Source organism: Zootoca vivipara, chromosome 8 (assembly GCF_965207765.1).
Source record: "Zootoca vivipara chromosome 8, rZooViv2.hap1.1, whole genome shotgun sequence".
Classification (NCBI taxonomy): domain Eukaryota; kingdom Metazoa; phylum Chordata; class Lepidosauria; order Squamata; family Lacertidae; genus Zootoca; species Zootoca vivipara.
Window position 1 is genome coordinate 66,755,274 of NC_142591.1, and position 143,841 is coordinate 66,899,114.

The 143,841-nt window shown below is 42.4% G+C and overlaps 4 protein-coding genes and 1 long non-coding RNA gene across 12 annotated transcripts in view; 3 read left to right on the plus strand and 2 right to left on the minus strand.

The window, feature by feature from the left end:
* Window positions 1-5,665: 5,665 nt before the first annotated feature.
* AZIN1 (antizyme inhibitor 1) lies at window positions 5,666-35,801 on the minus strand. 3 transcript variants are annotated; one of them, XM_035124914.3, is made up of 12 exons: window positions 35,469-35,801; window positions 25,998-26,135; window positions 19,869-20,065; window positions 18,407-18,580; window positions 16,817-16,989; window positions 14,266-14,400; window positions 12,564-12,645; window positions 11,988-12,062; window positions 10,290-10,455; window positions 9,227-9,342; window positions 8,879-9,093; window positions 5,666-7,593 (listed from the first exon to the last, which is right to left on the minus strand). In XM_035124914.3, exons 3-12 carry the CDS (start codon window positions 19,968-19,970, stop codon window positions 7,482-7,484), a joined length of 1,350 nt encoding a protein of 449 aa, XP_034980805.1. In that variant the 5' UTR covers window positions 19,971-20,065; window positions 25,998-26,135; window positions 35,469-35,801; the 3' UTR covers window positions 5,666-7,481. The 3 variants fall into 3 exon arrangements, with proteins under 3 accessions (XP_034980805.1, XP_088531890.1, XP_060133662.1); XM_088675764.1 differs by having other exon boundaries at window positions 14,266-14,550; XM_060277679.2 differs by lacking the exon at window positions 35,469-35,801 and adding an exon at window positions 31,185-31,638.
* A 21,558-nt stretch (window positions 35,802-57,359) lies between these two features.
* On the plus strand, window positions 57,360-75,474 carry ATP6V1C1 (ATPase H+ transporting V1 subunit C1). The gene is made up of 13 exons (XM_035125737.3): window positions 57,360-57,510; window positions 61,644-61,826; window positions 62,511-62,578; window positions 63,893-63,978; window positions 65,780-65,874; window positions 68,452-68,543; window positions 69,140-69,238; window positions 70,749-70,817; window positions 71,729-71,821; window positions 71,904-71,997; window positions 73,053-73,150; window positions 74,068-74,194; window positions 74,835-75,474. Exons 2-13 carry the CDS (start codon window positions 61,695-61,697, stop codon window positions 74,928-74,930), a joined length of 1,149 nt encoding a protein of 382 aa, XP_034981628.2. The 5' UTR covers window positions 57,360-57,510; window positions 61,644-61,694; the 3' UTR covers window positions 74,931-75,474.
* A 14,319-nt stretch (window positions 75,475-89,793) lies between these two features.
* Window positions 89,794-102,177, plus strand: BAALC (BAALC binder of MAP3K1 and KLF4). The gene is made up of 3 exons (XM_035126114.3): window positions 89,794-90,071; window positions 99,080-99,252; window positions 101,048-102,177. Exons 1-3 carry the CDS (start codon window positions 89,900-89,902, stop codon window positions 101,153-101,155), a joined length of 453 nt encoding a protein of 150 aa, XP_034982005.1. The 5' UTR covers window positions 89,794-89,899; the 3' UTR covers window positions 101,156-102,177.
* Window positions 99,480-124,622, minus strand: LOC148684888 (uncharacterized). Of its 2 annotated transcripts, XR_015951580.1 has the most exons (5): window positions 124,486-124,596; window positions 123,958-124,050; window positions 108,325-108,408; window positions 102,835-102,886; window positions 99,480-100,429 (listed from the first exon to the last, which is right to left on the minus strand). It is a non-coding gene; the product is annotated as an uncharacterized LOC148684888 (long non-coding RNA). The 2 variants fall into 2 exon arrangements; XR_015951579.1 differs by lacking the exons at window positions 108,325-108,408; window positions 123,958-124,050 and having other exon boundaries at window positions 124,486-124,622.
* FZD6 (frizzled class receptor 6) overlaps window positions 124,478-143,841 on the plus strand; it is a 23,140-nt gene continuing 3,776 nt past the window's right edge. Inside the window, exons 1-5 of one of the 5 annotated variants that reach the window (XM_035124543.3) lie at window positions 124,478-124,616; window positions 125,943-126,321; window positions 135,550-135,746; window positions 137,467-138,484; window positions 140,975-141,123. In XM_035124543.3, coding sequence (XP_034980434.2) covers window positions 126,115-126,321; window positions 135,550-135,746; window positions 137,467-138,484; window positions 140,975-141,123 — 1,571 coding nt within the window. In that variant the 5' untranslated portion in view covers window positions 124,478-124,616; window positions 125,943-126,114. Of the gene's footprint in view, window positions 124,942-125,074; window positions 125,329-125,942; window positions 126,322-135,549; window positions 135,747-137,466; window positions 138,485-140,974; window positions 141,124-143,841 lie in introns of those variants that run through there. The other 4 variants (XM_060277677.2, XM_035124542.3, XM_035124541.3 and 1 more) reach the window with 4 other exon arrangements.

Sequence of the window (143,841 nt, forward strand, 5' to 3'; positions counted from 1 at the left end):
AGGTATCTTTTTCTCTCCCGGAAAAAACAGGGCAGGCTGATTGGTAAAATGGTACAGGAGAAAAGGGTTAAACACCCTTCCCAACCTATCGCTGTTCTAAACTAATTGGCAGCCTACAGGCACAGGCACAGGCACCCCTCACTGCATCACAGCATGTGTGTTTTTTAAAAAATGTCTACAGAGCTGGCATAGATCTGTCCTGGCATAACCTGTAGTTTGGTCCAGAGTTTAGTGGTTGGCTTCAACCCCTTCAAATCAAATAGACAAGCAAAATATGACCTCTAGTGGACACTTTGGGACTGAGATTAACGATGTGGCAAATCACGAGAAACTTGAAAGAACCAGGTTGAAAGAATCCACGCTGATTGGTTTTATTTATTTTGTTTGTCTTTTAAACCCCACCTCTAGGCAACCTCAGGACACAGAAATGCTTATCTTTCAATGATGGTGGATCACATGTTATACGAGCAAACTGAAATCTATATATGTATTTCATTCTTTCCAATGTACCCAGGAAGGCTGAAGCTGCCTCTGGGATGTTTCAGATCCTTGCTTGAGATGTTCAGTTAAGAAAAACATTGTAAATTTCTAATCCTTCTAAAACTTGTGTAGTCAGCCGAAGCTCCTCTATTACTATTGTTTTGGGGTATGGAATAAAAGGGCACTGGAAATCTATAATACAGGAAAGTACCAAGTCACACCATTGGTCTATTAAGCTCTGTATTTTATAACTCCCTGGGAGCATCCCTGATGAGTTGCAGACAGGAGTCTTGCCCTGCCCAACCTATTGATGTTTGGGATTGAGCTCAAGGTGCTTTGCGTGTAACTACCAAGTTACAACTCTCCCACTAACATCTGGCACATATTTTAAATTTTATAATTTTTTAGTACAGCTGTGGTCTAAACCACTGAGCCTTGGGCTTGCCGATCAGAAGGTCAGCAGTTTGAATCCCTGCAACGGGGTGAGCTCCTGTTGTTCGGTCCCAGCTCCTGCCAACCTAGCAGTTCGAAAGCATGTCAAAGTGCAAGTAGATAAATAGGTACCGCTCCGGCGGGAAGGTAAACAGCGTTTCCATGCGCTGCTCTGGTTCGCCAGAAGCGGCTTAGTCATGCTGGCCACATGACCCGGAAGCTGTACGCTGGCTCCCTCGGCCAATAAAGCGAGATGAACACTGCAACCCCAGAGTTGTCCGTGACTGGACCTAATGGTCAAGGGTACCTTTACCTTTTTACCTTGGATCTCAAATGCATTGGCTCCCGAACGATCGAAATCCAGAAGTGTGTGTTCCAGTTTTCGAACAATTTTCGGAAGCCAAACGTCCAGTGTGGCTTATGATTGGTTGCAGGAGCTTCCTGCAACCAATCGGAAGCCACACTTTGGTTCCCGAATGTTTTGGAAGTCGGACTTCCAGAATGGATTCCGTTTGACTTCCAAGGTAAGACTGTACATTAACTTGTGGGAAAAAGGACTACCTATATTTCTGTGCTATTTTGTGTCCATCACCAAATTTTGCAAATCTAGTAAAAAAAAACAAACTTCAAGTAGAATTTATCTCTCTTATGCTTACATTGTTTGAAGGTGGAACAGCACCTGATAAGAGTGAACATCCCAAAATACATATTTTCCTTGCAGATCCAGGTCTCGAGAGTCGAACATGCCTGGGAATGAATCTAGAAACACAGCTAGCTTGCTTGGGACATTGAGAGAGGCAGCCTTGGAACTGGTTGGACCTGCCACGGCTGACACTAAGAAATGGGAAAAGTTATCATCTGTCTGGTCAGAGAAATTAGATGGACATTTGGCATGATCACTCCCGATCCTCTGCTCAGATGCTGAGGCTGAATCCTGGCACGATAGATGCTCTGTGAGTGCCTGGTTCCCGTGTCCAAGAAAGTGGCTGGCTGCCTTCCCTGGACAGTGTTGTGTTCCCGCTGGAGGAACAGTTTTGCAGTCTGGGAATGCTTTCTGAATCCTACCTTGTCAGTGGAGATCCAAGTGGACTTGGAACACCTTTTGTCAGCTGCAGTCATTCCTGGATTGGAACATCTTGATCTCAGTATTCTGGGAATTGGTAGCTTCAAGACTGGATTACTGGAACACACTCTTTGTGTTTGGTCCAGAAGCTACAGTTATTGCAGAGTGCTGCAGTGAATTGCTGACAGAAGTGAGACACTATTGGCATGCAGTGTTTCAATTTTTTTTGTAAGTGCCAAATAATGTTTGTTTCACACTTGCAATGAATTCATCATTTAGTGTGACACTACCCATTAATTGCATTGTTTTTGGCACGACCCGGAAGCTGTCTGCAGACAAACGCTGGCTCCCTCGGCCTAGAGCGAGATGAGCGCCGCAACCCCAGAGTCAGACATGACTGGCTCTGATGGTCAGGGGCCCCTTTACCTTTACCTAAAGTTTGGTTTCAGCAAGCGTACCTTGGCATATAATTTTAGCAAGCTGCATTAGCATGTGATTTTTAGTAAGCGTGGTTGTTTTTATTTTATATATATATATATATTAAAAATATGTACCATAACTTGTTTTTAATGTTTGCTTTCATTGGTATTTTTAATAAGCATTTGTTTTTTGTAAGGCTTTTAAGAGTTCTTTTGTTAGAGGAAGCAGTGCATAACTTTTGTTAAATAAAACTTAGTGCAACTAAATCTTGCGGGGGGAAATGTCCTACTGTAAAGCAACTGCATGGTCCTTGCCCTAAATGCAAGCCATTCCCTCTCACCACCTCTACATTGAGGTTATGCAGAGAACTGAAGCAACACCCAGCTCTATCTCCTTTTCATCAAATCCAGATGAGGCAGTGGATTTTCTGAATCAGTGTCGAGGCACAGTAATGAACTAGATGAGTACCAGTAAACTAAGACCTAAATCAGACAGTATTGAAGTTCATTTCCCCAGCTGAGTGGTATTCAACCTGGAAATAGTGGGTTTGTTCATTTATAAAAGTACTTCATGTAAAAGTAGTTCATTTATATAAAGTGGTTATATGCCGCCATCATTGTATATGTGTGTACAATATGTACTTGTATGAACATGCTTACTGAATCTCTGCTGGAAGAGGTTTCTGTTGGATAAAATAATAATTTCATAAAACTTTTGAGCCTGTGGCCTAGCTAAACTGGAAAGGCCCCATGGCTACCTACCTTTTCCAGTACAAAACTAGTTGCATTTAGGTACTGTCTGTAGCAAATATTCATACTGAAAATAATAAACTCTTATGAATTCATGGTGGCCATTGTATGCATGGAAATAGCCATGGCAATTGTGATCAATCTTGAATTGTTTTGTAGGTAGATGAAATAGGATACTAGAAAACATTTAATGAATTGGAAAATTAGTCAAAGTCTTTAAAACGATTGTATGTAATCACATGATCTGATGAGAGCTGATCTGGAGAACTACGGTAAATGACTTTGCTTGGTTCCAAATGATGACATTGGGTTGCAACTGCCGAGATTGCTGTGATCCTTCGATTTGTGAAATGAAATCACATGTGTATTCTGGAGGTGTGTAAGAAACATTGCTTTGGATGTGGTTCTTTGCAGCCTCCTCATTTTTGAGGCTGTCCCTATGTGCATTGGCATTTCAGTAAAGGCCAATCTTTCCAATTGGAGCCTACATCCTTTTCCTTTGGGTTTCAGGGAGGGATACCTCCAGTCTAGGAACCCCTTTAAATTTCTCCAACAGTTCCACAGCATGAAACTGGTGACACTAAATGTGAGACTTCTAGTTGATGCCAGTTGGGTTCTCTGTGATATGGAGAAAACTAACAAGTGTCCTCTGGACAATCTCAGTGTTTGAAATTAAGGGGCAAGCAATCCTTATGGTATCTTGGATCCAGGTTTTTCAGGGTGTTGTAGACTCTTGGACCTGGCCTAGTAGCAGAGATGTGACATACTATTGGCTGCCTGCCCCCATCAGCAGTCTTAACTCCCTAGCTGGAGCTTTTGGAGCAGCCCACATAGATTGCAACAATCCAGTCTCAAGGTTACCAATGCACTCCCTAGGATAGGGAAGCTAGGCACTTACTTTGAATGTCCTTTCTTGTTTAGGGTGAATGAAACATCAAATGGGTCACACACTCCAACTGCACAAGAAGAACCTGATTAGCTGTTGGTGGTATATCCTGCACTCTTGACAAAGCTAGAAACGAAGCACTGATGCAATAACTACAGCTATAGAGGAAAGGAGCCTGGAGAAGAAGAGGAGCCTCCAACGCTACAAAGGAAACTCAGCACTTGCTAGAGGTATCTGAGGATGGCAACACCTGAAGCTGTCCATTTGTGCAGACCATCAAAATAGGGGAAGACTTGGAAGACTCGCTTACCCCAAACAAGAAAGAACATTCATGGTAAGTGCCCAGTGTAGCCTTAGTTTGGGGCAGAGGCATCCTACAGTAGAATATTTTAGAAGACAGAGGGGCAGTGTACCTGCCAATGGCCAACTCCTCAAATGCACTGGAATCCATCTTAAAATGTTTAGTGAAGATCAAAGATGATTTTCATGTGGCTGCACTGCAGATTTGAAGAAAAGTGAGAGTGGAAAATGCTAGGCTGCTGGAATGAGCAGTAATCACTTGTGGTTTTGGAAAACATTACACCTCATATGCTTAGCACTCGTAATGCTTGAAGCGTTCTTCAGCACAAAGCTAGGTTGGGAAAAAACTCTCAAGGGTCCTGCAAATATCTAGCTTATGCCACTTTTATGCAGAGTATGTGAGTGTTTGGGGCAAAAGGAAGACTGTTCTTGCATTTGGTGAAAAGCTAATTTCATTTTTGGAATGAATGGTAGAACCATGTGCACGACCTCTGTCTCTTTGTGGGACTGAGAGCCTGCATGTTGTACAGTGCGTACCTCGGGTTATGAATGTAATCCATTCAGGAGGTCAATTCTTAAACCGAGGCGCGCACTTTCCCTAGTGAGGCCTCCCACCACCGGTGTTCCGTCTTCCGGGGCAAAGTTCACTAACTGGAACACTTACTTCCGGTTTTGTGGAGTTCGTTGTCCGAAGTGTTCATTAACAGGGCTGTTTGTAGACTGAGGTACCACTGTACTTGGAAGGCTATCAGGGTTAGTAGGCTCACTGAATACCCTCTTGAGCACTGAACAGGGTGTGAGGACCTTAAAGACTGCTTGGAGGTTGAATGATAGAAACCTATGAAACTGAGGGTAGCATTTATCTTTCTTTGCTGCTGTTTGTCTGCTGAAATTCTGCCATGACAATAGTAATTAGCATGATTTAGCTCCTATTGACATAATCCCTTGGGTGACAGATTAGCCAGGTGATTTGTGGGGAATGGACTTGAGGGCCAAATTGGAACCTGGACTGGGCCTGTTTTACCAAAGGGGAAGTGCTGTTTTCTATCCCTCATGTGACAAGAAGCTATTGTGCAAATATTAAAATAGGACAGTGATGTGACAGGTATGCTTAGGATTTATAATAAAAACCTATGGCATTACAGTACATATCCAATGAACACTGCACCTGAGAATAAAACCCATGCAATGTCAGCAGTTTGGTGCAGCTAAACATAGCTCTTCCTTCCTTAGCAGTTTCTATTGGGCAGGGCTATAGGTCTTCATGTGTAATCATTTAAATAACAGTCTCTCTCAGCAACTAGCTATACTATACACAAGACAAAGTCCCATTAGTTAATTTGCTATATAGAAATCATTCAGTTTTATATGAATTATTCAAAAACTGATATTACAATATTGTAAACAGAAGAGATAGGTTTTAGCATATAAATTCAAATACATACCAAGTTCAAACCAGCTTTTATGGCAAACTGTCAAATACAATACAGACATTTCGAAGGTGACTGTACCATTTACAACAGAGTTGGTTAACTCACAACAGTTCTATAAACTTAAGAGCAGAATCCTTGGTATCTTTAGAGAGGCTTGATGATGGATATGACAACTGCCCCTGCTTTTTTTAATTTCCTAATAGAACCCTGACAGATACTGGATCAAAACTCTGGAAAGATTTTTTTTTTCTTAATTGGAAAACTGATTTCGCTTCTTTCATTTGTGCTTTAATGTTCACAACCATATTCCACTGTCAGGGTTAAGATTTAGCTGCAGGAAGCATTCATGCAGATTAAAAGCATCTCATATGGTTAAAAGCATATAGTACCTGTTATTTTAAAAGGATCAGGCTGAAGGGAATTTTCCCAAGCCCCTTCATCTAGCAAGTATGCAGTTTTAGCTCCAGTGAACTGGAAAGGGGCAGAGAGAAGAGAAAGCTTCCTGCCAACTGGCATTAGTATAAAATGCATGTGCATCTGGTAGCCCATTTTACATTACCAAGTTATTTAAGTATACTAATCTCCATTTTCAAATTAGCTCTGGCTTGGTGCATTTCAAAATTCACATCCAAGGCTACTAGGTTAGCAAAATAAATTAAAGTGAGAAATCAAAGGGAAGGAGGAATCTAAGCAACGATGAGTAAAAGCTTCTATATTTTGCATGCTAAGTCTAGCTGCTACAGTTTAGAGTTCCAAATATCTAGAACATCAGGGATCTGGTTCCTAGAGATGGATGTAGACATCCTGTCAAAGAGCAAATGCTAATCAGAACTACTTTGTTGGAATACTGAGACTTTTAAATCCTAATCCTATGTTTAATGGGTCTTACTTTCAACAGTGCAAAGTCAGTCTTGCTTTTTAGACAAAAGAGAGCAATAAGTTAGCTTTCTGTTTTACGTCCTGTGAATTGATTTGCAGCACCTGTTTACTTACATGTTTTGGAGTTATCTTAAATTAGATGCTTGAGGAAAACAGCAGACTGCACTTCAGCTTAGTTTTTAATCATGATTTAAAATGTTGTCAATTTAAAGTCTTTGAATAATAACCTTACACCTTTTTGTACTATCAATGTTGCTTAGATCTCTTCCCTGTATTAGCAGGGAGGGGTAGGTGGGGAGAACAGTAAAGTCTACACAAAATTTTATTGCAATCGTACAAGGGTGGGTACTGTAAAGGTGAATACAACAAATACTATGATGCAATTTTACATTTATTAAACTACAGTTCAAAGCACAAATTTACACATTCTAAATACACTAAACATAGCTAATGAAGTCACACTTGTTTCCCACTGACATTTCAGATATCAGAGGGAAAGACAACTTTACAAGACTAACAGAAATCCTTAGTATAAAAACTGTACTTGTATGTAAACTGTTTAACAGAGAACCCAAGTGATGGGTTTCCATCTCAACTAAGTCATCCATTTTGTTGCATATTTCATTTAAATGCTGAGGGATTGAGTGATCAGTGGTTTTTTTTTTAACCTTTGCTCCCCCAGTGAATTGTAGTTGTAGCTGGTTTTGCCTGGTCCCAAATAATTTCAAGTTTCATTAATTCATTCAAGATTGTTCCATTTTAATTCCAAACTGGAATGTTGTGACCAGACAAGACTACAGACATGCAACTGCAAGACTAATTGAAGCATTAGTGCCTGTTTAAGCTGCAATAGAAAAGCGGTCTTCAGGACTCAGCTGAATGCAAGAAGGCACAAAGAAGAAGTTCTTCATCAGTGTGTCAGAGGTGAAGCCAGCATCTTGCATCTCATACCTGGAATGGAAAGCACACACAATATTCAGGCAAAAAGGGGGAGAAAGATTTCATTTGGGTTTTTTTCCAAGCACTATAGCACCGCCCTTTCCTATTTTGCATACTGTTCTAAATACTGCAAGTTTAGTAACTTAAATTGCCTAATTTTAGCTTTGCCCAGCCATTATGTTATCAAATATTCAGAAAAAAAGTATAGATAGCACTTTTATCATTATACTTCATCTTATGAGCATGCAGTTGTCCAGAAAACTTATGTATAGACGGTGACCCATTTAGGCATGATCGCCAATGTGTGGGTCATTTTGGACCTGGAAGAGGGTATAACAGGGTGTGCTTTTGGGTGCACTGCCGACAAAACCCCCACATGAAATGGCCGCTGCCTGCATATATCAGTATGCAAGACAGATAAAAATGAATTTAGATACCCAAATCAACCTGCTCCTTCTGCAAGCTGACTTTCCATTAACTTATTGCCAAATTATGTCCTGGCCAATTAGCAACATGGAAAAAAACAAGTAGAAAGGGAAACCTGTAGCCCTCCAGAAGTGGGCAGTCCAACTTCCATCATCCTTGACCACTTTATGTTGGAAACTAACAACATCTGCAAGGCTACAGTTTGCCCACACTGGTGTGTTACCTATAGATCAGGATAGCAGTGCAGTATAGAGGCAGCCAGGCTTCATGTAGCAAGGCTTGGGCTGGCCCAGCATATACTTTAAGAGTCTACCCCAAGGAGAGAACTGTACCACTGTTGTGGTTGCACTGAAATATTTCTTTTTAGCACCTAAACTACATGTGACCTTAGCATGGGTATGAATGGACATGTAATAAAAAAAACAAAAACCGATCTGCAAAGCTAGTTGGACAGCCTCTACAAAACAAGACCTAACACACATGCACAATATCTAGATAAAATTATGCTTTATTGCCTTTGTATCTAGTGAGATCAATTAGATATTTACTTCTCCAAAGATGAACACAAACTTTGCACTTAATTGGAACATGGGTCTCCCCATGTCCAAATCTAGCACTCTAGATATTGTCCTGACTCTTCAGTTGAAAGTGAGCATGTGTGGCTAGGTGAAAAAGGGAAAGCACCTGGGGGGGGGGTGGCAGGCTGCAACAATTTTCAAAGGAAGTTTGGGTTTCTCAAAAGGTGTACTGTACACACATTGCTGAGATGTCTATGCTCTTAGAAATAGCTCACCTTCCTTCATAAAATATTGAACATAGTGTTTTGTAAAAGTTAGACTGAATCATAAAATACAGCACAATATAAACTTACCAGTTACTGATTGACATTATGTAGTAAACTGGTGGCTTTTGGAAATCATTAAAAGCAGATTGTTCACCCAAAGCACCAGAACCCATATTGTCAAAGAGCAGCCAGTCTCCAATATTCAGCTCAGGGAGAAGACAGTTTTCCACAATTTGATCAAGCTCATCACAGGATGGACCCCAAAGGCTGCTTGCAAATAGAGGCTCATCTTCCTTGTATTTCTGCATAAAAACAGTTATGACAGTTAGATTTAGGTTTATACATGTATGATTCTACACATACAAAAGCAATGATACTTTCATTTGGCAATTCTTGTTGAGGATAGCAGCTTATAGTACATAAAGGTGCTCTTACCTTGTGAACCTCTGGAATAGTAGTCAAATTCTCAGATAATTTGTGTGCAAAAGAACCATAAACACCATCATTCACGTAGTACATGAAGACTGGTTCATCACTCCTTATTTGTTCCACTGTAATGAAAGATGTTACATTTTAATAAGTTTCACAATAAGTTTCCATTTACAGCCCTTTCTTTAACAGTTGCCTAAGTTTTTCAGGAGCATATGGAACGTGCACATGGACAAGAAACATGATGAAAGAATATCTGATATAAGATGTATCCTGAGACAAATATGAATCATGAGTCATGACCTGGAACTCTTAAGATTGCACATTAAATAAGCACTGTGTGTGTGTGTGTGTTTCACTTAATTCAGTTTGAACACAAACATACTGCAGAGGTATGCCCTCGGTCTGCCATACAAATTAGCAGTATTATGCAAGTCAAACCCTAAAGTCTTAAAGCTTAACAAAAATTTAAATGTAACCCTCCAGGCAAAACTCAGCCTGAAACAGCATGTTTCTATGGAAACGGAAAATATGTTCTAGTTTACAAATAGTAAAGATTCTTTTCCTCCTAAGGGCTGAGCCCTTACTGATTCAAAAAAGCCAACTGTCTGTTAAATTGAAACCAGCTCCAATACTGGAAGAGACATGATACCTCAGGAGATGAAAAAGAGAAAACAACAGCCTGGTGAGCTCCCAATGTTCAAAATGAGGTAACCCCCCCCCATTCTCCCAGCTGCCACCAGGACTGACCAAAGACCATCTTGTTTCAAGGAGAGAAATTTAATTTTTAGGAATCTCCCCCACCCCAATAGCTTATTTTTACTGCTTTCTTTGATTGTTAATGCTTATTGTTCTAATATTTTAAAACAAACTGCTTTGTGTGGTTTCCCTTAAAGGCTATATATAAATACAGTACCACTAACAACTGAAATAAACAAAAGCTTCTCAGCAACCTAAAAGAGAAAATAAACTATTGGATTAGAGGCTTAATTTTTGGATAGGATCCAAAGCACTGCTGTTGTTTCTTCAATCTTTACGCTGATTTAAGTGTGGAACAGGTTTTGCTTACCTTTAGAGAGAAGAGGTTTGTCATCTTGAACAGCTTTCTTGGCAATGATATTAACTGCTAGAGTAAATGCAGAAGAAACATAATAGCATCCAGGCTCCGCAATCACGTTCACACCAGATTCTTCAGGAAAGTAGGTATCAAGTAATGGACTGAGAATATGATTAATCTTGAAGATAAAAGGGGAATATCTATTAAAAATCCTGTATCAATTTATAATTTACAACTTTAGTTCAAATTTTAAGTGTTCCTAGATAAACGTTTGTCAAGTTGAAAGCTAAGGGGAGAAACGGCGCCACTCACTATCATCTTGGGGAGGGGGGAAATCTGAACCAATCAAGTTGCTTAGTTCATCCGAATTTTACCTCAGAATAAAAAGGGTACATGATGTATTACTGCTGATCTATTAAAGTCAAGTGAATTGTATAAATTTTAGCACATTACCAATAGAGGACTACAACTGCTCCTATCAATCCTACGAAATATGATATATTTTTTTCAAATAATCTAGGTCTATTCAAAAGCAGCCATCTAAAATCTTGGGTAATTTGAAAATGGTTGATTTTGTTGTGATATTTAGACTCCTGCCGTTTTAAATTAGCACAATTGTGTGTTCCTCCTCTTCTCCCTCTCACTGTGAACCAGTATCCAAAAAACATTTTAGGTCAGTCAAGTAACTCCTAACATGTAGGTTGCACAAACTGGAGAACCAATCCACACACACTGCTTTCTCATTTGTGCAACTAGACCAAAAGACTCTTGCAGTACTACTCATATAGCACAGTATCTTTTAGAAAGCACTGTAGCAAAAACAGGTCATACAGATGCACATGCCACTATAATAAAATGTGACTGGGACCCAAAGATCTGCTTCCACATATGGAAATCTGCTTTCCAAGTTTAGAGTGGTTGTTTTCCTCATTAGGAAAACCAGGCCACCATCTAAGATGCATAGCACATAGCACTGAGAAAGTTATGAAGCTATAAGCAGAGTTAGCTAAACTGTGCAAAATATCACTTGAACAAATCAAAGTGCAACTACACAAGTGGCATCTGATATTTCATCAACAGTTCTTTGGATCCTGGCCTGCATGCTGTAAATTCTTATCACTGCACAGGTTCTTCCAAAAAATATTCATTTTAAAAAGTGTCAGAAGCTCTGTAATATAAAACTTGCTAAGTCCTTTTTGGATGCAACAAGAAAATGTGTTTTACTATTGTGCAAACAATCCTCAGGTTACTGTGCTCCCGTCTCCAATTTTGGTGTAGCAACAAGTTCAGAAACTTTTGTTTTAAAACTAATCAGTGCTCACTGTTATGTTCGAACTCGGAGGAATGCTGATTATTTTATACTTTGGTTTGGTTAAACAAGCCAGGATCAAACCAGTCTGCCACTCTTATTTTCTAAGTCAGCCTTCCTCAACCTGGTGCTCTCCAAATGTGCTGGCTGTGACTGATGCAAATTGTAGTCCAAAATTATCTGAAGGGCACCAGGTTAAGGAAGGCTGCTCTGTATCCAAATAGAATATTGTGAACTCAAGTTTCAATGATTGAATTGGAATGGAAGACTAAATCCATCCTCCATCTCTGTGTTAATTCTTTAGCTATTTCATATGTATATCCAATGCAAATGCAAACCTCAATTAACTGAATAACTAAATAAGCCAGTTTTATAGGAAAAAGCTAAGTCAAAATTCATACCTCCTCCAGGTCAGCTTCGTAATCTGTGAAACCACCACCAATGTTCAACAGGTTCATGGTAAAGCCAAATTCTTCCTAAAATAAAAATGCAGAAAGTTTACTATCTACAAGGTATTAGGTGCCCTTTTTGTTTAGTAATATAGACTCTTAAAACATTGAGCTCTTTTAACAAGACAAGGTGATTTGTTACCTTTTAAACGGTTATACAGTATAAGGCAACTCAACTAATTTTCATATATTATGTCCAGAACAAATGGCAAACTATCTACAATTGTGTGGCGGAATTAAGTAAAGTTGTACCTTGGTTCTCGAACGGAATCTGTTCCGGAAGTCCGTTCAACTTTCGAAAACCAAGGAGCAGTTTCTGATTGGCTGAAGGAGCTTCCTGCACTCAAGTGGAAGCCCCGTTGGACGTTCAGCTTCTGAAAAACGTTCGAAAACCTGAACACTTCCAGGTTTTCGGCGTTTTGGAGTTGATTTGTTTGTCAACTAAGCCGTTCGAGAAGCAAGGTTCCACAGTACTGAATATATTCTACATGTGAACTTAAGTGTATACAAGTCCAATAATTCACTTACAGCCATATCAAACACACAGCGAGCATCAGAAATAGCATGTTTGTATACTTGAGTTTCCTTGCAAGAGCTTGACACATGAAATCTGTAACAAACAAAAAACAAAGACTAACTTGTGGTGTTACCAAGTTCATGACTCTAGCTAAAAAAAAAAAAAAGACCTGCAGATTCTATGCGATTTTTTTTTAAACTGTCTTGAGTAATATTGTATCACTGATACAAAAATATGTTGCAGCACACACTAATGCACAGGGTGTACAACAATGTCATAAGAAACATATTGATTCCTTCTGTCTCCTCAGCTCTCCATATTTAGCTGAAAGATATGCTAATAGCACATTTTAGTGGAGAAAGAACCTTGGGTAAACAGAAATATAAAAGAATCATATCAGATTACTCTGACTCCTCAATTCTATCCAGGAGTTAATGGACTACAGATCAAATAAGTGTTATCTTCCCAAGATCAGGAAGATCCCATGCTCATTCAGGCATTGCTCCTTACTTTGAGGAAATCAGAAGCACACTAGGCTGGAGCCTGTGCCATGTACTTCCCCTGAAATGACATTTTGTCTGAACAGGCCCATTGCTTTTGTTAAAAGCAGTTTAAAAGTGAAACTTCCAAATCTGGAAAGCTCTGGCTTGACAAACGCACAAAATTTGCTTCACAATTCTCTCATTCTGGCTCTCTGCACTTATTGAAGCCTAGAACATAAACATTATGACAATTACCTAGCCAATCAAATCTGTCTGTGTTCCATGCTAAACATACTTAGAAGAAGCTTCCACTGAAAGCAACAGGATTTCTTGCTAATAAATATGGGTCTTGTACAAAGGGTAAACAAGATGATGGAGTACAGTATTAGCAAAAAAGATCTCTACATTACTGAAATATCATTCAGCAGTAAAGTTCTACTCCCAATCCTCACTAGTTATAGTTTTTTGCCCAAAATTATTATTATTTATTCAATTTATATACCACCCTATACCCGGAGGTATATTGACACTTGAGGCAGGAGACCTCTGTTTTCAGTATAATCAACTTCCTGGAAGTAGATGCTATGGGTGTCTAATATTTGCTACAAGGGGGCGTGGCATTCTATAGTTGAGACTATGGGAAAGCTGTAGAGAATTGCTTTGCTCTGAATATCACTGTTGCCTTTCATACTTGTATTTCTAAATGTTTACCTTTTGTTTGAAATGGGTTTGTCCTATCAATCCTTACATGTTAAATGACTTTTCATCTGCCATATGTATTCAAATTAGGTGGCCCCCTTTAGGAACTAATTTACAGCCTTAAACTGAAAAGGTCCATTTTATAAGACAGAAAATGCATGTACTCTATGCCATATATAGGACAAACTTTTAAGAATAATTTTCTAGAAGTCTGGGAACTAATATCCCTGAAGAGTTCAGTTTCTTTCTCTCTCTGGTATTAATACTTCCCATATTCTCTTCCCAAATATTTGGGCACACAGAAAGAAGACACTGTATTATATAGCATTTTACTAATATGTATGAGATATAATTGGAAGCATAGTTATGAAACACTGTGGCTACTTTTATAGACATTCAGGATACCTTCCTAACATGAACATTTCAACATTAATGACAACATATACCATTTAAGTCTACTGCTTTCCTCTTTCACATTTAAAAGAGCAGCAATGTGAAGGGAAGATGAGGGAGAAAGGACATGATTACTTACTTAACACCAACTATTTGGACATTCAGCTCCTTAGCACATTCCATGAGGTGCCGACAGTTCTTCAGGGTGGTGCCAAACTTCATGTTCATCTCTTCCTCTCCATTAATGTCTTCTGTGGCAATATGAAGCAAGAGCCTAAGAGAAGGGGAAGATGATTGGGGCACAGTTGGTTTACAGCAGCATCAGCACATGTGAAGCCTGAAGACTGTCAGAAGTATGTTGATTATGTTGCCAATACTCCAGTTCCACCGATGGGCGAATCAAGGGAACCTAATAAAAATAATCCTGTACAGAGAGAAAACTAGCAATTAGGGCCTAAATATGGAGTCAAAAAGGATAAGTGGTTTGGAAATGCAGCAGCTAATAACTGCTGTAGCAGAAAACCTGTTGATTGCTGTAATAAAAATACATTACCTTGGATGTAATCTTGGATGTAATCATGGCTGTCATAAAGCTACTCAGTGACAACTTCTTGCAAAATGTGCTGAATATGGTTCAGTTCACATGTAACACTAAGTCAAACCAGAGCCCCTGGAGAGACAGTTACAGCTGCTCCTCCAGTTTTACTGCACTGCTGCAAGCTAAAGGTGTGGTTTGGTGCAGCATGCCATCCACACTCAGGCTCATGGTTCGGCTGAAAGAGACAAGCTGTAAACCAAGAACAATTCTTGGTTACAGCTTTTGGTTTGTCTGGGACGAGACAAATCATGAACCCTGATTCAGACAACATACTAAGCCAAACCATAGCCTAGCTTCATAGTAGGAGCAAATAAGCAAAGAAGCTGCAACTGTCTCTACAGGGGCCCATGCAGTCACAGCAAGCTATGGTTCAGCTTACCTTTACATGCAAGCCATGTCTATGACTGGGTTTTGAATACCGTTTGCTTTATAAAACATGGCTGATTTGAAATAGAAGGCATCCTAGATTTCCCCTCCCACTGGGTACTTTTTGAAGTATTAATTCCAGTTTTGTTAGCTTCACTGCTTGCTTCTTCTTGTAGTAGTAGCCAGAACAAGCTAGTGGGCAGCATTTCATTTGAAGGTAACAGGGCTTACACCCCTACAAGAAACTGGAACTTAACTTGATGACTGAGAGCATAATGAGTCCTTGGTTTCTAAAAAGATGGGTCATTTCTTGCAAACCTGAGCATCACTTAGTTGCCAATATTAATCAAAAGAGATACACAGACATTTAGAATGAAATTAATGGCTGTAACATTTTTAGGGCCAAGTCTACCAAACCTTACTTTGGGAGCTAGATGCATTAATAGCCTTGCAAACATCATACTCCACAAATGACTGTGTTAGTCCTCTGCTGATTCAGTTAACAGAAGTGACTGCATGGTCAGTGCTGGGTATTGGAACGAGTGGGAAGCTAACATCTTTATATTTTCCAGGTGTGTATTATATTGCCCCAAAAAAAGGTCCGCAGCACTCATGCAGATCTGCCCTTAAAAACATGCAACTGAAGCACTATATATTATCCTTTTTCTTAAGGATCAATATACCTGATGATAAAAGTTTGGATCATAATAAGCATTAGTAGTGTAGGAGCATATAACATATATATGACATTTATTGAACACATGGCAATCACTGCCCTATTACAAGAATAAACTCCAGCAACTTTTTTACACAAAGATTGACAATGAGAAAGGAGGTGCCCAACTGCATGACACATTTACTGGATGAACTCTTCTCTCAAGGCCCAGGAAGTCTGCCATAATATTAAATTACTGAAACAATCTAGAGATTGACATGTAGCCTTCATATTCTCTTATTTCAAAGGGGCATGTACTTACCCACTAACTGCCTTATCTGTTTTAGATAATCCACCGCCATACATTTGTTCCTCCTTCATGCTGACGCTACCCCAAGTAAACTAGAAGAAAACGATGTGCACTTCTGGTGCAGCACCACAGTTCTGGTACGCAGCATATAGCAGCCTGTTCCAGATTTGTACTTTATTCTTTCCCCCCCCCCCCCCGGGAAATATTCTGGACCAGCTCAAGGGATCTTGAGACAATTCTCACAGATAGTGATCTGAACAAACATGTGATACATTTCATCATGATGCCAGAGTCCCAAGCAGAGAATGGTGCGTGTAAATACATATATATATTCATGTTTTAATATCGCCAGTCCACATAACCCACATAAGGAGGCGCTTCCGAGTCAAAAGAAGTTCTAAGGTATCTTGATAAAGCAATTTCAGGGCAAGTTAGTAGAATATTAAAAAGCAACAGCTTACAACTATGTTGTCAAATACACCTAACTAGTATTTGGGTCATCACTCTCAAGTTTTAAAGAGTTGCATGTTAGAAGAGCCAATGGAGACTTCTCTGCAAGAAGTATTTCAGGTTATCCCTTTAGAGATCATTCATTATAAGCATATATTAAATTTAATTCAGTGGGCTCTAGTTCATGAAAGCTTATGCCATGGTACAATTTGTTAGTCTTCTAAGGTGTCACAATAATGTTTTAGAATTGTATACTGTAATCCCAACTTCCCACAATGGTAAGTAAAATGAAAACATTTCTGTATGCTTACTTTGCATTTGGATGGTTCCTAGCAATTTTCTTTAATTCAAGTTCACTTTCACATGTCAAAATGTTTACTCCAATTTTTGCTGCATATTTTATCTGAGAAGCTTGCTTGCAAGGATTTGTGAATATAATGTTTTCAGGAGAAATGCCCAGGTCTTGAACCAATGCCATTTCAGTCTGAAAAAACAAACATTTGAACAAGGTTAGAGGCAAATAAAGGTTGTGAAGAATATTTAGATTTAGAGTCTAAAAGGTTGGAATTTTTAAAAATCACAATACTGGTGTTAAAGGGGGGGGGAGAAAGTCATACCTAATGCAAGACTTGTTATCCAAAGTTACTCAGTTTAAGTTTGCAAGCTGCCCAGTTCCAAAGGCTAAGAAAACTCTACCTTAAATTGTTTATCTCTAGAAACTCGAAGCCAGCTTTATTCTTTTTCTTTTGTGAGTGGAGGCTTACAAAGTTTTGAAAGTTTCTAATGCTTGGTGCTCTGGAGCTGTCCTACATGCACATAATGTCCAAACAATCTATGCAAGTTACGCTAATAAAACAGGTCATTCTTAGTTGTTCTTAAGGCATCACAATGGTATTGGGATTCTTTTTATTTACTCCAGTTAGTTATGAGAGCCTCGAAGTTGGGTACAAAAATCTCAGTATGTGGAAGGTTCATAGGCTGGAGAGGAACCACAATTCAGTGGTGGAGCCCATGCTTTCCACAAAGGTCCCAAGTTTAATCCCTGGCGTCTGAAGTTACAAAGAGACCTTGGACAACTACTGTCAGTCAAAGTAGACAATGGGCTAACTGGAGAAAGTCTGACATAGTATATGGTAGCTTTCTATGGTCCTAACTAATATAACTAATATAAGACACTGAATGAAACAGACAACAGCACAAGCATTAAAAAAAAAAAGGCCAAGCATTAAGAATAAAAAGGCCAGGTCCAGCCACTGAATGTACCAGAGAATACAACTGTCTTCATAAAACTGGGAAGATGAGCTGGCTCCAGCCACCGGCCTGAGAATGAACTGCAGGGAATTTGCTCACCCCTTATCTTCTGTAAAGAACACTCTGCTCCAAATGCTAGTTGGCCTACAATCACAGAAGTGAGGGGAAGGTCATTCTAACCTTTGCAACCAGCCAGCGGAATGTTCCTGGATTGTTTGTTTTATTGCTCTAATCTGTTGTAAGCCACTTTAAGAATATAAACACACACAGACATATAAACTAGCTTCCATCATGCGAGTGCCTAGGAGGTGGGTACTCCATAAACAGGATCACCACCAGAACTATTTCTAGTTGCAAGCCTCCAAAGCTCTGGCGGCAGAGGCACATAAAGCAGAACTTCCGAAACTGTTCTTAAGGAGTGAACAAGCTCTTATAGACATCCTCTACTAGAGGTTTAGGGTTCAGAGCACCCCGGCTTTGGCCGGGGTACAAATAAAAATTATTATTATTACCCTAATGTGGTCCCCTCCATGTTTTGGACTGCAACTTCCACCAGCATGGCTGTGCTGGCTGAGGGGAACTGTAGTCTAAAACATATGCAGGGTGCCAGGATGGAGAAGAGTTGTTTAGGTAAGATGTCAAATACTTACTTTGCTTGAACATGCAAACCCAGTTCCAAGAGCTGCCAGTATCTCAAGTACACCTACAGTGGAGTTACATTTTACATTGTAAAATGGCTTTACTGGTGCCATCACATTCTGCCAGTGGATGTGCTGCTTAATCAACTTTCCCAGATCACCAACAAAAAAAGATTTTTTTCCAGTCTAGGAAGAAAAAGAAAAACGGTGAATCTACAGTTAAAGACTAACTACAAAGATATACAGTAAGTAGATAGCAGTCATAGGGGAAATTTCTATTTTGTTAATTACTGTCCCAGACATTTTGCCTCCACTTTCCCTGGGCATACCATGAAAATGTAAGCTTGTTTTGTGAACATTATTTGTGGTTGAAACGCCTCTAAATCTGAAAGTCGGCAGTACAATGTCTAAGCCAGGTGAGGCTGTGCAAGTTCTGAACCAGTGTCTAGATCAAGCATCCCCAAACTTCGGCCCTCCAGATGTTTTGGACTACAATCCCTATCATCCCTGACCACTGGTACTGTTAGCTAGGGATCATGGGAGTTGTAGGCCAAAACATCTGGAGGGCCGCAGTTTGGGGATGTCTGCGCTAGATGCAGCAGTGGCCTGGATAAGGGCCAATAAACTGAGCCTAGAATCCTGGCAGGACTGAAGCTCTATGGCTGAGCCATTTCAATGTCTAGGAGAAAGGCCAGTTTCCTGCTTTGGATGCAGCTGCACTCACCCTAAAAGAGCAGCTATGCAGTGTGGAGGTACTCCTAAGTCCAACTTTGTCATTTGAGGCACAGATAAACCTCAGTGGCTAGGAGTGCATTTACCAGCTGCAACGGTTCCTGCATAAATTAACTGTGGTGGTTCAAGCAATGGTACCCTCAAGGATAGACTACTGTAACACACTCTATGTGTGGTGGTTCAAGCAATGGTACCCTCAAGGATAGACTACTGTAACACACTCTATGTTGTGCTACCCTTGAGGCTGGTGCAAAACTCTAAATGTAATACCTGTGTTAAGGGAGCTACACAGGCTGCCAGTATGCTACCACGCTACATATTCTTGCTATTAATCTATAAAGACACATAACCTGGTGTACTTAAAAGGCTGCTTTATTCCCTACACCCCTGCCTGATCCTAGTGATCTGTCACTCAGATAAGTCTGACAATTGTGCATTTCATATGGTGGTAATGGGGCTAAGGAACTAATTAAATGAAATCAAGCTAGTATCATATGTCAAAGGTTTTAGGCACCATCATAACACCACTATTCTAACCTAGCCTCCTCATCAAAATGATTGTGTTTTTTGTGGATTTTTTTCAGATGACCTATTCTTTACTTCTGTTTCTTTAATTTATGTTACTTCAGTGTTACTCTTGTGTTTTTTGCTTTTACCTGAAGTCCTGTACAACTGCATGGATTTATTTTTTGAGTTTGCAATATAAAATATAAAATAAAAATACTGAAAATGGAACACTTACAACAGTATGTTCATAAATGCAGTTGTCAATGACATCTCCAACATTTACTCCTTCATCCAGTAAGCCAATGGAGTAGTTTGCATCCTCAAGAAATCCTTTCATCTCAGCCGTATTCCGCAAAGCCGACAGTCATAAACCAAGAAACACAAGGGATGGGCCACAAGCCTTAGATCCGGGTCCTTAAGCTATGCAACAAACTGTTTGACAGAGAAGACAATAAGAAATATTACAGTCACAGCACAGCCTTTTAGAAAGCTTTCATTTCTCCTTCCCCACCCATGCTCTCTCACACACAGATCAGGGGGCTATCAACAGTGTAAATATGCTGCTTATTTAAATTTCAAAGCAAAACAACAAAGCTACATATTCAGCAAAATTGGATTATAAATGGGGGGGGCAGCCTGCAGCCCTTCAACTATTTTCATGAAAGGAGCCCAGGGGAGAAAGGGGGGGGAAATACTGAGGGGGCAGGAAGAGGGCAACAAAAAGGATGCAGTGATGGAGAAGGAGGGGAAATATAAGAAAACAATTTCTTATTTCTGGCAAGAGCAATCTGTTTCTTTCCTGACATCTTGATGCATAGTAAGAAAGGAGAGGAGGAGTGACAGAAACAGAGAGGTAGGGACAGAAAAGGGATGAACCCCTGCCACCCACTTTTGTCTCTATCCCCGCTCATTGCTGTCAACAGATTACCACTGAGGGAATGCTGCCTTCCACAGAAATAAGTTCCCTGCCCCTGGCAAACTAGCATCTCATGTGCTATTTTCCACTGCAGAAAGCTTTTTGTGATTTAAAAAAATGTATTCATTATCTGTGGGTAGCAGTAGGCATACAGAAAGACATTTTGCTAAACCTTTACTTTTACATTAACTTTTCTCCTTAATAATCTCAAACATTAAGAGGTCAGAGCCACTTTTAAATATTAAAGCCATTTAGTGGGGAGGGGGGATCATTTAATCACGGAGTAGGCTAGCATGCAAAATAAATGTACCAATGTAATATTGACATGTTATCCAATAATAATTTAATTAACAATGAACGTATGTTTACTTAGCATCCAAAATAGTTATTTGAAGTTCTTAAGGTGTTTGATGCATGCTGCGCGCACACACACACACCTTAAAGCTCCAAAGTTGAAGGAATGGGGGGTTCGAAGTAAGAGAAACGTTTCTCCAGACTTTTCTGGTCTGCTGGCTACAGAACAAACCTCTTATTAGTCTACTGCAGTTCTCTCATTTGGTTACACCAATGTGTCACTTATCTTCCAAAAAGGTGTTGGGAAAACATGAGCACACCAAGCAGGTTCTTTGAAGAACTGCCTGTCCCAGAGAGCTATGCTGACAAGAGTATGGTAGGTTTTAGTCCCAGAGGCAGGAGCTCAAGCAGGTTTTCTCCTACAGCTGTCAGCTGAAGGTGGAGACTGCTTTTAATAAGAATTTAAAATTATACCCAGACAAACTTTTAATTAATACCCTGTTCCAAGTAAGTCCATTATATTTAACATCTAATTGACTTTTTCCTCAATAAAACATTTTATAGCACAACTTCGAGGTACCTATTAGTCAGCTCTCTCACACACGAACAATCTGGGTGTGTCAAGGCTCTTCTAAGTTCAGGCACACCCCAAATGTAAGTATATTTGTGGTGAGCATTTCTATGAAGTTGCATGGTTAAGGTTTAATTCACTAGTTATGATTAATCTAAAATATTTCACAGCAGAACAAATCTTACTGCAAAATAAAAGCTTAGAGTGCCTAGGCACTACACAATCATTAAGAAAAACAGTATGGAATGAAAGCATGAAAAACTTTTAGGTTGCCTCAATTGATGGGCATCAATTCATCAGGCAAATATTTATCAGCAATACAATTTATTGGCAAGACAAATATGAGAATCTACCCAACTTTCTACCCAACTGTAGAAGATTTAAAAATCAATCAGTTTAATTTTGGCAAGAGGCTACATCTGGTACTAAAGAAACAAATGACCTGATCCTATGGAGCAGCTGTGCAAGTGCAATAACTCCAAAGATCATAGTTTGATCCCAGCATGTCAGACCTGCCTATAACAAGGAAAATACAAAGAACTGAGGAAAAGCTGTCACAAACGTGGAAATACAGTCAATCGTGTTTCTTTTGAGTAGATTATTTCATCCAAGAGATTAAGATAAATTTGAGGTGTATTGGATTGCTCTACGCTCTCATTTCAATGCAACTCTAATAAACCCTGGTAAGGAAGGCGGCCAAATCAAAGTATCATAAGAATTAAACATTCCAAATCCTCAGTGACTGAAATAAGGAAAATTATTAATCCTCTATGAAGGCAAGATTACAATTGCATTCATAAACAGAAAAATTTACAAACTCTCCAGCAGTCTACCCTGCAGCCAGCTGAGCCCAGGGAAACCCAAAGTACCACATGGCTCAGTAGTTGCGCAACCTGACAAGGCTGCTACCGTGTTTCCCCTTTTTTAATACGTAGTCATAAAGTAAGCCAGGGCAGCAATTTTAAGCAGTTGAGAAAAATAAGACATACCCCGAAAATAAGACATACCCCCATGCCTGCCAGCTTGGGGCCTGGAACTGACTGCTGCAGCGCGGAGCGCTCAGCCGCTGGCTAAGCAAGGAAGCAGAGAGCAGAGCTGCAGATCAGCTGTAGCGCGCGCCTAGGAGGAACGCAGCTAAGTCAGCCCTGAGGAGGGAAAATGGCGTTTAAAAACGCCATTTGAAGTGATTTCAGCCTGCCGCCCCGCCCTCCGTGGCAAGTACGGTAGAGAAATAGCCCCTTTCTCCAAGTGCCCACCACGCGAGGGAAAAGCGCCCCGCGCCAGCCACCGTCCTGCCCAAACCTGGGCTCTCTCCCCTCAGTCACCCCCAGCCGCCCCGCCTCCTCTCTCCCTCCCTTAAAGGACAACTTTGCGAGCGAACTGCTGGGTGCCTTGGCCCCAGGGAGGCGCAAGGAGCCGCGGCGGAGGAACAGGCGGCTGGGGGGTGGGTCGCTTTCTCCGCATCCTCGGAGTTTGGGCTCCGTATCCAGGAAGGAGCGAGCCCGGAATTACTCCCCATCTGGCAGCCCCCGAGGAGCCGCCGCCGCCCTCGAACTTCGCCTTCTTTTCCCTCAGGCGGCACCTTCCCGCGGAGCGCCCAGGCCAGGAGTGCTCAGCAGCGCCGTGTGGAACGCCCGAGCCAGCTCGGGGTCTGCTGCTGCAGCTGTGAGCGTGCAAAGCGCCTAGCAGCGCCGCACGGAGTGGAGTGCCTGAGCCAGGAGAAGGAGGCCTGCCGCCCCGCCACCCAGAACCGGCTGCTGCTGCGCGGAGCACACGGCAGCGCTGGGCGGAGCGCCCGAGGCAGCGGCCTCGCCTCTTCCTGGAATGCCGCCCCGCCGCCCGGAACCGGCTGCTGCAGCGCCGAGCGCTCAGGAGCGCCCAGCAGCACCGGGCAGAGTATACTGTATACTGTTATTGTTGGCTGTTGTGAGGGCAATGGGAGACTGCAAAATGACAAGGCTTGGGGAATAAACATCGTAAACTCAAGGCCCTTCAACAGTCACCATCAATGCTTTGTTACCAGCAGATCCTGCTAGCCATCCACAATACATTTCCTGGAAATCATTCGTTAGGCAAATGTTTGCAAACAAACCCACAATTTCCATTGATGCCTTTGGGAATCGGTTATCTCTGTCCCCTCCTGCCATGGTTTCTGTCCAAAAATGGCTGCCACTGACCAGCCAAGCACAACAAGTAAAGCAGTGGACAATCTTCGGCTCTTTGGATATCTGAATCTGTGGAGTGTGTAGCCAGGTTTTCATTATTATTTCTGTTTGGATAAGTGAACAGGTAGATAGTGAGCAGGTGGACAGCAGGACCTGCATGTACTTTATGCTGCTTGTGTTTATGCTGGCTTTTAGGTTGCTTTTTTGTGCTGATTGATAAGTCCATTTTAATATTCTTTCGCTTTAATTTGTCATGTTAATAGCTTGATTAACCACCTGCAAAGGTGGTATAGAACTGAAACAAGCAAGCTTGGAAATTTTAAATATGTAAATAAAAGTGCTATATAAATAACAGGAAAGTGCGATCCTCTAGGAATTCTTGCGTTACTTTTATGTAATTTCTCAAAATGCATGTTACATCAGGGGCAATCCTCCTTGCCAATGGGGCAATCCTCCTTTTGCCCATGCACAACTAGGAGCACACTTTAAGACTGCCATTTGTGCATTGGTACCAGTAGTTATGTCAGGTGTCGGGCCAGTGGACATGGGTTGGAGGAAGAAAGGATTTGTAGGCTAAATTGGGGCCAGCAGCCAGCCAAATATGGCCTGCAGATTGGAGGTTGCTTCACAACATAAAAGATCAAACTGAGACTTTTGATGATATTAAGATTGGCAGAGACCATTTTCAGCCCACGTGCCAGGGGTAGATACAGCCTTAGGCAAAAGCGAGCAGAGCAGGATATACTGTAATGTTTGCCTTCCTCCAGTAGGCTATCGGTAATAAAAAAAAAAGACATCCCCTGAAAATAAGACACCGTGTGTTTTTTTTCAGAAAAAAGTTATAAGACGGTGTCTTAAAAAAGGGGAAACACGGTAGTCTTTGTGACAACAGTTTGTGAAGCTTCCAAGCTTCAACTGCTTCAGCCAACCAGTTGCAGCAGTTACAGATGAGACAGCACAAATAGTAAATTTGCCAGGATTTAACTACTAATAAGGATCATGTGGGTGCATTTCAGCATGATTTGAAATATCACACCTTCTGTTCTTTATTTCTCTGCAGATTCTCAAAGCATTTCAGAGTATCAAACAATAAGTAATTAATATAGGTCTTCAAATGTAACAGGCAAGTCACAGTTTGGCTGCTGAGAATAGTTTTCAGACTCAGTTCTTCCTTCCAGGTTTCAGCAAAGCATAGTATGCTGTAATGTCCAAATCAGGTACACTATGTTTGTACAACCCATAATTGGTCACTCAAACAGAAATTTCGCATTCTGATTTAGAAGCCAAACTACAGTTTGCATAAACCACAGTTTGCCTGATTTAGACATCAGAGCAAATTATATTTGCTTCAAGTAGAAAAAGATGGTGGGAATATGAACATGCAAAGAAGAGGAGGAGGAGGATGCAAGATGAAGAAATATACAAGTTTGAAACCCACAATCTCAATATATCTAAGTCAGGTCAGGGCTAGGCTTCCAGCCAGGCTAGTCAAATAGGCTGATTCAAAACACCAACAATTTAGCTAAACAAAACAAAAACTGCAAGCATAACTTTTGTTTCAAGTATATTTGACAGATTAGTCTTTTTAAAATTAAGGTGACATCCTCTAAGTTTTGCTTGAGTTCTGTCTTTTTCCCCATAATACAATAGAATTACTGCTTGAAGCAGCCTCTCATATATTAGTACACAAATGCAGCAGCAGGTTGGGATGTGGTACATTCTTTTGCAAGAATGCTGTCTATTATGTAATGGGACATGCTTCAACTAGTCAGGTTTTTTATTTCAGTAGTGTTTAATCCAAATTATTTTTACTTCCAACAAAAGTGATAACCAGAATATATTATTAGAAGATGTCTGATAAGACACCAAGTCTGCAAAACCAGATTTCCTGCTGTGGTGATTCAGAACTATAGTAGGGTGCCTACTTTCCATTTCTCTCCTCTATAATTTAAAGTGTAACTAGTACAAATCATTTGTCCAAGACAGAATCCACCAATCTCCTGTATTTGAAAAACTAACTTATGGAAAGCAAGAGGCACTTAACAAGACATGCCTTGGAGGCTGTGCTCTACAAGTGAAGTGCTGAAGTGATTTAGCAATGGGTATTTACATGTAACAGATCAATAAGACGATTAAAGTTTATTCTAAACAGCCATTACCTAGCATACTGAGGTAGGTTACAAATGGACACAGAGGGTTTATAAAAAAAAGTATGCCTTTAATTTAAGGAAAGGCATCTTAAGGTCTTGATATGTAAACTCATAGAAACACAAATTAAGGCCAACAGCTTTTCTTGAATTGAGACCAGGCTTTCACACATTTCCCTATCATTTAGAACAATTCATAAAACAAATTCCAGAAGGTAAAACTTAGTGAAATTACAAGTGCACAGCTGTAAAAATAAAGGCAAAGACTCACATGGACAAGTTAGGAGATGGAACCCTACTATCATCAGCTAGGTTCCCAAGGTGGCTCAGCGTTGAAGTCGAACTGTTCTCGATAAAGCACTTCTCCTAATCCCTCTGGATAGTTGTACACCTGGTCAGAGAGCTTGCCCTGGGGGGTGGGGAGAGAGAGAATATCCATTATATATTTCAACAGTAATGTTGCAAATCCAGCTTTACAAAACCAATCTTCAAATACACCCATCTCAATACAGCAATTGTGCTTAAGAAAAAACAGGAAGAAGAAGAGTTTGGATTTGATATCCCGCTTTATCACTACCCTAAGGAGTCTCAAAGCAGCTAACATTCTCCTTTCCCTTCCTCCCCCCACAACACACACTGTGAGGTGAGTGGGGCTGAGAGACTTCAGAGAAGTGTGACTAGCCCAAGGTCACCCAGCAGCTGCATGTTCCACAGATTATGAGGAAGTTTAGCATACAGTACATGATTTGTGCAGGGGTTACACTCTGGACCCCCACACATAGTGGGGCCCACTCTGCCCCATTCTGTCCCTTTTTGTGATGTTTTTGAGTCACTTCCAGGTTTGGCACAGTCATGCGCAAAAGAGACATGCCTAAAATGGTTGCTGGCTGTATGTTTAGATCATTAATAAACATACATTCAGGTTAGAACACAGACTGAGAAGGCCAATTCAAACTTCACCAGAATTGTACAACATTCAGCTTGCAGTATAAAGGCTCCCAGGCAGTAGCAGTTTCATAGCAACTACAAGCCAGAAACATAAGTGAACATGTTGACAAATTGAAGTACTAAAATATTTATCTTATCAACCATTTGTTTTCAAACTGAGTTCAGGGAGCCTTGGGGATCAGCAGAAGAGCTGTCCTGACCAACTCTGTTGCCACTATAAAACTTCCCTTACATTATGTAATCATAAGGAAAGTTTTGTGTGTTCTGCTCACGTGGCACAATAGATCTGACCAGCACTTTGTGTAAACAAGGTAATAAAAACTTGCACGTCATCCAAGTTCAACAAGAAGGAACAACTTTAGATTAAAAATGGAGACTGAATTATTAAAAATGGAGAACTGCTACTGAGTGTAATATTCTCCAAGGGAAATGATGTGACAGAAAGGTGAAAACATATAGAATGTAGATTAAAATAGAAGAACCTATATTTTTGTAACTTCTGGTTGATGGAAACATTTTTCAAGGAAGCAAATATCAACAGCTCACCTTTCTTGAGACAGAATTTGGATATTAGATACTACATTAGATGGCTTTTTGTGTACATATGTTTTTATGAACACTTGCTGAGAGAAAAACTACGCCTTAGCAATTATATTACTTGGTGTAAACAGATCACTTTCATCAGCAGACCATATGGTATGTTGACAACTGCATCTAGACTACATTTTAGAGGAACTGACATTGGTACAAAGTCTATACAGTGGTACCTCCAGTTATGAACTTTGCCCCAGGATGAGAACGAAAATCGTGCGCTGGCCCCATTAGCGAAAGCACGTCTCAGGTTAAGAACGGACCTCCAAAACTAATTATAACCTAACGTACCACTGTATCAAGACTTGCAGAGTTGGAAGGGACCTTGAGGATCATCTAGTCCCAGGGTCAGCAAACTTTTTCAGTAGGGGGCCGGTTCACTGTCCCTCAGACCTTGTGGGGGGCCGGACTATATTTTGGGGGAAAAATATGAACGAATTCCTATGCCCCACAAATAACCTAGAAATGCATTTTAAATAAAAGGACACATTCTACTCATGTAAAAACATGCTGATTCCTGGACCATCCGCGGGCCGGATTTAGAAGGTGCCTTAGTTTGGTGACCCCTGATCTAGTCCAACCTCCTGCAATGCAGGAATATGCAGCTGTCCCATAAAGGGTCAAACCCACAACCTTGGCATTATCACCACACTCTTAATTCACACCTTGGACAAACAAATATTAAAATATTACAAATATAAAGTCTTACAAGAATCACAATCACCTAGGCTATAGGCACGACTTCAGGTCCCAAAGAGAGAGAATCTTCTGGCAAGAGCCAGGGAGAAAAGTGGCAGACTGAAAAATCAACAGCAGCAAACTCCTGGCCACAATGGCTCAGAATAGGAATCCCTCAAGGGCAAGATTATAGAGCAGGGACATAATGGGCTATCAGACTATGTCAACAACCAAAATCTACATGAAAGTTTGAGCAGAGGCAGCAAGAAAGCCTAAAACTAGTACTTGAAGGAAGCCCTCACACTACACATTAAATCCACCACCAGGTTCATGAGGCTAGCTTGTGGGCATATCTTGTTCTAGTTAATCAAGGATAAGGTCCAGAGACAAGCACAACACTGGCACAAGTAGCCAGCAGTGGGGAAAATAAAGAACCCTATCCCTGTACCAACAGCTGTTTAGCCCACTAAAAACCATAATTCAAGTCTTTCAGGTATCCAGGTAGATGTCCTAGTGGTAGTCCTTTACTTAACAACAATATTGTCCAAGGATGGCAATAGCCTTCTGAGGCAATCGGCAGACAAGTGAAACAATTCTACAGTACTTCTCTTCTGTCCTCCAGAACAGCTGTGCTGCAGGACAATGAGCAGCCACAGGGAAAAATTGTATCTGCTTTGAATGTGCATCTGGTGGAAGGGCAGTCTGATGCATCTGTTCAGTCCGAGTCCTTGCAGTCATCTTTCTATTCCTATCCTTTCTTCACAGTTATTCTTCATGTTCCATCCAAAAGGACCACACTGTGCCCCAGTTAATCCAAACCTGGAATGGCTTAAGTACCCTCACCATTCTTGATACAACATTTGCAGGACTCATCTATTAAAAAATGAGTAATCCAGCAGACTACCCTAGCTCCACAGAGCAGGAAAAAAAATATTCTGTGTTAGTCCAATTTTTTATTTCCCCAACACTCCTAAGAAGCAGTCATTTATGAGGACAGGATTAGATTGGTTGTGCTTGGCATCCAGACATGAAAGCAAGTACTTCACAAAACTACCGGTATGCAGAAATTCTATGTACCGTATTCATCATGTAAACCTCTTTTAAAAAGGTTTCAATCTAATGTCTCCAAGGAGCCTAACAAGGATCAAAATGGTCCAAGTTGGAACAGCTGATTGTTTAGTGCACTCCATACCCTTTGGCAGAGGTGGAAGTGGAATACACCTATTCTAATTGAATCAGATCTGGTGTGTATACTTTATCAGATTGGAACACACCTTATGTTCCCTTGCGTTCTTTACACCTTCTAAACATACCATGAAATTCACTCACCTCCATTTCTACCATTTTAACTTCTTCAGGTGAGTAACCATGTTAGTCTTTAAAATTCTATAGGACAGCGAAAGACTAACAAACCTATGCATCTGATTAGGTGGTTCAACAATTTATTATCCCATAATACATTTATTAATTTGTTAAAGTGCTACAAAACTTTGTTTCACTTGTACCATATATACCTAAAAAAAGTCTTTCTACATTACATTTGGAAATAAAATGATTGAATATTTGTCACAATATATCTATTTCTCATATTTGTGCCCTGTTCTCTCTGCAAAGAGATTTTTCATTAGATAATCCCCAAGAAGCAAGTTAACCAGAGAGAAGAGACTAGCACAAGTTCATGTGGTGATTATGTTTCATACTAAATGGGTGTTTCCCCTGTTCAGCACTATCCACTTAGCTCTTCTGTTCTCACAGATATTAGCAACTACAAAAACTAACTGCAAAATGATAGGTCACAGGTCACATTGCGGAAAAAAGTGTTGGCCAATCAAAAGCCAATGTTAACACAGTATCCTAAAGAGAACGGGGTGGGGGAGAGAACAAAAGGATACTTAAGAATTTGGGCCCAATCCAAACCCATCAGGATTTACCAAAGCAACAGAGTCACTAGGCCAATTATAGGCAAGCGCAGCCACCCCCCTGAACACCTCATTTCAAGGCTTCCAGCATCTCTTCCACCCACCTGCATGCTCAGCAGCAGGAAGGGGGAGCTTCATGCTAGCAGTGTCAGTGGCATCACCGCACAGGTGGAGGCTGGTAGGGGTGGGAAGAGGGGCACCTCTACCCAATCTACACAAACACAGAGCCCAGTGCAAAGAGGTCCAGATTGCATCCTTAGTGTTAAAAGTTTTCTGGGTCTTAAAAAAGTGTGGACACAAAATCAATAACACATAACATTTTAATATTCAGAGATGGAATTTAGTTACTCAAAGGAGTATTATGAAAGAACATATTGTTTTTATAAAGCTATAAGCACACATTTAAATGTAAACACAAATATCTGGGGAATGTAGGTAAGATTGAAGTATTGCTCATTTTTAAGTAGGGAAAGAAAGGCAACAACTAGGTTGTTATCCAAGTGTAAACTGTATGAGATTACAAGTTCTTTTAGCTGACTAAAAAGAACAAACTTTCTTCACTGTCTGAGGGAGAAGATCCAGATACCATAGGCTTTCTTATTCACTGGAGATGAACTCCAGTCCCTCCAATCACCAATGCTGGCAGGGCTGGGTACAGAGGACACCTCCAAGATACTTTTGTTGATATGTGAAATGACCACTTCATTTGCAGGAGCTGTAAAGTCAATACCTCTTTATGTATTCATTATGTATTCAAGCATACCAAGAGAATGTTTTACAATAAGATTTGTATAACTGCACAGGCAGTTTTGTTGCTAAGAGTGTCAAACAATTATGTAGTAAGAATGCTATTTTTCTACAAGTAGTCCTTTCAGTGGAAAGTGTGACCTTTTACAGCATGTAAAGGTAGTTCCATATACAAGTACACAATGTAGCAATACCATTCCTATACTAACCACCCAATACTAGTATGTTCCTAATGTCATAAAGAGACAGGACCACATTACTTAGGAATAGAAAGAATTTAGAACTTGCATCTTTTTTTCTAAAGTGATTTTATATTCACAGATAAATTTATAGTTTAGAATCTAAAATAAATATTCCCCCACTATATGTCCACAGGACTTTGCAAAAGAACAGTGCTATCATGGCTGAGAATTAGTCCTTTACCTCCTTTCCTGAAACTCTAAAATCTATTGTTGCCAACACCAGTTTTATTATCCATGCTTATTCACTAATTTAACAAAATTTCCACACAACTTAAAACAACACACCTGTAAGCAGTTTACATAAAATAGCATAACATATTTATAATGACCTACCAATAAAATCAACAAGCATCAAAAACAAGTTCACACAATAAAAACACGTGTCTGGGAGCCGCTTTCTCAAGTACAGTCGTGTTGCCCTTTTCATTTTAAGACTTGCGCAAAGCAGCAGTTCCTTCGCCACAGATGAGCTCTTCGCATTTTCAAGCCATAAAGCAGAACATCCCCCACTTGGAGCGGGGGCGACCAAAAAGGAGGCCGAGTGCCGATCATCCGCATGGCTGAACTGCCTTGGTAGTATCAGCAACCCAAAGCAAATAAAACTCCCATTGTGAGCCACCAAGAAGCCCTGCAGCTTCATCCAGCCGCCACCGTAGCTCCCGCCCGCCTTCCCTCCCACGTCTGCCGGAGGCTGCTAGGGAAAGCTCAGCGGCTACGGGCTTCCCCGCGGGCGGGATACATCAATGCGCCTGATGTGGGCGACAGCGGCAGCTCTCTTGCGAGGCTGTAGCTGGGCAGACAAGGGAGGGGAGGGGCTCGCACTCCGAAAAAGCGCATGGGGCGGGGGATGCCGTGTCGCAAACCGCAGCGGCGGCGGCGGCAGCAACAGCATTGTTCACACCATGGCAGGCAGGCAGGAAGCGAAGAACTAGACAGGACCAGTCCAGACTGGAACAGACCCTCCTCCCCCTGCCAGCACGCCATTCTTCGCGGCGCAACTCCGTAAAGACGCCGTCGCCGCAGGGCTACAGGAGGGCGCTCGCAGCTGGTCGCCAGCGCACATGCAGAGCAGGAGGAAGGGGCCCCCGAGGACGATCGCGTCAGTTTGGTCACAGCGGATGGTGACGCTGAAGCAGCAGCGGCTGCTCCAGCTAACCCGAGCCTCCAATGACAGCGCTTCCTCCGAAAGGGGGTTGCAGGCTGGCCTGGCGAGACCTGCGCTCTTTTGAACTGTCCCTTATCCTGGCGCCAAATATGTGCAGGATCCTCTGCATTTCAAAAGGCTTGTTTTCCTTCCGCGCGTGCAAAGCCCGACTCCACGCATTTCCCCGTACTTCTGCCGCATCCCAACGCAGTTGAGATATAATGCGAACACAGGAGACCTGTACCATGCGTGTTCCAAAAACACAATGCGATAAGTATATGTTCCCATAACACCTAAATCTTGGTTCTAATGCCCAAGTGGGTGCGTAACATACTAAGGGCAACATTAATTCTGTTAACCAGTAATTGTGCTGTTGTGGTCAGAAAGAAGCAGGGAGATCAGGTATGACAAAAGGTACTTTTCCACTACCAGTTCAAAGAATGTTAGAGGAACCCAGGACACCAGGGTTCAAATCTTCACTCAGCCATTAAGCTTACTGGGTGACCTCTGACAGTCTTTCATTCTAACCATCCTCAAAGGTTCTAGTTACAGATAGGTAGCTGTGTTGGTCTGAGTCGAAGCAAAATAAAAAAAATTCTTTCAGTAGCACCTTAAAGACCAACTAAGTTTTTATTTTTGTATGAGCTTTCGTGTGCATGCACGAAAGAAGAAGAAGTGTGCATGCACACGAAAGCTCATACAAAAATAAAAACTTAGTTGGTCTTTAAGGTGCTACTGAAAGAATTTTTTTATTTTGCTTCATCCTCAAAGGGTTCCTGATGAGGATGAAATGGGGAGGAGGGAGAACCATATGCAAATGAACATTGTTGGACAAGTAAGAGGTAGCAGTTATTCCATATTAACAGATGGCCAAAGTTATGATCCTGTACCATTCAACAGCTAAGTGCTTTTCCTACTGTCTTCCCCACAAAGAAAAAGGAGATGTTTTGTCACATTTGTATCCTCTTCAAAGAACTCACAGCAGCATTCATAGGATACTCACACCCCCCCTTCCAGGAAGTAGGTTGAGCTACTTTCCCAACAGATGAGCAAGAATGTGGTCTTTCCTAAATTCAAAGAACCATTCCAGCCTCTGCTGGAGGCATGGGTGTCAGATATCCAAAAAGTTTCACCTGCGTCACTTCTCCAACATACGAAAAAATATGTACAACTCTTTACAAACTTTCTAAAAGCCAAAGCGGGTCAGAGACAAACCACATCCCCCTCAATGATGTCAAGTAGAGTGGTTTGAACCAAGAAGCTGCAACCCTACCACCTTCAAATCAGGACAGATTTTCTCAAATCCTTCCACACATGCTTAGGGACAAACTTGCAATGCCTGTACAGACCTAGGGGTTTGTGTTTATTCCTGAGTATTTAAAAACAAAAATGTATGTTCTTGTACATATTGTGCAAGCATCTGTCGGACCAGTAGGAATATTTAAGAGACATGTGCCCCAGAATTGCAACAATTGAACAGGACAGGAGGTCTTGCTTCATCCCATTCCTTGGTATACCAGCATTAAGACATGTCTTAGCACCAAGAAAAAGGGCAGCTCCAATAATTCTCATTCAGCCATGATGGAGATAAATTATTTGATATTTGAAGAAAGCAGCAGTAATATTTGTGTGAAATTATGTTACCAACAATAAACACGGTATAGCCACAAACAATGGGTGCAAAGTCATTTTGAGGCAAACCATGGCAGATGTTCTACATCCTAGGTAAGTGACACCTGTCATGTTCCTCCATTCCTGTGGCCTGCACCACTTCATACACCTTGGCAACTGCTTTCAGCCTTTGACAAAAGCAGCTGGTTCCCATTCAGAGACACTTTAGGGCAGGCATGGTAAAATCATCAGCCACTCCTTGCTGACACCATCCACCCCTGCGAAGAGAGGGCATTTAAGGGTGGCCTTCCTTGCTCACCAGGTGCACAAGGAGGGAGAAGCCCTTAGGTTAATGCCAGACACCACCACAACCCGGAAAGCTGGTCGCAATTCTACACACACACACACACACACACACACACACACACACACACAGAGCACACCTGCAGATGAAAAGGAAGGTGGGGGGGAGGGAGAGGACGACCTCTGCCATGTCACCAGCTTCCAATAACTCCCTTCATGGTCCCGAGGCCTAAATGCCCCCAGCCAGATCTCCCAGAGCCACATGAAGGGTTCACGTTTAGGGATTGAGCCAACTCACCATTGCCACACACACACACCCCGAGGGCGGCAGGTGACAAGTGACCAGCCGGCGACAATGGCCACTCCGATGGGATAAGGAAGAGCCCTCCTCCTTTCGCACACGTCAAGCGCTGCTTCTCAACACCGCGGCGGAGCCTTCGGCCTCCTGAGCAGCCGCCCACCCCTACCTCCACCCAACCCACCATCCCCAACAGCAGGGCGTTAAACGGCTGCTGCTGCTTCCCGCAGCTTATCACCATGAACTGACCCAGTTCTGAGGCAGCCACACACACACACACACACACACACACAGGCGGTGGCAGGCTCCCACTCCCCTCCACAGGAATCCGCCATGTTAGAACAGCCGCCGAGGAGCCCCTTTGCCATGTTGTCCTCTGGGCTCCCCCCGCGCCTCGGTTCCCGCCCCCGTCCGCCACCGCCACAAATGCCCGACACGCGGGGGAACGGAGCCGCCGAAGCCCGTCAGGCGGCGGCAGCCCCCTCCTCGACTCCCTCCCTCGCACGCGAGCGTCCGCCATGTTAGGAGCTCCTCAGCCCCGCTCCTTCTCTTTCTCTCTCTCTCTCTCACACCGCTGACTTGCTTGGCTCGGGGCCCTTGGCCGCCCCGGGCGCTGAAGGAAGCAACGGGGAAGACCCGGCGGGAAACAGCGCACCCTCGCCATCCTGAGCGAGCCGCCGGCGTGAGAGGGGTGTCCGCCCGGGGGGAAGCTGCTCCCTTCTGGCCCTTCCCCGGCCCGCTCAGGGGCTCAGCTTTCTCCCTCTTCTTCTCCCTGCCTCGAGGGGGGGAATAAGTGTCGCCTCGGGGCTTGGTATAATGGGAACCCCCCCCCCGAGCCACGAAGCCCGCGCTATAATGGGGGTGGGGGAGGCATCTTCTTTACTAGGCTCCCAACGGATCAAGACCTACTGACAGCGCGCGCGCGCAGAGCGCGACGGACATCGCTCTTTCCTCGCGCCTCCTTTCGGAGCAGCTTTGTGCCGAGGAGTCACCATCTATGGCGCTCGCCGCCTAGCCAGGACCGAGGGGGAAGGCGACTGCCACCCCCCACGCCCCTCTGGGTCTGGAGGTGGCCGAGGCACCTGCGCCCGGTTCCGCCATCATCCGCCTCCGCTGGGGCTGAAGGCGGACCTGGAAAGGCCACCGCGCAAGGCAGGGAAGGAGAGCGCTGCATTGGGGTGGGTGGCGTCCCCTTTCAATACACATATTCCCCCCCCCCAATAAATAATAATAGTAATATATATAGTAGGTAAGTACTCACGTGCGACAACGGCCCGAAAGATTTGGTAAATCGTCTTCTCTTTTTAGGCGGAATTTTTAAAGAGGGATGTGGGAACCTACAGCAGAAATACAGGAGGCGGCAGCGGCGCCTTCCAGGGCCATAGGCTGCCGGGGCGACCAGAGGAAAGAGCGCAAAGTTGCGCCGAAGCTTTAAAAAAAATGAGAGAGAGCACACACAAAAATGCGAGGGAGGCGCGGGGCAGAAGCCCGGGAGGAGAGGAGGAAGGCAGGCGGGCGGCCAAAGGAAAAACACACACAAGACGGGAGACGCCGCGGCAAGCAAGATCGCCAAAGAGGCAGTCAGGCAAGAGGAAATGGCAAAAGAAGAGGAAGAAGGGGCGCCGGCGGAGCTTTTATAGGAGGAGGCGGGCTATAGGCGGGGCTCGGCGCCACGCGTCACAAGCGTGCGAGGAAGGAGGCGCCTGCTCGCCGCCCTCCTCGCAGGGGGAGCGAAGGCGCGCGCGCTCTCTCTCCTTGCGACTCGTTTCCTTCCTTCCCAACGTGAGTGACAGTTCCTCGGGGCTAGGAGGACATTGCGCATGAGCGCAGCAGGCCACATACGCAGGGCACCGAGGGAAGGGAAAGTGGCGGTGTTTCTTCCCGGGGAGGCCGAAGTTCGCCCTTTACGAAAGGCAGTCGCCTCGGAGCCCGCATTAAAAGCGCACACAGACACATAAACACGTGCTGTATTTAGTTGGGGTCTGGCCTTCCCCCCCGGGGGGGTTGTATGAAGTAATACACAACGGAAAGGCGCTGAGCTTCTTATTGTAATTAAAAGAAAACCTCAAAGCGGTTTACAAAAGATCAAACAGTAAAATCGGGGGAAATTTACAAACCCACTCCAAAACTTACAAAAGTGAAAAGACTAAAACGAATTTAAATTACCTCTTGTCCTTCCTAATTAACGTAGTATACGTTGCTGTTTTTTTGAGCCCATACTATTTCCAGAGGCTCTGTGCACTTTAAGAGTTGAATAATAGGCCGAAACCCAGGAGATGATGCATCCTTCCAGGGCAAGGCATTCTTTTGTCAAGAAATGAAGTATTTATGTACCTGAAACTCTTGTGTTAAAGAGAGCCCTGCCAACAAAACCAACCTTAGGTACTTCTGGAGGGATTATTTATAAACAATAGTTTTTATTCCACAGTCTGCAATGCTGTTTATTCTGCTTGATATCCATATGGCTGCTTATTTTAGCTTTATTTTAAGCTCTTTTTCCTTCCGTGTGCCACAATATTTGAAATACACTCATGTTTCTAGCACTGCATTCCTAAGCACACTGAGTAGGCAGTAAGCTTTAGTGAATACAGTGGAGCTTACCTCTGAGTAAACATTTATGTACTTTGTTAGTACAAATGGAACAAATGGGTACAAGTTAATATTGGCTTAAGTCATTCTGCCAAGCACTTATCTTGCCACCATTTTAATCTATGGCAAGGACTGCATAATTTCACCTGTTCGTTTGCATTTTACATTATTCCCAGGCGCTGTGGGATAGGAACTCTTTCAGAACAAATCAAAGGAGAATTCTGAAAAATGCCTCATGACTCTTCTGTACCTTATCAGTATTTGGCAAGGAAGTAACAGTGTGTCTGTAGGACACCTCAGCTGTGCTTCTGACTCAGTAGCCTACACTAAACTGGAAGCATTGCAGGAAAAGGCAGGTATATCTCCCCAGGAGTCTGACAGGAACTTATGAAAAACAAACAAGTTCTGTTTCTAACACCTTTGTGACTGCTTAAATCCTAACCCCACTAACCTGGGAGTAGGCCACATTGCGTAAACATAGGATTGAAACCGTACCTGTCTTTTGAATTTTTTGTCTAAGGAACCTTACAATTAGCTTTCCAGTGTTTTAAATGTTAATAGTTTTCACGTTCAGTGATAGACTGATGACCAACCTGATGTTACATGGGAGCCATGGGCATAGCGGGGGAGGGGGCAGCAATAAAACAATAGAAATACTTAACTAACTGACCAATCATGACGGTTCTGCAGCCCCCAAAGTCCTGTCATCATCCCCCCAACAAAAATCCTGGTTATACCCATGATTGGGAGCCATGTAAAGTAGTCTCCTAACTTTTTTTTTAAGGAAAGCAATCTCAGAGGCTTCAGTTGGGAGCATAGGAAGAACTGGGAAGGAGGAGGGCTGATTAGCATTTCCCCCTTCTGTCCTTAATTTACTTGAAATCAGCCAAGCAGCTTTCACACTCATGTATCTTTCCCTCTGATGGGACACAAGCAGCTAAGGAAGCGGGATTTTGAGCAGAAAATGTCAGGAAGTGAAAGGGTTAAGTAGGTTTTTTTTTTCATTCTCTCCACTACTTTTCAGTATTTTTTTCTAATGTCAGCAGGTTAATGCATGCAGCTCCTATGCTTACACCTAGGTTAGCCCACACAATATATTCTGCTACTTAGCATAAGCAACATGGTCTTCTTGACAGATCACATGCTAGACTGTTGCCAATATTTACAGAACTGACAACAGGAGAGAAAGGGACTTGAGAACAAGCATGTGTTATAACCTCCCAGCGTGGTAGCTTTGGGTCATCTTAGTACAACAGTGAGAAGACATTGGTACACACTGTACCGTATTAAACATCCCACATGGAGCTTGAAACACTTACATAATGAAATAAAAGATCAAAAAGAGAGCAGTGTTTTGAAAGGTTTGATAATTTGTAAAACAGAGTGTATATTTATGTAACACAAGGAATAATAACAGGATTACAAAACACCCATCTTGCATTAAAAGTATGAAATTGGGATTGTTTCTTACATTCCAGGTCTAATTTGGGCTGCAAAATGGGACATATCCCCCCATTTCTGATGTTCAAGTGTGTGTGCCCTTGCTTTTGTGTAAAATTGGCATCATCCATGCACAAGAAGGAAGTATCAGCTGTCTTGGAGGGAGCCTCAGTGTTAGCAGAAGTACCCCCCCCCAAAAAAAAACCTTAAGTGGGGGTGAAACCCTGAGATCTGAGTGTGCTCAATGGCAAAAGAATGCTGACTAAAAAATTTTTTGGCGCGGGGAACGGCATGGCCCATTGTGGACTGCATAGCTCGCTGATCAGAACTCAATAGAAACACTCCATGCTACAACATTTCCCAGTGAGCTATCAAGGACACAGAGTTAACCTCTTAGAATTATACCTTTGTAGTAAATGAGGACATAGAGTAGCCCTTATGAACTACTGCCTATGCTACAACCTTTTTGTGGCGGGTGGGGAGCAGAATATACTGCTGACAAATCACAACTATTTAAAAATGCTTGTTTTCTGTAGGCAGCTTTCAATTCATCACAGGGAGGGAAGAGGGGAACCTAAGGGAACCAGGTCATGCAGACTGCAAGCCTACCAATTAACAGTGCGATTCTACACGTTTATTCAGAAGTAAGCCTCTTTGAGCTCAATTTGACTTGCCCCAGATCAGTAGGTATAGAAGAGTGCAGCCTATGCTTGAGGGCGTTTGAGCCATGGACTGCATGGGCTTCAGCTAGCTAGCCAGTTATCCAATTCCCCCCCCCATTCTGACTGCTAGCTCAAGCCCTGCCAGGGGTGCCAACTTGAATAAAATATTGAGGGGGGAGGAGCAGGTAAGCCCCACCATGCATAAGTGGAAACATGACACAGTGCACACACAGCATTTGAATGGCAATGCTCATCAACTGGGGGGAGCTCAAATATTTTATTGGGGGGTGGCAGTGAAGGGACTTCAACCCCTAGGAGTTGGCTCCTGAAAACACCCTAACAATGCAAGTTGTCTTGCTGCAACAAATCGTGTTGTAATGGGGCAGATTCACCTTGGTTAAAAGTCCTTAAGCAGAGGCTGGATGGCCAACAATCAGGGGTGCTGTTGTTGTTTCCAACATTGGCAGGTGGTTGGACTAGATCCTCTCCAACTCTAGGATTATAGGATTCTAATATGAGCAAAATAATATGTGCCAGTTTTAATCCTCTGCAATTATGAACTGGCTATTAATACTCGGCCCTGCTTTTGCAGACCACACTCAGACAATGTTTAACAAGAAAAGTTGTGTTACAGGCAAATGCATTGAAAGCTTCTCTACCTGAAATGGAGGGCTTTCCATAGGGAAACAGCAGAATGAAGGTTGTTCTTGCCTTTACAAATTGCATTTATACATATAGGTACCAACAAAAATAATTCAATACAAACTTCAAGGTATAATTAAGGTTACCCATTATAGGTTTCACAGATTTTTACCTCTAGGTCATAAATATGAATATGGCAAGTACACAAGAGGTGTAACATCATTAGAATTTGATAACCTCTGTGACATGTGGGAAATTAACCAATTATCTCATCAGTGCTCAGTAAAAACAAAAACAAAAACAAATGATTACCGTTCTCTTCAAAACCGTCTGTTGTCAAGCGGGATACTATCTGCCATATATTGTCCTCTCCTCTCTTGGCAGGCAAATCAGTTCCCCCACCCTCTCCCAAAAACTTATATTGAAATGTATCGAGTACTAATCCTTTTGGACACAATATTTTCTAACAGTAAGGTCCTATCCTGGAGTTATGCAAAGTCTATTTATGCTGGCATTGCACCACATTTACTCTAGTTAATACACGTCCTGTTTCGTTTTCAATAATTACCTACTTTTGTTTTATTTATTTATTTATTCTTTCTGAAGTACTTTATTGGCTGCCAATCTTATGTTGTATCAGTTTGTTTCTTTGAAGTATATGTTTTGACAGCTGTGGTATTTTTTCTTTTTCTTTTAACATTTAATAAAGATTAATTAAAAAATACACCACCTGCATAACCCCCTACCCTGATGGCACAATGCAAGTGCAAAGAAAAAAGCCTGAGCATATTTGCAGATATCATGGGGCTTAGTTTAGATCCTGGGCTTGCTCAGGAGTTGGTTGCAGCCTCTGATGATGCTATAATATTAAACCACAAAAGAGATGCTATAAAAACACTTTCATTAGAGTCAGTAGAGAACGCTGAGATCTACCAACTTCCATTCCATCTGATTCCACAGCCATGTCAGGTAAACAATTCTGAAGCTGGATACTAAATTCCAGTTTCTTATCCACACAAAAGTTTGAAACACAGTTCAAGCAGAAAACTTTTTTTGAGAGACAGAGAGCGAGCTAAGGTGTATATGTAAACTTAATTATACTCATAATATATATCTCTATGACTTGAGTGTTGTCTTCTTTGAGATTCACAATAAGTGCACTAATCAAAATTGTTTGCACAACACTCACTTCAGCACCATGTCAGAAGATAACTGATCTGGAATCATAGAACCATAAAATTGTAGAGTTGGAAGGGACCACAAGAGTCGTCTAGTCTAACCCCCTTCAATGCAGAAATATTTTGCCCGTTGCGGAGCTCATAGCAGAGCCTCTGCAAGGGAAATCAATCTATCATACCACTGCTTGCTGGAAAGCAAATGATTACTCCTAAACTGCTTTGTGCTGGTGAAGTCCAACACAACACCAATGGGAAAACTTGTGTCAACATCTTTATATTGCCACATCAGTGGGAGGCTGCTGCTTTGTAACCCTTATGCAGACAGGTGTGGTCTAATAACATTTTGAGAAATTTTCTTCTGCATGAGACAAAAGCAGCTGTTTTCTACCCTTTATATAGAGGAACAGAGACAGCAAATCATGCAGATCTTCCACAACAACTTGAATCCTACAAGTACAAAGTTTTCCCAGGCATTAGTGCCCTGGGGAGTAATACTATCTATAAACACTGTAGATGTTGTTTGGACTCAGAAGGTAGTAAAGATCTCTGTTAGATTACAAGTCTGCTTAGAAGAAGCCAAGGATCAATGGGACAGCATTAGTTCTACTGTTTACTTGGCTGGCATGCTAACATATTTACTACAAAGGCATCATTCATTCTAAGCAGTTAACAAATTTCTCTGCCTTTAGCAAATCTAATATGCTATAAACCAAGACAAATTTATAATTGTTAAGGGTTGTGTTGAAACAATTCCCCCCCCCAGGATAACCCCAAACATAAAATTTGAAGAAAGCTGGTCCTTTACATAAAGAACTTTGAAGACAGTAGCACCGCTGTCCTGTGCATACTTAATTAAGAGTGAGCCCCATTGGACATAGTGGGACTTAGTTCTCAATTACATTGATCCTAATATATTGTCATACACACTACTAGCCTTTCCTGCTGTGCTATATAATAATAATAATAATAATAATAATAATAATAATAATAATAATAATAATAAATAATAATAATAATAATAATAATAAATAAATAAATAAATAAATAATTTTCCCCAGCCACTCTGGGTGGCTTACAACAGAAAAATGAAATACAACAATTAAACATTAAAAGCCTCCCTAAACAGGGCTGCCTTCAGAAGTCTTCTAAAAATCTGGTAGCTGTTTTTCTCTTTGACATCTGATGGAAGGGCGTTCCACAGGGCAGGCGCCACCACCGAGAAGGCCCTCTTCCTGGTTCCCTGCAACTTGGCTTCTCGCAACAAGGGAACCATCAGAAGTCCCTCGGTACTGGACCTCAGTGTCCGGGCAGAACGATGGGAGTGGAGACGCTCCTTCAAGTATCCTGGACCAAGGCCACTTAGGGCTTTAAAGGTCAGCACCAACACACTTTGAATTGTGCTCGGAAACGTACTGGGAGCCAGTGTAGATCTTTCAAGACCAGTGTCATGTGGTCTCGACAGCCGCTCCCAGTCACCAGTCTAGCTGCCGCCTTCTGGATTAGTTGTAGTTTCCGGGTCACCTTCAAAGGTAGCCCCACATAGAGCACATTGCAGTAGTCCAAGCGGGAGATAACTAGAGCATGCACCACTCTGGCGAGACAGTCTGCAGGCAGGTAGGGTCTCAGCCTGCATACCAGATGGAGCTGATAGACAGCTGCCCTGGACACAGAATTGACCTGTGCCTCCATGGACAGCTGTGAGTCCAGAATGACTCCCAGGCTGCGCACCTGGTCCTTCAAGCGCACAGTTACCCCATTCAGGACTAGGGAGTCCTCCACACCTGCCCACCCCGTTCCCCCAAAACAGTACTTCTGTTTTGTCAGGATTCAACCTCAATCTGTTAGCCGCCATCCATCCTCCAACCGCCTCCAGGCACTCACACAGGACCTTCACCGCCTTCACTGGTTCTGATTTGAAAGAGAGGTAGAGCTGGGTGTTCCATGTTGCTTTTTATTATCATTATTACTTCTTATCCTGACTTCTTGTCATGGTATTTGATGCTTACCTTTCTTACTGCATTGTTAGGAAAGTATGAGTTTACTCACTGATGTTTTTTTTCTTTTTCGTTTCCTGGATTTGTTGTATGGCTTGTATCTCCAGCAGAAACAGTGCAAACCCTGCTCTAGTTGGGAAACAGGTCACTGCGTCCTGCTGCTGCGCCGGCGCCGGCGCGCAATTTCTGTTCTCTTCCTGAGGTAAAGTTCTTAACCTGAGGTACTACTTTTGGGTTAGTGGAGTCTGTAACCTGAAGTGTTTGTAACCAGAGGTGTTTGTAACCCGAGGGACCACTGTAATATGCTGGTCTGTGTACTTCCCCTCACCTTCTACCACCTTGAAGGCTTCCAACTTGAAGCCTTGGAAGCAGGAGATGGGAGGAGGACTGAATCCAAAGGTTCAGAGACTCTCTGGAAGAAAAGGTTTCCCCCATAAAAAATTGTAGGTTGGAAAGGCTTCATACACTGGATTAGCCCTGAGGCTACACTAGTGGTGTATACTCTAATAAATTTGTTAGATTTTGCTGCAGAAGACTAACATGGCTACCCTTATGGGAATAGGATTGCTATGACAGTATAACTCACTAAAGATGACGGATGGCCAGCGTGGAGCTCTCCAAATGTTTTTGGGCTACAACTTCCCCCATCCCTGGCCGTTGTGTTGGGGGCTTACGGAAGTTGGAATAGAGCTACATCTGGAGGGCACCATGTTAGTTGCCCCTGCTATAGATTGTAAACTGATGGAGTTGCAATCGTGGGAGCCAACTCCTAGGGCCCATGGAGGCTTTGTCCCCACCCACAATAAAATATTTGAGGAGGCTGGGCCACCACAAAGTTGATGAGCATTCCCATTCAAATGGTGTGTGTGCACTTCATAATGTGACCGATTATGCGGGGTGGGACTTACCTGGGCCCCCACAATATTTTATTCAAGATGGCACTCCTGGTTGCAATGTAGCTTATAACAGTTAAATGAAAGATAGATTTGTTTGTTTGTTTGTTTGTAATGCAATGCCTTCTTGCTTCCTGCCTGATTTGTACCCTGGAAGAGCAAGCCAAGCTCTTAGACGTATTTCTGAAGGACACCACCACTATAGATGTAAGCTGAGAACCAGAGATCATGCCTTCCCCTTTAATTTCAAAATACAGTGAATTACAAGACACTACTGTGCTTCCTGGACACAGGTGGCACTGTGGGTTAAACCACAGACCCTAGGGCTTGCCAATTGGGTTCAAATCCCTGCGGCGGGGTGAGCTCCTGTTGCTCGGTCCCTGCTCCTGCCAACCTAGCAGTTTGAAAGCACGTCAAAGTGCAAGTACTGTAGATAAATAGGTACCGCTCCAAGTAGGAAGGTAAACGGCGTTTCCGTGTGCTGCTCTGGTTTGCCAGAAGCGGCTCAGTCATGCTGGCCACATGACCTGGAAGCTGTACGCCGGCTCCCTCGGCCAATAAAACGAGATGAGCGCCGCAACCCCAGAGTTGGTCACAACTGGACCTAATGGTCAGGGGTCCCTTTACCTTTACCTTTTTACTGTGCTTCCTAATCCACCGGTCCACCAATCACCACACCCAAGTGCTGTAGTATGCAGGACCTGAGCTTTGGTTCACTACAGGCAGTAAAGGAAGGTGGGCAAAGTTGGGGTATTGACACAGGTGGTGCAAGGGGAACATCTTATCTTGCTACTCCATCGTTTTAAAGGTACATGTATGGTCTCTGGAACTGACAGTAGCCCTTAGCTATCACATAATTCTTCTGCACATTTTGCCCATAATGTCACAAGACTAAGGCCAACTGTGCTCATGAATTTGCTTTGTTGCTTTGTTCATGAGCTCAGATGGAAATGCTTAAAAACAACAACACCCAGTTGTTTGTTTTATTTTTTCCAATTACTTACTGATGGCTTACTGTGCGGTTGTACAAGTATAAGGTGGTTACATAATTCGATCTGCAGAAGGCAAGAATTCAACATGTAATTAGTTTCCAGCTGGAAGCCAGACAAACATATTTTTAAACGGAATAATTTTATGTGTACATTTTATTAAGTGCCAACATGAAACACCCTCTGGTTGCAGTAATTTTTACTGTAATTCTTTATGTTGCTACATGTTAAAGCTAGCTATCTTTTGGCTATATTAATGTGACTTTCACATTAAGTCAGACTAGCTTTTCACATTAGCTTTTTCCTCTGGAATTGATACCATTTTTTCACTCAATTATTCCAGAGAATGCAGAAAGCCTTGCGCCATTGCATTCCTCTGTTTTATCAATTGTCCTCTCCCACTGCTGTTTTTAAGTGCTCAGTTGTAGTAGTTTGTTTGTTTTTTGCAGCTCAATCCTCGCAAGTACAGATTGGCATAGTGGTTTCCCCCGACCCTGCTTTTCTGTTTCCATTTTGATTGTTACCTGCTCGCACCTCTATGGGTTTTCACTTTCAAGGTGAAACCAGAGAGGTGGGTTGAATCTGTTCTACGTTGCAATTTTAGTGCAGCGTAACTATGAGACCTAACTATATGAACTGAGAATGTGAAGACTCACAAGGATCCTCAACAATGCTAAAGGATTGTATAGCAAATGCACAGAGGCACCTTTACAGACAAATCAACAGAGGGATGTGTTCCCTGCAGATATGAAGTTTGAAAATTACTGCTTTAATGTTTAGAATGGCTGAGAATTCCCCCCCCCCAATAATAGCTGCTGATTTGTAGTGTCTTGCAATTAGAATTATCATATTGATGTACTGGGAAAAGATGAATATTAGAAAAAGATTGTGTTTGCCTGGTTGGGTAGCTTGGCCTCAGTTCTTAAGACATTTGAAATTAAGGTAGTGTATACACTTATCCATCTAGAGTGCAAAGGAATAGTTTATCAGAATGCAGAATTGTTCATATAGTCAACCTATAAAGCACATCCATAATACATCCTACAGAAACTTTATCTCCTCTATGCAGGGAGGCAGTGCTTTGAAGGTCTGATATATACGCAGCCCTCCTTAATGAGCTGCTATATGTACTCTAGATCCTGTCATCAACAATGGTGAGTTTAGTTACATGGCATCTGTTTGAAAATCATCCTGTTGATGAGGTTTTCCATGCCTTTCCCATTCCCTCCAACACAATAATTGCAGTTGTGGGATATAACTGTAATAATTGCACTAACTGTGTAGATCTGGTAGAAAAACCCAGATCTCCATGTGTACTGAATGTAGAATATAATAATGTGTGCACACAGACAAAAAGTGATCAGACTATGGTAAGCAATGATTTTCCATGCCAGAGGCACCCAATGCAAGGCAGCTTTTTCACCAGGAACCATCGAAACAAATACAGGATATGGTGGTGCCTTGTAGTGACTTTGCCATGTCAAAATTCAATGCAATTGTGTGAATCAGCAATTCAGTTATAGTATAAATGTCATTAGTTGAAAAATCGATCCCAAAGCTGCCTATGGCAATGAAAAACAATATACAACAATTCTGTTAGGAGAGGGGAAAGGATTAATAATAAATTTATAAGGGAAGGTTCAGATATCAGAAAACGGCTATCATCAAAACAAATGACTCCAAATACAGCCTACCAGATTTCTCCCACAATGTTTTTGTTGGAATTCGGTTTCAGTAGATGTTTATATTGCCACTTCCTTGGTTACTGATTTGCGTGTCCTTTTTCTCAGGTGCCCAGTCTTGTGCAAAAACGGATTTCTGCAGCAGGTAGTAAAGTGGATGAGGTAGTCTTAGGTTTATTTGTGAACATATATGTGAGGAAATATCCTTATGCTAAGAGTCCTGAACATATTTGCTGAAAGGGAAACCCACAGAATCAGAAGCTGTTTACAGTGGTACCTCTGGTTATGAACTTAATTTGTTCCAGAGGTCCGTTTAACCCGAAACTGTTCTTAACCTGAGGTACCACTTTAGCTAACGGGGCCTCCCACTGCCGCTGTGTCGCCACTGCACGATTTCTGTTCTCATCCTGAGGTAATGTTCTTAACACGAGGTACTACTTCTAGGTTAGTGGAGTCTGTAACCTGAGGTGTCTGTAACCCAAGGCACTACTGTACTACTAAGCAAATTGGTCAGGGCATAGGAAAAGATAGGGGCTCCCTCCTAACTATTCCCACATACAGAACAGAAGCTGACCAAATTAGCAGTTGACTCTTATGTCAACACTGGTGATGGGGCAGCTTCCCCCACTAAACTTGAGAACTGTAGGCTAGTTTAGGGCATGCAAGGAAGACCACTACTAATTCTGCAATTGCAACCACTTCCCCACCCCACCCCACCCCCGACCTGTTCCTGCATCTGCTGCCTGATCCTTGCTGTGCCTAAGGGAAGGGACAACCTTGAAACATATTGTGGAAAGTGCTTTTTCTTTCTGCACAACCCTATATATGTCTGCTCATAAGTAAGTCACAATGAGTTTACAACAAAGCTTACTCCCCAGTGAGTGGATATAGGATTGTTGCTCTATAATCTTGTTGCCTGAGGATTTCTGCATAAACAATGGATCAACTCAAACACACAGCATTCTTGAGAGACTCCATCTGACTAGCCATTCATTGCAGATCATATTTTAGGAATTATCTGGGCAGAATAGAATGTCCTTCCTGGCATGTGCTGCTTTGAAACTTTAGTCTGCTTATGTCATTTGAAACCCTGTTTGGCCCCGGTTGAAAAAGGAGCCGGATCCTGCAGCTGCTGTGTCTGTATTGGTATTCTTTAAGAATGGAATTCACCAGGATTGAAAGTGCAATCTCTAGGGCTGTATTCCCCTTTGTATGAATTCATTCATCACCATGTATTTAAAAACGTAAATAATGCCAAATGGTCAGTTGCCTACGAGAACCAGGATTATGGGCTACCAAGCTCAGGTTGTTTAAATACCTAAACTTAGGGAGGATTGGTGAAACAGTTCCAAGATATTTGCCTTTGACTGCTACAATTTAAACTATGCACATAGTTCCCATTACTGCCTTGAGCAGAGATGGAAAACAGCAGCAGAAGTGCTTATACAACAACAGGCCAACTTTGAACAATGAAGGTTTCCACTCTTTGGCAGAGACTTTAATTTCTACAGAGTGTATGGAAATATGTGTCAGGGTCAAAAATGAAAGGACCCCCACCCCCAAATCTCTGATCTGGAAAGCCTCTCCTGTGGTGCAGCTAGGTGCTTTTTACATCCTGGACTTAATGGTCTTTCTTACAGAAATCTCCAGTTGGAAAGCACCTAATTGACATAATTAACATTTCTCCTCTTTCCTCCACCACCATGCATTCCATAATTTACCACTGCCTCTACATTCATGATATGTTAGAACAAAATGGAGCAACAACAACAGTCAATCCTATTTTGTTTGTTTTTTTAAGAACTTCTCAGTGTGCAGTTTTAAGCAAGGTTAAATCACAGCACCATCATGACCACAAGGAATAAAAATGAGTTTGCTTCCGCTGCCCAAATGCTGAACACATTTACCATACTTGGGAATAAGCAATATTTTGTGAAGGAAAATATTATATACTTTAAAAGCAAAATTAATAAAATGAAACAAAATAAAAAAATTCCTTCCACTAGCACCTTAGAGACCAACTAAGTCTGTCATTGGTATGAGCTTTTGCATGTATGCACAATGACAAACTTAGTTGGTCTCTAAGCTGCTACTGGAATGAATTTATTTATTTTGTTTCGACTACGGCAGACCAACAAGGCTACCTACCCATTAATAAAATGAGCATCTGTAACTACAGTATATGCATGCACAGCTAATTGCCCCCCTGGCTATAAAATGGTTGTTTTTTTAATGGGGTGCTGCAGCAAGCAGTATCAACGCTGGAGGCCTGTGGCATGTTTGTGTGAGCCAGAGTGCGAGTGCAGAGTCTGTTTGCCATTGCCCTCACATTTCACTCTCTGGGTGGTCATTTGAGGGCCTCTTGGGTTGTGGGGCTTGAACTTCAGGTCCCAGCTCCAACCTCAGCTGCCATACTATGCTGTTCCTCTAAGTGGGAACTTTCAGTAACTGCTCAGTGGTGAGAGAAACATACTGGGTCACTTCATCTGTTCTTACCTGATACGCTTTACAGCAGAATCCTGACAAAGATAAAGTCCCTTGCCTAATTCTCTGTGTGTTTCTGCCAGTAACAGGCAGGACTCTGAAGAGCGTGGAGGCAGGGGGCCAGGGGACTGACCCAGGAGAGGGGGGCAACGATTTATTGGGGTTGGAACCACCCACAAGGCAGGAGGCAGGATAGTCAGTCCAAGACAGAGGGAGGCATGCAAGATGTTAGGGATTGGCCAATTGACTACCAGGACCTGGAGGAGCTTGAAGAAGAAAGAGCAGCTATGGCTTCCATGCAGGAGAGACTGATTATCTAGATCCATTTTAATCTTGTTTTAGGGGGCTTAGCTATGGGACAGAGATAGTTTTGGTCCCCTTGGTGGTTGACCTATGCTGATAACTAGACATCAGTAGCTCTCTTTGAGAATGGAGAAGGGAATTTTTCCACTTGAGATGAGAGCACAGGTTCATTAATATTTTTATCTACTGGCTTAAAGCCTGTTGGTTCAGGTTCCTTAAACTGTGTCTGGAAAAGCAAGTTTCTGGTGATGTGTGTAAAGAGGTTGTTGGCGGCAAGAAACAGTTTTGCACAATCCAATCTTTAAATGTTTCAGAATGCTATTTCTGTAGAAAAACTTGCCAACTGTGAAAACAGAAATGAAGGGCCCCACGCATTATGTTCAATGTGATTTGGCAATAGTAGCTAATCTTAAACTGACTTATTTGGTTCTATAAGGTGAAAGTCTAATCACAGCTATAAAAACCATCTCTCAGAAACAGGTAAGATTCCCTTTTTAGAAACATGTTTACACTATTTGGAAACCCATGACAGCTATCACAAGTATTAGATGGTTTACTCCTTGTGGAACTAAGCTGTTGTATTTGTGGAAGCTATAATTATCTTATATAATTCTGTTAATTTTCTTAAAAAATACGAAACAATAAAGTTTTAGGATAACCCTCCCTCCCCGCTCCATCCTAAGAGAAGTATAGAGTGTTTATAAATTTATTATACGAAGCATAGGCATTGCAAGTGAAGGCACCTAAACTTAACCTATGCCATGTAAGCATGCAGTTAACACATTCTATGGTCTCACATATAATGCTCACTCACGACTCGGGCTCCATGAGGCCACACTTTTCCTTAGACTTTTAGTCCCAATCCTCTTCTTCTCAGGGTTCTCCTGATGCACTGTAAACAGGTGAGTTAGATGCATGGGTGTAGCCGGGGTGGCCAAAATCAATAAAAAAAAATACTTAGCTGAGGTTTTGCCCCTCCCATATAAAGTCTGCCCCACCCCCAACATAAATCCTAGATATGCCCATGATTAGATGTTTATTATCTTGTTTGTATGCTTGTTTTATATGGTTGCTTTCAGATGTATTGACACTGTTTATTATGTTGCAAAGTCCATTAGAGCAAGACCTTTATTCAGAAAACAGAAATGTCACAAAATAGTACGCAAGGTTTCAAGTTCTCCAACCTGTTCATCAAGCTATATCATAGGTCACCAGTCTGGGGAGAGGCATGGGCACATTCGGAAAACTGTTGCAGGCACTGTGTACTCATGGCACCCAACGAGAGAGAGAGAGAGAGAGAGAGAGAGAGAGAGAGAGAGAGAGAGAGAGAGAGAGAGAGCACTGCAACCCCTCCAAATTGTCTCTCCTCCGTTGTAATTAGGTTTCAAAGAAGTCTCCTATTGGTCAAGGAGGTCTTCTACATAACTAACCAGGGAACAACATTTTGTTCTGCTGCTTGATACTAGAAGCCTTGATCCTGCAACAGAAGTGCTGGATCTCTCCAAGGCCTGAGACTGTCCCCTAAAAGGGGAGGAAAAAGTCATTACTTGTCAATGGCATTTTGAAAGCCTGGTCCAGGTTGTCTAACCTGAGCAAGGCTTTTCCCTCTGGATCTATGATGATTTTTTATGCTTGCAGCTAACAATGGTATAGAGATGGGCAGAATGTGCAGATCATATCTTGATTGGATGCTGACAACCCAGGCTTCGAACTAAACTAAAAAGGGTCATGTAACATTTACAGAATTTGGAAGAAACCTAAGAGGAAGTACTTTGTATATGGAGGAAAGGTCAAGAGAACAATGGCAAGTATATTCAAGCCGGACAACTTGGGGTATTAGTAAAATAGGTTAAAGTTTATGGCTTTGTTCCACATTCACCCAGAAACTTATAAGGCCATTTTATGCAGGTACCACAACATTCATATAGCAGCTATAGTATGTAGTCAAGGAAATAATGAAAGAGTACTGTCATTCATCAATTTTTGCAAGCACAGGAGATGGGAAAATTCTTGCATAAGGATAAAGGGGAAAGCAAAATGTAAGTAAGTGAGAACAATGTGGCATCAGTTCCAGTTGTGTCAGATGAAGACAAGGCTTTGAAGACCTCCCTGGACAACAGACAGTAGGACAGTCTCCTTTTTTCCATTGGCGAAAATTGCGTTGGAGAGACTAGAAAAGGTCTAAGACTTGCTTCTGCTGGAAGACTGGAAAACTGGCCACCTTCCTTTACTGAAATTGTAAAGTTATGTTTTAGTAAACTACCTATGATCAATAATTACGTCCCCTGTGGCAATTAAAGCCATGTGGGTGTTTGTTTTGAATTGTCTGCTAACCTTGTGGGCAATTGCACTGCCCTTGTAATCAATAAAACTGATTTATACCTTTCCCTTTTGTGGTCTGGATTTCTTTTCCTGATCACAGTCTGTATAACCCTGGTAAACCTTCACAGCAACCTGTGTCAATGCCTATGATCTTCTTTGTTTCTGTAAGTTGACATACTTCTAAATTTTGATTTCGTACTTAGTTGTGCTTAGGAGTAGATTTGTTAAACATTAAATTCACAAGTCCCATTGATTTCAGCGGCTCTATTCCATGCCTGGTGGTTGCTGCAATCCTAACTCCATGTGCCTAGGATCCAGCCCCACTGGAATCATTAGGACTTACTTTTGAGTAGACATGGTGGGGGCTGCAGCTTAAGTCCACTTCCAGTGCAGTATCTGCTGTATTCGAGATATTTTTTGGCAATTAAAATAAATACTGTTTGTGAAGTCAATATATGGCTATGTTAGGTGTGAATGATGCAATTATTAGCTGCACAACATACAACGAAAACTGGAAATATCATTGTGAAATAAACAGCAGTTCACCATTCCAAAACTCAAAAGTCTAGAACTGCTTATTATGAAGTCACCATCTGTCTTAAGCCTGCCGTCATTCTATCAAATCTTGTGTCATCATCAACAGAATCCCTCAAAGTAAGCAACTTTCTAAGAGCTAAAGTTTTAGATAGTAACTGAATTTGTCAATAGAGCAGCTTGCAAAAGGTACGAAAGAATATTTTCAAAGCTAATCTGCAAATTGTTAAGAATGAGCCCCCCATTTATAACTGCAATAGCCCCCTTTTCTAGTTATATATACAATTTAAATATATATTTTTTTAAAAAATGTGTGGCTTTCAAAAAGAAAATTTTAATAAGTGTCTACAACTAACAGGATTATCCCCTTTCTAGTTCAAATATGGGTGAAGGAAGTTAATCAGAAGCTGGTAAATACCAAAGTATAACAAAGGAAAATTGACTTACATATATAACATATATTTTACCCTTGACCATTCTATAACACATACAAAATCACTTAGGTCTCTCACCCCCCCCCCAAACACACACAGCTGGTGCAGTTAGACACCAAATACAGAACCTAGGGGGGACGCGGGTGGCGCTGTGGGTTAAACCACAGAGCCTAGGGCTTGCCAACCAGAAGGTCGGCGGTTGCCAATTAGAAGGTGCCAATCCCCATGACGGGGTGAGCTCCCATTGCTTGGTCCCAGCTCCTGCCAACCTAGCAAGTAGATAAATAGGTACCGCTACAGCGGGAAGGTAAATGGCGTTTCCGTGTGCTGCTCTGGTTGGTTCACCAGAAGCGGCTTTGTCATACTGGCCACATGACCTGGAAGCTGTACGCCAGCTCCCTTGGCCAATAACGCAAGATGAGCTCCGCAACCGCAGAGTCGGTCCTTTACCTTTTTACAGAACCTAGGCACTCCAGATGTTGTTAGACTCCTGGTCCCATCAGCCTCAGGCACACTGCCATTAAAGGCACTTGGCAGAACCAGGGAAAAGGTGGCAGCCCTTTTTTTTTCTTTTACAGGAAGACACCTATAGACAATAGGTAGAATCCTTTTGACTTGATTAGGCACGCATTGTTGCAAGGCAATACCCAGAACCATTACTTTAGGGTTGCTGTATTTTGAAGAGCAAAAAGGACACATTTGCTGGTGCCTGGGGCGGGGAGGGGTGTAGGAGTGGGCGTGTACCAGGGCATGCTGTGGGTGGGGCACACGCTGCAGCAACAGTGCCAGGGAGGGATACAACAAAATTTGTGCATGCAAAATGAGGGGGGGAGTGAGAGATATGTAAACAGAAAGAAAGCTGCCTCCCCCTCTTTCGGGTGTTCGTGGGGTGGTGGGAAATAAGCCCAGGAAAAGCAATGAAGCAAAATGGTGACTTTTTATGTAGAAGGAAGAGAAAGAGAGGAAGGGGGGGGGGAGAGAGAGTGAGAGTGGGAGGAAAAGGAGAGAGAGAGAAAAGAAAGAAAAGAAATTTTTCCCCTGAAAAAGAGGGCATGTCCTAGCAACCCTACTTGGCCCAATGCTTCTGAAGTGAGTGATAATGATCTAACTCTGCTTGACCCCTGTAGGATAGTCATAATCACGGCTGTTCAGGATTATTTGTAAAGATAATGATGGTGTGGTTTACTTTTTATATCTCTGCTGTGGTAGCCCATTGGGTTCAGGAAACGACTCTTTCCCTTGTATATAAGCTATTCATTAAATCCACTTGCTTCAAAACTGCTACATGCAGAAATTAGATGTTGGGTGACGTTGGATATTGGGCACCAAATAAAATTCTGCTTACTTAACAGGTGCCTCACTGACTACCTTATTTGGGACCAGGAAGGAATTTTCGCTAGATTCAGACTGGCAAGTGCTTTCCTCAGCATTATCAAGCATGGTGTGCCTGCAGGTATGGAGCCCCTAGATGAAACTGGACACAAACCCCCGTTTTCCTTGACCATTGGCCATGCTGGCGGGAACTAATGGGAACTAGATTCCAAGAATATCTGCTTTCCCTTCCCAGCTGTACACTACTTATTATTTTTGTGGCACAGTGCACTCAGGTTTGCATGAATTGATCTGTAAGGTAGTAAGATGCAAAAGGGGACAAGACTTTGCCGCTTTAATTGTTGTGTAGAAGAGCAAATTTCAATTGGCGTAGCTTGTAGCAGAGTGATAGACTGAAAAGACACCATGCATTTAAAGTACACCTCCCAGAAAACCTGGGAATTGTAGTTTGTTAAGGGTGCTTGGAACTGTAGCTCTGTGAGGGGTAAGCTACAGTTCCCAGGATTCTTTAGGGAGAGCTTTAGATGCAAGAAGTGTACATATCCCCACACTAGAACTGAAGAGATTTGAATGAAAATTTACACTAAGCCATCTGCAGACTATTAGGACCTAATTTAAATAATAAGGCTTGATGATACTTCTCTGAGTAAGCACGCATTGTGCTGCACACTGTAACATATGATTCGAACCTGTGTAGACTGAGTAATGTTTGCTTTTTGTGAAGCACAAAATTATAACTAGGGCTGTAATCCTATACACGTGTATGAACAGTAAATCCTATGCTAACTGGAGTGTTAGACTTGAACTGGGGAGACATGACTTTAAAACCCCAGTAAGCCATGGGACTTACTTTTGAGTATAAATGTATTTGAGCAGACAATAAAAGCAGACTTCGATTGACCCATAACAATTTTTCTTATAACCTTTATCAATGCAGGTCTAAAAATTAAACCAAGTTTTAATCTGCATTAAAATGTATCATTTTCTGTAAGAGCGAACAAACCACAAGATACTTCAGCTCTGATACATATGCATGTAAGTATTCCAAAGAAAGTTAGTGGCTGAGTACCTTCCTGGTATTGAGTCCCATTCCCCAACAGCAATTACTTACCAAGTATACAAGTACTGGTGGGAAGGTAAACGGCGTTTCCGTGCGCTGCTCTGGTTCACCAGAAGCGGTTTAGTCATGCTGGCCACATGACCCGGAAGCTGTACACCGGCTCCCTCGGCCAGTAAAGTGAGATGAGCGCTGCAACCCCAGAGTCGTCCGCAACTGGACCTAACAGTCAGGGGTCCCTTTACCTTTACCTTTATACAAGTACTAGAAATATGGCAGACCCCACAGAATATGAGTGTACAGTAGAACTCTTACGGTAATTCTCCTGTCACTTTCCAGAGTTATCACCAACTATGAAGACTGATTGCCCTGCAATTTAATTGTCATGCCAGACTACATTGCAGGCAACTGAATGTGCTGTGCTCCACATATGTAGCGACCACAATGTGCTACATTTAAGTTTTTTCCTGTCGTTTACCCCTCACAGAGCTACTAATAAACTGTGGCTCCCTGGATTCTTTGGAGTAAAGCCATGTGTTTTAAATGTGTTTTAACCATATGGCGTGGATGTGACTTTAGTTTTGTCAAGTTTTGTGCGCACGGAACAATACACAAGAAAAAATTGTGGGTTAATTGGAACTTCGAGGATTAATGTCTATGTATCAAGGTGCAAGATTAGATTACAAGGTACTTTCAGGCAGTGTTTAGCTGGTGATGGCGATCAACGATTGCAACCAAATTGCAGGTTGTTCACCCACAATCCATGTAGGGATCAAGCAAATCACAGCTGGTGCCGCTGAAGTGGTATCCCCATTTATTGCAAACTCAAATTGTTACCTTTTCTGTACTCACAGCACTATGTATTTCTTGCATGTCTTATATTTTCTAGTACATTTGGCTTCCATTTGAGAGTTGGATAATATTTGCCTTGTTATTCTGCTTGTTCATCCTGGTGTTTATTGATGTGTTCTTGCAGTTAATGACCACAATCTAGAAATGGACGTTGGACCTGTATTGGCAAACACATTGTTAGGGCTGTTAGATTCCCTCTCTTTCTGTTTGTGAATAACACTGCATTTATTTGTTCCCTAAGTGGCAACTGGTAGAACAACTTGAAACCATGGCTAGGCAGTAGCTGAGTGTGACAGAGCAGTATAGCTAGTAGTCCATCCACAACCCTGGTTGAGCAGAACAGGAGGCAGACAAAAGCCTGCTTCAGGCTCCGCCAGCCTGCAGCTTGTGTAGTGATTGGGCTCAATACTGTCAAGTGCTGGCTGTAGGGCCAGTTCAGGCCCTCCCTATTCTCACCCTCGCCATCCCCACTCCCAAAGGAGCCTAGGTCATAAATGTGTGACCTTAGTTTTCCTGAACTCCTGGATGTGGGAGGGGAGGCATTATGCAGATTTACAGTGCAATCCTATCAAAGTTTATTCAGAGAAGTAAATGATCATACTATGTTCAACGGGGCTTATATCCCTTCAAGTTTGCATAGCAGTGCAGACTTCATTAGCTTAAATTCTGCAGATTCTAGGTTTCACCAGGGCTACCGGGACAAAGTAATTAATTAATGAAATAAATGGTGTGGGGAGAGGAGCAACCATGATGTTTCTTTGTCCCAGCAACCCTTGGTGAAACCTGTTTTTCATCCAAGATGATCAGATCAAACTGGGGCTACAGTCCCATGCACATTTATTGGGAAGTAAGCTTCATCCTACACAGTGAAAGTGGGACTTGCTTCTAGAGGAAACACACATAGAGTTGTGCTTTAAATCTACACAACTCCTTTTGCACATGCTCTTAATACGGCGGCATTGTTTCCTTAATAATGTTACAACCTGCGGTGCTTGGAATTTCCACGAGGCTCAACGCCTTCCTGCTCCCCTTCTTCATAACATGCAGAAAACTCCACATTCGAAGAAGAAAAATATTAGTTTATCAGAAAATCGCCTCATACCGAGTGAAACTAGCGGTCAGAGTACTAGCTCAGTAGGCTACTCTACACTGGTTGATACGGGAGTAGCAGCTTCCCTAATACCTGGATGTTCCTAATTAAAGTACTGCCCTCTAACGTTACTGCTGCATTTGTTCATTTAACAGAATCAACCTGCAATTTTTCATGCCTTCTCCTCTCTGACTTCATCATATCGTCCTGTGCTAAACACTGGCTTTCAGAACGAATGCCGAGGCTTAGCCCTGGTTCCCAAGAAACGGATATTATTATATGTAAATTATGATTTTTTTTTCCTTCCTCCCCATCATAATTTAGACTGTCGAGTAGACCGGGCTGGGACTGCACTAATTAAATTATACCTGCGGAACAACCTTTTTCTCCGTCCCCACATAAATCTGAGCTTCACAGTGGAAGAGCAGAGCGCGGGCTCTTCCCTTGACACTGGCGCCCCTAGCGGGCGTCCGCTGTCGTTCCCAAGCTACCTCCGTTCTCCACCAATCACCAACCGAGATCCGGCTCCAAGGTAACCCTTAGCCCCGCCCGCTCGCGGACGCGCCCGCCGTCCCTCGCTCTCCGGCTTCCCTCTCGGAGCTCCGCCCCTCTCCATCCGGGGTAGCTGCGACTGGTTTTTGGCTCCCAAACGGGAAGGGGCTGGTCAGCTGATCCATTCACCGCCGGTCGTCACGTGATGGTGCTGGCAGGCGCCGCTGCTACCGCGAAGGCCATGGAGTGACGGGAAGGGCCCCTTTCGGCGTCCGCCGCTTCTCCCCGTGCCTGAGCTCCTCCGCTCCGCTTGTGCCCCGCTCCGCAGACGCCGGTGAGTGAGGGGCCCCGGTGGCAGCCCCCTTCGGGCACGCTGGGCCGCTAGGCCCCTTGTGCCGCGTCCGGAAAGGAGGCAGGTTCCCCGATTCCCTTAGCTCTGACCTCTGGCTCTCCTTACGAAGAGGGTGGCCGGAGGGCGGATTTCTCTCCTGGGGACGGCTGGTGTTTTTTTAATGGGTGCTCTCAAGCTTGCTTCCCCCGCGCCCCACTCAGGTCTTCTTCCCAATGGTGGTGTCTTAAGGACTAGCGGCGTCAATGGGGCACGGCGGTCATTTGCGGGGTAGACCCCACTTCCTCAGATCGTGCAGTGCCTGTAAAAGCTTGCGCCACGGCGAAGCTGCCGATCTAAGCGAAATCCTGCAAGTCTGTTCCTCGCACGTTGACAGGACAAAGGCAGGAGCAAAGGACGAGCCCTTCATAAACAAACATGTCTTTATTTTTTTCGGTGTGGAGGGTCTCTTCAAAGAGCCGGGTAGCCAGTCACATTGCAGTTTAGTTAAGTGTCCTGATTCTCCCTCCCCCCTCCAATTCTTTAATCGTGCTAACATACCAAACTCATCTTGCAGATTTGTGTGTTATTTTATGACTTTGTTCATTCAACTCCTGTCACCTAGAATAAATCAGATCTGTATAAAAAAATACTTTGCTGGCAGGCTGTCTGTTGTTGACTCTTGTGACAGCAGTGTGAAAAGATGTCCTCTAGAGATCAAGGGTGGGCGCTCCAGATGTTGTTGCAGCCCAACTCCCATGACACCTGCTTATTGGTCATGGCTGGGGACTCTAACAACATACCCCTGGGCTGGGAGTCTTTGGTTTGAAATATTTTTATATTGTTCCTTAAACAGTTTGCTCTCCTTAAAAAAGAACTGCTTTCTGTAAGTTCCCTTCAGCATTGTTCTGCAACACAAGAGAAAGCAGTTTGTCTTAAAAATTTCAGTATAGGTAGATTAATTTGAGTTGTTTTTCTCAGAACTTAACCCTTAGAATTATCTAGTGGTTAGCCAAATACAGGGTACCACAGCCTCCAGGCTGTCACTATTTGGAGGGATTGATTCAGGCGCATACCAGGAACTTAGTTTTGCACTGTTAAAGTGCTATGTCACTCTAGCACAAGAAATCCATTTTCTGTGGTTAGGAAAATGGTAGGGAAATGCACTGAAAAGTGAGATACACGACTGATTAACAGGAAGACAAGCACCCCATAAGTGAATTAGGATGAATTCTCCTTGTCATGTAACCGTCCTGTAAACAAATGCTCAATAAAGAACAGACATAGCTAAACCACCTTGTAAGCTTAATGTAAGCAAATGGAAGAATGCTGAATAAATGTGTTTATTCAGTTTAACACACTACTGCTGCTTTTATGGTAGTTCTTAATACTAGCACTAAGATAAGCACTCTTTTTTAAAAAATCACTTTTCTCTTCATTTCAAAAATACCAATTCTTATACGTAGATTACTCATTCCCATTTCCATTTTAGTTCTAATCCACTTGCATTTTTAAATCTGTAGATATCTTATTCTGATTTATTTAAATGCAAGGCTGCTTTTGCTAGGACTAAGGAAATGGGGATAGCAAGATCTAATATGTTATTGAATCGGTAAGTAGTATTTTCTGTAAAGAGCAATGGAAAAAGGCTTAGTGATAATGGATACATAGACCATACTTTCCCCGATGTTCAAGGATTGTGAGTGGGGAGAAGTGACTAGAAGATCCAGAGACCTTTTTTCTCACAGCTCTGGTGTGTGCTAGGAGACCTACGTTAATCAGCAGAGTAGACTGCAAGTTGACAATTGAAATTGACACCTTTAACACAAGTTCCCTATTTAAAAGTTCTAGGCTATGGTATGTGAATTTTCTTCTCTTCCTTTTTTCATTCTCCTGTGCAAACTGTATAAGCAATGTCTGAAATCAATCTCAGTACTTCCTTATTCTGAATAGAGTTCATTGTGCAAACTGTAAGAACAATTGAAGTAGTTTCAGCTAAAAAAAACACTCCATCCAATGAATTGTCAATGACACATCTTTACAGAGAATGCACTTGAAGTTACCCTGAGAGTTCATCCAAGAAAAAACAGCCATAATTTTGTGTGTTCTATTTTGGCTAGACATGAATCAATTATTCTTAAGAGATGTAGTTTCAGTCCTGTGAGGAATAAGAAAAGGGTTTTTTGATTTGGGTGCACATTTTCGGTTCACATTTTCAGCATTTTATTAAACTGTTTGAGTAGAACTTTACTATTGTTGTTGATTAAGCAGTTGTGGAAGTGTTGTAAAATGTGCTAATAGTTCTCACGAAGCCTAATTAGCCCTAAAAGCAAAGTGTGGCACTTCAGCTTCACAATTCAGTAATATAGCCAGTAGTAGCCTAAAATATTCCAGTCTCATTCACTCATTTTGTTATAGGAGCTGATAGGAAGTTAAAGTCCTACGCTTTCTAGTGTATTAGTCATATGAATATCAGGCAGGTTGCGTAAGTTTGTCCAGCTAGGCTTCTACAACAACATCAGAAGTTACATAGCTTGCTACTATTCGAAACTATGTGACTAGAAGATGTTAGGAAGGTTACAGTTGAGTTTATTGTGCTCTGTGTTGATGCAAGGTTCTGTTGCCTACTGCCTAGCAAGATAGGTGTCCTGAGAAATATCACCACATTTTTGGAAGGGCCGCTTAAATGCAAGTTATTATAGAGGGGAAAGTAAAGAAACTTCCATAGCTAGTGGTTCATCAGGAAACAAAACTTTGAGGAGAGGGGGGGGGGTGAGTGACTGTCATAAACTGTATTCTTCCCAGTATAAATATACTAACAGTATTTCCTTTTTAAAATGGTAATATTACCTATACGAACTGAAAGAATAGAAAATATACAGTGGTACCTCGGTTTGCGACCACAATCCATTCCACGGAGGTGGTCGCTCGCCGAAGCGATCGCTCCCTGAAGGCATGCTTCTGCCAATAGAGCGCTTCTGTGCATGCGCGAGCTGCACAGATCGCTCCTGCGCATCTAATGCTGCAGAACCCGGATGTAAACACTTCTGGGTCTGTGGCGGTCGCTTGCCGAAGTGGTCGCAAACAGAGGTAGGTGTAAACCGAGGTTTGACTGTATTTTGTAAAAAAGAAAATCTAAACATTACATAGTGTACAGTGTCTTCATGCTCACAATCACTATACAACATGCAGCAATATTAACAGTGGAACCAATTGCCCTGCCCTCAGATTATACAGATTAAAGATTTCTTGTAGCTGGGCAGAACAGTCTCAGAACCCCCTTGCCCTCTTATGGTAGGAGTGGCAACATGGCACTATGTTGGACCGGGGTATTGTTTAGGAAGGTGGTTTTTTTGCAAGGGGTGTGTGTTGTTACCATTGTTAATGTTATTTTTTTGTATTTTTATTTTGGTTCTTGTTATTTATGTGGGAAATGTTCAGTTTTGGGTACTTTTTGAGGTTTTGTTTATTGTTTGATATGTTGTAAGCTGCCTTGAGTGTGGCTTTAACTTTGGAAAGGTGGCATACAAATAAAATGATTGATTGATGTTTAACATTCCATGTGCACAAGTATATCAGTTTGCCAGATGGAACAATCCCTCCCCACTGCCTCGCTCTGGATTATGCACAAGTGAAATATTTTGTACAGGGTTTCCTATACAAATCACTTAATATTACGGTAGTATAGAAGGGGGGGATTTGCTACAAAACAATTGACCATTCAGCATCACAAAAATTCTAATCTCAAAATAGAAGTCTACATAATTCTATATGTAATAAAGAGATCTTTTTCACAGACTTTCCCTGACCAGGTTAGGCCTTGCTTTATGTGTATTAATGCATTGAAACTGTTTTAAATGCTTTTTGTTTTCATGCAGTTTTATTGATTTTAGGCAGTATTTTTGTTTTAATGGATATTGTTTCACTATTGTATGTAAGGCACACTGCTTAGAGACTTTTAAAATATGAAGTGGTTTAGAAATGCTTTTAAATAAGTGTTAAAACGTATGTCGGGAGGGCAGTATAGAATAGTGTGCCACACCAGTGGCCCAGAGGTGGTCCAGAAATTGTTATATATTCTGAATGGACCTTGTTCTCTATTGTTATTTAATTCCCCCCCCTGTCTTTCATTTCCCCAGTGTTTTACCTCTATCTTTAAAAATCATCAGCGTCGCAATAAAGTGGCAAAAATGACAGAGTTCTGGCTGATTTCTGCTCCTGGGGGAAAAACATGTCAGCAGACATGGGAGAAGCTGTGTGCTGCAACCATAAAAAATAATAACCTGTCTACCAATGCAAAGTTTAACATTCCGGATTTAAAGGTATACCCATTCAGAAACTTGCGGTTTTGTATTCAAACTGTTTGCACCTTAAGTTTAGGGGAAATGAGACATGATGGTACAAACACAACACACTCCTATTGCCGAAGATTATTTGCCTGCTAATGTTACTTTGCTTACTAAATGAAGTAATTATAAATCACTTACCTAACTTGTGAATTTGTGGAGTGCAGGCTCCTATCTTCCACAGCATGAACTGGAACTATACAGTAAGGGGGCTGTTAGGCTTTTTAGAAATTCCAAATTATATTTTAAGTTGCCTCCCTGAATGCAGTATCACAAGCTAATGCTGAATGTACTTGTGATATAGAACAAATGGTCAGACCAGCTTATAAATCCATTTTCTATTCCCTGCTGAGATTCATGGACTCCTGTTCCAATGTACTGGCATGGATAATCTCCAACATTGTAGTTGCAGGCAGATGATAAATAAAATGATTATCTTTAAATTTCAATGCAATGTTGTTGTTGTTTTTAAAAAGGAAGACAATTTTTAGACTGAAATCATATGTATGCAAACTTGGAAATAAATCCCCTTGTACTTAATGTAGGACTTCTTTATGATTAAAAATGCATAGGATTGCACCGTTAGTCTAATAGTTCCTTCTTACAGTTACCTTGTTATATATGTTCGACCTAAAATAATTCTCATTCTTTCCTTTATAGGTTGGTACCCTTGATGTGTTAGTTGGCTTGTCTGATGAGTTGGCTAAACTGGATACATTTGTGGAAAGGTAACTACTTTTTAATATCCACCTAATATCAATGCTCACATTTCTTCCGTTTTGTTGCAATATAGAAGCCTATGTATCGTCTGCTAATTGTCTGTTTTTTAGGTTAACCAGCTTAATGACTGACAGTGTTAGCACATAATAGAAAGCGAAGAACCTTTGCGGAATAAACCATACTGTGCATGCAGCCTGATCGCTCCCACGTACCTCCTCTGGTGTGAGCAGATAAACTAAACAAGGAAGGGGCTTTAAGTTGCAGTTTGTTTTTGGCATTCCAATCCTTGCTTGTTATTGCCAAACAAACCACAGTCCTGAGTTTGTGTAATGTTAAAGCTATCCCTGTCTTATTTTCTTTACTTTGTCAGTTGCCAGCAATCAGGCTACGTGCACAGTATGGTTTATTAAGCCATATTTCTGAGTCTCCAACAATATTTTGGGTTAACTAGGTACTTCTTGGTTTGGACAACCATGACAAGTCACAACAACCAAAGTGGTAAGCAGTGGTTTGAGTTTGCCCTCCAAACTAGGTATGGAAACCAGCGTCAAACCACGAATTCCAATCCTGCTCTGCTAAGGAGGGGAAACAGGTGAAAACAAGGATCATCTGGAGGCTCAGGAATGCTACCTGTGAACCAACCCAATGTGTTAGTCTTGAGTACTTGCAGTTTTGCCATGTTTTGGAACGTTTGATTGTGCTTTGACTGTCTGCATTGCTAAAATGATTTGTAAGAACATAAGAGTCCTGCTGGATCAGATGAAAGGCCCATCCAGTTCGGCATTCTGTTCCCACAGTAGCCAAACAGGTGCGAACAGTAAGCTAAAGAAGTAGGAGTGCAACAGCACTCCTCATATTCTGTGAACCGCAATTTGTGACCCCTAGGTATAGGGCAGTATATAAATTCAGTATAAAAAAATAGATCCCCAGCAACTAATCTTCAGAGACATACCACCTCTGATACTAGAGTTAACTAGTGCCCTTTATCACCTAATAGATATTGGCCTAACAGAAAGCAATGAAAAATTCTTTGAATTGAGTAAAACTGGCAAAAATCAGTGAAAGTGCCCAGTCTTAAACGACACATAGCTTTTGAAGAGCAAAGAACAGATCTTAAACCATGACAGATTTCATGAGCAGCATTTTGGAGTGTATCATAGGGAACAATTTGTTGTCAGTTTGAAACAGTTCTGTGAAATAAGTTGTGACATAATTGTGAGTCTCATTTGATACAGCCCCCAAGTTGCTGAAACGTTTAGTCTACAGACAGAAAGATGAATGGGATCTGCTTTCTTTTATCTTAATTTTTCTCTTCTCTTCAGTGTTGTCAAGAAGGTGGCACAGTATATGGCTGATGTTCTGGAAGACAGCAAAGATAAAGTTCAGGAAAACCTTCTGGCCAATGGAGGTAAATGTTAGCTTTCTGTGAAGGGTGACATTGAAAGCTGATGGTTTGAGCATAAATTCAGAAGTGATGTATATAAGCAGAAAACCTAGAAACCAACCTATAATATCTAAAACCAATATAATATTTAAAAGGAAGCTTGCTCTTCAGCTGCAGTTCTGCTTTCCCTACCTTGTTTATAAGTCTAGATTTTTATGTGATCAGTGTCTTCTTAGTTACGTTAAGCACAAGCTTTTCATGTATGCTAATTTAAATATCCTTGAAATAGATAGATATGTTCATCGCATTAAAAAGACATACAAATAATTATGGTGATACTGATCTTGTCCATTAAATCTTTGAGTATGCCAATAATAGGCATATTCAAAGTAGCCCCAACTGAAAACAATGGTCAAGATACTTATGTAGCCTATGTTGTTTTCAACGGGTTTGACATCAGTACAACAGTTGGCTATCACCCTGTGTCGATAGTATCAAAAAGAAATGAAAAATACTGTCATACCCAAAGAATAGTGTGAAAGATGCCCTGTTGGAACATTGATCCATTTTTCCCTTGCAGTTCTTATGCAGTTGACAGCACAGATGCTTTTGTAAGAGTAGAGGTGTCATTTCTGAACACCAGTGAAAAAACTGATGTGATATGTGTAATATGCCTTCAGAATTTACTAAAGTAACTTCTGAAAGAGGGTTGGAGAATCTGTGGCCCTCCAGATGTTGGAATCAAGCTCCCCGCAAGTCCTAGCTAGCTTGGCCAATGGTTGAGGCTGACGTCCAACGATCTCTGGAAGGCTGCAAGTTCCTCAACCCTGTTCTAACAAGTGTATCATCTCCTCAAAACAAGTGTATCATGCCTGGTCAAAATAAGTGTTAAGCTGTCCCAGAGTAGCTTTTTATTGTTGGTTATCACCTGTAAATCTAGGTTATCGTTAGGTGACCTGAATAAATAGAACACAGCAATCTAGTATCTTTAATTATGCCAAAAGTATCTTTAATTATGCTCCTGCAGTACTGTCACAACAATGTCCTGTCAAAATGCCCCCCCCTCTCAGCAACTAATGGTAATAGGGGCTCCATCCTCTTATTGCTTCTGATCCACTCTATAATTATGTAGGTGCACAAAATTCATATATGAAAAGAAACATCCCAAACAGCATACCTTTTAATATGGCCTTGCTGCAATGGCTTCTATACTATATATAGTCTTTCCTGTGTTTTAAAAGGCAGACATCTATGTAACGTCTCCAGGAGCGTTGCTTGGTAGGTGTATTTATTCATTCATGCAGATTGTGCGCCATCCTATAACATAAAGTTCTCTGGCTGGCTTAAAATAGTTGTGTAAAAAAGCAACTGAAATTCCAATTAAACATAGCCATTTTAAAAAGATAGGAACCCTAGATAGATAAATAAACCAAACAGAACTCCACCCACCCAAAGTTAAAAAACAGATTTTTTAAAAAATGGGCCAGATTACTTAAATGATTTAAAAGTGAGCAGAAAGGTCTTCACCTGGTACAATAAGGATAAGAAATATGAAGCCAGGCTGTTCCATAACTAAGATGCCACTCTCCTAGCAGTGACTCACCACTCTTCATTCAATGGGAGCAGCCAGAGCTGGGTCTCTGAAGAGGAACTTGAGGTCTAAGTAGGTACATAGAGGAGAAGATGGTCTTTCAGATAGCCTTGACCAAGTTCAGAGCTTTCGAGGTTAAACCTGAATTTTAAATTGTGCCTATAAATCGGCCAGGGGCCAGCACAGCTTTGTGCTTAGTTTGCTAATACCAGCATCCAAACTTTGTGTTCACAGTTGATTTGGTCACCTACATAACAAGGTTCCAGTGGGACATGGCAAAGTATCCAATCAAGCAGTCTCTGAAGAATATTTCAGAAATAATTGCCAAGGTAGGATTATACTATCCAAAGAGGTCCGAAGCTTGTGTTATAATCTCGGTGGTACTGCATAGACCATGCACCAGGGAGTGGTAAAAATTGCTTCTGTTTTTGTAGTCTCTTTGATGTTCTTAAAAAAGAAGAAGAAACCATCAAAAATCCCCAAAGTGACGAACAAGTGCAGAAAGCTTCTGTGGTGCAAAAGCCCCCCCCCCCCCTGGGTAAAAGCATACAGTGATTTATCAGGAAGATCAATGAAAACATTGACCTGACATTTCAGGAAATGGAAAATTGCCTCCTATTAACATGAAGAAAGGGGGGAACCTGGAAAAGGTCAGGTAGTAGACTAACCTCTCATCAGGGTCTTGCATACTCTGGAAATGTAAATACAGTTAATAAAATATAGATATGCAACCCAGTTGGGCATCTTACAATATTGAATACTTTAAGTGAAAAAATTGGTATTGATCAGACATTTCAGAGGAATGAATACAGAATGGAAACAAAGCTATAAAATAGGCACGTAGAATGGGGACAGTTGCACATGGGTTAAAATAACGAAGTCCAAGTAAAGACTTATCAAAGTTAGCGGATTATCAAGTATAGTTCCAGATTTGCCATGTTTGTCTTGTTCAGTGCAAACCTACAACACCATAAATCTGTATTCGTTTACAGTTTGCCCATTTATGAAGGCTCAGTCCTACACTGGCAAGTGCGGATTATCTTGTCCAAAAGATTATTTTCTTGTCTGTCTGTGCAGTCTTGCACCACAATCCTAACTCAAAGGCTTGTTCTCTCCCACAACTTATGCTTTCTCTCCGAACTGGCAGGATGTAGCAGTCCTGTTTCCTAACTGCACTAATTGTGACTAAGACTCTACTCCTCTATATGGCATTTGCCCTTGATAAAAACCCAAACCTTTTCTTTTTCTTCCCATCCCCACTGCCCTGCTTGTTTCTCCTATAGATATTTGGGGATGGATGGGAATAGTTTCTAATTAGGGAATAGCTCAAAGAAGGGAAGCTCTTTCTCCAGCTGCAGGACGGCTGGCGACTGCTCTCTAGGAAGAGATTGATCTTGCTTAGTGAAATAGCTGGTAGATTAACTGTCTAAATAAATCATCACCAGTGATGAATGGTGCCATTGTGTTAAAGAGGAAAGGGAAGATAAAGCCAACTGAAGTGCCATTTGTGGATAGTGAGGCGTGCAGTTGCAGCCTTCCCTGGGTGGTCACCACAGCCAAATCATTGCTTTTCTTCTAGTTGGCCTCTTGGCAATTCCCTGCAGTAATTCCCCAAATATTTCATAGCTTCACATAAGTATGGGAACAATAACTATTCTGTATTGTAAAAAGAAGTAAGTAGTCAGTCCCCCCCGCTCTGTGATTAGTTTTGTTTCTAGTCCCTCAAAAAACTCTTGGGTGATGCCTTTCCCTTTCACCATGAGCACTGTTTACTTGAGCAACAATTCATTAGCTACCAGATCTTTCAGCAGATGCTCCTAAATGCCACTTTATCTGCTAGATGTCCAAATCAGGCATACTTCCTTGAACAAGCTTCTGTAGTCCTGTGTTAAGGTTGAAGCAGGAAGAGCCACCCACGTTCACAGTAAACCATTAATTGTTTGCTGTGATGTGCAAAATGGGCCACAGTGGGTGGTATTTTACAGAGAGTAGGACCATTAAAATTAAGACTGGAGTTAGCCATGGCTATTACTTTAACTGGGACTACTCTGAGTAGGATGAGCATTGGATACAGCCCTGTGATTTTGAAAATATTCTATTGGAACAACTTATGAAAAAAGTTGTTTCAAGGCTGAAAATCCACATGGGTTTTCCAGAAAGGATCCAAGACCAGACCTAGTTAGAATAATAAAATAAAATAAATTTTAAAAAAACATCTTTGCTGGAAAACTCTATGGTTAAGATCCGCAGGCTGCCAGAAAAAAATTCTGGGAGTCCAGGGCAACAGTACCTCTTAAGGTGCACTTAAAAGTGAGGCGTTTCAAGAGCCATTTGATAGTGTATGGAGGTTAAATGTCCAAAGGGAGAAGAATTTGAATTCCACTGGGTGTGTGGAAGCCCTTGGGTAAGTCTCAAGTATGTTTCTGGATCCCACCCCCACATCATTAGCAACTTCAGTGACTGTTCTAGCAAAGTGTAAGCTCCATTTAAATGGGTCATATATGCTACAAATTAATGCTGTTTCATTACTTCTGAGAATAATTTTCTGTGTTTTAAAAAAGTTCATAAAAAGGGGATTCCGAGTCATAATCCTTTCTAAGTCAATTACAGATTTTTCAAACTCAGTTTACTAATATAGTTTACTTCTTTAAAAAAAACTGTGTGTAAGTGATAATCTGTGGCCTTCTTCATCCTGGTGTCCTCCAAGGGCTTATGGAAGCTCTAGTCCAAAACATCTGGAGGGTAACAACTGGAATGCTGGCCAGTGAATGTTGTCTCGTTTTCCTAGCCTGATATTCATTTGCACATACTGTAATTGTCATTTTTATAGGGAAATCTAATGCAGTATTTAAATGCTTCTTAGAAAACACTGATACAGTTTTGTTTCTGAATTTTGTTCTTTAAAGGGAGTGACTCAGATTGATAATGACCTGAAGGCAAGGGCGTCTGCATACAACAACCTGAAAGGCAACCTTCAGAACTTGGAAAGGAAGAATGCGTGAGTTGTCTTCTTCTGTAAGCCAATCTGAAAGCAAGCTGATGAATTTGATATGTTCAATATGACTTTTGATTTCTGAATTCATACATTTCTCAGGTAAGGGCCTAAATTAGCAGACTGCCCTACCTCTGGGTCTGGACTTACTGTACAAGTTAATGGTGGAGTTAAAGCCACATTTGAAACAAGCTAAGAAAAGAACCTGAAAAAAGAGGGAAGAAATATATTTGCCATCATGTTGAAGTCATACAGAGAATTGTACAACCAGCAGCCATATAGCTCAACTTGTCAGTCTTATCACAGCACATGATCTTTGTTTTCAGATAACATTAAGTGGTGGGCTCTGCATATCATGCAAGTTTATCTGAAAATTTGGGATTTCATACTTTACTAAGCTTAAGGTATCTAGTCACTTGGATTGAGATTTTGGCTATTTGTCAGTAAAGTAATTGATTGGTTTTGGGGCATGTCTAATTGATTATATCACATCAGGAGCACTATAAAAATTGTAGCTATTCGCCACCAAAAGTCTTATTATTCAGATCAAATTAAATATAAGAATTATACACTCATTTCTTGATCTTCTTGTTCTTTAACAGGGGAAGTTTGCTAACCAGAAGTCTGGCTGAAATTGTAAAGAAAGATGACTTTGTACTTGATTCTGAATACTTGATTACGTTGTTAGTGGTTGTACCAAAGTAAGTCTGTCTCCTGGTCCCAAAAAGAATCCTTGCTGAAAAGTAAAGACGAACATACAGAATGTAATAAGAGGAAGGGATATTTCACAGCATGATTTGTTTGCTGAAACTGCTATGTTACCATGGAATAATTAAAGGCACATGTAGGAATGTGCAATCCACTTCTAAGGGGCAGGGGAACGGGCATTGTCTTTACATCATCTCAACATCAGCAAAAGCACTCAATGTTTCCATTGTAAATTGAAGCCCTCTCACAAGCACTGCAAAATCTGTTCATTTATTAAGTCATTCAAGAGAAATCTAGCTAAGCTGTGAAAACTGCCCTCCAGGTTTCAGAAATTCTCATTGATTTGCTCTAACCTATTGAAGTGTTTAGCTTGTAAATTGGATTTACTCAAGTCAGTTAACATTTTGCTTCTTATCACTGCATTTGTCTTCCCTGCCCTAACTCTTCCTATATTAGCCTGCAATCTTAGTAAAGCATTAGCAGGCCAGGCAAACAAGGCTAGTCTTTGTAATAATATTTTAGTCAAAGTACCAGTAAATTGTGTTGAGGATGTATCTGAGTTGGTCGAAGGATGGTTATAGCTCATGGAAATTTACTAGCTTTTAAAAAATGAAAACTGGAAATACTTGCTAAAAAGGTATTGTCTTAGGAAAAGAAGACATTTTTAGGCCAATAAAGAGTTGAAAATAAAGAACAAGGTGTTGAGCTTAGCTTCTTGTTTAATTTTGTAGAACATTCTGTACATCTAAAATTATATACACAACAAAAACTTATAATTTTACCCCATGCCTGCTTTATTCTGAGTGTCGAACAGGGCTTGCAGTATGCATATTTACTTTTAAAGTAAGTGTCCGTAAAATGCAATGAAAAATATGCACTTTGAGATTATTATTATTTATTCCCTGTCCATCTGGCTGGGTTTCCCCAGCCACTCTGAGTGGCTTGAAGCATATTTAAAAACATAATAAGAACATCAAGTATTAAAAGTTTGATCTTTGCTCTAATGCACAATGTTCTACCCTTTGAAAACCAGGAGTGCCTTTTCCTATGCAATAAAAACAAGAGTTTGCAATAGGTATTGTTCATTACAACAACTTCCTTGCAAGTCCTGATCTTAAAGCTGTACTGGAGAACTTAAGTCTGTCTAAGTCTTAAGCTGTACACACCACTGGGAATGAATCCCTGGAGTTCAGAGTAAATTGAGTAAAGATACATACAATAGTACTATAAAACTATTTCCTGAATTAGCACCTGACAGAGCAACATCTGATGCAGTGCAAAGTTCTTCTGTAGATGGAAAGGAAACTAGGCAGCCCCTCTGTGTATTCATGGAGAAACCTGGAGCACACATCAGACAGCTCCTTGGATCCTGGATGTATCCTGGGTTTACACCCAATGTATCCTGAAAACACTCATGGTGCTGACAGTGGCAAAAAGAACTTTGTGCTCCCCTCCCCAGGGATTTTTGTTAAGGCAACTAATGCTTAACTTTTCCATCTGTAGGATAAATTATAATGACTGGATGAAGCAGTATGAAACTTTAACGGATATGATAGTTCCACGATCCAGCAAGTAAGTTTGATTCCACTTACTTAGGAACACAGTTGAAAATAGGCAGATGTACTTAAAAAAAAAAGGAGAAACAGCTTTTGGAGACTTGGTTTGCCCAGTAGTATAACACCCCCCTGGGAAAAAAAAGTTAGTTCTCTTTTAGAATTCTTTCATCACCTTGTGATTTGAGTCTTTGAATCAGGTCCGTTCCCCTAGAAACTGCATTCCTGAACAATGAATACAAGTGCCACCTTATTATGAGTCTGGTTCCAGTAACGCCCAATAATGTGTGCAGCCAGCTGTACTGTTGGCCACAGCCCAACCACATGGTACAATTGTTAGGAGAGGTGATGTTCAAAAAAGCATATTTTTGTCATGGTCTCATTTGGACTTGAAGGTTGAAAGTCCAGTAATCTTCTACTGGGCCAACTGTATTAGAGGAACCTTCGGTTTGCACAGAAATCGTCTTATGGGGCAAGGGCAGGTACAACTCTCATTCTCGCCCCTCCTCTGAAGCAGTATCTGTTCTTCAGTTAGTTCTAATGCTCCGTTCACTTTACTAAGCAGGCAAGATCGGGAAAGCTACTGAAAGCTGTTAAGTAGTGTTGCAAATTTGAGGTCATTTTCTCAGAGAACACTTAAATTGCACTCAGCGGGTTTAATGCAGCTAGCTTTGCTCAGAAAGGAGAAAGCTTTGAATGTGAAATGCGACTCGAGCACTTCTCCTGTGAAGCATGGCAAAGGTGAGCTGCAATTACTCCTCTAATAGAGGTACACCATCTGTAAGCCTAGCACTGTAATCTGAAGCAGTACAACTGTGCAGCAGCACATAAGCTGTTTTTGCTGGTCTTGCGTTACAGGTTACAGTTTTTATTGCAGTATGTTCCATTGTTTTTTTACCTGTGCTCCCTGGCGTCTTTCGTTCTTTGCAGTGTTCTTTCAGAGGACCAGGATAGCCTTCTCTGTAATGTCACCTTGTTCAGGAAGGCCGTGGATGAGTTCAGACACAAAGCCAGGGAAAACAAGTAAGTGGTCCTGCCAGGTTGTTTTTCTGACGAACAGCAATTGTAAACCAACCTACAATGGTCTGCTGGTCTCTCGATGCAGGTTTATGGTCCGCGACTTTCAGTATAATGAAGAAGAGATGAAGGCAGACAAGGAAGAAATGAACAGGCTGTCTACCGATAAGAAGAAACAGTTTGTAAGTTCAATGTGTGTTAAATACATTTGAAGATAATTCTTCAACCCCCCCAAATAGTTCTTCCTTCCCTACATCTGCCTTTAGGGACTATTGAGACTTAATTCCTTGATATATAAGAAATATTGCAGTAAATGCAGAGCGAACAAAGCAGTCTTTGAGAGTATGAAAGCTGTTATAGTAATTGTAGGTTACAGTTTGGGCTACACTTTCCAGTGTTTGGCTATTTAGTTTTTTAGATGGCATTGGGGGGTCTTCTTGAGTGTGGCATCCCACCTGTGGAATCTCCTCCTGGCAGGCATCATTATGGGTTGTATCCAATGTTCTGTGTGCGTTCTGCTGGTGTAACAGGATTTAATTTTTCTCTCAACCCACACGTGCCCCCCAGATCTGCCCCAGAGGTTCCCCCAACCTTCAAGAGCTGGTTTTGAGAGGGAGGTGCTGATGAGGACAGGAGAGGAAGCACCACTGAGTCCATGGAAAATGCATTGTGTCAGTGCAACTGCAGCCTTGGATACTGTCCTATGCAGTGCTTTTTTTCTTTTAAAAAAATGTTTAAGGGTACTCTCATTTTCCTTCTCATATTGAAATACTGCCCCTCAATGAGACCAAACTTAGATTCGCAAAATGTTTAGGGGTATGCGTACCCCCATGTCCCCCCAGAAAAAAGCACTGGTCCTATGTATTTTTTATGCCAAGTGAAGACCCCCCCCCCCCAATCATTTTGATCTGTGACTAGGTGAATGCTTGACTTGGTCTTTTATGTAATTGCTGTATGTATTTTTGTTTCTGTTGTTTTTATATTATTGCCGTTTTATAGTTTTAGGTAAGCTCCCTCTGTCTTCATATAGAAAGGCAGGAAATAAATGCTTAAAATGACAAGATGTTGATGTTCAGAATCTCAGTTTCACTAGCCAAATGATGCTTCCATTATCTCATCTTGGCATGCTTTGGTCTGTTCATTCTGTAGAGCAGCTGCAGTAACGTTGCCCTACACAAAACAGTGCAAAGTCTCCTGATGCTTAAAATGACTTCTTGCTTTTCCTTTCCAATTACAGGGGCCTCTAGTACGATGGCTGAAAGTAAATTTCAGTGAAGCTTTCATTGCGTGGATTCATGTGAAAGCGCTGAGAGTCTTTGTTGAATCTGTTTTGAGGTATTTTTCTGTATAGATGAGCTATTGCTCCATTCCTTCAAGAATCACTAGGGTTCCACATGTTTGGTCTAGTGAATCTTGGTAGCTACGCTCTCTTGCACAGACACCAGGATTATCTGAATCAAATTACTATTTACACATTAACTAGGAACAATGCCGATTTACTAAAGCAATCAGACAAGCAGTAAGATTATTTTAATATTAAACTTTCATGATATTCCAGATACTTCCATGAACCTGCAAGGCAAGGAGCAGGTCTTCCAGGACTCACAGCCATTATGCTCTAAAGATGGTTCCAAAACCTCTGAATAAGACAAGTGTTCCAGAATAAGAGAGTTATCCCTTTCAGATACCTGTTTCCCCCTCTTTTCTTATCCTCCTGCCTGTTAATTAGGCTTGGAGCACAGCGTGAACAGGTGCTTACACAGAAACTTTTTTAATGTTTGATTTTTATTGACAATTTTTCTAAACAATACAACGAACGACAACTGGTACTGAGACTCTTGAGTTTCATTAACGGCAGAGCTCAACGTCCTTGGGAATTTTGCTGCCCCTTCATAATAGTATATTTCCAAAATAACTGGCAGCAGTGGTGATCTTGGCCCCTCTCCATAGTCTTACTGTATTCCCCCTCCACCCAAGCTAATTTCACATTGTCAGGTTTATTGCTCATCTAAGGCTAGTTGTCCTACTCCATGAAGCCATCATGTAACAAAAATAATAATCGGATGTTTATGAAGCACATGCATATCCCATCACCATATCCCCACCTCCATGATGGGGAGAGCAGCATTAACATTTGATCTTGCTGAACTGGCTGCCCCACTGTATCACTAATGGTGACAACAATTGCATTCCAGAAGTCTCAGAACTGAAGCACACCCCCAACAGCTCTTAAAATTACTTTGCTCTTCTAGGTATGGTTTGCCAGTGAACTTCCAGGCTATGCTCCTTCAGCCCAACAAGAAAACAATGAAGAAATTGAGAGAGGTTTTGTATGACTTGTACAAGCACCTTGACAGCAGCGCAGCAGCAATCATTGATGTAAGTAACTCACATTTTTACGATGTCCACCTGCAATTCAAATTGTTGGAGTTGTGTTGACTGAGAATTTTCTTGCGCCAAGGAGACATTATCTGGCTCATCCACATCTACCAGCATGGGAACTGGTGCTGATTGGACAGTTTATAAGTTTGCCCAGAGGTTGGTAAAGTAGAATACGTGGTTGATTTGCAGTCTTAGGTCTTGCTAGAAGGGATGACCCTGTGCAAACCACTAAAACAGTAATCACAATGTCTTGAGTGCCACAGTGGCAGATTTGGAACAATCGTCTGCCATTCAGCATCACTTGCCATGGAGACTCTGTAGATAGAGGTAGATGATGTCATTTATCAATCTCAGTGGACCTAGTGGGACTGGTTGAGAGTCTCATTAAATTCTGAAGTTTCCCAGCTATCACTTTTTTTAATGAAATCTTTCTTGTCAAGCATGTTCTGTCACAAAGCTATGACCCTTCCCCAGTGGAAAGGAAATTTTAAAACATACCAAAAGGATAAAATTCAGGTGGTTTTTATTTGAGTCTGAGCAATAGTACTTGTACGTGTTTTTTTAAAAATGTGGCCATTAACTCTCCTGCTAAACTCTTACAGTTATTGAGTTTAAAAAAAAAACTTGTCTTTTATAGGCAACTATGGATATTCCAGGTTTGAACCTCAGTCAGCAAGAATACTACCCTTATGTGTACTACAAGATAGACTGCAACTTGCTCGAATTTAAGTAGATGACTTCTGACCCTGACCACCCTCACATAATATTGGTGTCCAAGAAGAAAAGGTTGAAGAATGGTGATGCTCCTAACTCTCTCCTGTAAACCTGTGCTTGCTTGCTTCCTCCCTCACGTAGGAGAATAATCCCCATAGTGGTCCATCTCTTTGACATTTTCTTTTAAAAGAGAAATGTAAGTATCGCTTTTAAATTGATCAGGTCTGTAAATGTATATTGAGAGAATCAGAGTGTATTTATAAATAGTCCTTATTTAAAAAAAGTTTTTAAAGGGTCATTCCTCTTTCGTACCGTGGTTTGCATCAATTCCATTGACTATCCTCCGGGAAGAACTTGTTTACAAAGGAAGATTGTGGGGAGAAAACTTAATGCCATTTTGTTCACCGTGTTTCATAGATATAAAACTTGTAAACATTGTTATTGAATTGTGATGTAAAATATGTGAAGATTGATATTCAGTCCGTGCTTTCTGAATGTTTAAAACTTATGCACTGGAAACATTCACAGGAGAAAAATAAAAGCACCTGTACTGCTGTATTGACTGCTTTGTCTCACTCTGGTATTACTTTGTCAAAAGCTGGTAGGAATCATTTTGAGAGGTGAGATTCATACGCTGGGTGCTAAAGCAAGCAAACAGATTTGAGCAATCGCTGGAAGGAATTGGTGGGGCTGGCAGGGGGAGAATAGATGAAGACCTACAGGACAATAATCAATAAAAGGGGACCCAGGTGGCGCTGTGGTTAAACCACTGAGCCTAGGGCTTGCTGATCAGAAGGTCGGCAGTTCAAATCCCTGTGACGGGGTGAGCTCCCATTGCTCGGTCCCAGCTCCTGCCAACCTAGCAGTTCGAAAGCACGTCAAAATGCAAATAGATAAATAGGAACCGCTACAGCGGGAAGGTAAACGGCGTTTCCATGTGCTGCTCTGGCTTGCCAGAATCGGCTTTGTCATGCTGGCCACATGACCTGGAAGCTATACGCCGGCTCCCTTGGCCAATAATGCGAGATGAGCGCGCAACCCCAGAGTCGGTCACGACTGGACCTAATGGTCAGGGGTCCCTTTACCTTTTACCTTACCTTCATTGCTGGGCCCAAGTACAGTAGTACCTCGGCTTACAGTCACTTGAGGTTACGAACTCCGCAAACCCAGAAATAGTACCTCGGGTTAAGAACTTTGCTTCAGGATGAGAACAGAAATCGTGCGGCGGCAGTGGGAGGCCCGATTAGCTAAAGTGGTACCTCAGGTTAAGAACAGTTTCAGGTTAAGAACGGACCTCTGGAACGAATTAAGTTCTTAACCCGAGGTACCACTGTCAATAGAGAAACATGATGGGTCTTTTTAAAGAGCTGGTTGATTCTAACATGCATTTTGGTATTACGAAGAATAGTTTTATAATATTTATTGGTCAGCTCCAATTCTTTATTTCTGTTGCTTGAATATTTAAAAACTCTTTGGAGCTTCTGCACTACCACCACACTTTTGTTTCTGGAACACCAGAGGGCACCCTTGTGCCACTTTCAAACAAACAATATTACGGTAAAATGAGAACTTCAAAGGGAGCTTCAGTAATAAGCTAGTTTCTTCTAACAGAGGTCTGTTAGGAGAACAGCATGATATTTTTTAAGTGCCAGGAATAAGCCAGACTTCCATTACCTTGTTCTACACACCTTTCTTTCTACCTTGAGCTATAGTAGAAGATTGCAGGTCAAACGCTACAGTGAACCCACCGTATCCAGTTGTGTCCCTCCATCCAGTTGTGTCCCTCCACCCGCTGAATGCTGTTTGATCCTGCAGAGCCTTCACCAGAACAGAGACCAAAGCTATCCAGCAATTTCCTCTGCGCCACCCCAAATTTGCTCATAGGGTGTGGAACACTTTGGAATAACGTGGGCTGTGTCACAGCAGTTGCAGGAGGGAGGGACAGCCACCCAAGATCACCTCCATCCCTTTTCCACTGACAGAAGGCTCCACTGGATCAAATACCAGTAACTTTCCAGCAGCGTCTAGGGTGCCAGTTGGATGCAGCTTGAGGTCATCATGTAGCCTAGTTGAAAACTCTTCTTTTGAAAATAATGCAGCCTGTTGGTGCTGTTCGAATTGTGCTGCAAAATGCCAGGACCCAGCTCCCAGAAAGTTCAGCCAGTTACCAGAACTGCTGCTTACATAATCTCATGGATACAGAACACAACCTACAGTTACTCTTGCTTATTTTAGAGAACACAATCCATTAAAACAACAATACATCACTAAACAACAGTTGATAGCAACATCAACCGAGTCTCTTCCAAACACCTAACACCTGTCTTTACATTTTTATTTTAAAAAAAGATTGTTATAAAAACAATAAACAGCAACAAGAACATTTTAATAGGGAATATGTGAGAGGGATATAGGAAACAGGAGAATCGGGGAAAATATTAAGAAGGATGTTGAAAATCACATCAAAAATACAATTAAACGCAATTCTTACAATTATTATTGGAAGGGGGCCTTTAAGAGGATGTGACCAGTTTCTTTAATATAACTTCTGAAGAAGAAGTGTTGATTGACTACTATTTCATTATCATCTGTCAGCAAGCCTGGAGGTAGTGGGTATGACATATTTCATGGAGTCAAATCCTACCTGATTCACGTCTGCCATTAATTGTGTATAGGTGGAGCCTGAATATGTTCTTGTATATTTGTGAAAGCAATAAAATCACACCATGTGTCCATACATGCATCTCGCCTACGTTGTCTATTTATACGTCTGAGCTTATGGGCAAGTTTTTCCAATAATGCTATAAGCTGTACTTGGTGCCATGCCTCTGGATCATTCTTTCCATGCCTTAGCTATGAGCAAATGGCTTATCAGGTCCTTATTCATTACATGCAAGTTTTGGTCTGCGAACAAATTTAGAAGGGCTAACGGAGGTGTCATTTGAACATCTTGTTTAGCATCTACAGTTACCTTAAAGGTATTAATTTACTCAAAACACAAAGCCTTTCTATCTGCTCCAATACATTCAAAAACATTGCACATGTTATGGATATAGGAGGCTTCTGTAATGAAGTTTGTGAACTTTTTTTTGTGTGTGTGTATTAACAGCGTTGTTAGACTCACACAGCATGTGAATTGACCACATTGCTAGAACTAACGGACTCTTGAAAATGCTAAAAGCAACCTTTGAACTGGCACAGAATACATCCTCAGGAGTAGATTGTTGCAAAGAAAAAATAGATTTTGCTCATGCAAGCTGATAATGACCCAATTAAGTAAACCAAGAAGGTTGAAGTGTGACTTGTCTGGTGTTCTTGGAGGGATTGGGTTATGATACACACATCTCCCCCAGCAGAAGTGAAATACCGTATTTTCCCATGTATAACACAACCCCTATTTTTGGGAACTCAAATTTAAGAAGATGGGGAAAGATGACCCCCGTTTTTTAACATTAGTTTAGAGTAAAAAAATCCAGTCTTATACACTGAAAAGTACGGCAATTCAAACAAGATGTAGAGTACAACCCCACCCCATCCCCAATACAAACCACACCTGGGGAGTGGAAATGTGCAGAGACTAAGTATAAAAGTATAATTCATTTCCCATTACATTTGGGCACCACAGACACTTAAAGAGGTTTTCGCTGCTTAAGCATCTCCCCTATTGGTTGAAATATGTGGTGGTAGTTAAACATGTTTCCTGCATTATTGTGCTTTTTCAGACAGGTGACCTGACATTTCTTTGTTGCCAGCACAAAGGAAGCATGCTTTTCTACCATCCATGTTGCTCAGCTTAAAATGCGTTGCAAAAAATGCCTATAAAAACTAAACCTGAAATACCACGTAACAGTCTCCTTGCTATATAACTTGATTATTTGAGAGTCTACATTGGGCCTCAGGATTTGGGGATGTGCAGTGTCAACTTCAAGGTACATGACTTGAAAACTGCCTATGGTCTTGGACCAGTTGGTTATTTTTCTGCTTCTTGTAGCAATTGTACATAGCTGAGCTAGGTGGTGTATGATTTTTTTTAATTGAAAAAAGATTGAACTTCTAGATTCTAGCCTTCCAGTAACTTATCTGCTAATCCTCTCTGCTTCTTTCGAGTGCCTCATCCCTCTGTCAATTTCGGACTGTCCCACTCACCCTCCAGGTGAGCTGCAAAGATCTAAGAACAACAAATGTTCTTCACAGACATGGACCACCAATATGAGGCTTGCAAACCACTGGTGGTCTACCGGTACGGTCCACAGTTTGGGAACCCCTGGGTTGGACAACAAAAATTTGCTGGGCCAGCTCCCGTTGAAGACTGAGATGTCTCCTTAAAGCAGAGATCATCTTGCTGGCAGATCTGTTCCTATGTCTTGTAAGTGATTAAATAGACATATGGGTTTTATATATATATTGAAGGCTTCTCACTTAGAAGGAAGCAGGATTGCCTCTCTTGCTCCTGTGCTTCATTTCCATTTTTTAACAAATCCCAATCTCTTCCACACCACATGCCTCTCAACAAACAACACCTTTCACTTTCACAGAGGTTACTGTTTAGAATTTTTGCCTGTTGCTAAGCAACACTTTCTTCCACACAGACCGGTTTCCATGTGCTAATAGATGTGAATGCTCTCTTATCAAATAATGAAGTCTCCTCAGAGTCTGCAGTGCCTAACCTGGCTATACTGTTCTGAACTGAAGTAGCAGGCTTTTTTTTTTTACCAGCTGCAGGCAGTTTCTGTTTTAGATATTTATTTTAAAATTTTATATGCCCACCTTGCTAGTACCTCAAAGCCACTACTAACAGCAACGGTAAAACACACAAAATAGTAGAATAATAAAAAACCAAAAGTAGCAAATAAAATCAGCTGACTATGGGTAAAAACATTTCCAGTTCCGGGGGGTGGGGGCCTAGATAATGTAAAAGTGCCATTCATATGCCACCTTTCAAATTACAACAGTTCTATGGACTTCACTGCAGTGGATGAATCATTTTGGCCTGTGTAAAATGTGACTGACGTAACTTGGGAATGCAGGAACCTGTGGCTCTTTAGATGCTTAAATACATAAAAACAACAAATACATTTAAAACAAGACTAAAACCCTAAAAAGTGGGGGGGGGGGGTTAATCGTGGTAATGACTCATTTATCCAACTGGGAAAGCCCATCAGAGCAAAAATGTCTTCAACTTTCCAGAAAGAGGAGGTAGTGGGGACATATGTTATCTATACAGAAATGCTGTTCCCCAGAACAGGAGGCAGCCGTACTAAAAGCCCTGCTCTGAGTTTCTGCAGAGCAGGCTTCTGAGATCTATGAAACTTGCAGGAGAAACTCCTACAGAACGCAGTTGTCTGCTGGGTGTGCAAGGGATAAGGCAGTCGCTCAGTATTGCTGAACTACAACCCCCATTATCTTCTTGGCTATTCTAGCTGAAGATGAGAGGAACTGGAGTCCAACAACATATGGAGAGCCAGAGGTTCCTCACCTTCGATGTATAATACAGGATTGCCACCGGGGGGGGGGGAGAGATTATGTTTAATTAAAGTGGTTGTAAAAGAACCCCATCTATTCAAAATATTGCTACATGCTGCCATGGATAATTAAGCATTTCCCCTTTCTTCTAGTTACACTGGTTCTCTTACTCTGAAAATTTCCAGTTAACACCCAAACAGATGCATAAAGCTGTTTCACTTAATTACTTTTCCGTACTGGAAAGGATGATAAAGGTACTTGTCAAGTATGCAGGATGTAGGCGAATAATGTTTGCTCTCCATACGATAGTATACCACATTCACCACAGTAAAATCTCTGCATGCATTCAGGTGAGAGAGTTCCCAGTTAATGTGCTTTACATTAGTTATGCTATACAAAATCCAGGCAGAAGGAAGCTCAGTTAAATTATTCTGCCCTCACAGCTTATAAAACATTTTGGGGTTTGAGCCGAGCTTTTCTATTCACAAAGCATTCCCTGAACTGCAGAGCAAGGTTCAATTGTCTCTCTGTATCAGAGAAAACCTGCCTACATTGGCATTGTTCCTGAATTTTTCCTGCCTCACCTAAAAATAAATTATATCACTGGCTTTACAAAGCTCTTCCTGCTTGTACCCCACACTTTGCTCAGCCTTTTAAATGCTTGCCTGGTACTTTCCCAAGAACTGGCATATTCCTCCTCAAGAAAACGTACATTTAAAAAAAACCTCTCAAAGCAGTTTGCAAAAAACAAACAAAAAAACCCCACACCAATAAAACAATAAAAAATATCAGTAAAAACAGTTAAACAGCTATGTGAAACATTACCTTTTTCTTAAATGAACAATAAGCTAAAAAATAAGGTTGAAGCACATGACAACATTCTATACACCTGGGAAGGTTTGTATAAATCAAATTGGTTTCAGCCAGCATTGAAAAGGGTGCAGTGAAGGTCCCTGCCTGATGTCAAAAGGCAGGGAGTTCCAAAGTGTGGGTGCTGCCACATTGAAAGACTGATTTCTTACAAATGCAGAACGAGTATTATGTGGCAACGGATCAAAGCAGAAAAATGGTCCTATATGGGGTAAGGTGATCTCACAAACAAACTCTCTTTTGAACTATGGCCTCTCCCTAAAGAGCAATGAATGCAGGACTGTTCCTGATGCCTCCTCAGCTACTCTGCTAAAGCCTCAAAGTAGCCCTGGACAAATACAATTTGGAGGCTTTGCTCTCTTTTTGCTACCCGTGTTTAGTGCTGCACCCTCTTCTTCTTCACCCCCTAGTTCCTCCTCTCTTGGTCAGGACTGCAAGATTCAAACCCACATTCCAGATGAATGCCTTGTGTTGCCTCTCAGTGAGGTTAAAAAGTCCACCCCACTTCTTCCTCCCCTTGACATGCTGACAGTATTTTATTACAGGAAATAAAATTATAATCATTATCCCACACTGAATTAAGGAGTAATACTATATCATGTTAGGGGGAAAAGGAAAGAATGGATTACTGTGTCATGTTTTGATACGGATGCAAAAGCCTACTCAGTGACGCTCTGATGAGTCAGTTCAGTGGGTGGGAGATGATTTTATGTAATAACAGTATCGTTCATTTTCTCTGCTCGCACTGTTACCCAGCAGCAGCACACTTGCACTGCTCAGCAACCAGTGAGTCAGGGATGTACACAACCGAAATGGGTTATATCTCAAAACATTGACAGATGTAATCCAAATCTGCAGCTGGAGTAACCTTTGTATCTGAGGATTTCGAACTTCTTTCTGAACAGCTAGTCACACGAGAGAGAGATTTTCAAAAGGCAAATGAGAATATGTTTGTTCATGGCTCTCTTCCCATTTTTTTTCTAAGAAGATCAAAATGTAAAAACAACATCAAGTGAGATTTTCAGCAGAACATTGCTGCATGTTCAGGAATCTGGACACCCCATTCCATTCCGCCCTTCCACCACTTCCCCAGTCCTTCAGTCCCGTCCCCCCCTCTCCTAGCAGTCAGCCAGCATTCCATAGTCACTGGACACGCTCAGTCCTGGGCCCTACTCTCCTCCTCAGTCGCCCTGCAGTCTTGAGAACCTTGCAGTTCCTCTCTAAGCCATGGATAGGCAAACTAAGGCCCGGGGGCTGGATCCAGCCCAATCGCCTTCTAATTCCAGGACGGTCCGGGAATCAGCAGATGGTCCGGGAATCAGTGTGTTTTTACATTAGTAGAATATGTCCTTTTATTTAAAATGCATCTCTGGGTTATTTGTGGAGCATAGGAATTCCCAAAAAATATAGTCTGGCCCCTCACAATGTCTGAGGGACAGTGGACCGGCCCCCTGCTGAAATAAGTTTGCTGACCCCTGCTCTAAGCCTTCTGATACCCGCCCCCCCCCCCGTGTGTAACACCATTCTAGCTACATTGCCACTCAAAGACTATACATCAGTATTTGGGTCCCTGAGACAAAACCTTGTACTGTACTGCAGAGTGCTTCTGTTCAGAGTTCTGGACATTTTGTTCCATCCTCTTCCTCCCCACTTCTCTGTTTTCCCCTCACAACAGGCAGTCAGCACCCTGTGCCCACTAAACATACTCAATTATCACACAATCAGATAATTGTTGGAAGGGACCCCAAAAATAATCTAGTCCAACCCCCTGCAATGCAGGAATCGCCAAAGAATTGCTGGTGGATGACCATCCATCATACTCTGTTTAAAAACCTCCAATAAGGGAGAGTCCATCAGCTTCTGAAACAGCCCGTTCCACTGACAAGCTGCTCTCATTTGCTTGCTTGGGGAAGGGTTGGCTGGCGATGGGGTCGGAGCATTCCTGCCCAGTCTCAACTACATTAAAGTATTTGATTTCTTCATTTATGCCTAAGGGCAGCTCTCACTGCGCACGTTTAGAAATAGCTCCTTAGTGTGAACTAGGGAATGACCTATCCAGCAAATGAGGCTATGTATACATTATTTTTATATTGTTGTATACACCAGAGAGGGGGCAGAGATGTCTCCACTCAGTGCACACTACCTGGCTTGATTTCCTGCACCAAATTCCTATTCAGTGAAGTTGTCATCAGCCCATCTTCCTTTGATGTGTTTTCAGACAGATCATAAGGAAGGGTAAACAATTTTCATCTTCTTTCATTCTCCAATTTCTTCTCTCTGCCTTTCTAACCTTTACAGCTTCTATGAGTTTGACCCCCCCTCCCCAGAAACACTTAAGCTTCCCAGAACATCGCTGCTCTTGACTCACTGCTACCTCCTTACCATTTGTTCATTAATTTTACCCTCTCTCTTCCTTCTAGGGCAGGCATCCCCAAACTGCGGCCCTCCAGATGTTTTGGCCTACAACTCCCATGAACCCTAGCCAAGAGGACCAGTGGTCAGGGATGATGGGAACTGTAGTCCAAAACATCTGGAGGGCCGAAGTTTGGGGATGCCTGTTCTAGGGCAAGCCTTCAGTGATCTACCTTGTAATTCTCAATAAAGCTTATTTTTTTTCCTGGAAAATTTTCCAGTGTAATCTCTGTTATTCCCTCCTGGATACCTTGTGATGGGATTCTGTACCCAAACATAGTTCTTAAATTTATGCTATGTTCCTGTATAGTTTGAGATATATTAGTTTGTGGAACAGCTCTATGCAGCAACAGCTTGTCCTCAAGCAAAATACATACAAGGCTATCACAGGGAAAATATTCTGCTGGTACTAGTAACTTGTATTCCAAAAGGGTTTAGTCGAAGAACATTGAAAAGAACTTTCAGATGTGTCCGCTGACCAAGCATGGCAATACACTGAAATAGAATTTTTATGTTTTAACTGATTGCTACATGATTAAGAAAGCCTCATCAGTTAATTGTTCAGGCTCTCAGTCTTTTCCAGCAAGCTTGCCCTTCACTCTCCAAATACATCAGGGCACTGCAGTTTCACAGGCATACCTCAGCCTCCTTCTCTGCTGATTAAGTGTAGTTATTATTTGGAGAGGTGCTTTAAATTGCTTGCAAAGCCCTCCACTAATTAATCATTTAAAGACTGATTCCCTAATAAACAGGCATCAGAGCACCAATTGTTATGCACATATTATACAATGCAAATGAATTTTAGTGACCTGGAGGGCTCTCATGTGAAGGCCATTCTTCTTGAACCAGTTATCTAGGTCTTCTGTTGTAGAGCTATATTCCTCATATTTAAAGACTGTGCTTACATAATCAAAATTCTGGACACCTATAGTGGACCTACGCTGGGGGGGGGGTCCCAGAAGCTTGAACTGTTATAGGGGGCCCTTCACAACCAGCAATGAGGTCTGGGAAACCACTGTTATCTTCTCCAACTGGCCTGTTCCACAACAGATCACCACAAATTGTGTTTCTGGGTACGGTACCTGTTTAAGTACTTTTGTAAACTCATAGTTACTAGGGTCTAGATCCAGCTTTACATCTGTGCTACTGACTCAGTTTTTTAAAAAGTCTCTTATGGGGTCTCTCTGGGAACAGGGGCCTTGAACATTAAGTATCATTAATTTCAAAGTAGATTCACCCCTGTCTGTGCCTCACAACTGCATATGGCTGCCCATAAATAGAACAATTTTGGAAGGAAGTTTTTAATGAGCTATCTCAGATTACAGCTCAGTCAATCCCAATAACTCCAGCATTAGCCTTACTTAATTTATATACTTCATATATGAACCAATTAAGAAGTAAGGAATTAATAATACATGTATTAACAGCAGCTAGAACGGTAATAGTCAGAACTTGGAAAACTTTGCAACTAATGAATATTGATCACTGGCATAATAGTCTGGTAAACTGCCATAATGGAAAACCTGTGGCAAAAAATTTGAAAGTGGCAAGGAAAAGAGAAAACAAGAGGCTTCCGGTCTGCCGCGCCGGCTAGAAGACGCAGGGACCTCGAGCTCTGAGGTCCCTGGCATCGCGGAGGGGGGGGGGGAAATCCACAGGGCGAGCGGATTCCCCGAAAGAATCCCGGGGCGCAGGTCCAGCGGAGCTCCGGTTCACGATTCCTCCACTGCCCAGGGAATCAGTAGAGCCCTTGAGAGCCAGCGGAGTGAAGAGTCGTGGGAGCCATCTTGGACGTCAGTTTACCTCCGAGAAGCGAAGCCTCGAGTCTTCTGTCAGCTAGCGGCGGATTCTTCCAAGAAAATCCAAGAAAAAAGTAAGTGGAACCCTTAATTGGAACTTTGAGATAAATTTGGCAACAATTTGGAAAAACAGGAGGAGATTTTTAAAAAACGGAAGTCGATCTCTTCCCAATGGATAATCAGGAGGCGCAATAAATATCCCTAAACCGAAAGGGAAACTGATTGACTGTGGAACCCGAGAGAAAGAAAGATTTTGGCAACCCTTCTCAGCCCCCCGGAGTCGGCTCCCCTTGAGGACCAGCAAGATTATTAAGGGGGAAAGTGCTTTGACAGCTGTCAAGAGCTGTCAAAGCTGTCAAAAGGCTAGACAAATCTATTAAATTGCTGTTGAATGGTATAATCTGCTACAAGAAGAAGTTAAAGTTAAGTCAATCTGAATTAGGATTTGATATATGGTGAAGTTAAAGACAATGGGAAAGGACAGCCAAGATGGAGGCGATCGTGTAGCAGGAAGGAAATTTCCAGTGCCTTTTGTCTCCTAATCTCCTGTCTGCTTGTGGTTAAGAGAAAGAATGAAAACAACTTACTCTCTAGCCTTCCAGGAGGCTGTGTTGGACTATCTGCAAATACTGAAAGACATCCATAAGAAACTGCAACATTCCAGTCCATCATGTACAGAAACTGTGGTTCAAGATCAGGACTTAGAGGACAATTTTGAATGTGAGGCTAAGATTAAGGAGCAAGAAATAGAGGACAATGTCGAAATTGAGTTGGATTAGAAAAAACAGGTTCTGGATGATGCACAACAAGGATTTGAAAAGAAAGAAGATGAGGCCAATGAACAACAAAATGAAATGAAGATTCAAGAAAAGGAGGAGCCTGGAGGGACTGAAATTTGGAGACGTATGACTGAGGAGTGGGAAACGCAGAAGGAGGGGGGGACAGAGGCCTGGACTTGGAAATGGGAAAGATGTGGTGTGGGATGAGAATTCTAGTTAAGAGGTATCTAGGTTGATTGAACAACGGTTTCTGAAATCTTGGCATGTTAAAGGAAATGTTGGTCCAATTGGGGGAACGACGTCGGGGGAGGGGAGGGAGAGTGTTAAAAAGTAAATGTTAAGATTTTGGGTAGAGAAATGATTGTATATAATAACTGAATTTTCTGGAGGGAGAAAGAAGAATGGTTGGGAAAAGAAAATTTAGATTTGTATTAAATATTTTTATGTTTAGATACGTGTCTGGGCAGAGAGCTACCTCTCTTCCTCTCTTTACTTGGAAGCACCTGGTGGCAGGGGGTGCTCTAAGGGGGGGAGGAGGGGGGAGGGAAACCCAGACACAAAAATGGATCTCCTTTGGAAGGCCGCATCTCACGGGTTCCTCTCGTGGCAGGAGGGGACCCGTGGTGAGGGGGCACGAAGAAGGAGGAGGATAAAGTGAATATTTTAAGGAAAAGATTTTGAGTTAAGATCAGAAAATCCGCCATAATTATATTAAGAAACTAAGAAAACCAGGAAGAAGAGATTCGAGGAAGTCACAAATACAATGTTTTTAAAAAAATAAGAATTGAAAAATTTATTTGTTTGTTTTATATGTGTGTGCTGAAGGATAAGCTGGGGGAAATCCAAACCTTTGTACTCCTCCACCCCTGGCCTCCTGGTGGCAGGGGGGGCGGGAGTGGAGGGGGGGAGGACAAATTCAGCCCTAAAATGGACCACCTTTGACTCTCAACTCCTATGGGTCCTACTGGTGGCAGAAGTGGACTGGTGGGGGGAGGGAGGATGGAGGGACGGAGTATATATTATGTTGTGTCTTGTCTTTGTTTATATTAAAATCAATAAAAATTATTATAAAAAAGGAAGAGAGAAAACAAGATAATTTTTGCACTGTAGGGTGTGATTTTACTAAATATACAAATGAAACAACACATGGATGAAAAATACCTACAACAAATATTGCAATATGGCGCAGATAAGCCGACACTATTCATTAATTCACTTCTAGTGGTTAGTATTTTACCCCCCTAGTCACCCATTTTTTGTTAGTCTTGTTATTTTATGATTTATGTGTGTGCAGTTAATAATAATAATAATAATAATAATAATAATAATAATAATAATAATAATACAACTGCTTATGGCCATCTAAAGTGTGTGCCACCATCCAGTGCTCAATGAACCCCAGTCCCTTTAGGGCAGGGGTGTCAAACTCAAATTCATCAGGGGCCGCACCAGCAGTTTGGTCACCCTCAAAGGGCCGGTTGTATCTGTAGGACTATGTGTCCACTCTTTATTATCATAAATTATTGTCACTGCATTCAATTATTACTGTTTTTTGTAATAATGTAAGTAATAACTAGCTCTGAAAGCAGAAACATAGTCAGAATAATGGCAAGTAGATATTCAAATGTACAATTATTGTACAATTTATTGAAAAATGATTTTTGGTAACTGCACTGGGTGGTGGAGGCTTGCTAGGGTTTCATGCAGGACCTTTGCAGAGCTACTAGTACCTGGAGATGCTGGGGTCCTTCTGCATGCAGGACAGATGTTCTGCCAGTGAGCCACCACCCTTCACCAAAGGGACTGGCTGAGGTTGACTCACTGGAGCTGCTCTCCTGGTTCCAGGGTTTAAGGGCCAGAAGTATAAAGCAGCATCCTATGTTTCTGAGGAGAGGGAAGGGGAGGGAGGGAGGGAGGAAGGAAGGAAGGAAGGAAGGAAGGAGGGAGTGGGAGGGAGAGAGGAAGGAAGGAAAGAGGGGAGAGAAAGAAGAGTAGGAAATAAGGAAGGGAATAAAGAAGGAAAGAAAAAGAAAGAGGGAGAGAAGATGGAAAGGGAGAAAGAAGGAAGGAAGTAGAGGGAAAGAAAGAATAAGAATGAGGGAGAGGAAGAAAGATGGGAAGGACAGAAGGAAGAAAGGAAGGAAGGAAGAAAGAAAGAAAGAAAGAAAGAAAAGAGGGAGCAGGAGGGAGAGAGGAAGGAAAGAGGTGAGAGAAAGAAGAGTAGGAAAGAAGGAATAAAGAAGGAAAGAAAAAGAAAGAGGGAGAGAAGACAGAGATAAAGAAGGAAGGAAGGAGAGGGAAAGAAAGAATAAGAACGAGAGAGAGGAAGAAAGAAAGGGAAGGGGGGGTCGCCGCCTTGATTCAGCACCAGAAAAGAGCGCGAAGGGACCCAGGGGCAAAAAGCATTTCCCGTGCAGCGTGAGGCAGCGGGTGTCCGTTTTAGGAGAAGTGCGTAAAGCCTCAGAGTTGCACGTTCGTGAGGCTGAGCCGCGGCAGGAGGAGGAGGTGAGACAAGAGGAGGAGGAGGAGGCGGCGGCTTGCCGGGTCAGTGCCCAGCAGCGCCATGCGGAGAGTCCTGAGCCTCTGGGACGCAGCAGTGCTCTGTAGCACTTTGAATCCTCCTCCACGCGGCACTGCTGGGTGCTTTGTCTGTGCTTCAGCAGCAGCAGCCGTTTCCAGGCGCTGAGCCGTGGCAGGAGGAGGAGGATTCAAAGTGCTACAGAGCACTGCTGCGTCGCAGAGGCTCGGGACTCTCCGTGCGGCGCTGCTCCGGCCGCCTTTCTACCCCCCCCCCGGCCCCAGCTGTTTGTCGGCGCTTTGTCGGCGCGGCGCTTCAGCAGCAAGGTCCCGCTGCTGGGGCATGCTGGCTGGGGCGCTCGGCGGGCCACATGACGAGGTCTGGCGGGCCGGATTTGGCCCCCGGGCCTTGTGTTTGACACCCATGCTTTAGGGTTTGAATTCACCACAGAGAGGGTTGGCAATTAGCCAAAATCTTGTGTTCTTACAGAATCGTTCCTTTACATTGCAATGGAACAGCACTAACTAATGTATTTAATTAACCAATTCAGTATTAATTTGACAAGTAGACTTCCCTGGGTCTGGGAGGAGAATGTGTTCCAGCCTTAGCACCAAACTGTTCAGGATCATGCCTCCACTTTCAACCGACGTGCCGAAGAGATGTCTTGTTAGGGGAAAAAGAAACAGCCAGTCCCGCTTCTGTACAGTATTAATATTAACGGCAGTATCAGTTCAGGCTCTTTGCACAGCCTTCAGCCCAAAGCCTGGAGAGGAGGATTCTAAATTCCCAGGAAATTTGAGGAGGAGAAGGGGATGGGAACAGAGAAGGGGGAAGAAGAAGAAAAACCCTGAAGGGAAAGGAAAGAAGAGGACACATAATTCTTATGGAAGAACTAGGCAACAGGAGGAGGAGGAGAGGAAAGGGGACGTGAAATAGGAGAGAGCAGAAGCTCCCTCCAAGACTGACAGGGGGCCGCCCTGAGGAGGCGGGGAAAATGGAGGAGGCGGGAAGTGATGGCGCCGCCCCTCGCCGCTCTCCCGCGCCTGGCCGGAGGCTGGGCGAGGAAAGCGGGAGGGCGATGCTGCTCTGGCCGGGCCGCTGACCGCGGTGCTGGCGCGGAGGGGGACGGAGGAGGCGGCCCCGCAGGATGGGCTGCGGCGGGAGCCGAGCTGATGCCATCGAGCCGCGCTACTACGAGAGCTGGACGAGGGAGACCGAGTCCACCTGGCTGACCAACACAGACGCCGAGCCCCAGCAGCCGCTTCCCGTCGCCGCCGGCCCGGAGGGCGGCCAAGCCGAGGCTGGCCTGAGGGAACCCGGTGAGTCGAGCTTGGGGCTGTTGGTGGCGGGAAACGCGAGCGAGGCGGCCCGGGCCCTTCCCGCCTCCTCGCTCTGTCCTCCGTCTCGCTCGCTTCCTTCGGGGCTCTTCTCCACAACCAAAGGTTTGGCCAGAGGAAGGCGAGGGGGGGCGGCAGCGAACAGGTGGCGAACACCCTCGTCTCACTGCTAGGACATATTTCAGAGAAGTGGCTTTGCATTTCGAGTTCTGTAGTCTGAGCTGCGCTCGTGGATTTATTCCTGCAGCCCTTGCTCCTGGTTCAGTGCGGTGGCTTGCAATGCAAACCCTATAGGTCCTGCATATTCAGAACAGAAGTGAAGACACAGTCGAGGGTGGGGTTCTTTTTGGAACATTATTTGTTCTTGCGACTTTTTATTTTCAAACAGGGAGAAGGGTTAAAACTTTTCCTCCCTGCAATGTAAAGAGGATGCATAGCAATATGCAGCTCTGCTTAACTTACATCTTCATGTAATTTAGCCTTATGCCAGTATCGTGATCCGGGTTTTTTTGGGTGGTGGTGCGGGGAGGGGCCCAAGGCCTTATTCGTATTATATAGGATGCTGCTGGTATGACACTACAGAAAGATCAAAGAGGGACCTTTTGTTGCTGTTGTAAGGGGAGGCTCTTCAATAGTCAGCAAAGGGAGTTGCTGCTGAAAAGAAACCTGGTACCAGTGCGCAACGAAGATGCATTGTAGCCTCAGTTCTATAGATCCTGTGCTTTACCAGTTTGTGCCATGTAGTAAGTGGCACAAGGATTGTGAGACTTGTTGTGAACAGGGCTTCACATATTTGGATGATCAGGCTGTCGGAGCAACCTGTCTGATCTATGAATCTGCAGATTCAGGGTTGTGCTTTAGTCAAGCTAGCAGTTTATAGTGTTCGAATCATGACTGAAGGTTATATATTTCAATTACATGTTACACATTTTCAGTTGCAAACATATCATATTTGCTCTCTGCCCATTTAAGATGGATGCTGCTGTGCTTGTGCTTACGAGACAGTCCTAATACTTAGCCAGCAGCACCATATCAACTTAGCAACGGAGAAGAACATGAAATACTGTAATTAGAACACACTCACCACAGTGCAGACGGTATGACTTCTGCACCTGTTATGGCATTATGCCGAGTCAACTCCTCTAGCAGCTGCTTACTAAAAGCATCAGTAGGAATGCCTTAGCATCTCTGCAGGGTAGGTAGAACTCTTCTTGACCATAACCAGTGAGAGCCTCACAAATGGGGAATAGTTGTATTAGAGACTGAGATGTGTGCATTAAAGCCCTGTTGAATTCCTCATCATTTCATTACATAGTAGTTAGTGAAATGGGCTATGTATCCAGGGGATATTACTGTTATTTATCAATTAACATAGATTTTGCCATGTATAATGTTATACATGCTATAATATTTGTCTTTGGAAGTATGCCTTGTTGGTTTCAGAGCAACCCAGCAGCAAGCTCTCTACTTATCTACATGTGTTTTAAAGTAGTTGATTTTTCCCACCCCAGTCAAATCACTGTGAATGTGCACATGATAACTGGTCAGCCATATGGCCAGTTTAGAGGCGTGCCTGTAATAGATTATGTGGCTTTTTATGCACAATCCATCATGAACATCCTGGTGGAATTGCTTACCATGCAGATTTAAAACAGGGGGGAAAGCCTTCAAAGGAGTTTTGTGAATTGACTCTTTGAAATAATGTGCACTTATGGTCACATTCTGCTTAATTTTGGCATGGTGGCGGAGAGGGGGGGGTAATACCCAAATGCTATTACATTTCTCCATAAGCTGAGAAAATATCATTTGCTGTTGCTAACTAGGACTAAGCTACAATTACCGTCCTAGAACATTAGTCATTGGATCTTCCTATGGGTTTACTTCTATTTTTTGAAATGCATGTGTAGGGAACAGTCAGTTTGCTTATAGCAGCAGAGCTTCCCCTTATGCCATTTCTTTAACTGAAATCATAGTGCTGCTGCAAGCAAGTCCAGCCCCCACCTATATTTCAGTCATGTGTAACACGTAGTTTGACATTAGCAGAACTCTTCTTTAACCTAGCCCTCAGAATTAATCCATGGGTTATAACCAATGCTAATCCTACTCAGAGGAGCCCACTGAAATTAACGAACCTCAGTTAATCATATCTATAATCTCCAGTGGGTCTACTCTGAGTAGGACTGGCACTGAGCAAGACTAGCACTGAATACAACCTCAAATTTTGTTTTCTAAATTTTGCCTTCTGATTTTTGTAGCCTGTGTATGAACCACCTATACATTTTTAATATATTTGAGTTTGGTTATATTTGTTACTGTCTTTGAGTAAGCAATGGTTAAGATTTAGCAGACGTTAACTGCTTGCAAGTCTTATTGTGTTAAGTAGAAGACAGTTTAACCATTCAGCTGAAATCAAAGGGACATAAACACTTATTTTTCTAAGACATATACCGTGTTTCTCCTAAAATAAGACACGTCTTATATTTATTTTTCCTCCCAAAAAACACACCACGGCTTATTTTCAGGGGATGTCTTTTTTTTTTTTTGGTGTCTTTGCGGAGGGGGGAGAGACGGAGCGAGGCGAAACGGTGTGTGTGTGTGTGCAGAGCACAGACTGCCCACCTCGCGGGGGTAACCTCCTGCTGCTGCACCTGGGTAAGGAAAAGGGGACTTCTCCCTCGCGCGCACGCACGCACAAGAGCACCAGAAGAGTGCTCTTCACGCTGCACTGTGTCCCCGAAGCGGCAGCACGAAGAGCCCGGTGAGAGGCAGCTGCGGCTGCAGGTGAAGCCCGGGATCTGCGTGGGCGACTGGGGGTGAACGCACTGAGTGCTGCGGCGGTAGCGAAGAGGCGCCCGATCAGCTGAGAAGCGGGCTGATCGGGCGCCTCTTTGCCACCGCCGCAGCGCTCAGTGCGTTCGCCCCCAGTCGCCCACGCAGATCCCGGGCTTCCTTCACCTGCAGCCGCAGCTGCCTCTCAACAGGCTCTTCGCGCTGCACTGTGCTCCCCGAAGCGGCAGCGCGAAGAGCCTGTTGAGAGGCAGCTGCGGCTGCAGGTGAAGCCCGGGATCTGCGTGGGCGACTGGGGGCGAACGCACTGAGCGCTGCGGCGGTAGCGAAGAGGCGCCCGATCAGCTGAGAAGCGGGCTGATCGGGCGCCTCTTTGCCACCGCCGCAGCGCTCAGTGCGTTCGCCCCCAGTCACCCACGCAGATCCCGGGCTTCCTTCACCTGCAGCCGCAGCTGCCTCTCAACAGGCTCTTCGCGCTGCACTGTGCTCCCCGAAGCGGCAGCGCGAAGAGCCTGTTGAGAGGCAGCTGCGGCTGCAGGTGAAGCCCGGGATCTGCGTGGGCGACTGGGGGCGAACGCACTGAGCGCTGCGGCGGTAGCGAAGAGGCGCCCGATCAGCTGAGAAGCGGGCTGATCGGGCGCCTCTTTGCCACCGCCGCAGCGCTCAGTGCGTTCGCCCCCAGTCGCCCACGCAGATCCCGGGCTTCCTTCACCTGCAGCCGCAGCTGCCTCTCAACAGGCTCTTCGCGCTGCACTGTGCTCCCCGAAGCGGCAGCGCGAAGAGCCTGTTGAGAGGCAGCTGCGGCTGCAGGTGAAGCCCGGGATCTGCGTGGGCGACTGGGGGCGAATGCACTGAGCGCTGCGGCGGTAGCGAAGAGGCGCCCGATCAGCTGAGAAGCGGGCTGATCGGGCGCCTCTTTGCCACCGCCGCAGCGCTCAGTGCGTTCGCCCCCAGTCGCCCACGCAGATCCCGGGCTTCCTTCACCTGCAGCCGCAGCTGCCTCTCAACAGGCTCTTCGCGCTGCACTGTGCTCCCCGAAGCGGCAGCGCGAAGAGCCTGTTGAGAGGCAGCTGCGGCTGCAGGTGAAGGAAGCCCGGGATCTGCGTGGGCGACTGGGGGCAGCCGCAGCTGCCTCTCAACAGGCTCTTCGCGCTGCGCTGCGCTCCCCGAAGCGGCTCCCACCCCTGGCTTATTTTCGGGGGATGTCTTATATTTATTCTACTAATTAAAAGCCTGACATGGCTTATTTTTGAGGACCGTCTTATTTTAGGAGAAACACGGTACTGCTTAATTACTTGTATTTCTAAACAGTGTATATAAAAAGAAATCCACACAAAATGTGACAATAAAAAAATAAAACATATTATAAAGCCAAACACTTAAATTTGGCTGGATCTTATCCAATAGTATAATTCTCCACTCATCTTTTTTCTTCTATTCATTTTTTCCACCTCATATTCCCTTTTTATCTTAATTTTCAAACTGCAGCAGACGGTGATTTTTTCCACAGTAAACTGAAAAGAGCAATAATGGCTATATACAGATGTCTGAAATACTGTACAGAAACTGTAAGACCTTTCCACTAACATCATAACAGAATTTAATGTTCTCAGTAGTAAGTAACACACTTAAACCTACCATGGAACTTTCTATCTGTACCAAACAATTGGTGAAGAATAAATATAGAAAAAACGGTGTAGCAATATCAGCCATCTGGGGTGGGTGGCATAAAAAGGCAAAGCCTTTAAAAGACCAACAACGGTGCTATACTTTTGTGAATGGTCTCAAAAAAATGGAGGGGGGACAATTTAGCAGTAGTTCAAGTTGTTCCTAAAAGCTTCCATTGAAAGAGAAAATGTAGCATGAAATCTTCCTTTCACAGACTATTAAAACTAGAAAAATTATGAATTGCTGTATTAAAAGCAGTCTTGTCACTCTAGTTGCTTCATTAGCTTCATCTAGAAAAGCAAAACCATTGAACTGAAAGGTTTTGCATCATCAGAAGTATTATTGACAGTTGGAATAGTTTTCCATAGGCCAGAGATCTGTAATCTCTATAATTGCAACCCTTTTAGAGGGAGTTACAGGTACGGTAGGTAGCCGTGTTGGTCTGAGTCGAAGCAAAATAAAAAAAATTCCTTCAGTAGCACCTTAAAGACCAACTAAGTTTTTATTTTGGTATGAGCTTTCGTGTGCATGCACACTTCTTCAGAACTCCCTTTTAGAGGGAGTTGCTTACTTGTATAGGATCCATTTCCTCCCCCACCCCCACTCTTCTGTTTTAAGGGTATATTTTTTCTGTGTTGAAACAACATTTTGTTATGGATATGTATTTAGTACTTCTAATGCTGTTCCAAGTGCTATGTGGGGAAATATGGTTTTAAAGAGTCACAGATGCATTTTGCATTATGGCCCATTACATTGTAAATAGGCAATGACATTTATGCATGCTCCATTTTGGGAAATATTTACTTGCTCATCTTCTGTTTTTAAGTGACGTGTGTGTGTGTGTGTGTGTGTGTGTGTGTACACAAGGCTGTACAATTTGCTTGCTGTGCTACCACAGTACTGGAGTGTTTATCCAGAAGTTTGTCATGCACTTAAACTTAGGCAGATGTGCTACTCCAATCACCTGTCCCTATTACTTGTTAAGGGATGTCTATTGGATAATAGAATAGAATAGAATAGTAATTTATTCGCCAAGTACTTACATACTTGGAATTAGCTTTGGCTAATTTTGCAGTGTAAACGTTCTTTATACAAAATATCTGTTAAATATCTGTGTGAGGATCGGAGTGTGCAGAACACTATTTCAAGCAAAGAGGAGCCACTCCGACTGCGCCTGGAGCTTTTGCCTCCTGTCCCTGTAGTGACTTCAGAACAGGTTGAGGTGGTTGTTGGTGCCTGTGGCACCGAGTGAATTGCTCTAGTTGATAATGCTTGACTTTGCTATAAATTTTCTCCAATGAGATCAAGATTGCATACAACATGTTCCCCCCCCTCATTTAATCCCCCAAACAACTCCATCTCTCTCTCCCATGAAACTGGCATAAGGTGATATATAAATCAAATTGAAAGTAACAGAAGCATGCACTATGCATCCCAGCTATGCATTTTGCCTCCCATCCCCATGCTGCCACACAGCCTACCCATCATGGCTTTATGGTAGCATGGCAACAATGGTGTAGCACAGACTAGTCTGTATGGCAAGCTCATGCAAGCGAATGGCTGACCCCATGCAGCATTATTCACTTGAATGCAGTTCTAAGCAGCTTCCATGCAACTCACTTGTGTGAAGCCTCAAACCTCTTGCACAGATGATCAAAAAGCATGAAAGGAACATGCTGTTACTTCAAGACTATTTGTTCTGGAACAGATAAATATGAATGCATACATAAATTTTACATGTTATTTTTGGTACTTTCCTCCTTTTTTGTTCTTTCCCCTGCAGTTTCTTGGAGTACATTCTTCCATAAAGCTTGAATATTGCTTCGTTCATATGATTTGACACTTAAAGAATACTTCATTAGCCCTCTAGATGCTCCTGTGTGGGAGGAGCATCCTGTAATCTTGCATTGACTTTTAGCACCAGAAATGGGACTGAACCAATTGTTTTCCTTTCCCTGCATTGCAGATACAGAGGACAAGCAAGGATCTGCTTTGATAAAAAGTCTTTCGTCATAAACATTTTTTTAGGAGGTTTCCAGAAAGGATCACAGGCTTCCCATGTAGTCTTCTTGCTCTAGTTATTTGCATGTAGGTGGCAATGTGCACCCTTACAAATGCTATTTAGTTGGCAATACAGCACATGCAAGAATGGTGATGTTGAAATTCACTTGAGACAGCCCTTTAATATTCCGTTTTATGGAGGACTTGGGTATGTCTGTGCTGTGCATGCCCCCACTTATTCCCACCGACAACTACTGACAAATTTGATATGTTCCGTCAGGGTATCAGTGTTTAAATGGATACATGTGAAATATTTAGGCTGCATGTGGAATCTAATTGGAGTATGCTCTGGATGCAATATGTGTACAAAATAGAAATACTGATGCAATGCCTGGTCTCATGTGAGTTAAGACTTCATTGATTATGAAACACAGTATCACTTCCAAATACCAAGCAGTGTTCCTTACCATTCCTTAGTTTACAGCATAGACTTAAGTAGCGCTCTGCTTTGGGCAGAAAAACTAACAATTTTCTTGTTTCAGAGGGAGTCGCATAAAGAGGTTGGCTGAATATATTGAGCCAATTGTGCCGTTATCTCCTGCCTGCTTTTGCAGCTGCTCTGAGTCACCTGACACAAAGTAACAATGCCTTCAATTTTTCATGAAGCATATATGTAGCCAAGAATCGTGCAAACAAAAACCACCCCCAGTGGTTATATGTATTATATGTATTTCCTTTTATCGACAGCTTTGAAGCAAAAGCTATGATTAAGTGTTAAGAGCATGTGAAAGGTTCATTATGTGGTAGATAGACACATGTAACTGAAGCAGCTTGCCCAAAGTTCACATATACAGTGGAACCTCGGTTTATGAACACCTCGGTTTATGAATTTTCGGTTTATGAACGCCGCGGACCCATCTGGAACGGATTAATTCACTTTCCATTACTTTTAATGGGAAAGTTTGCTTCAGTTTATGAACGCTTCAGTTTATGAACAGACTTCCGCAACCAATTACACCCATGTTTCAGTTTATGAACGCTTCAGTTTAAGTACTCCGCGGACCGTCTGGAACGGATTAATCGACTTTCCATTACTTTCAATGGGAAAGTTCGCTTCAGTTTATGAACGGTTACTCCGCGGACCGTCTGGAACGGATTAATCCACTTTCCATTACTTTCAATGGGAAAGTTCGCTTCAGTTTATGAACGCTTCAGTTTATGAACAGACTTCCGGAACCAATTGTGTTCATAAACCGAGGTACCACTGTATTTCATATCAGTGGTAGCATCGGTAATCATAAGGCTTGGTACTTGGCCAGTAAACTCTGAGACATGTGCAAAATGTTCTGTAGGTGGTTGGAATTTATTTATTGAATTTACACTCTTCTGCCTTTCGTCCCCAAGGAGTTCAGGGAAGCAAACTGGCCATCCGTCTCTTGCTGATGCAGGACATATGCTGCCACAGCATCCCTGATACAGAATCATAGAGCTGGAAGACAAATCAAATATTGGCTTGATCAGGAGTGGAGAATCTTCTTGGCCCAGATGGCCAGATCTTTCTCTCTCCCAAACTCTGTGGGCCACTTTGGGTGAGACATGGGCGAGGCCACTGACCTGTCAATAATCTGGCATCACAATTACTTTAGATGAGAGGTGGGCAGTTGACCCATAGGGGTGAGGGGAGGAGTCTGATTTGCCAGTGCATTCCCCATAGGACTTCAATAGCGCCATGGTGCCCACAGAGGCCATGTTGGCAACCCCTTCTTTACCCAAACCATCAAAGCTTACCACAGAAACTTTCAGATGCCTCTGCTTGCTTTCTGTGACAGGTTGCACACAGTCATGTTGTTTCACTGAGAAATGCTATATGATGATTGAAGGGGCCTGGCATATTTTATCTTTTGGAGAGGGGAAAAAACAGCTGGGTGAAGAGCTAGAGAAAACAGATGGGGAGGAAAACTGGCCCTTTCCCCCTGCCAGTTCCCCAGCGCCCACAGCTGTTTCACCCGAAAAAAAAGCAGGGGGAGGAAATTACGTAACTATACATAATTTCTGCCCTCAGGAGGGCAAGAACGATTTTATAGCAAAAGTTCACGGAAATAGAAGAGAGGCAGTATGGGATGTACGACGTATTTTTCCACAGCAGTATGGTTGCACAAAAGCAGGAAGTCAAACAGGACATAAACTATTAGCCATGGTATTCAACAGATTATTATTTATATTTAAAAAGGAATGGAGCAGGAGAAGAAAAAAATCAGTGCTCTATTTTTGTTTTCAAAGACATGCCTGCTTTGCTTATGTCTCTCTGAATAATAATTCAGGATCTCGTGCTTCTAATTTCTGTTCAGTTTCTAATTTGATAGAGGGGGATAGGAATGCGCAAATGTCTTTTGGTAATTGGGCATATACAAACTGTTGACGAACAATTATGTGAAACTGACCTGTTTTGTTAATATCTCTTTAACTTGAAAAAAAATGTGTAAAACACCAGTAAATGTTTTGACTTAACAAAATGTGATTTTGTGTGTTCTTAGGAATTCTGGAGGATAGCAAATCAACTCAGACTTGTACCGGAAAGTCCTCAGCTGCAAGTGGAATAGGTAGTGCTGAAAAGAGAACTCACTGTGGTACACAATGTACAAAACTGACAGTTCACGCCACTGGAACTTCAGCACACAAACAACAAAATGGCTTTAGAACCACAGAGGTAAGTGCAGAACTACATTCTGAGCGACTCCTTGTGCACACTGGTATCCTCTTGAAGCTGGGCTAATCCTGTTTCTCCTGAGCTAAAGGCCTGACACAGTGCTATTAAGCCTGTGTCCTTTACACTGAAGTCGTACCTTCTAACTAGTGTTTCTTTTTTAAAGTCACAATGAATACATTTCTCATATTGCAAGGCTCATGACAAAGCAATAACTATTGGGAATAATGGCATGTGTTGAACCTGTTTTAATTAAGGACATAAAGAAGAATCAACTGAATATATTAATACTGCTTCAGGCGGAAAAATGCTTCCAGAACTGAATCATGTGTGGGGATTTGGCAGGGCAGAATGATAGTCCACGTGAAAGGACTGATTCCTCAGCTGGGCTGAGTGTTTGCTGTGAGAGATTGACAATATTGTTGATCTTGTTGTTTTGATTAGTAGCCTGTAGGTTGGAAAGGTTAGAGAGTTTTTTGTTTTTCTGTTTTTTCAGTAACTCCAGTTTAGAGGGTTAAATGGTTTGTTTTTCTTTGTGGAACTCTTGCCAGGCTAGGTGATTCCTGATAGAGTTGTCCAGTACAGAGAGTTCCTCCTTCATTAGCTTCTGTTTAGAGTACAGAACGCCGATCAGATGTTTGAGCAGCTTCTTGGAGAAAGTGTGGCATAGTTTCCTTGCATATTCAGTAGGATAAGTGGATTGTAGAGGGTTCTTAATTCTAATACCCTTAGGTATAATGTCCAGGTTCTTGCATTTAGTCAGAAAGAAGATGTCAGTCTGTACCTGTGCAAGTTTCTTGGTGAGGTTGATGGACTTCCATTTCATGCGGCTCAATGTGGTGCCTTCCATAGTTCTAGTTACAGGTAGGTAGCCGTGTTGGTCTGACATAGTCAAAACAAAATAAAAAAATTCCTTACAGTAGCACCTTAGAGACCAAGTAAGTTTGTCATTGGTATGAGCTTTCATGTGCATGACACGAAAGCTCATACCAGTGACAAACATGTCAGACCAACATGGCTACCTACCTGTAATTAATACTGCTTTACTGTTATTTTGAAGGCCAGTCATGAGCTGCTTAAGTAAATGTTACATGCAGTGCAACATTTCTCCTATTGTCCACTGGATGTTCCAGTCGCATCTCTGAGCCTGCCAAGCATCCATAAAATCCAACCGGAGTGTCTGTGAAGAAAAATTGGTGATTAATCCAATTGAACACGGTCTAGATCTCATGTTAGGACCTACTTTATGGTAGCAAAGTATTGGAAGATGATACAGTCTCAAGATTAGCCCAGGGGCTGGAGGTTTCCCACCCCGCTTTACATTTATACTTCCTTTGAACTTCACTAATAATTCTTTTCCATTTGGGGACAATGTTCTGGTCCATGTAGGTCTTTATTATCCTGAACACAACTTGGTGTCATCTACAAACTAGTCCATGTTCCTTCTCATCGCTGACTTCAGATCCTTTATAAACAAGTTAAATGACACCAGTTAAACAGAGATCATTTGTGAGTGGTAGGGAGGGCGTTCTTTGTGATAACTTTCCAATTATTTTACTTCCTATTTTCTGAGTAAAAATGCCACTGTATTAACAATTTGACTGGCGATTACTACAAGATCTGTTCGTGGAGACTTCAGGATATAAGTATTGCTAAGTATTGCTTGTTGTTTAGATTTGAGTATTTTGTTAATTCCCCCCCCCCTTGTCTTTTCTCTTTGTTTAGGAAATTTTCTTCTATGAAACATCTTCTAAGCATCTTGCATTAAACTAATTTACTGTACACTCTTTTTAAACAGGCTAAATGGGACAACAAGAAAAAAGTCACAAAAGAAGTCGCTATTAACGCCACCAAAACAATAAGACAAATTAGTAACAGAAGAATTACAAAGAACTGTGTCAATTAAAAGAGCCAAAGGAGAAGATGACTGAATTCTGCAATATTTTGCTGCACTTTAACTGATAACTTAATGTGAAGATCTCAAGGTGTTTTATTTTTCATGCTGAATGTAGTGGACATCTGCTGCTGAGTGCCTTTGGAAAAACCGCTATCCTTGCTCTAAACTGCTGCCAGCATTGGATGCTTTTTGTTCTATATTGCCATACTGGTGAGGCTGGGCCAGCAATTAGAACATAATGGTTTGGATTTCATACATTGCCATTTAAGTAATTAATTTCACATAAAAATGGATACCAAAATATTTCAGGAACACTCAATCCCTCACAAATTGCATCTGACACATCTGTTTTTAGGTACATGAAAGTTGAGATTTCATGCAGCCTTTCTGTGGTTGGCACTTCAGTTCAGTTTGCACATCAAATGTTTTCCATCCTGACCCTAAAGATGTTCACTACAAGGTTCTGTTGTTTATCTCAGTGGCATGCTGAGTGAGCCATATAATCATGGTCTGATTTGCTATACCATATGAGACTTACGATGTAACTGATGGCCAAGGTTTGTGTCGGCATAGATAGGTTTAATGTAGCTGAAATACATGTAAGAACTGTGGTACTCTAACTTTGCTGCTTCTGTGTCATATAGCAGCTTTGCACTGTGTGGCAATGATATGCCTGCAAAAGGGTGAAATATCCTACCACTCAAAATTGGGATCTCCCACAACTCATTGAAAAAAGGCAGCTGATTGATCTTGTGTCTCCTTTATCACTTATATTTTCAAAAGGAATTTGTGTATATGTTTGCTATTGAAGTCTCTAAATTTTAAACAAACAGATTTGTTTTGAAGGAGAGCAAAATTATCCAAATAGTAATCTGAAAGACACAACTTCATTTTTAAAAAAGTTCTTCTAGCCTATAAATTAATAAAATTTATATGAAAAGTTAGTGTTTGGTGTCAAATCTATAGAAAAGGCACTTCAATCACAGATGAACAGGCCATTGAGACAAATAAAAAAATGTAACTAATAAAAATGTTTGTAAATTGTTTGACTTCTTAAAGAAGTTGCTTGAGATGAAAATTCAGTGTTTGAAACCTATATTCAGTTTCTAGGCTTAATTACTGTTGGAGAATTGCTTATTAAGTTAAGATAACCATTGAATCATTGAGCCCTGTAGACCAGGCATAGGCAAACTCGGCTCTCCAGATATTTTGGGACTACAATTCCCATGATCCCTGACCACTGGTCCTGTTAGCTAGGGATGACAGGAGTTGTTTTAGTCCCCATAATCTGGAGGGCTGTTTGCCTATGCCTGCTGTAGACTTAAGATCTGTCTACTCTTGGAGTGATAAATTCAAATTACAACTGTGTGCAACATATATAATTAGGCTGCAGTCAGGATGCTTCAAGAGTGCTTATGCTCAAAGATGGCAGCTGCAATACTCTCCATGCTTACTTGGAAGTAAGCCCTTGAACACATGATTCTATGGATTATGTCATATCTGCCAATTTAGAATGTGTGTTTGTTTGTTTGTTGTATTTATTATATACTGATTAGTATTTCTAAGCAGTGCAAGTAAAAGTACAAAAAAATAAAATAAACCATGCACAGAATAGCAATTAAAAATCATAATAAACCCAACACCACTTTAAAATTCCCCATTGAAACAAGAAAGCATTTGTCATGTACCTGAAGCTCAGCAAGGAGGGTGCCCGTCTAATCTCAGGCACACTAGTCATATCTATAATAAAATAAAAAGTTAACTTTGTTGGTTGAATAAGAGGGAAATATTAAAAGCCTGTCCCATATCTCTGTGATCACTGCTCCCACCAACTTCCCCGTTTCTTAGTTTAGACTGCAATCTTAAAGAAAGACAGAAATCTACCCCCCAAGGGGAACATGTCCACAACCCATAGTGCACTAATCTACTCCAATGTAGCTGCAATGAGCATATAATAGTTCCTCTATGTATATATGCAGCCTTTTGTTATTAATTTCTTCTCCATAGCTTGAAAGCGTTTCTGTGGCTAGCTTCTAATCACCGATGCACAGAACACACTTGACAGACTATTTTCCTATTTTGATTCAATGCCCAGAGACCTGACGGAGCAACTGACTTGTTTGTTGTTGAAAAGGATTAATACTGCAAAGTGGTGGTTTTCAAAAGTGCCAAAATAAAATAATTGGTGAGGAAAGGAAACACAATGAAGTCTCAGTCTGCAGTGAACCACACAGGAGCATGTGGGCTTTTAAAACAAAACATGCCTTGCGAGAACAGCCAAACTGAAGGGGAGGTTATGGTGGAGAATTTGTAATTATATGAGCATATCTCTGTTGAATGCTGATTAAACTGGACTAGATTTAGTGTGAAATTCCCTCTATATATCACTATAATGATGCTGTGCTGTAACAGCTGCTCTGCTGACAAAACCATACGCCAGGGGTGATGAACCTGTGGCCGTCCAGATATCCATGGACTACAACTCCCATTATCCCTGACCATTGTTCATGCTGGCTGGTGCTGATGGAATTTGATTAAGAACAGAAGGGCTACAAGTTCCATGCCATACACCCCATGTGCAAGTTATTGTAGGTGCTCTTTCTGGAAAACATAATGGGCAGATGCACGAGTAAATATGGTTCCCTGCATGTTTCAAAGGCCTCTTCATGTTTAATGCTTCTTTATAAACACCAGTAGGGCACGGGTGGCGCTGTGGGTTAAACCACAGTGCTTAGGGCAGGGGTCAGCAAACTTTTTCAGCAGGGGGCCGGTCCACTGTCCCTCAGACCTTGTGGGGGGCTGGACTATATTTTGGAAAAAAATATGAACGAATTCCTATGCCCCACAAATAACCCAGAGATGCATTTTAAATAAAGGGACACATTCTACTCATGTAAAAACATGCTGATTCCCGGACCGTCCGCAGGCCAGATTTAGAAGGTGATTGGGCCGCATCTGGCACCCGGGTCTTAGTTTGGGGACCCCTGGCCTAGGGCTTGTCAATTAGCAGGTCGGCGGTTTGAATCTCCATGATGGTGTGAGCTCCCGTTGCTTGGTCCCAGCTCCTGCCAACCTAGCAGTTCGAAAACACGTCAAAGTACAAGTAGATAAATAGGTACCACTCCGGTGGGAAACTAAAAGGTGTTTCCGTGCAAGGCTCTGGTTCGCCATAAGCGGCTTAGTCATGCTGGCCACATGACCTGGAAGCTTCCTCAGCCAGTAAAGCGAGATGAGCACCGCAACCCCAGAGTCATCTGCAACTAGACCTAACAGTCAGGGGTTCCTTTACTTTTACCTTTATAAACACCAGTCCAGAGCAGTTTTTAATGAAGAAGCATTAAACATTTCCATTTTTATATATTCTTAGGGATTCAACATCCAACCTAACGTATTTAAGGTAAAGGACCCCTGAGAGTTAAGTCCAGTCACGGACGACTCTGGGGTTGTGGCGCTCATCTCGCTTTACTGACCGAGGGAGCCGACGTTTGTCTGCAGTTTTTCAGGTCATGTGGCCAGCATGACTAAGCCACTTCTGGTGCAATCAGAGCAGTGCACGGAAACGCCGTTTTCCTTCCCTCCAGAGTGCTACCTATTTATCTACTTGCACTTTGACATACTTTCGAAGTGCTAGGTTGGCTGGGAGCTGGGACCGAACAAGGGGAGCTCACCCCGTTGCGGGGATTCAAACCGGTGATTGGCAAGCCCTAGGTTCAGTGGTTTACACCACAGCGCCACCCGCGTCCCACGTTAGTTGATCCCTAACGTATTTACTAATCAAAATTACACATATTTCTTCCATGGTCAAAAGAAAACATGGATCACATCCTGCTACAAATAAAATTCACTTTGGCAGGTGGACTGTATTACATATAAACATTTGGGGTAATCAAAATGAAAGTGGTGCTATTTCTAATTTTCTCAAAATGCATTGGGGACCATATGTACTTACTCAACTGTTCATTTCAAAATGGACATTTTCCACCTGGGGTTCCAAATTCTTGGCCTTTAAGTGCTCTTTATAATTATGGGCAGAGTAAAGTTCAGCAGGAAGAAATAAACATTCCTTCCTCCCAAAAGCTATTCCCAAAGTTCCATGTTTTATTTTATTCGGCTCCAAAACATAAGAAGGTTCCTAATTCTTTTCTTTCATCCCTTGGCCAAGAAGGGAGTGTTGTGTTATGTTTTGAGAGGGCAGAGTCAGAAGTGAAGTTTCAGCAGAACTTGTTAATTGCTTCTGGCCTTGATCCAGCTCTTAATTGTACTTGTGCATAACAGCTGGTGGGTCTGGGTGGGGGGGGGGTGCAATGCCAGCTGCATCAAAGGACATGTCCACTCATCAGCGGGGCCTGGGTGAGCAATGCAATGTGGTTGTGTGATCCAGGTGCGTGTGTGCATCCACTATGCACATGTAAGCTTTCCTTGATACACAGATCTCCCTTGTTGGACTGGGGCATGCATGTGTTTTCATACACAGCGATGCCCGATGGGGTCTAAATAGTTGCTCCCAGGGTGGATTGTATCAAATGTAATAGCAGTAAACAAAGCAAAATGGCAGTTGGATACGTGCTTGCTACTCCATTGGTGCAGCAATATTAATGGTCACTTGGCTACAATGGCCATGAGAGGCAACCTAGGAATCTGCACAGTCAGATATTACTTCTCACCTCTTGCTATCATCAACGCATGCTTAAACTGCTACATTGTCATTTCATGTGCCCAGTGATTTGCAGCAGTTGTGGCTTGTGACACCTAAACCTGGGAGATGGCACCAAGGAGCTAAAAATAAAAATATAAAATATATACAGTGGTGCCTCGCAAGACGAATTTAATTCGTTCCGCGTGTCAATTCGTTTTGCGAAAAATTCGTCTTGCGAATCACAGTTTCCCATAGGAATGCATTGAAATTTCTTTTTTTGCCCATAGGAACGCATTAATAGACGAATTTTTCGCAAAACGAATTCGTCTTGCGAGTCACCATCAGATCGCCATTCATCTTGCGAAAAATTTGTCTTGCAGGGCATTCGTCTTGCGAGGTACCACAGTATATATATCAATAGCTGCAACAACAAAAACCCCTCAGAAATATCCCAGCCCAAAAGTCTGTTTACCAGCCTCAGCTGCTTCTTTTTTCGAGTCAGTCAGGATTCCACCCTCCCATGCCAAGTGCGAAAAGATATGCAAGGAAGGCAGCAGGTCTTCCAGGACTCAGATGTCTCCATTATTGTTTGAATCACAGATGGCCAGAGGGCTTGGTCCCTTTATCATTTTTAGTGGCCTGCTGAGCTACTGTTTTTAAAGGGCTACAGACTTATTTCGACTACAATGGGAGTGAGCCAGGTTATGGAGCTTGTGTAGTTCTTTAAGGGCCGTTCTACTTTTCTTCACACAATTCAAGAATTTATGGTTTCCAGAAACATCATTGAAAAAGGAACCAACAGTTGTGGAGCACATAGCCTTTGCCTTACTTATGGTAATGCTAAGTCAGGGTTCAAAACTGCAGGAGGATAATCACCTTTAAAATATGCTCTAAGAGCCTGCAGAACTATGGATTTTTATTTTTTATTTTGCTATCATCGAATGCAAACCTACATCTTTCAAGTTCTTTGTTTTTTTTTAAATCAGGTGTGACAGCAAGTTCAGCCAAAAATAGGCCCAAAATTTCATGTTGAATTGCTTCCATTTGGTCTCTGCTGTACAGGGCAGTGGAAACATCTAGTTAGTACAGTGCTGCTGCCAAAGGCTACGGATGTCCTGGGGATTGGGAATGGATCAAGTCAATCACTTGATCCAGGAGCCACACAGAAAGGTACTGCAGGCATATCCCTTGGTGGCTATGATGCCACAGCTGCGGTTTTTCAGAGATTTAAATCTGGAAAATGCTACAGCTTCCCAGTATTATTGGAAGTTGAAGGGATTTTAATATGCAGCTAAAGTGTTTTAAATCAACCTAATAAAATAATTATTCAAGTATTATTTTAGCATAATTAACACCTTTGAACTGCCCGGTTGAAATACAGGTTTTAATTGCTAGAACACTATGGAGGATGCCCAACCGTGAAGCTCCTGTTGTGGCAAATCTAATGAGAAAGGATTTTCTGTTTCTTGTTTCATCACCTCACCAGTGCTTTTTAGAAAAAAAAAAATACCCCAAATGTCAGAAAAATCATATCAGAGTCTTTTCTGTTGTGTTGGGAGGGGGAATAGATGGGCAAACTATTTCTAAGCAACACACAGGACCAGTTTCCTGTGGTGCTTCCAGATTTTGAAGCAATCTGCTTCCAGCAGTTTCTCAAGGCATATTCATTATTTATTATGCTCATTAAGTAAACAGCTTCTCAAGCAAAGTTTAAGGATTTTATTCAATTCTCTGATGCCCCCCACGAGCCACAGCTAAGATGTCATGTTTTGCAGATATAGTTCTTATTGTACTTCCTCTGTGTGTTTGCTCCAAAATTGATTTTAGGATTTAATGCTCTCAGGGAAGGCTTGGGCAGAACTAGACATTATTTTGGCAATTGTGCATCCCCTGGCTGTGTTTACTGACACAATGGAAATTCAGAGTGAGGAGGAGCAGGGCCAGATTTAGGTTTGATGAGGCCCTAAGCTACTGAAGGTAATGGGGCCCTTTATATGTCCAGCTGTCCTTTGTCAATGAATGGTTGCTGTTTTTTGTGTTGAATATATGCTATGGTAATTTATGGACCTAATAGGTATCTAAAGCCATTTGCACATAACAAATAGGAGCCTACAGAACACAAAACACTGTTGCTGTATGTAGGTTCTATTTTATTTGTTTTTTATATTATATTTTGGAAATGTACATCCAGTGGTTTTTTCCCTTTAAATCTTTTGGGGGGCCCCAAGAGAGTGGGGCCCTAAGCTATACTGTAGCTTGTTTAGCTTATATGTAAATCCGGCAGAGGCACTTACAGGGGCCACAGAAAGCAAATTATCTGAGGACTACAGTAAGTTTACCAGACATCCCCGTTTCCTGGGGACAGTCCCTGGACTTACAAATCAGTCCCCATACAAAATCCATTGAAGTTGAAAAGTGTCCCCGGGTTCACTGAAAAATATCTGGTAACCGTAGCTACGGTCTTGGCTACTGTTTAAAGCTTAGCATGAAAATAGAAATATTAAATGATGTGACAAAGATTTTGATCCAGATGCACACATACGGTATATTGTCAGAAGCAGCATTTTGTAGTCAGATGTGCCTCAGATCATATGTTTCCAGTGGCATGTTATAGACCAGACCAGACCTGTGTGAGATATATTTTCTATCAGATTATTTATTTACACATTATTTGTTTTCTTTACTGCATTTATATACCACCTTCCTGACAAGGCATTAAAGACTAAGTTACAAAAGACAAAATAATAAAACAGTAGACTTATGTCAGCCATCTCTTTGGGAGCTGATGGTATGAGATTCCTGATTTGGGCTTATTCTCTTCAACTTTCCTCATATCAAAGTTTTTACGTAGTTTTTTTTTTTTTTATTAACGGTTTTCTCAGTTTACAAAGACGTGTACAATGTCTCTCATAACATTTTTACAGATCAGTTTCAATTGTTGAGACATTGGGGAGGAAAAGGGGGGGAGCGGTAGATAAGGGAAGGGGGTGTGGCAATGTTTCTGTTTTACTTAATGTGTGTGTGGGGGGGTTGTCAGCGTCGGTTGTGCAGGTTCTTTGTTGTGCATTTGTTTTCCTTTGGTGGTGAGAGTTGTTGGGGTTGGCCTAGGATATAGTTTTCTTTTGTGGTTGGCTGTGGTGGTCTGTTTTATGTGAGTGGGGTGGGTGGGTGTTCTGGGTCAGGTTAGCCAAATTGATTTGTATGCTGTTGGTGGATTTCTGTCATTTTCTTGTTGGGCTGTGTATGTGATGAAGGGGAGCCATGTTGGTGTGAAGCCGTCTTCTTCTATTTGTCCCCGTGTCAATTTCAACTTATTGGTTAATTTTTCTAGTAGGGCTGTTTCCCATACCGCCTGGTACCATTGGTCCATGCTTACTCCTGACAGGTCTTTCCAGTGTCTGGTTATGGTGCTTCTGGTTGCTGAGAGTAAGTGGGTTATGAGTTCTTTGTGATGTAGATAGGCGTTATTGTCCTGGAAGATGTTTAGCAGGGCCAGTTCTGGGGTAAGTTCTAATGTTTGTTGGGTTATTTTACCTATTTCTCTTACGGTTGTTCTCCAGAATTGTTGGGTTTTGGGGCATTCCCACCACATGTGGAAATATGTGCCTGTTGAGGTGCATCCTCTCCAGCATTTTGATGAGGTTCCTGGGCGTATTAGTGCTAGTTTTCGTGGTGTTAGGTACCACCTGTAGATGGTTTTCAGAGTGAGTTCTTTCCTTTTTGCTGATATGGATTTAAAGGGGGGTTTAGACCACATTCTGGTCCATTGAGTGGGGTTAATCTCGTAGCCTATGTCGTCTTCCCATTGTTTTTTTATTGTGTCTGGGGGGTTTGTGGGATTTTGGAGCAGTATTTTATATATTGCAGATACCATCCCTTTGCCGTGACCCTTTGTTGTTAGGAGGAGATTTTCAAAGGGTGTCAGGGGTCTTGTTGCTGCTAGTTTTATTGCTGGCTTGTTTAAGAGGGCATGTAATTGGTGTTGTGCTAACCAGGGTATTTGGGTGTCTTCTAGTTTATCTTGTATTTCTTGTGTTGTCAGAGGTGTGTTATTTTTGTAAAAGTCTATTAGGCGGTGTAGGCCTTTGGTTTGCCAAGTTTTAGTTTGGATGTTTTGTGCTGCGTGGTGGAATAACGGATGGTAGACCAGGGGGAGTAGTGGGGATGTGGTTGGGGATAATTTGTCCGTTTCTGTTTTCCATGCCTTGAACATGGTTTGTGTGTACCTATTAAGTGTTGTGGGGATCTTTCTTAGTTTGTTTGGGAGAAATGGGTATGCTGTGGTGCAGGTACTTTCAATTGTGTCTCTCTCTAGGTGTATCCATTGTTTTGTCTCGTCTTCCAGTATATATGGGATTATATGTCGAATTTGCTTGGCCCTGTAATATGTTTCTATGTTAGGGATTCCCCATCCTCCCTGTGAGGTGGGGAGGTGCAGGTATTTGGTGCTTATTCTTGGTTTCTTATGTGAGAAGATGAAGGAGTGTAGTTTTCTCTGCCATCTGCGGAGTTGGATTGGGGGGATCCAGATTGGGAGGGTTTGGAATAAGTAGGTTAGTTTTGGGAGAGTGATCATTTTGATCATTGCCATTCTATCTGAGAGGGTGAAGTTCATGTTGTTCCATTTCTTTAGGTCCTTGTTTATTTGTCGCCACAAGGGTTTATAGTTGTGTAGGTATAATTTGTTGAGATTTTTGGTTATTTGTACCCCTAGGTATCTGAACTTGGTGTGACAGAGTTTTATTTTGGTGATATTAGTGAGTTCTTTCTGGGTGTGGGGAGGGGTATTGAAGCACATGGCTTCTGATTTTGCAAAGTTTACTCGCAGGCCTGACACCGTTGCAAATGTGTTGAGTTCTCTGGTTAGGGAGAGTGCTGTGTTTAAGGGGTCTGATGTTGTGACCATTAGGTCATCTGCAAAGAGCCCTAATTTATATGTTCTGCCTTTTATTTCCACTCCTTTGATGTCTGTGGCCGCGCGGATTCGGATTGCTAGCGGTTCTAGGGCTAGTATAAATAGGAAGGGGGATAGTGGGCATCCTTGTTTTGTGCCTCTTTGGATTTCTATGTTATTCGAGTCTATGTTGTTGATTCTGCATTTTGCTGAGGCTTCGGAGTATATTTGTTTGAGGATTTGTAGAAAGTTTGGGCCAAATTTCATGCTAGTTAGTACTGCTAACAGGTATTTCCATTCTAGGCAATCAAAGGCTTTGAGGATGTCTAGAGACATAATTGTCAGTGGGGTTTTGGTTGCCTTGCTGTGTTCGATTAGGTTCAGCAGTTTCCTGATGGGGTCTGTGATATTGCGACCGGGGACGAAGCCGGTCTGATCTGGGGCTACTAAGTTGCGTAAGAAGTTTTTTAGGCGGTTGGCCAGGATTGATGTGAATATCTTGTAGTCTTGGTTTATTAATGAGATTGGGCGATATGATTCAACTTTGAGGTTGTCCTTCAGTGGTTTTGGGATGGAGACTATTTTGGAGTGGGTCCAGGTTTGGGGGATGGGCCCCCCTTTCATGATGTCGTTAAATAGGCGGGTCATGTGTGGCATTAGGGGTTCTTTGAATTTCTTATAGAATTCTGCTGTGAAGCCGTCTGGGCCTGGGGCTTTGTGTGGTTTCAGGTTTTTGAGGACCTCGTCTATTTCCTCTGGGGTGATGGGCCTGTCCATGTATTCCTGTTCTTCATCTGTTAAGGTAGGCATGGTCATTCCTGCTATGAATTCTTTTATTTCCTTCTCAGGTGGGTTGCAGGAAGTGTATAGATTGGAGTAAAATTCTGCAAATTCTGAAGTTATTTCTTTGGGGGAGAATGTTGTGTTGCCGTCTTTTTTGGTGATGCAGTGTATTCTTGTTTTGAGTGTTCTTTTCCTACATCTATTTGCTAATAGTCTGGAGTTTTTCCCTCCATATTCGTAGAAGCGTTGTTTAGAATATAGAATGCTGATCATTGTTTTGTTGATTTCTAGGGAGTCTATTTCCCTTCTCTTTTGTTCTATGAGTTTAAGAAGTTTTTTGGATCCTGTTTGTTTGTAGCGAGATGAGAGGGTTGTAATGTCTTGTTCCATTGTACTAATCTTTGTGGAGGTTTGTTTTTTAAGGAGTGTTTTCTCTTTTATGCAAGCTCCTCTGGTGACTGCTTTCATTGCGTCCCATAGGAGGGGGGTTGTTATGTTGTTCACATCATTTTCTTTGAAGTAATTTTGAAGGGTTTTTGTGAGACTTTCTCTAATTTGTTTGTTTGTGGTTAGGATGGGGCTAAAGGACCATGATGGGGTACTATGTGTTCTCTCTCCTATTTTAATGGTGACTTCTACTGGGGCATGGTCTGTGATTTTAATGTTGCCTATGTTTGATGATTCCACCTGAGGGATTAGACTCTGTGTGAGCAGAATGCTGTCCAATCTGGACGTTGTGCCATGTCATCCAGATTGGAATGTGTGGGTAGTGTCTCCCGGGTTTTGTTCACTCCAAATGTCGTAGAGACCCCTGTCTTTTAGCAGCTTTATTAACTTGTAAGAGTCCCTAGTTATTGGGGGTTTTCCGCGAAGAAAAGTTGCCCATGGGGTTGTAGATTGGATGTTTTTTAGGGATATGCCTTTCATATTTAGGTTGAGGTCGCCTCCTAGGATGGCTTCCCCTTCCATGAAGGAGAGAAGTTTGTTCAATGTCTTCTGGAAGAATTCTAGTTGTTTTGAGTTTGGGGCATATATAGAGCCGATTGTCAGTTTAATTTTGCCATCTCGTGTTCCTTTGATGAAAATGAATCTGCCCTTTTTGTCCTTCAGGACTGTTGTGGCTTTGAAGTTTAGGTCTTTATTAAGTATTACAGCAACTCCACGAGCCTTTCCTGAGCCTTGTGCCACCCATTGTTGACTGAAGCGGGGGTCGCTCAGAAGTTTGTTCCCTTTGGGGGGGTTGTGTACTTCTTGTAGGAAGGTGATGTGTGGTTTCATGGTGTTTATGTATGAGGTAATGCGTTTTTTTTTAATGGGGTTTCCCAACCCCCTCACATTTAATGTAATCGCTTTTAAGTTAGCCATCATGTCTATCTCTTGTGTAAGGCAAATCCTTGCCAACCCGTCCAGGTTGTCCTGTGTCTCTCACTATGTGTTGTTTGCTGAACCATTGGGGTTTCGCTGACCTAGGGTGTGGTGGGTAGGGGGCTAATGGGGTTGGAGTTAGGTTTGGGTTAGAGAGTGGGGGGTAAGTTGTATAGAGTTTCCTATGTGTAGGTTTATAGGCATTCGTTTGGGGTATTTTAGGCCGTTCGGCCCTTGGCCTGTTGGCCCTGGGTCTCAGCTGATGTGGAGGGCCGTGTCCAGAGACAGGCCTTCCCCCTTGTCGATTACGAGGGGGGGTGATCAGCGAGACGATGTAAAGCATCCTTGTGGCATGGATGTCAGGCATAGGGTTTGGGAACAATGTTGCCAGTATTAATAGCAACATCATTTTTGTGTTAGGGTGTCGGTGTGAGTGTTGGTGCGCTCTCTGGTGCCACCATTGTGCTGATTGGGTTTTATCTTTTAGCCTGATCGTAGGTTGGGTAGTGTAGGTTGCATTTGTTATTTTTCCTTAGAATGGATTGGGTGTGTGTGTTGAGGGTGTGTGTTATGAGTTGTTGGGTGGTGGGGTGTGTGGTTGAGATTGTCTGGACTGGTGTTGGAGTGGCGGTTTCTGTGGGGTTGTGGGGCTGGGGGGGAATGTTGTTGGTGTCAGTGCTTTTCTTAGCCTAGAGGGAAGGGGGGAGGGAGGGGAGAGTCACCAGTCCTTCCGCTTGAGATGTTTTCCGGCTGCTTCATTTTGCTGCAGTTGTTGTTGCAGTAGGGTCGTTCCTCTGTGCTGTGTTGACTTAGTCGGTCTTGGTCAGGCTTCTCGTGTCGTATGGTCGGCCGGATGGTTTCGCGCATGATGGTGTTGTTTGGTTGTATTTGCGTGCTTTGTGTTGCTCTTGATTCTTTGCCTTTTTCTTCTTGTTGTTCTGGACTTTCGTCCAGCCATTTGCTGTTGTTTCGTTGTCTTGGTCTTGGCTGTCGCTTGGTGGGTCCTCTTGAAGCCATTCCAGTGGGATGTTGAGTCCGAGGTCCTTCAGTAGCTGCCTGGCTTCCGTTTTGTTGGTAGCTGTGTGTTGTTTTGCGTTTTTTGTTGCAATGAGGCGGAAGGGGAAGCCCCATCGGTATTTGATCCCTGCTTCTTGGAGACTTCGGGTGCATGGGCGTAGGGTTTTCCTCCGGATTAGGGTATCTTGGGACAGATCTTGTAAGGCCAGTATGTTGTTGTTTTTGTATTGAAGGTTGGTCGAATTTCTAAGGTGGTTCCAGATTTCTTCTTTCTTCTTGTATCGTGCGAAGCACACGATGATGTCCCTTGGGGGTTCGCCGGGTTCTGGCATGGGTCTTAGAGCTCTGTGTGCCCTCTCCAGGTCATCTATCTCGATTTTCAGGTTTGGCACTGTGTCTCTTAGCCAGCTTACTATTAGGTGCGCTGGGCTTTTCTCTTCCGCTTTTTCCGGAAAGTTGCGAAAGCGGATGTTGCAGCGTCTATTCCGATCTTCAAGGTCCGCTTGTTTGATTTTCAGTTCTTCGTTTTCTGTTTCCAGTTCGTTCAGTTTCTTTTTTATATGTGTGTTTTCCTCCTGGTGTTGCTCTATTGCCCTTTTTTGTGTTTGGTTCTCGTTCTCCAGAGCTACCAGTTTGGATGTTAGTTCATTGACTTGTGCCTGTAGGGGGGCCACTGCGTCCTCCAGTTGTTTTGTGAACTGTTTTGTTAATTCTTTCGTTATTCTCTCTATTAGTCTTGTTTCCAGATCCCTCTGATCTTTTTTAGTCATCGGGTGGTCGTCTTCTTGGAGAGGCGTTACGTTCTCAGCACTGTTTGCCATGTTCCTGGTTGGTGTTGTCGTGGTTTCCCTGGGGTTTTCGGTTTGGGGTCTGCTTGGTGACTTCTTGGAGTAGGGTTTGTTGTGATTGGGAGTCGTGGTGTTAGGTTGTTGGATTGATCAGGCGTTGATTGGTGGCTATTCAGAGCGTTTGAATTAGGCGGTCATTTGTGTGTCGCCTGGGTTGTGTTTGCAAGCTTCTCTGGAGTTCTCGCGTTCTCCTCAGTGGTGCACCCTCGTGTGTTCAGGGGGGGGTGTTGGGGTCCAGTTGGGGGTTCTGGATCCACAACAGGTAATTAAGGGATTTGAGAGTGGCAGGATTGTTTTCAGGTAGATTTAAGCAGAACTGTATAGTGTCAGAGGGTGGGAAAGAGGAGGGAGAGGAGATTTAGGAGGAGGGAAAAGAAGGGGGAGAGGGGGAGGGATAGGAGATTGGAAGGTAGATGGGGGTTGGAGGGAAGTGGGGGAGTGGGGGGGGAGGGAAGGAGTGAAAGGGCGGTAGAGAGAGAGGGAGAGAGGGAGGAGGGAAGGGAGGAGGGAAAGTAGTAGCAGTGATGGTTTATTGTATTGGTGCTTTTAGGTTTGATGTGGGGTAAGGGTTTGCTGGGGGGGTTGTTGATGAAAGCGGGTGGAGGTATGGGTATGTAGTTTTAGGGGTTAAGGGGGGAGGGAGCAGGGAACAGGCAAACTTAAAGTGAGGTATTAATTGGGAGCTGGGGCTGGGCTGGGGAACAGTGTGAGGGATGGGGGTATTAGCAATCAATCAAAGTAGGGATGACTGCAGCGGCAGTGGTCCCCTTTTTGACAGAGAGATGCTGGGATCAGGTGTGGGGTGGATTTAGGGAGTGAAATAAAATAAAGTGGTCAGACAGGCGTGGGGGCGGGCGGGAAATGGGGTGGGGAGAGTGGGGAGAGGGAGATGCGTAGAAGGGGGTGGTTGGGTGTTAGTAACTAAGGGGGGGTTCTGTGTGTTAAGGGTGGGAGTGGGATGTTATTGGTGTAAAGATGCTGGTGGGGGGGGGAGAAGAGTAAAGGGGGGTTAAAAAGTAAAATGGAGATAAAAATATAAGTGGTATATATATCCAAAAATATGAGTGATATATATAGCCGAAAATGAGATATAAAAAGCAAAATTATGTGGAGGAGGTGGCTGCAGTCGCAGCGCCCCCCTTAAAAAGGGAGATATTAATAAATAAAAAAGGAGGAAGAAAAGAAAAAGGAAGGGGGGAAAATTGGAGGGGGGGGGCTTTCCTGTTTATATTTTGTTTTCCAAGTTAGAAGGACTGGAGAGTGCTGGGGGGGGGGGTTAAAAATAACAATAGAGATTGGAAAATAAGAGTAATATAAAAATTGAAAAGATGAAAAAGATAGTTGGGGGGGGGGGAATTGGAGAAGCAACACAAAACAAAAACAAAGACAAAAAATAAACTGAGATCTCCTTAGGTGATCTCAAGCAGTGTTATTTCTCCCTCCGGGAGTCCTCCCTCGCGCTGCTTCTCTCTGGATCTCCCCCGTTAAGAGCAGCAATTAATATATGTATATATGTAGAAAAGAAAAGGAAAAAATAGGGGGGGGGATTAGAAAAAATTTAGAAAAAGAAAATAATGGTGATAATAATAAAAAATTAGAGGAAAATATTTTTAAAAATTTCAAAAAATTGCAAAAGCTGTGTCTTTTCGAACGGGCCTCGTTGGTGGGGTGAGAGGGCCTGGTTTTTGCCTCGTGTTTCCCCCACGGCCTTTGTCCTCCTACCTCGCCTCTTCTTCCTCGTTAGTGGCAGTGGTCTTTCGGCGGGGCTTGTGGACCAGGGTGCGACGGTAGGACCGAGGCCCCTCGCCTCAGCGGGTTTTTTCTCCCTCTTCTCTCTTCGTCTCAATGAGGGAGAGGGCGGCTGCAGCCGCGGCCGCTGCGGTGGTCTTGATGGCTCTTTCTCTCTCTCTCCTCCCTTTGTCCCAGGAGGGGAGGGTGATGGCGGCAGCGCGCTCGGGTGGTCTCCCTTTTTTTCGGAGCGTCGGCACTCCGGGGTGCAAGCCCCAGCACGCTCAGGGGTTCTCCCTCTCTGCCGGAGTGTCGGCGCTCCGCGTTGCAAGCCCCAGCACGCTCAGGGGCTCTCCCTTTCTGCCGGAGCGTCGGCGCTCCGCGTTGCAAGCCCCAGCACGCTCAGGGGCTCTCCCTTTCTGCCGGAGCGTCGGCGCTCCGCGTTCCAAGCCCCAGCGCGCTCGGGGGCTATCCCGATCCGGCGCGGTCGCTGGGGAGGGGAGTCGGCGGCTCTCCGGGCAGTCCACCGGGACCACTGGACTCCTGTGCAGCGGCAGCTGCAGTCTCGGTGGTTTCCTGCTGTCCGGGGGCTACTTTGGCGGCGCTGGCACGGTGGTCGCCTTCAGGAGCTTCGCGCCAGCGTGCCCGTCGCCATCTTGCCTCGCCGGAAGTCCCCAGTTTTTACGTAGTTCACGGAAAGGCAGATAAGGATCATTGTTGGTGGCCGCTTTGGGAGCAGATGGCATGAACTCCTTGCTCTACAATTCTTCTGCATGAATCTTTGATAGTAAGGAACCTATTAAAAATGCTCACATTTTGGCCATCTCTTTATACTGGCATTTAATGGACCAATGACACAAAATCTTTGAAACTGAGCATTACATGCAAAAACTGAAGCTTTGGTAATGTGAATCCAATCATCTCTACCAGTTTGCCATAGGAGCTTGAAGCATCAGGTTGCTCCAAGTGGGTGTTAAAACAGAATGATTTACTAAGCAAGTCTGTAAGTAGCAGATGGGTTGCAAAGTAAGGACACAATATAATTTGGGAACTTAGTTTGTAAAATGTTTAGGGGATAACCATTCTAGCAAGTGTAGACACTCAGGCAATTATATGAAAATGTCTACCTACACACTCATTTTTTATTTTTCATAGATTGTTAACTTGTTCTGTATCATTTTTAATATAATTTTCTTAAGTTTCATTATATGGCAAGTTTTTCAAAATGGCATGTTACATGTGAGTAAAGCAACCACAAGTGTGACATGCAAAATGACTCGGAATTGACTTAAAGTGGGTGTTGAGAGCTTTACCTTTACCTAAAAGAAGCCTCTTCTGTCATTTGTTCAGATCCTCAGGAGCTTAAGAAACAGCTGGAGGGCTTTATTGCTATTTGTGTTGAAAAGACAAAATATTGATCATTTCTGTCATCATCTGTGTTGGCTATCTTCCAAAGCAATATTGTATTGATTGTTCTGTTTCAGAAATCCTGATTTTGGTTGGGCTTTTAAGTACTTCCCAAGCTACAAAACAGAACTGCAAAGCTTTGTCAATACCAGAGTCTACAATATACTGCAGTAAAAGCATTACTTTTCTTTATCCTCAGGTTGTTTGGTTTCATTTGTTTGCTTTGCATGCAACTAGTGTAGATGTTAGCTGTGAGCGAACTCTATATATACTAACTATACTATACTCTCTGCAGCTAAAGATGGAGAAGCTCTATATAGTCAGCAAAAACAAGACCTGGAGCTGACTGTGACTCAGATCATCAGCTTCTTATAGCAAAATTCCAGCTTAAACTGAAGAAAGTAGGAAAACCACTGGGCCAGTGTCAGGAGTATGGGCAGGAGTCAGGCTCTGGCGCCTGTAGTTCTTTGCAGGACTGGGGCCTGCCTCAGCTTGTGCTGGAGAGGCAAGGCGTGGTCACTCAGGTGAGGCCACTTGATACCTCACTGCACCTGGTGGCAGGAGCTGGGAGGGATAAAAACTCAGCATTTCCCTTCAGCTCTTTGCCACAGCAACGCTATTCCTGCCTGGTTGCCTCTTGCTTCTTGCTCCTTGGACCCTTGCCTTGCCGACGCCTTGATCCTCGACCCTTGGACCTTTGCCTTGCCCCTTGACTCCCAGACCTTCGCCTCTGCCTTGCTCCTTGACCCTGCGACTGCCTGCCCTGCACCTGCTTCTGCTTGTTCACCACCATCTTGCCTCTGGTCCTGACGTCCTCAGCCAGGGCTTCAACCGCCCGCCGACCGGACCGTGACAGCCAGTAAGATACAATCTAAATCAAATCCCTTATGAATACACAGTGGAAGTGAGGAACAGGTTTAAGGATTTAGATTTGGTGGACAGAGTGCCTGAAGAACTATGGATGGAGGCTCGTAACATTATACAGGAGGCAGAAACGAAAACCATCCCAAGGAAAAGGAAATGCAAGAAAGCAAAGTGGCTGTCCAACGAGGCCTTACAAATAGCGGGGGAGAGGAGGCAAGCAAAATGCGAGGGAGATAGTGAAAGATACAGGAAACTGAATGCAGATTTTCAAAAAATAGCAAGGAGAGACAAGAGGGCCTTCTTAAACGAGCAATGCAAATAAATAGAGGAAAACAATAGAATGGGGAAAACCAGAGATCTGTTCAAGAAAATTGGAGATATGAAAGGAACATCTCATACAAAGATTACCATAATAAAGGACAAAAGTGGTAAGGACCTAACAGAAGCAGAAGACATCAAGAGGTGGCAAGAATACATAGAGGAATTATACCAGAAAGATATGGAGGTCTCGTACACCCCAGGTAGTGTGGTTGATGACCTTGAGCCAGACATCTTGGAGAGTGAAGTCAAATGGGCCTTAGAAAGCACTGCTAATAACAAGGCCAGTGGAAGTGATGATATTCCAGCTGAACTATTTAAAATTTTAAAAGATGATGCTGTTAAGGTGCTACACTCAGTATGCCAGCAAATTTGGAAAACTCAGCAATGGCCAGAGGATTGGAGAAGATCAGTTTACAACCCAATCCCAAAGAAGGGCAGTGCCAAAGAATGCTCCAACTACCACACAATTGCACTTATTTCACACGCTATCAAGGTTATGCTCAAAATTCTACAAGGCAGGCTTCAGCAGTATGTGGACTATGCAAAAGCCTTTGACTGTGTCGACCACAGCAAACTATGGCAAGTTCTTAAAGAAATGGGAGTGCCTGCTCACCTCATCTGTCTCCTGAGAAATCTCTATGTGGGACAAGAAGCTACAGTTAGAACTGGATATGGAACAACTGACTGGTTCAAAATGGGGAAAGGAGTACAACAAGGTTGTATATAGTCTCCCTGCTTATTTAACTCATATGCAGAATTCATCATGCAAAAGGCTGGACTAGATGAATCCCAAACCGGAATTAAGATTGCTGGAAGAAATATCAACAACCTAAGATATGCAGATGACACAACCTTGAGTGCAAATTATGGTCTGAAGCTCAACATCAAAAAAACTAAGATCATGGCCACTGGTCCCATCACCTCCTGGCAAATAGAAGGGGAAGAAATGGAGGCAGTGAGAGATTTTACTTTCCTGGGCTCCTTGGTCACTGCAGATGGTGACAGCAGTCATGAAATTAAGACGCCTGCTTCTTGGGAGAAAAGCAATGACAAACCTAGACAGCATCTTAAAAAGCAGAGACATCATCTTGCCAACAATGGTCTGTATAGTTAAAGCTATGGTTTTCCCAGTAGTGATGTATGGAAGTGAGAGCTGGACCATAAAGAAGGCTGATCGCCCAAGAATTGATGCTTTTGAATTTTGGTGCTGGAGGAGACTCTTGAGAGTCCCATGGACTGCAAGAAGATCAAACCTATCCATTCTGAAGGAAATCAGCCCGAGTGCTCACTGGAAGGACAGATCCTGAAGCTGAGGCTCCAATACTTTGGCCACCTCATGAGAAGACTCCCTGGAAAAGACCCTGATGTTGGGAAAGATGAAGGGGACGACAGAGGACAAGATGGCTGGACAGTGTTCTTGAAGCTACAAACATGAGTTTGACCAAACTGCGGGTGGCAGTGGAAGACAGGAGTGCCTGGCGTGCTATGGTCCATGGGGTCACGAAGAGTCGGACACGACTAAATGACTAAACAACAACAAATACTATACTACACACCTCAATTTTCTTTTTGATTTTTTGTTTTAATTTAAGATACACAATATACAAAAGATTACACCCCCCCCAGTGCCATTCCTTTTGTAACCAAAACAGCACCACACAGGCATACACAGTAGGAAGGTATTGGCATATTTGGGAAAAACCTGTGGTTTGCAGAAGTACTAAAACGTCAGTAGAAAAACCTAAAGGGGAAAAAGTTCTCAAAAACAACTCAGTGAGGACTAATATAGTCAGGGTCTACAGAATACTGCCTGACTGCTAAAGAGACAAGAAAATCTGGGGAGATAATACTATGGGGAAAGTATCTACGGTAAGTCCCTTTGAGTTTAATGGCACTTACTCACAGGTAAGTGATTATTGGGTTGCATCTTAAATGTGACAGAAAAATTGAGTGTCAAAACACAAAAACTGAGTGTTCAGCTTTGCAGTTGACATTCAACAGATTTATTGGTGCCACCTACTGGTTCTTTAAAGTTTTTCTATTGAATCTAGATAAATTAAAAGCAATGCCTAAATGACAAATTGATTAAAATAACATTGGGATTAAATAAAATAATAATTTTTTTGTTTTAAAAAGGATCTGCCATAAGGAAAAAGGAGACAAGACTTTGTGGTTGTTGTTTTTTTGCAATAGGCATAACAAGGTATGTAGTTGTACCCAGCTGCACCCTACTGCAGATTTAGATACCCAATAAAGTAGACTTGAGGCTTAAGTGTGTTTGTGAATGAAAGGATGTCCATGTGTGAGAGTGCAGAATAATTCTGAAGAGAGGGAATTGGTAGAAATTAGCTCATTTACAGGTAATAAGAGCAAATTAATTGTCTTAGGAGTGTCCTGTTGGACAGAAAACTGGGTTCAGATGAGTGATTTTGTGTTCTGGGGCTCAGATCCTGGCTATGCCTTGAGATTATCAATGTTTACAAAATGACAGCCATTTTGTGACTAGCCATGGCCCTATGGCAGCCATTTCACAACAGATTTTAAAATCTCCAAATGTGCCCACAAGTTCAAAAAGATTGGTGACCTATTTCTAGCTCAACTCCAGCCATTAACAACTATTGTAAGAAATGCCATCATATATACACTATTTATAAGTTGCAATCAAAATAAAAGCCATTGTTTTGAACAAGAACAAAACAACAGGTAATGGCCCTCAGTTAGGTCTTCAGTTTCTCATCCCTACATTTTATTATCTAAACAGCCTAATCTTTAAAAATGGTTTTGGCTACCTCAGTGCAAAGTGAGGACTTGCACTACTGTAGTTAAAACATGGTTCGGTTGCTGGCAAACAGGGCAGGAGAAAAATAATATATTTATTGTGATTCTGCAGTTCTACAAATTATCTTGCCTATAAATGTTACAACCATCATCTTACTTGTGTGCATCAGCTTCATCTATACAAGTCTGCTGCAAGACCAAAGCCCTGTGAGTCCCACACTGACTTGGGTAAGGCTCTGGCACTGAATAATCTTGTCTCAGTGCCATCACCTTCCAGTTTGTAATTATGTGTTGCAGTGCCTCTTTCCAGATCTCAAAGTACTATACTGATGCTAATGAAGGCTTGTAAGGGTATTAAATAAAATTATTATCATTCACATTTCATAAAGGCACAGAATGGCAGTTGTGTGACTTGCCTAAGGCTACACAACAAGTCTGTGGCAGAACTGGTTGAGCAACACAGGAGCCTCACATTTCAGTTTTGTGGTGATAATTACGGCATGCCACTGACCTTTTTGGAGGGGGCTTCTTTGTTCTGTTTTTGGGTATTTTTAACAAATGCCCAAATGATGCAATAATCACACTTACAATAAAAGGTAACAAATAAACAAAAACTGGGCTAAAATAATGTTAGAATCACAATATAATTTAAACCAGCGGAGATCCCTCCATGGGCCAGATTGCACGCACGCGTGAGCGCCCACGATTTCTGTCGTCTGCGCAGAGGCAATTCAGGTGCCGCAGAAGCGAGTCCCCATGCCATACAGCGGGTGGCTCATGGGCTGGTTAAATGGCCCCCATAGGCCGCTTGTGGCCTATGGGCCTTAGGTTGCCGACCCCTGATTTAAACCATCTGGGCACATAAGGGCTTTGCCTGGGTTTAAAATAATGTTAAGGTAGGTGTCGGGTAGGCCTATTTGGGATGGACATCACACTTATTTATCTTACGTCACAGGAACATTAAGAGAAGAATCTCGGATGACTGCGCTGGTGCATGCAGAAAGAAGTGGATCATTCAGATACTGAAGTTCCAAGCCATGATCAAAACCAGCACTTTACATTGAGATAGGTGGTGGGCAGCTCTCCAGGCTACTCTGCGTTTCTCATCTCCTCAGGGCAAAATTTTAAGGCAAAAAGATGAAGCAATGAGACATCTTTGGGGGAAAGGGATTAATGAGAATACCCAGAGGTGGATTTAGGGCGGCATGACTGGTTCCACCGCACTAGGTACAGGGCCTAGGAGACGCTGCAAGAACTGAGCAGAACGGAAGGAGAGAAGCAGGCAGGGGAAACCCACAAAGCCTGATCTTTTGTACTAAATATTTTTTTTAAAAAAATTGTCCAGTAGCACCTTAGAGACCAACAAAGTTTGTTCTGGGTACAAGCTTTCGTGTGCATGCACACTTCTTCAGATACCTTTGTACGTTTACTCAGAAGTAAATCCCACTGAATTAAATGGGATTTAGCCCTAGGCCACGAAACACAAGGCTGAACAGTAGTTCGTGTTTAAAGGTAAAGGTCCCCTGACCATCAGGTCCAGTCGTGTCCGACTCTGGGGTTGCGGCGCTCATCTCGCTCTATAGGCCAAGGGAGCCAGCGTTTGTCCACAGACAGCTTCCGGGTCATGTGGCCAGCATGACAAAGCTGCTTCTGGCGAACCAGAGCAGCACACGGAAACGCTGTTTACCTTCCCGCCAGAGCGGTCCCTATTTACCTACTTGCACTTTGGTGTGCTTTCAAACTGCTAGGTGGGCAGGAGCTGGGACCGAGCAACAGGAGCTCACCCCGTTGCAGGGATTCGAACCGCTGACCTTCTGATCAGCAAGTCCTAGGCTCAGTGGTTTAAACCACAGCGCCACCTGGGTCCTAGTTCATGTTTACTTGTCCTTAAATTGAAGAAGGGGGCTCAACATATTGCTATTTTATTATGTTTTAGCAGTGCGGGTTCCCAAAGTTCAAGATATTTTAATATCTCAAATGTTTTAAATTAATTTCTCTAGCTTCACATTTACATTTGGAACTACATTCTTATTTATCGAAACAAGAACTACTGTGCGGCTAAGATTTCCTTTAGCCTTAGAAAGAAACACTCTAGTTTTTGTTTAAAAGTTACATCACTCTCAATAGATTTACTTCAAAATAAAATTATAATAATAATAATTAAACGAACAATCCTGTTGACTTCAATGACAAATGGGCATCCGAGATATTTCGACTTTCCGGTCCGCTGACACCGGGAACCAACATTTCGCCCAGTACCAAGCTAGATTGAAACAAAATGCAGAATGAGGAGACACCGTCGGTGTGCAGGTTAACAGCAAAGTGCACTCTGGCATTTCGGCATGCAGGTGAAGAATATCATTTGCCCACTTTTTAAAAAAACCCCAAAAACTCCCTGCACGCAAAGAAATAGCACAGAAGGACGAAAAGCTTGTGATCTCGTAGTCCTCCCTCTCCACTAAGCTAATTTCCTACTTTCAGAGGTTTATCTGCCTTTAAGAAAAAAAAAGCGGAGGAGCATTAGAAACGCGATTCCGCCTCCCCCGTGCTCATTTTCACGCCTTTTCCCGGGAAGTGGAAGAGACGCCGGTGAGGCGCCGCCATCTTGGCGGAGAGGAGAGAAGGGGAGGCGGGAGCGGGGAGGGGATCCGGGTGGCCCCAAGAAGGTGCACCAGCCCCGCCCCCTCGCCCTTCTCACCGGTCGTTCAAATATCGCGCGATTCTTCTAGCACCACCATCACCACCTCCCTGTCTCGGCTGGCCCTGCATTCTGTCGTCGAAAGGACCCGTGAGCCCGCGCGGCCGTTTGGCACCCTGAGGCGAGGCCAGGTACGGCGCCAGCTCTCTGCCGAGCCGCTCAGGTGAGGGACGGGGGCGTGGTTTGGCGCCCAGCTGACCGCCCCCCGCCCCCTCCACTGTGGTTTCTTCCCGTCTGAGGGACCCGACGGGACGGGGTAAGGACGACGCCTTGTGTTGGTATCTGGGGGCGGCCCAAGGGAGGCAGGTGAGAGAGTTTCTTCTTCCACTGCGCTGAGCGCGGCGTTGGAGAAGCAGCAGAAGCAGAAGAGGCCGCTTGTTTGGAGGACTTAATTAAATCCGGGTTTTCTGTTCCTCTCTACGTTCTGAGCATCTTGGGAAAAATGTTCCATGGCAGGTAAGGCGACTTCGAAGAGCTTTCAGGGCAAAGTCGTTGGTAGTCTCTCTCGTTTCAAGTCTTCTCCAAATCCGGGTGAAATAGCTGTATTAGGACAAGCGGAAAGTCACGAAACGGCGTGTGAGTTTTCCAGAGCCTTTCTACCAGGCCATCTCTAGGTGGTAAAGCAGGGAGGGGAAATGCTGGCTGCAATTCAAGCTATGGAGGCATTGTCGAGGGAAGGAAGGAAGGGAGTTGATTTCTGAGGCGGAGAGAGCCTCGGTAGTTGCAAAGTGTGGGCGGAATCGGGCTGAAAACATACCTGTTAGAATAGATCGTACCCGTCTCTATATTCACGTTGTAACGTGAGCTTTCTCCCCTCTGAAATGTCTGCCGTCAGCTTAATTGGTATGTAGGCATCTTTCCCTCTTTTGGTTCATCTGTGCGATGAGGAAGAAGTTTCAGAGCTCTTCAGTCAGCGCTGTAATGCAAGCAGTTCTTTTGCAAACCACATTGTAAACTGTAAATGTATTGGCTGTATTGAGGGCCCTCCTGTAAACTTGTATTTTGACGTTTGCTGCTTATATGTCTAAATTATATGTTTAGAAGTTATGACTGACCTACAATTTGAAAATCGGGGTGTGTCTTTCAAGTTTCTTAAGGTGTTTCTGAGAAATTTACCCTGTGGGGTTTAGTTCTTCGTAACATGTAGTATGTCTTTGCAGCTGCAATCCCAGGTAATCTTCGTTGAATGTAGTGAGACTTATTTCTGAATGAACATGCATAGGCTTGTACTGTGCAGAATACTAGTACTGTAACTGATTATTAGCTGAGCTATCCTGATTCACTGCTGTCAACAACTGATCCAGTTGTATTTTGCCTTGGGGAGGTGTATGGTAATAATAGCCTACTTTATTTCTAAAAGTATTTGTAAGCTTTTGCTTTTTAAACTTCTATTTGATGCGTTTCAAAGATCTTGAAGCAGTTACAGCTATTGTTAACTGTTCTTTTTTCCTTTACAGTGCACAAATGGCAAAGTTTATCTTTCAAGTAATCGAGACAGGCAGATGAGAATATGAAGAGAAACAGGAAATCCAGTCTTGCCATTTCATTGCAGTCTCTGAGAAATTAAAAAAGGAATATGTGTTTACTTTGACCGTGAACAAAGTATCCTGTGGAGAAGCTGATCATGACATGACACTGAAGTGTGAAATGCCTGGGAAGATGGGTATCTTTGTACTTCTGACTTTGAGCTTAATCTTAAACTTGACACATGGGCATAGCTTATTCACATGTGAACCCATTACTATCCCAAGATGTTCTGGAATGGCCTACAATATGACATTTTTCCCCAATGTGATGGGGCACTATGATCAGCAGACTGCAGCTGCCAGAATGGGGGTGAGTTGTTATTTCTCTACCGTACATGGTATAACTTTTTTTCCTGTTATATGTACAAATGTGATTCTGGCAGTAAAAAGAATTCTAGGTAAGACATGTTAAATATTACACATTATGAGGAAAAACCTAGTGTTCTGAAACAAAACTTGAAATAGTTAAAGGGACCCCTAACCATTAGGTTCAGTTGTGAATGACTCTTGGGTTGCGGCGCTCATCTCGCTTTACTGGCCGAGAGAGCCAGCGTACAGCCAGCATGACTAAGCCGCTTCTGGCGAACCAGAGCAGCGCACGGAAATGCAGTTTACCTTCCCGCCGGAGTGGTACCTTTTTATCTACAGTACTTGCACTTTATGTGCTTTCGAACGGCTAGGTTGGCAGGAGCAGGGACCGAGCAACAGGAGCTCACCCCGTCGCAGGGATTTGAACTGCCGACCTTCTGATCAGCAAGCCTTAGGCTCGGTGGTTTAACCCACAGCGCCACCCGCGTCCCATTTGAAATACCGGTAATTACCAAACACCTAAAAATCAGAGAGAGATGCAGGTACAAACATAACAGTATGGGCATGTGATCAGATTTTAGGGTCTATTCTTACATGGTTTTAGCCTGAAAATTTACAAAAGAGCTCCTAGATCCTGTCTGAAGAAATGTATAGAAGATCTTCTGTATTACCTTTTTAAATCTTCAAAGTGTTTAGTCATCTGAGCTTCCTGACTGTTTATAGCAGGCAGACTTGTGCTGTATCCCCTCAGGCCACTGGCATCTGTATGCAGTTGGCATAAAAATTCATTGCTGCCCATAAAGTTCTAAAATATGAGATGCATCTCTTCCACAGATCTCCTAACTGGGTATAAAAGCATAGGTGTAGTAACTACTCAAATAAGTTTTGTTCATTATGGTAAATGAAAGGAGTGTTAAGCTTCTCTGAAGTTGATTCTTGTCTCTAACATACTCCTTCAGACTAGACATTCACAATTCTCCATGGTGGGGTTGACCAAACATGCCTGTGAATTAGAGATGTTATCTAATTTTTTTAAAAAGAAACTTAACCATGTGAGTTTGAGTCAATCAATGAATTGTTAGAAGGTGTGTAAATTACCATGGGATTTTTTTCTAAAGAAAAAAGTACTTTTAAAAATATGCATATTTTTCAGCAGGCTGTGTCAGAATAAATTCTTTTTTCTGTCAGGGAAGGCAATACCTTTTATTAATAGTGGTGTTTACTATGTACAATGCTTTCCAGTAATTGTAGTGAACATTAATTACAATTTTGAAGCAATCCAGGATGTCTTTTTACTTGATCTAAATATTTAAAATAGTTTGACTAAGCGCTCTGCCTGCTTGCTGATCCTTTCTCTCTAGGTAGTGCAGCTATAGAGCGTTGGTAATGGAAAAAGCAGACATCTCTCACGTGATCACCTGCACTCTCCCTCTGCATGGTACAGTGGTGAGGAATGAGCCCAATTGTCCTCACCATTCCACCAGCTTTGAGAGCATGAGCATGAAGAGACAATAGGGTCAAAGATAGGGCAAGTGATAGTTGCCTCTGAATGCTCAATTACCCTCTCCCTCTAGAAGCCTGTACCTGCTCATGTGTTCTTTATTTGGGTGCTGGAGCAGGAAGAATTAGGCCCAGAATTGGCGGCCGCCAGGCACGTGACAATGCAAATCGCCCTTCTCGTCACCGCACGTCGCGGCACACCAGCCAGCGTCTCGCGGCACACTAGTGTGCCGCGGAACAGCGGTTGAGAAACGCTGATCTATACCATGAGCAAGAGAGGTAGTGGGAGCAGCTGCTGCTTTCCTTTGCTTGCAGATGGAGGAGGTGTTGAGGGTGGTTTCTGTGGGCTTCCTGGCTAGGATGTTCTTCCTCCTTCCTGTGCTTCAGCCTCTGCTACAGAGCAAGGGAAAGGAGAAGAGATTTCTGTTTAGTGTTTGCCAGTTCTCCCTAGAAGTTTTAATATGTATGTGTTAGTGTTTATTTTAAATATTAACATTTATAATAATTCTCCAAAAGCATTAAACTGCCAATCCCGGGTAGACTTTGGATATTTGGAATGATAAGAACACAAGTGAGGGGCACATTGCTATTTTCATCCTTCCCTTCCCCTCCCATTTCACCTGGAAGGAAGATGTGCATCCTTCAACCATCTGTACTGTTGAATCCTTATTTTAATTTCTGTCAGACACTTATAGTTTTGGTGGTATATATTTTGGTGGTGGTTTCTCATATATAAAGATTTCTAAACACAAGCAAATGTTTGTTTGTGACAGGAAAATTAAGGTACCTGTGCAATTAGAAATTGCACTGAAGCATTCCTTATTCTCTTGTAATATAACTGGCAAGTCAGTACATGTAGGAATGGAGAACAAAACTTGATTCACATTCAGTGTTCTAAAGGATATGTCTTTTAATGCTGCATTTCTAAGCACACTTTCTTGGAGCATATCCTATTGAAGCTGGAGGCACTTGCTTCCGAGTAAGCTTGCATGGGACTGTGCTGTAAAACAAGACTAAAACACTAATAAGTAGACAGACTTTTAGCTCTGTATATGAGCATGCATCAGATCTAATGAACAAAGTGCTAAGTAATGTAACATTGAGACAAAAACAAAACAAAACTCATGCTAGATGGAAGTCTAAACAGGCTGTTTAAGGAGAGAGACCTCAGGGTCATAGTAAAAAGTTTTATGAGTGATAAAAGTAAAGTTCAGTGATGGAACTATTGGAAGGGAGTTTGGAAAAAACATTGAAACTTTGTAATGCTATTATGTACATCTATGGTGTACCCGCTTTTGGAATACTTTGTATGCTTTCGGTTGGAATTATTAGGGAGGGGATTTGAAAGCAGCAGCAAGTACAGCAATATAAAATATAGTGTACCTACTTTAGCATACTTTGTGCAACTTTTGTGTAGTCCTAAAAAAAAAGAACTTGAAAAGGTACAGAAAATGGTAACTATAGTGATAATGGCATGATGATGACTCATCCTTTAAAAGTCTTAATGTCTTCAGCCATTGTTATCATGCTCTGATTGTGAGCCTTTCTGGGGTATCCACCTACCACTATTTGAGAAAACGACAAAAAGTCTTGTAACACCTTAAAGACCAACACATACAGAGAGAGCACATGATGGAAGCATGAAGAAAGGAAAAGTTAAACAAGTAGAAGAGTTGAGAACTGAAATAATAGGTTTAAGCTGTTTTGATCCATAAAAATAATTCTCTGCACCATGGAGTGCTACTGTGAAATTGCTATCCTGATATTCCTCAAAAACTATTTCTATAATGCCTCTTTGTTTCAGATAAGTTAACTTTGCACCATGCTTTCGGTCAGGCTAAATTGTCATACATTTAAGCAGTCTTGAACCTGGGCCAGTTTTATATTGTTGTAATAGCTCAGTGGCATCAGCATACTGGTGATGAAACTGCTTCATCCCGAATCAATGCAGTCCACTTTTAGTTGTGACTAATAGCTCAGTTATTGGCTCTGCTTTGCCCCTTCCTTTGAGTGTTTGTGCCTGACTGGAATGTGTCCTTGAGCTCTGATAAGTGTTCTTGCCTGCCTGAATAGAAGATAGAGAGGAGTATGTAGGAATTAGTTTACTGTACAAATATAATATTCATTGTTGCCCATTGCTTTTCCCACTTTTGCCTGTGAGTCCAGAAGGGAATGCAACCCTCCGACCAAAGCCAGCCTGCTCGTGAGGTGGGATAAAGTGCCCACTTCAGGTGGCAGAAGCACAAGAGGCAGTATTTCGCCCACCCCACTGATTCCACCATTGCTAGAATACCCTCCTCTCTTGCCAGTGAGAGGGAGGCATTCCAGCATGTGGTGTTGCACCTTGTCTTTCTCAAGAAAAATAAAAAAATATTAAGCTTTTGTATTTGCACAAGGAGGGGAGCAGCTCTTTTCACAGGTATCCCATCAAATTGCAGTTCAGTATGCCATCTGATAACTAGATTGAAAATGGTTTATATCTAAGTTCCTACTTGGAAGTCAGTGTTCAGAGCCGTGACCATGAGTATTATAAACACTAAAACCACTGCTAAAGGTGCCTCATAACTCACACCCAAGTGACTCTCCTCAGTTACTCATAAATCTGTACTTAGCGGTTCTCTCTAACCAAATGAATTTCTAACTTAGTTGCAAGTAGGGAGAACAAATTATCATTTGAAGGTAAGGATTTATTTGCTATCCAATCAGTTTGCTAAGATAGCTGCAAATGCGTTTTAATGTATCAACTGAACATTGCTTTCTGCTTTACATAACTGAATCTTAATTATGAAGATGAATTTTAAAAAATTAGTTCTGGGTATGGAAAGTAGCTGATGGGCAGCCTTGTGTGAGTCACATTTCTCAACAATAGTTCCCAGTCTGGGAATAAGATCGCCTGCTCACATTTGTTGAGAAGGTGAAAATACAGTATTACGGATTTTAAATATATATGCTATTCCAGGAAATCTTTGGTATTAATTTCTAATCAATATTTTATATAATTTCCTTACCAAAAATGAACCTAATAATTTTATTTTCCAGGAAAACAACAACTCCCTTTCAGTTGTCAGTTCTAATATAAGCTGCTTTGGGATTACTGTATAAAGCTATAATTCATGTCATAGACATAGTTTAATGGCCACAGTGGCAAATAAAGGCCTTGTTTTAAAATCATAGATAAAAATGCAAACCAGTTATGACCTAGCTAAAATCCTATGGCATACTGTTCTATTTCTTTAGTTCAGAAGTTGCCACTTCCATGTTGAGAGATACTGTTGGTACAGACATACTTTTTCTTTCTGACTGTATAAGGGTAAGAGAAGGAACCAGTGGGGTTGGAGACTGCAACACTTGTCAAAATTCTAAATGTTTCCATGGCTTCTGTATTCATTGTATGCATGGAATTATCTCAACCTTGCAAGAAACTTGTGTCTCTGCCCAAAGTCGCACTCTCTTCAGTCTGAGCGGGGATATGGACTCTGCTCTCCCTGGTCAAAGTCAAGCACTCCAGCTGTTCTGTATCTTGAAACTTCTCTTGGGACACGGTACATTAAATTTAAAATATAACTAACGATCTGTATGGGCAGTACTGTCACAGTTGCTTAACAAACAGTTTAATTAGGTAATGTGTTACATGCTTACTAGGAAGTTGAATTGCAAAGCAGAATGATTAGTCACCTAACTTAAATTGTAGAAGTTTGAAAAGCTAGCTTGGAAGTCAGGTATGGTTTATGTGAAGTACGTAATGCATATACATATGGTAGGTTAGAAAGGGATAATACATGTCATTGAGAGAAAAGCTATTTTTAAACATCATTCTTTCCTTTGGGAGAAAGTGAATGATACTGCGCCTCCAGTTCACACAAATGTGACTTGTCTTACTGAATGTGTGTAGCTTCCAAGTCCAGTGTTTTAACTTAGACCAGGGGTTGCTAACCCTTTTGGGCCTGTGCCACCCGTGTCCCTAGGCAGCTAGTGCACTAGTCACATTTCATCTCACCCTTTGTAAGAATTAAAAGGTGCACTAGCTGCCTAGGGACACGGGTGGCACTGTGGTTTAAACCACTGAGCCTAGGGCTTGCCGATCAGAAGGCCGCAACGGGGTGAGCTACCATTGCATGGTCCCAGCTCCTGCCAACCTAGCAGTTAGAAAGCACGTCAAAGTGCAAGTAGATAAATAGGTACCGCTCCAGCAGGAAGGCAAACGGTGTTTCCGTGCACTGCTCTGGTTCGCCAGAAACGGCTTAGTCATGCTGGCCACATGACCCGGAAGCTGTATGCCGGCTCCCTCGGCCAGTAAAGTGAGATGAGTGCCGCAACCCCAGAGTCGTCCATGATTAGACCTAATGGTCAGGGGTCCCTTTACCTTTACCTTTAGCTGCCTAGCCAATAGATTATCCCCTCCTATCCACACGTGATGCATCTTCACATACACACACTCCCTCAGCCAAGCAGTTAGACTTGAAAAGTGTTAACCCCCCCCTGCCTAATTAAGGATGAGTGTGATATTTCTGGAGAATACAGCTAGGGAGGGAAGTTCCAAGGCCACATTGTTCAGCTTTCCCCCCAGCTGCAGTTGACAGGAAGATCGCCCCATCTCCACGCCACAGCAATTGTAGCATAGGGAACATTTTTTTATGGTTCACAGCTGGGAAAGCTTATTCTCTCCTTGCTGTGGAACACCACTCATCACCCCAGCCAAAGCACTTAGGCTTGGAAAAGCCTTCTATGGGTTACCACATATGGGTTTTTGAAGCCTAATTTCAGTAGGAGGGTGGGGATACTGCTGTTGCCAGATTACGAAGTGTCAAGGTCCTCTTATGGATGGACACTAGGGGCGACCTTGGTGTGTGCAATGCCTGTGTGCACAACTTCCTAGTTGCAGTGGCTGATGTAAGAAGACTGTCATATCTTATATTCCACCCAGAACCCCATGCTGCTGTCTTGGATCCAGTAATTTTGCTTGTGACTCATTGGTATGGTTCGGTGCCCAGTTGCCAGACTGTGGTTTGGTAATGATGAGCACTCCATAGGCTTGCCTACTCCTCTTCCTCCGCCCTTCCTAATTAGCTTTAATTGTGGTCAGTGTTACATCTAACTGGCATGATTGCATTACCACTAATCATAGTTGGCTTGTAACCAGAGACAAAGGACTTGGGTGCTGACCTAGAGAGGGTGAGACACAAAAGGGGAGTTTTTGTTCAGTTACAAAACTATGGTTTGACAATGAAACTTTAATGGAGTCTAGCCTAAGTCAAGTAATTGCTTTGTCTAGCACTTGTATGGCCTCCCTTGCATTTGACTGGAACCTTTCAACTGATTTCACTTGCACTAAACCCAGAGAAATACCTTCGCAGTTCTAAGATCACAAGGCAGTTGCGTCTGTGAATATGCAGTGTATAAATGTTGAAAGCTGCAATAATTATATCATCTTGATCCTGATAGTGTGGTGTAAATGTAGGGGATAATTTGTTGGCTTTAGCCAGGAGAAGTTTGGATTCAAATCCATACATATACATGAAGCTCTTTGGGTGGTCTTGAGCATGTTTGTGGACTTAATTACATAAACTTTGTTAGGTACAAAACCAGATTTTCAGGAGCACCAAGGACTCTGGGGAAAAGAAAACCCATGGGTTCGTTGTTTCTTTGTCCTAAGTTAAGCGGGGTTCCGATTGGAGCCTAAGTTAACTTTTTGCAATGATTATTGTAGAGGAATGATCTCAGTTATTGTGCATTCCACTACCCACTTCATGCTAACAATTCAACTAGAGAATGTGTTTTCCTCTACTCTTGTTTTTGATGGTTGTTGGGAAATGTGGACTTCCTACATTTGTGGAAAGTTTCCAGTTGGCCTATTTAATGTACTGTATATGAACAGTAAAGGGAAAATATGTCTATATATTTTCCAGATGGCCATTGAATATAATAAGCAAAATAAAATTATTTCATTTAGGTAAGCATAGAACCTGGTACTTTGGAAAGCATCATCTGTCACTTTTAACAACTAGCAGAAGGAAATTACCGAATGCAAAATGAGCAATAGGGCTCTGGATATTTAATTAAACATGTAACATGGTTACAAGAAACAAAATATGATGTGACTACTATAGGGTTCACACTAGAAACCTGGAATTTATTACAGTGGCAGCAGCTACATTTCCTCATCTCACCATTGCTGACAGGTGTGGTTGTGTGTGTATAAATACATATACACTTATTTCTTGCTTTCTCCACACCCCAAACAAGGGATTCATTGACTTTTGTTTGATGCCTGCTAAAAACATTCTTGTTTAAACAAGCACAGATGCTTAGAAAGTTGAGGCAATTTTAATCTCTTTTAGTATTTTAAGTTTTGTATGTGTTAAAGTAGGGTTGTAATTTTTTCTTTATTTTTTGTTTTATCTTGTAAACTACATTGAGGGTTTTTTTATATAAACAAACAGTGAATAAATTTTATGAAATAAATAAAATAAACAAATGAAGTCATTCTGTGCATACATTCCTTAAACAAATAGTCTATATATATGCCTATAGCATGAAACTCCCAAAAGCCTTTTGGTGCTGAATTTCTTGCTCTGTGGGCTTGCTTTTTGGTCAAGTATTTTATTATTTCATTTTATAATTCATATATAGCAAAGAGAACAGTTATAGCAACAGATGAAAATTAACAGATGAAAAACAAAACTATAAAATAGGCATGAGTACAGTTGCTCATGGGTTAAAATAACAAAGTCCAGGTAAAGACTATCAACGTTATCAGATTATCAAGTATAGTTCTAGAATCTAGATTTACCAGGCCTGTTTTAGAAGAGGTTTGTATTGGAAATGATGGTTCTTATATGCTAAATCATATAGGAAGTGTCTGGAGGTTGTAGTCCTTGTTGAAATCTCAAATTATGCATGGTTTTACCCTACTATACATATATTCCAGAGGTGAGTGGTACCAAGCATCCAGTGTAAGATTTTAGGCTTTTTTACATTGAGTTGCAATTACAGTTCATGCTGCCAAGATCATATATAAGACCAATTCTGTTTGACAATATACATTGGTTTCATCAAAAATATTCAGTAACATAAATTTTGGACAAGAAACAGTAGTTTCTTTAGTAATGTTGATCATTTCTGTCAAAATTAAATTCCAGAAATCTTGCACGGTCTATGGGCTTTCAGTAGCTGTTGCAGTGGGCTTCTGTGGTTCTCCCTGGAGCCAACTGCTTCCTGATGTTTTAAAAAGTTTTATGTTGACCATGTTAAGATACACGGGAGTTGCATTAATCTAACTGGAAAGAAATTGCAAGGTGCAAATGTCCAAATTCAATGTTTTGCAGTCACAACTTTCAATTTGCTGCACACTCCAGTTTTTTTATATACTTCCAAACTTACCTTTCCTCTGCTTAGCAAGATGCTCTAGGAATCTGGCATTGCCTTGAAGTCTACATTTCCCTATGCAGGGCAACAGCAGCAGTAGGAGAGATGGGGAAATGTGAAACATGGCTATTGGCAAAGGCAGATGAGAGGAAATGAGCTGGAGTGCCCTCGACCTCCATTTTAACACTTGTTCCACTTCTGAAATCTAATGTTTTACTAATCTTTTGTAACTCAAATTTTGTAACAAGACAGTGTCAGTTTTACAAGAAAAAGAATGCAGGGTACATTGATTAGAGCCAACGTTGCTTTGTTCTGATTTCTTTGTAGATGTGCTAATCAAAGTACCATTTTTCCTCTCCCAAAGGATTTCCTTCCTCTTCTGAATGTCCAGTGCTCACCAGATATTCATGCATTTCTTTGCAAAGCATTTGTGCCTGCCTGTTTGGATCAATCGCGTGTGATTCACCCATGCCGAAGTCTCTGTGAAAGAGTGTACTCTGACTGTAAACAAGTGATAAACACTTTTGGAATTAATTGGAATGAGGAACTTGAATGCAGCAGGTACAGTGTTTTTAATTCTCTTTATTTCTAATGTATTTTACTTTGACCTAAGACAAAGTCCTAGTCCATACATTCATGCAATAAACTTCTCTTTGTTTGTTACGTATTAGCATGTGTGCCTCCTCCACACAGATGATCTTCTGTATAAACAGATGCTCTTTGTTGCAATCTATTTGTGTGATGACACCCATCACCCTGAGCGCATGCAGTTCTTTCATTCCCTTTTTTTTTTAGGGAGAACAGTTGTGAATTGGACTCCCCAGGATTATTTGTGATGAGAAGAGTGTGCCTGCTCTTTCAAGGGGAGAGGAGCACTGCCAGGTTTATGCATGTGCTTGGACCAAGTGTATATCTGATGAAGTGAATAAGCTAATTTGCTTTGCATACCTTATATTCCAGCGTATAAGACGACTGGGCGTATAAGACGACCCCCAACTTTTCCAGTTAAAATATAGAGTTTGGGATATACTCGCTGTATAAGAAATTCGACCCAGCGTATAAGACGACCCCTGACTTTTGAGAAGATTTTCCTGGGTTAAAAAGTAGTCTTATACGCAGGAATATACTGTATATATTTCAACCTAGACTCTTCAACTTTTCCGTTCTCTTCTGTACAAGCTCTTTAGTGCTTCAGATTCTTGCTCATCTATACTGTATAGGAAACAAAGATCATTACAGGACTTGCATGCATGGTAGTTGGTAAATAGCAACTGGGGTGAGGAAGATTGAAGGATTAAGAAAAACTCATACCTTGAGTCCCCATCTCAGAGTTGAAGCACTTTGGAAGAAGAACTTTATTGTTGTCTTTTCTTCTGCCATGGTCATTAAGCACATAATATGATATCTCCTATAAAGGACATGTGCATTTGGAGGCCACTTTATTTTAAGAGCATTTATAAATAGCTTTAATACTTAAAAAAAAATCTGTGTTATACATATAAAGCAATGGAAGCAGTGGCCAGTCATGCCCGAGTAGCTCAGTTGGTTAAAGCATGGTGCTGATAATGCCAAGGTTACAGGTCTGATGCCCGGATGGGACAGCTGCATATTTACAGGAGGCTGGACGAGATGATCCTTGTGGTCCCTTACTTCTCTACAATTCTATGGTTTTATGGCTGCATCTCTCAGGCAAGTGTTTGGCCTCAGCTATACTTGCTTTGGAAAACTCTTACAATGACTACTCCAGATCACTCTTCCTGGAGCTGCCTTGAAAGATGGTTGGAAGAATGTTGTGGGTTGCTTCTTGACTGACACAGGCCACAGCTATTTTAGCATATCTATACTGGCTTTCTGTTAGCTTCTAGGCCCTGTACAAAGTGCTAATGAAAACTTTAAAAAATCTACCTGGTCTGGGGTCTGCATAGACAAGCATTTCCTCTCATATGTACCTCCCTGCTCCCTCAGATCTGTGGGCATGCACTGCTTCAAATGGCACTTTTGTCCAGGGTTTTAATCCCTGCTAAATCGGCAAATGGACTAAATCCTACTACCTTGGCTGTGTAATCTTGGAGCCCCTGGTGGAGCAAGATTGGCTCGCAAGCTGGAGGCTCCTCGCCCCTGTAATTGAGGTTATGTTTCCTTTTTTAAAAAATCTGTTTTTATTCTTTGTGATCCCAGTCCCAGTCTAGTTTGATAACCATGCATCTGAAGTATGTGCTCTGAGCCTCTAGGGAAATGGCACCGAGTGGTCCCTCTGCATTTCCTCTCTTTCCTTTTCTAGGTTGGAGGATTGTGATGAAACTGCTGCTGTCACTCCTTCTCTCACTACAAAATCCCATGACACTAAGAAGACTCCAGGACAGCCCAGAAGAGATTATGGATTTTGGTGTCCACGTCATCTGCAGACCTCTGGTGGCCAAGGCTACAAGTTTTTGGGAATTGATCACTGTGCACCCCCCTGTCCCAACATGTACTTCAATAATCATGAGCTAGATGTCGCCAAAAGCTTCATTGGGATTGTTTCAATTTTTTGCCTTTGCGCGACTCTGTTCACATTCCTAACGTTTTTGATTGATGTTAAGCGGTTCAGATACCCAGAGAGGCCAATAATATATTATTCTGTTTGTTACAGCATAGTGTCTCTGGTATACTTCCTTGGGTTTGTCCTGGGAAACAGAACTGCCTGTAATAAGGTAGATGAAAAACTGCAGCTTGGAGAGACAGTTGTTCTTGGTTCTCAGAACAAAGCCTGCACAATTGTTTTTATGGCTCTGTACTTTTTCACCATGGCTGGAACTGTGTGGTGGGTGATCCTCACAGTCACTTGGTTCCTAGCTGCCGGACGAAAGTGGAGTTGTGAAGCTATTGAGCAAAAGGCAATGTGGTTCCATGCAATTGCCTGGGGCATGCCTGGCTTTCTCACCATTATGCTGCTTGCCATGAACAAAGTGGAAGGTGACAACATCAGCGGGGTTTGTTTTGTTGGCCTCTATGACCTGGATGCTTCCAGATATTTTGTCCTTTTGCCTTTGTGCCTTTGTGTCTTTGTTGGATTGTCTCTCCTCTTAGCAGGCATAATTTCTCTAAATCATGTGCGGCAAGTTATACAGAATGATGGCAGGAATCAAGAAAAGCTGAAGAAATTCATGATTCGAATCGGTGTCTTCAGTGGCTTATACCTGGTACCTTTAGTGATGCTCTTGGGATGTTATATCTACGAGCAGGTGTACAGGAAGATATGGGAAACCACTTGGGTTTATGACCATTGCGTTAAGTTCCATATACCTTGCCCTTATCAGGTAAGGGTGAAATACTTGCACAATTTATACAGGTACCTGAATAATTAAGAATATTGGTATTTGTTACTGCTGCTGCACATATATGCAATGCTGGGGATTTGATTGCAGCAACAACTGTGATACTGCTTTGTCTATTATTCTTCAGTTCTAAAGCCTCTTAGTTGTCCTGACCTAGTGTTCAATGTGGAATCCAGTCTTCCTCCGATTAATATTGTCCTAGAAAGTATAAACTCTTTGAGTACAAAGCAATGGAATAAAATTCTCTTTAGAACCCTCCTTGAAGATGTTAGTGACTTCTAGCTATTATTTCCTAAGGAGAAAATTTAAAAAGACTGTCTAAAAACAACAGCAAAACTAATATGCTGCTAGATAATAATCCTTCAGATTTGACGCCCATCTGTTCATATTGAAGATAAGTCATTTTTAATATTGTTGCTTAAAACATGCTTTTTTTCATCCCACTAAAATAGATGTGAAAGTTATCTACATTGCATATAAAAGTGAGGTTTTAAGTCACTCAAAAATGGAAAAAGATGAAAACAGAAGTTTATACTTGTAGATAGCAACCTCTGATCTAGTTATAACTAGGAAAATGTTAGTTCATTTTGGCTTATATAGTTGCCTCCAGATGTGAACTTCCATCAGCTCCAGGCAGGACAGCCCAATGGTCAGGAATTATGGAAGCTATAGTCCCCAACATCAAGAGGGACCACTTTGACTATCCCAACCTAGATTCATACTGCATTTATTCCAATACTAGCTGGCCCAGCCACGCGTTGCTGTGGCTCATCCCTGTGATTGGCCCCACCCTGTCCCGACCCATGACCTATCCCACCCCCTCGGCCCAGTCTGCAAACCCGAGCCGAGATGCTGTGGAGAGGGAAGCTTTCCTAGCTGCAGTACCAGTGTAGCCATCACTAGAGGGCGCTGTTCTGCAACCTCTCCTGTGCTCCCATCATCCCCGGCTGTCTTGAGTTTTGTGTTTGGGAACAGTGTGTTTTACCTGCTTTACCTGCCACAGGTGTGACATCTATCTACGCAAATGGTATGCAAACCCTCGCATATCCGCATGTGATATTGTGTCCAAATTTGAACGCAACCGGTCAAACGGTTTCGGTGAAAAGTGGAGACCAACAAACATGTCCCTTTTACATTTTTATATACAGTATATAGATATGGATTATTTAAGCAAAAAATACTTATATCAGAGCATTTCCTTTTTAGTGGTTTTGCTTTATTAGATTATTACATTCAGCTTGGTTCAAGCTTTTTAAAATAACTATTTACTCAAAATAGTATTTCTGGCATCAGCTAGTAAATGATCCTGAAGCTAATAAAAATAGGCCAGGGTGGCAATGGAGAGACCTGAATTAGCCAAGCTATACAAAATAAAAATCTGAGTGCTAGGTAAGACAGGCAAGTTAGCACTTGAGTTAAATATCATTGCCCTTTTTTGAGCCTGTTCTTCACAAGAGTGGATTAATTTTGCAGTGAACAGCAGAAAAGACACTGGTACATACCCCCAAGGCACTCTGAAAATCCTGCCACCTCTAATTAACTTCAGCCCATCAGTTCCATCGTCTTTCCTGCGCACTCAGATGACACAACTGTGTTACTGTACAGAGTATCACTAAAGAAATTGGTTAGTACTGAGCACTTAGAAGAATTAGCTACACTTGTTATGCATTTCTCCTTTCTATACAGCTGTGGCCACATTTTTTGTGACTTAAGTGTATCTGTCTTCAACATTTAAGAACACAGGCAAGTTCTAAAGAAGTTTCTTCAGGCTTCTCCTAAGGGATTTATGGAATTGTAGTTTTGTGATGCTGGAGTAACTTAACTCTTATGTGTTGTGTTTTTTCTCTCATTAATACATTTTCCCTCTATTCTAGTAGGGGTTTCAATGCAAACCCCATCATGATCCTGGAGCAAGGCATACTTCCACTCACCACCAACTACTGGGCAGGGGGAGTATACCTTGCTCCAGCAAAAGAACAGTGGGGAGCTCACTTTAAGCTCGCCATTGTTCCTTTGAAGTCATGCAGGCAGTGGCCCCACAAGTATGGCAGGTGTGGGTGCTTTGCCAGAAAGTGCCTGAGAGGCCAAACTGGGACCTCTGGCAGGCCAAAGTTGGCTACAGACTGGAGGTTCCCTACCCTGAGGCTTATTTATTATTTTTGTGTCATTTTCTAAATAAATTAAAACCACACCATTCAGTACTGTGTCATAGCATCATATTCTCCCTGCTTACGCTTGCAGCATTTCATTTTCTGGAGTTTTGATGACAAAATATTGTGATTAAGCTATTTTAAGTGTGTAGCATAGGTACAGTATTCTCGTTTTCTTAAAGCTGTTTAAGCCTGAGTGCGGCTTAGTTGATATAAAACTGCAAACTCCTGTATCACTACTGTATTCATTTTCTACTTTGCAGTATAGGGTTGAAAAACCATATTTCTTTTGAATTTTTAATGAATGGTTATTATTTTCCAGGTCAAGATATTGGCAAGACCAGAAATAATTTTGTTTCTGATGAAATACCTTATGACTTTAATTGTTGGCATCTCTCCAGTTTTCTGGGTGGGAAGCAAGAAGACTTGCTCAGAATGGGCAAGTTTCTTCAACAGGAATCGCAAAAGAGAGTAAGACACATTTTTTGTGGTAATATTTTAAAAACAACAAGATAAAGTTAGTGGGCACTGTTAATTGGCGTGTTTTAAAAGTGTGTGTGTGTGTGAGAGAGAGAGACAGAGACAGAGAGAGAGACAGAGAGAATCTTGGGTTGCTTCCTGACTTTGTTCATAGGATTGCAGGTTGTTAAAAAACAATCCCCCCCCCCCCGAAAACATGTGGTCTCTCATCTTTGATGTGGAACTTCCTGTTGTCATCATTGTTTAAGTGTCCCCTCCCTGCCTTCGAATTGGAACTTATAGGCAATACCAACTGCAAGGTCTGGAAGTGCCCTTGCATGGGGGATTTTTTAAAGCTGTAGTTAGTCAGATGCTGAATTTCCTCCCAAACCAAATCTTCCTTGGTAAAATGGCCAGTTTTCTCCTTTTGCAAAAGAGGCTGAGCAGTTTAATCCTGAGCAGCAGGGCTGTGACTTGGTCAGATTTTCTATCTCCTTTCTCACAGCCTGTATTATTAGCATGAATGTTTTAATGCTATGCCATATTTTTATACAGTCTTTCTTGATGCTTGGTATTGCATAATTATTTGGAGATTGATCTCAGGAAGAGGAGAAATTGAGAATAATATTTTCTCTAAGCTCCCACAGAGTGGTCTGTTATTCAGTTTAAATTCTTCTGGAGTATATTTTGAACAGTTTTATGTAGGCTATGTGTAAGTTCTCTTGGGAATACTTTTTTCCATTACAGTACTCTCCTTTGCATCCTGAATTCTTAATACGGCTTTTAGATTTCTGTATTTCTTTAAATTTCTTTACTCAAGGTTTGCAAGCAATTATCTTCAACTCCTTCAGCCCACATTCCTTTACAATGAAGATGTATATTCCTTTCCATATTCCTTCTTTTTCCGTTATTGTATAGCTATTTCATATGTGTGTCTTAGCAAAGTGATGTTCTCTATCAAATACAGCCCCTTATTACCCTGCTGGTTTGTCCCAGGTAGTCAGATTTATTTACCCACATCCCGAGTGTTATTACTTTAAGGTAAATATTGCACTTGTACATGTACAACCATATTATGCAGTAATGTGAAACCTGGAGCACCATTTCTGGCCACTGAGTGAGTTGCTGTGATTTGATTAATATTCCAATAGTTCAATGCATTAATGGCTACAATTTTGGCAAATGATACAGATTCTGTGAGGAAAGTGAGAAGCCAGTTTTGAGCAACTTGGGATTCTGTGGTGAGGGCAGGCAATAAGAGTGAAGACTAAGGAGCAGAGTGGGCCAAAAGTGTAAAGCAGGGTTTCCCAAACTTGGGTCTCCAGCTGTTTTTGGACTACAATTCCTATCATCCCTGACCACTGGTCCTGCTAGCTAGGGATAATGGGAGCATGTTAATCATGATCATATTGTTTTGAATATTAGTTGCCAGGGAGATTGTTGCCCTGATGTCCCTCTTGTGAGCTTCTCACGGGTTCTGTGAACCGCCCTGAGACCTCTGGGTATGGGACGGTATATAAATAAATAAAATATCTGCCTGCCTCTCATGGTGTAGAACCAGATGGATCTTTCATTTGATTCACTAGGAAAGTTATTGAAGGGCAAAGAGATGAAGACATGGATAAAGATAAAATACAGGTGGAGAAAACTTCCCAACAGGCCTAGTGTCTGATAAAGTTGTGTGTTTTCTGTACCAAGAGAGTGGCTGAGTAAGTAAGAATTAAGGGAGAACTAAGTTTCTTGTACTTGCAGGATTGTGGTTCAGATGCTACTTGCATAGAATATTGAACACGGGCCTGTGGTGCCAACTTGCTCAATGTCCTGGAGCAAATCATGCATTCTCACATCCCTTCTTGTAATTAAAACATTTGGGGGAAAATGCAGTAGCTCTTAAAATGACTGTAGCATGATCTTGTGCACTAGATAAGGTATTTCCAACCCTTTGTAAAGATGGGAGCAATAAATAGTTTATAGACTTGCTCCATATAAATGGAGGGGCATCTGGCTTTGATTCCAGTACCTGTGAGAAAGACCTAGGGGTCTTAGTAGACCAGAAGATCAACATGAGTCAACAGTGTGATGCAGCAGCAAAAAAAGCTAATGCAATTCTAGACTGCATCAACAGAAGGATCATGTCCAGATCAAGGGAAATAACTGTTACTGCTCTATTCTGCCTTGGTCAGACCACAACTTGGACTACTGTGTCCAGTTCTGGGCATCACAGTTTTAAGTTGGATATTGACAAGCTGGAATATGTGCAGAAGGAAGGCTACCAAGGTGATAAAAGGTCTGGAAACCAATCCTTTTGAGAAGTGATTGAGGGAGTTAGATATGTTTAGTCTGGAGAAAGCAGAGCTTTTATGATAGCCAGCTTGAAATATCTGAAGGGTGTCACATGGATGATGGAGCAACCTTGTTTTCTCCTGCTCTGAAGGGTAGGTAGGACCCAAACTAATGGATTCAAATTACCAGAAAGGAGATTCTGATTAAACATAAGGAATACCTTTCTGACAGTAAGAGGTATTTGACAATGGAAGAGGCTACCATAGAAGGTGGTGGGCTCTCCTGTAATGGAGATTTTTAAACAGAGGCTGAATGTTCATCTGTAGGGATTCTTAGCTGTAATTCCTGCATTGCAGAGGGTTGGACTAGCTGATCCATTGGGTCCCTTCCAGCTCTAGAATTCTATGAAAGAAAATAAAAAATGAGTTAAGAGTGCAGTGTGTCACA

Bases quoted from the DNA above. Each gene is read 5' to 3' on its own strand.
- BAALC (XM_035126114.3), top strand. From the start codon at position 89,900: ATGGGCTGCGGCGGGAGCCGAGCTGATGCCATCGAGCCGCGCTACTAC. The intron at 90,072-99,079 runs GTGAGTCGAGCT...GTGTGTTCTTAG, and splicing joins GGCTGGCCTGAGGGAACCCG to GAATTCTGGAGGATAGCAAA. The intron at 99,253-101,047 runs GTAAGTGCAGAA...CTTTTTAAACAG, and splicing joins ATGGCTTTAGAACCACAGAG to GCTAAATGGGACAACAAGAA.
- ATP6V1C1 (XM_035125737.3), top strand. From the start codon at position 61,695: ATGACAGAGTTCTGGCTGATTTCTGCTCCTGGGGGAAAAACATGTCAG. The intron at 61,827-62,510 runs GTATACCCATTC...TTTCCTTTATAG, and splicing joins TTAACATTCCGGATTTAAAG to GTTGGTACCCTTGATGTGTT. The intron at 74,195-74,834 runs GTAAGTAACTCA...TGTCTTTTATAG, and splicing joins GCGCAGCAGCAATCATTGAT to GCAACTATGGATATTCCAGG.
- AZIN1 (XM_035124914.3), bottom strand. From the start codon at position 19,970: ATGAAAGGATTTCTTGAGGATGCAAACTACTCCATTGGCTTACTGGAT. The intron at 14,401-16,816 runs GTAAGCATACAG...CCCTTCTCTTAG, and splicing joins AGGAACCATCCAAATGCAAA to GCTCTTGCTTCATATTGCCA. The intron at 9,094-9,226 runs GTAAGAGCACCT...GTTTTTATGCAG, and splicing joins CTATTCCAGAGGTTCACAAG to AAATACAAGGAAGATGAGCC.